At 41.8% G+C, this 118,574-nt stretch overlaps 1 protein-coding gene across 1 annotated transcript; it reads right to left on the minus strand.

Moving 5' to 3' along the window:
- Positions 1 to 16,180: 16,180 nt before the first annotated feature.
- Positions 16,181 to 78,813, minus strand: ube2j1 (ubiquitin-conjugating enzyme E2, J1). Its single transcript, XM_034204520.1, is given in 9 exon segments — positions 16,181 to 17,989; positions 31,613 to 31,741; positions 33,824 to 33,925; positions 33,927 to 33,957; positions 40,739 to 40,844; positions 43,446 to 43,530; positions 44,800 to 44,931; positions 55,175 to 55,248; positions 78,438 to 78,813. Coding segments are annotated over 9 exon segments (990 nt in total). The 5' UTR covers positions 78,475 to 78,813; the 3' UTR covers positions 16,181 to 17,695.
- Positions 78,814 to 118,574: the final 39,761 nt, after the last annotated feature.

Consider the following 118,574-nt stretch of genomic DNA (forward strand, 5'->3'; position numbering starts at 1 on the left):
TTACAGTTGTGGGAAGAGCGTTCCACCTTGATGTGGCATAATTGCGAAACGTGTATTCCCCCTTTTTTGTGCCAAATCTGGGTTTCACATGATTTGTGGAGCTCCCTCTGGTGTTATGATCATGGTATTCCTTGACCTTTGGGAAGAATTTTGACATGTACATGGGTACCATAGAGGTGAGAGGCTCAGGTGAGCTAAATGACTCTCTGAGTGTTTAGATAGTTTACTTTAGTCTAAGTTATCTCAGTGGGTCTCAAACGGTTTGGTCACAAATTATTCAAAAGATTATTTCCGCGGCACACCTTCATATGATCATTATCTTTATACAAACAATAAGAGAATAAATGAAAAACAGGTATGAAATACTATATGGCAGTAAAACAAGAACACAGTTTGAAAGGGGAGTGATTTGTAAAATATCCATAAAGAAAAAGAACATCTGTTTACAGTTCTGTTTCATATGGGTGTTGAGAGATGTATCCATATATCTCTTCATGTTGCTCTTAAAGTGCACCAGATTGATGCTTTTAACTTCAATATTAAAAAAAAATCTTCCCGGGGGAGTATGCCCCCGGACCCCCCTAGAGGATGTTAGGTCCGCTCCCCACTCGTAAAGAAATAGCACTTTACCCCTGCTTATATGCCGTGAGCTGATTATCGAGCCTTCATTGTAACAGTCGCGGGTGTACTGTGTGTGTGCGTGTGGGGAGTGTTGCAGTAGAACAGGGGTAGGCAAGTAAGTTTGGCCTTGGGCCAATTTTTTGCTGAGCCACAAGATGGCGGGCCAGAACATAATCAAAGCCTAATTCAAGGAATTGACTTTGGTAAGAGGGCGCAGCGCCCCTGTTCCCCGGTTCAGAAAAAACTCTCCCCATCAACACTCTGATGCGCAGTCAGATCCGCTGATTGGTTCACTGATGATATAGGCGCCCAATCCAGAGCCTCTGGCTAGACCTGCCCAAAGGGAGGCTCGTCCTCTCTAGCCCCATTTCAGTCCCAAAGCCAGGGCTATTATCTGTATTTTAACAGACCTATCTTTTAAATTGAGGTGTATTTATTGTTCTCTTCAAAGTTAATTGTAGGGAGGATGGTCCTCCCTTTCCTCAATGGACGAGCCTCCACTGAGTAAAGTAGAGTTATTAACTAGGTAGCAGTGTTATTTAACATACTTTTATTCTGATAAGTATTGTCAAGTTCTCTGGGTTTTTGGCATTTATTTGAGTGTTTGCCCACATTTGAGAGGCTTGAGGGACAACTGGAATCCTTTTTCCTTTTCTTTATTTCAACTTTTCAAAGACACATTAGGATTCTTTCAGGTTGAAAGCCTTTAAAAAATACCAAAGGACAAAATAAATCAATTACAGCATGTTTTGCTTTGCAATTTAATATATTATAACCTAAATTAATCAGTAACCAATTATGTTACTCAAACTCAATGTATTTAATAGTTAAATAAGTACTTTCATTGACCTGGTTCCCCACAACCACACATTTGCCATATGTGACCCGCTGTATCGAAATCAGTCGGAAGTCGCAACGGCTCATTTCAAAATAAACGTGGATTTGTGTAAAAAAATAGTTTTTCGGGGTTTGGGTGTTTTGTTTGATTTTAAATAAAGAAAGTCTTGGCTTTCAAAATATGAAACTTTTATTTCCAAAATCACACGATAAATACATGTTTGAAGCTTGTAAAGGGAAGATGACAGCTCTAGGTCGTTACCAGCGTAAACTAGAGCTGTGTGGGTTGTCGGATTGCCCTTACAGACTGCCTGCAGATGTATGGAAAAACGACACTCGAAAGTGGCCTTCGTCGATTTTGGCAGCATCTACGTCTAATTTCTGGAAACACCAGGTGAATACCCCACTTGTCACAATAATATTATCATGCCATTGCATATATGTGGTATTTTAGAGTTGACTAGATATTGATTAAGGCAATAGACTATGATATTCAGTACAGGAAGCTTAGCAACACCTAGAAGGTGTACGGCTAAACCCTCTGCCTGCTTGCACCTCGCGTAAAATGTCGGATACCGGAAGTACGGTGTCGCCCTCGGCCCAATACCCGTATGTGTGTGTGTGAAAGAATGACAGGATATGCTGATGTTTAAAACTCAGTTAATGGGAGTCATTTTTATATTGCTTCAGTTTATAATCATTTTTCAATAAATGATTCCACAAACAACATAATTATTACATTCAAACAAACTACTTGTAGTAGATGAAGTACATTATTCAAAAGTTTACATTAACTTTGAATAATAACACGGGAGAAACGGATGCTCTCTTTTCCTCTCTCCCTCTCCCTCTCTCCTGACAGCCCGTCAGTTTCTCATGCAGCGCGCTAAACAGTGGGCGGGGCTTCAGGTGGTTATGCAGCAGCTGATCTGATCTCTCTCTCAGGTCCGGTTACACTTCACTCGCGTTTATGTCCATATCGATCAGATCCAGCTCTCCTGATCGGCCTTTATAGAGAGCACCGATCAAACTATTAAGAGTGAATATCAGCCGATAATGACTGGCGGCCGATCGATCGGAGCATCCCTAATTATTACCAGACATTTTGACCAGCAGGTTTTGAATTTACCGGTTTTTGAATTAATTTGACCAGATAAAAACCGGTAATTACCGGATAATGGAAACCCTGATGTGCGACTGTCGGTCCTATGTTGTAAAAAAAAAAAATCTCAAAATAATATTTTATTTTTGATTCTCAAAATTACGGGCCAAATAGTATTGCTGGCGGGCCAACAATGGCCCGCGGGCCGCCTATTGCCGACCCATGCAGTAGAACATTTCACTGTAGCGCCCCTGGTGCTCGCGCTTTTGTGCGTGCTCTATAGTGCCCGTAATAGTGTTCACTGGAGTCCAGCACCTCAGCACCCCCACTCAAAATACCTTCCCGCGCCTCTGCAGTTGTATCTGCTACAGTTCTCTATCATATAGACCAGGGGTGCCCAATACGTCGATCTTGATCGACCGGTCGATCGCAGAGGTAGTGTGGGTAGATCGCATGGCATTGAAAAAAAAATAAGGAAAAAAATCCATCCTTACTATGGCATTTGCCACTTGATTGACGTGCAGGTAAGCCAGTCTGAGTTGTATTGTGCCACGGGTTCATGCAGTTATGAGGGGCCTCACCTCCTCATCTGAAGCGCAAATGCGGCACACTATTATGCGCTTATGCGGTGCAATTAGTGTAAGCGCCACAGTTTATCCGCCGTTTAGCCCCCCCCCCCGCGCGCTCGCGATACAAATTGGGCAGGGGCGGCCCTGTAGGTAGACCTTTTGGGCTTGGTCATTTTTAAAAGTAGCTCCCAAGCTGAAAAAGTGTGGGCACCCCTGATATAGACGGTTCGGTCACACGAGGCCAACATGAAAACGCATACAACGATAACGATAACGGGTCCCAAGGTGGGTAGATCTGCAAACGAAACGCTCTGGGGGGGCAAACGGCTCCGTGTTTACGCCTTATACGATCATTTCCTGATAACGTTGAAGCAATAGCCCCGCCTCTCCCACCTCTCCTGCTCAGAGATCAGCTGCTTGGCTGTCAGAAGAGGGGGAGGAAAAGAGAGGCTCCGTTTTTTATTCTTATATTATTATATAGAGTCGTTATCAATTTGTTTTAAAGCTCAATAAATAACAAAGAAGACCTCTGACCGCAGGCCCGGTTCCAGAACAAAATGACTAAGGGTGCATCTGAGATTAGAGAGGGTGCAGTGGTAAAGTGCTATTTTTATAAATGGGGAGTGGACATAACACCCTCTAGGGGGTCCTCACCTCCTCTAGGGGGTCCGGGGGCATTACATTTTTTAAATATTGAAGTTAAAAGCATCAATCTGGTGCACTTTGAGAGCAAAATGAAGAGAACTATGGATACATCTCAACACCCATATGAAACAGAACTGTAAGCAGGTTTACTATTTCTTTATGGATATTTTACAAATCACTCCCCTTTCAAGACTGAAATGTCTACATGCATAGCAGAAGATGGCATCTTTTTTAGAGGAATATTCCAGCCAATCTCTGTTTTGAAACCATGAGCTGCAAAATGAGTAGCCTACAGGCGAGTTGGGTACTTTTTTAAATATACCTGGGCAGGCTCTGTTTTGCCGAGGTCCTCTGGCACTTGCGGGCCGCCGAGGGGTGGCGGTGTTTGGGGCAACGAAGACGGCTGCGGCTGCTCCGCCTCCGTGGGCGAGGCGGGCAAAGCCGGCGAGTCGGGCGGGAGGACGTTAGTGTCCACGACAGTGGCCGCGGGTAACGTAATGTCCCCATGATCTGAACTGTTATTACCTGCAGTAGATGCAGTGTTACTGCTGGCGATAAGGGCTGTAGCTATACAACACACAAACATGTCACTGAAGTGTATTAAAGGGGCAAACATGATTAAATGAAACATAACTTTACAAAGACACGTGTTGGATTGTGCATTACAAGAACACACCTTTTATAAACGGACAAAATGTATACAGCATAGGAATACCTGATTTGTGATGTAATATTTTAATAGACAATATAGTGCACCATAGATATATAGCTTAAAAGTATGTTAATGTGTTTTAGTTATTGCTTGCCTCCTGTTTGCAATCTGTTGTTTTCATGCAAAATGTAGAACCACATTCTAATACTCTCCAGAGTGGTATACTACAAGCAGGTCTTCCGAGACGAATTCAATCCATTTGCAAGTAAATGCTTATATTTGCAGCACTGCTAATTGCAATTACATCATCGATATGAAAAGAACCGATAACCATTTTATAGCAAAGTGACCGAACTGGTTTATCACTAATACAAAATGCTATTTGCCCTACGAGACTGCTAATCTACTGGAGCATTACCTTTCAAAAGCTGATAGAAAAGGACACATTGCACCTTGCACAGTGAACAATGAGCCAAGTTTAATGGTTATTTTCACGTAACATTTTCTCACATGAAAATTGAGACTACATCTTTATTATTTTAAACATATAACTCTCCTTCCAGCATCACCTTGGTACGACAGAGGATTAGGGCCACACAAAAGAAAAGATAGAAGAATAAAGTCATAGTTACGAGATTAAAGTCGCTATGTTAGTAGAATAAAGATGGAATTATCCCGGGGGCTGAGGGGTCGTTGCAGCAGATCTTCAAGAAAGTTATATTGACAGATTGGAACTGGAACGGATCAATAACTCATAAACAAAACGTTGCTAAAACACAAACTAACTACCGTAATAAGGTAAACAACTATCCACAATCCAATTTAATCAAAACAACCTCACACCCGCCGCCCTCTGAGCTGGACACATCACACAGGTGTGTGTCTGCAGCCGAAGGAGAGAGGAGGGGTCAGGGACCGTCTACAAAGTGCAACACTGAAAAAAATACTGCAAATAAACTACTAAAACCACCTATTTTCGCAAAGTTACATGTGTAGTTTAAGCAACAGTATATTATTGTGTGATTTAAAATGTGATGTTTGTAGCTTTATAACAGAGGAGTTATTGAGTATATCTTTATTCAGTGTTGCACTTCGTAGACGGTCCCTGACCCCTCCTCTCTCCTCCAGCTGCAGACAGAGGACACCTGTGTGATGTGTCCAGCTCAGAGGGCGGCGGTGTGAACGGTAGTTAGTTTCTGTTTTAGCAACGTTTTGTTTATGAGTGTTTGATCCGTGAAGTTCCAATCCTTCAATATAACTATCTGCTGCAACGACCCCTCAGCCCCCGGAATGATTTCATCTTTATTCTCCGAACATAACAGCTTTAATCTCGTAATTATCCTTATAATAAAACATTGCTCCTACATGTAACATAATAATGAAAAGTTGAACTGTGAACTGTCCTCATTGCATGTTCGATTACATTTCATCATCATTTGTGTAGCAGTGCTTTTTTCTTCCGAGTCGTGCCTTGGCTCCTGACGAAGTCTCTAATATTTTGCAAAGAGCGACCAGCCAGAATAGGATGCTCTGCAGCTTTGCACTGTCTGCATTCTATCATCGTGGCCACTTTCCCCTTGGTGTGCATTAAAGTGTCTCAAAACTGCTGCCACCTCTTTTGGAGACCACTTCTGTTTTTGCATCCTCCTGGGATTCCTCTCCACAGCATTTTCAAGAGACTCTACAAACAGAAAAAGAGATCAGTCAATGGTAACCACGTCAACACATATTTTATTTAAGATGTATTATGTTACTTACTAAAACTATAACTACAAATGGGTTTGGGATGAAGCCATCGAACTGTATTTCCGGCTTTCCTTCTTCCAATTTATGATATTGTGCTGGTTCAAATGCTAATGCTTGCTCTTTGCCATATTCAAACATCTGTAAGTCTAACTGTGCAGAGCTTGCAGGAATGATTCTTCAACTGGTTATGTTTTTTTTGTACTTAAGCAGCTTAAAGTTAGTATTTGACATAATAATAGTACTTACAGGATCAAGTTTTCTGAGACTTGTATTTCGTCCTCACAATGTTTTTAAATGACTTAACAGGAAAAAGACGCATGTAACAATATAGTTTCAGGAAACTATATTCTGTTAAGTTTTGGTCATGATAAAGACTCAGTCATCATTGTAAAATTAACCCCGTCGAGATGCAGGACTCAGACGCACGATAGGAACTAATTTCTCAATCATTAATGCTTTTGCTGTAAGCACTATCCATCAAGTCTGAGCAAACCAGAAGCACACAGTCCTCATGAAGAAGATGACATTACATTTTGTGTAGCTATTTATAAAACAAGTCTTAATGTAGTGAAATGAACAATATATAAAAGTCTAAATAACTCACCTGTGTAATGTCTCATAGTGGGACTCAGATGTCATGGCAGCATCTTCATGCAGAGTCTCTGCCTCAGTGGAAATCTTGTGGATGAAGAAGGACCAAGTTTAATCACTAGACATCCAGAGTAGTACACAAATGCTTTACTGGCTCTTGTTCTGAGTTAACAACACAATCAGGTATAAAGACACTGATTATAGTGTTTAATATCTAAAGAGTATGATCATTCAGTTTAACATTAAGAAGAAAAACAGCATTGACACACAGTCCTCTTAGTGTCTAAAGCGGTCCAGTAGAGTGATACACAGGACCTGTGTATCGAACCTCAGCATTCAAATCCAGTCTTCATGGTTTATAACTGGAAATAAACATGTAACTAATACCAACATTGAGTTAACTCACCTGTGTAATGTCATCATAGTGGGACTCAGATGTCATGGCAGCATCTTCATGCAGAGTCTCTGCCTCAGTGGAAATCTTGTGGATGAAGATAGCACTTGAAATGTTTTGGCTCTATGAAACCTGATGTACTTATATGATTCTGTTTTTTTGAAGTTTGTATCTTGTTGGTCGAACGCACTTATTGTAAGTCGCTTTGGATAAAAGCGTCAGCTAAATGCAATGTAATGTAACTATATAGCGAGTACGGAGAAAACAATACAGTTGCTACATAAGCAGTAGAGCCGATAACGCAGTGATTATAACACAACCCCACATATTAATGTACATATCCAGTACATTAACCAGTACCCGTACATTTTCCACCACATTTTAGCTGACTATCCGTTACTATCATTGACCGTCATAACAGCGGCACAAGCCGTTCCTCTGTTGTTGTTTTATACAGGCTTGTCTGATTATCAGCTGTTATTAATACTTAATAATAATAATAATAGCTTGGATTTATATAGCGCCTTTCAAGGGACCCAAGGTCGCTTTACAAGTAATAGGGCAAAAACAAACAAAACAAAAGTCAGACAGACAAAACAACAGATCGATTTAGGGGCCGAAAGCCTTGGCAAACAGATGGGACTTAGGCTAAACATGTTGTTATATCAGAACAGCACAAGTTAGATTATATTAAAAATACGCCGGTACACCAAAAGCAGCTTGTTATTGATCAGCGAGACGTCTGCGGTGGCTAAGCTATCACTGTCCAGAAACTCTTTTCAGTGCTATATTACCAAACAGTGTACATTTAAAGCTAACAAACATGTGAATGTATTGGGGAATATGTATCAGAGGACGTTGCTTGTGTGACAGTCAGACAGTGAATTATTATTATTATTATTATTCCTCCAGTGGTATCTCCAGTTAGCAAACGGTAGCTGAAACGCCGGTGGAGCACGGCCGTCGGCAAATGCTACTTAAATAGTGGTAAACAATGTACCACGTCACTCTGGATAACAGTATTAAAGCATAAACTGTATGTACAAAGGTGCACAAGTTGTTCAATCATGCTTTGAATTAGGATTTATATATAAATGTCTCTATCTGCACAAATGTGGTTTATTTCTAAAAATGTTTTTGATCCACACAAGAATGTTTGTAATAGATATCCACAAGTATTTTAATTAAAGTGTTAGCAATTTTCATTAAAGATATATTTTGTGTTGTTACATTTATACAGAAACTATTCAACCTGCATTCACAAACTCACCTTTTTTTTGTATGAAAGGCAGAGCACTTTATACATGAAAAGCAATACATATTCATGTGTTGATAACAAATGTGGATAAATGTGGAATTTTTCAGATTTATATAAAACAATACACATGTATGTGTGCAATGATAGATATGTGTGCGGAGAGAGATATGTATATCCTGATTTTACATTTCTGAACCATTTTCTGAGCATTTATTCATATTGAAGGACTAATTTGACAAAACAAAATCCACATTTTTACTAAGGGCACAAGGCATGCTGTTGGGCATGCATTTTTATATCCAATAACAATAAATAACAAATAAACAATTACATTTGACAATGGAAGTTATGTAATATCCCCGCAGTTAAGATCTTGAGCAGTCTTGGAATAAATTCAGCCTTGTCTAAGAACGAAACAATACAATGGTAAAATGCAGTCAATTCAAAGACAAGACCTCAAAAAAGTGGTCTTGAGACAAAGACCGATATGGACTCCTAAAACACTGAGTACCTTAAAGTATATTATCAGATAAAAGCTATAGTAAAGGTGCAATGAAATATAGAAATATTAGACCTAATGATATCATCATCATCATCATCATCATCTTTATTTAAAGAGACTCTTGGTCCATTATTACAAAAAACATACAACACTCAAATATAAATAAAAAAAGGCAGTTATACCAATGTTTCCACAGAGGTGACTGGCATCGTACAGCACTGAGACACAGATTTGAAAGCAGCATAATGACAGAGTTATGAGAAACATTCAATCGACAGATGAATTTGTACATTCGATTTCTCAAAAGAGCATGGAACGTGTTGACTCGTGCGTTACAGAACATTTCACTTGCACTGCACCACCTTGGTTTTCTAAGCAGTATACGCAAACAGTCATTATATGCAACCTGGAGCTTCTTGAGGCTTGCCTTCTTATACTTGACCCACAAGGGGGCAGTATAGAGAGGAGTGCAATAAGCTCTAAAGAGGTTCACCTTAACCTTATCTGAACACCAAGAGAATGTTCTAGCCAACATGTTGGCTTGCATATATAAGACACGCCGCTGTCTATACATGTCATCATCATCAGCCATTTCATCTGTGATGATGTGTCCCAGATACTTAGTGTTACAGCAAACAGACAGCACCTGCCCTGATAGGTAGAATGTTGGAAAACAAAGGTTCTTATCCCCTTTTGCTCTGCAGATCATTACAGCGCTCTTCTTAGCATTGTATTTAACGTCAAATTTGACTCCGTAATCAGAACAAACATTTAGCAACTGTTGAAAACCAGCACTGCTAGGAGAAACAATAGCCAGATCATCGGCACATAAGATGGTTTACAATCATATTACCAATCACACACCCTGTTTTACAGACATTTAAATCATCTGATAGATCATTCATATAGATATTAAAAAGGCATGGTGAGCCCCCCCTGGCGGACTCCATTACCAACACCAAATGGCGCTGAGACTGCATTCCCCCATTTGATCCGCATGCTCTGGTTGGCATACCAATAAGCCAGGATCCTAATTATACTGTTAGGCACACCCCTTTGTCTCAATTTTAAAAACAGTTTATGGTGGTTAACTCGGTCAAAAGCCTTAGAGGCATCAATGAAACCAATCAGAACAGTGGAATTCTGTCTTCTATATGTTTCTACCATTTCCTTCAAAGCATAGATGCATAGCTCAGTACCATGCTTAGCCTTGAAGCCAAACTGGTTATCTGAGGTACATAAATAAGAACATAGTCTATCTAACAAAATTCTTTCCAGGACTTTGGATAACACACTGGCTAGAGCAATTGGTCTATAGTTATCCAAGCTCCCTACCTTGCCCGCTTTGTCCTTAATGACAGGGACCAAAGTAACAGTCAACATGGAGTCTGGCAACATACCATGAGTCATGAGGCCGGTAAAACAAATGGCAAGAAGAACTGCAACCTTCGGGCTTGCCAGTTTAAGGTGCTCTGGAGTGATTCGGTCAGAGCCGCATGCTTTGTTATCAGCTAGCTGTGCAATTGCTCGATAAACCTCTTTAGCTGTGATTCCCACTGTGTCACTCTTCACAACATTACCAACTTTGTAGGGGTCACTTTTAACACAATTAAGTATATTAGAGTAATGTTGCCTCCACAACTCAGCTATGTTATGGGCTCCAGATACTCCCTCTATGGTACACGGTAATGATGTACTGGCCATGTTCAGAGCCCTCACCTCCTTCCAGAAGCCAGTCACATCATTATGAAGGAGCTTTTCAGCCATAGAGTCCGCTCTCAATGTTTCTGTGTGTTTGTTGACATAACGAACTGCATATTTATATCTAGCATTTGTACGCTTTTTGAGATCCAGGACAGGCCCCTCTCTGGGCCTTCCTGCCTGGACCCAGGCCCCAAAAGCATTCTTGGCTTCAGCGTATTGATCAGCCACATGTTTATTCCACCCTGGCTTGACGTTGTGTCTCTTCCTAGAGTAGGTACAGCACGGTCTACTGGCCTCCCATACAGCTCCCACAATACAATCATACATGTTACAGAGGTCTTCACGGTGAGAGTTTTCATTACAACCCACATCAACACACAGAGTTGCCACTTTGAGTAGATATACATCACTCAATAGGACATCAGTTCTCCCATAGTACAATAGCCTATCCTCATTTGTGAGCTTGGACCAATCCACTTTAGTGGTACAGGTATTTTTAACCTCCTGAGACATCTCAGGGAGACTATCATAATCTAGTGACATTACAAAAGGAATGTGATCTGACATTGATGCCTCATACACAATCTCAATTGATCTTAGTGTCATGGGCATTAGCAGTGCTTATGCAATGGTCAAGCCATGAAGTTGTATGCCAGGCCTCGCTTATATATGAATAGCTATCTGTAGGCAGAAGTATTTGGCTTGATAATATAAGATTGTTATCATCACAAAACTGTAGCATATGCTTAGCAAACAAGGACCTTTTGTCTGATATGTCAGCATTCATATCACCCACTACATAAACACTGGTGGAATGATTATCAGCAATAAAAGAATGTATAAAAGCAAGTCTGTTCAGGTATTCATCTTCATTATGCTGTGACTCATATGGTGTATATACATTGAGAATGCTAAACTCCTTGTTATTCATTTTGATCTGTACAGCAATACACCAGTCAACTTCAAGCCTGATGACATTAATGACAGTGTCCAGCTTTTTGTGCCACAGGATAGCCACGCCCCCTGCTATCCTTCCTCTCACTATTCCCAGAGATAGGTCCGTAGTGGACTCACCAGCCCCGTGAAAATTGTCATTAAGAGAGTTCAACTTTCCCAAGTCCTGCTTTGGTAAGAAAGTTTCTTGCAAGCATAAAATGTCACATTTTTGTAGCAAGTTGTCCACCACTACACGTCGGATCCTATCAGCAGCGCTGTTGCCCAGGCGCAGCCCGCGACAGTTAAATGATTCAACCCGCATAACGTTTAGCTAAGCAGCTCAGCCGTAGCCCCATTCAGTACCCTCGCACCAGCAAAAGGTCTAGCTCTGCTAGCCCCTATCACCTTCGCTTTACGTGGTTCATAGTATCTTCTCACAACTGAGCCTTCAGGCCAGAGTTCTGGGTTAAACATCTCCGCAACTTCATTGCACTCAGCACACACTTTAAACGAGCTATATCTGCTGCTTGCAGTGTCAATACGATGACAGTTAACATCACGGCCGAGTTGTTCAGTTAGATATTCGGACAGTGTCTCAGCATCAAGGTCTGGCGAGAATTTGATAGCAAAAACACTCACCAACTTCGTACGGATCACTTTGATATTCCCTTGTGCAGCAGTGCCAACAATAGGCTTAGGCATCCTCCGTTCAGGTTTCCCAACAAGCTGTTTAGATAAGGCAGACTGGCCCTCGGCCCTATTCCTCCGACCTCGGCCCTGTTTCACAACTTGACTCCATACCTGCGAATTTACCGCAGTTCCTCCAGGGCTCACACAGGCACTCACGGTCCCTGACGCAGCGAGCGGGTCAACACAGTTGGGATGTACTACATCAGTAGAAGAGCCGGGGGGGGCTCGCATCCTTCACCAACACCGCACCATCCTGGCCATCACCCTGAGCGCTCCCACAGGTAGTTTCAGCGTCACTTGGTACAGCCAGGTAGTATTAGACATAATAATAATAATATTAATAACATAATAATAATATTAATTATTATTACTATGTTATTATTATTATTATTATTACACACACAACATTTTTCACAGAAACATGAATTGTCAGGACCATCCGGCAGTCAGCCAATCAGAGCTCCTTCTGTGTGAATATTCATGACTGGGTGCAATACCAAAAACCAGCTGTATGAGCGCTGTTCTGACACACAGAAAATACACAATTTCTGTTTTTTGTGGTTAAAAAGGTCTTTTTTGTTGTTGTTGGTTATTTAACCTTTCTACATCTATAGAAACACTTCTACGGTTTTAGAATTTGTATTTATTAGCAGGACACCGACCCTGTCCTGTTAATAAAAAATGTCTGGCTAATGTCGGTGTGTTCATACCAAAAGTCCTCTTAATTAACAAAGACACACACACACACACACACCACACACACACACACACACACACACCACACACACACACACACACACACACACACCACACACACACACAACCACACACAACACACACACACACACACACACACACACACACACACACACACACACACACACACACACACACACACATCACACACACCACAACACACACACACCCACACACACACACACACACACACACACACACACCACACACACACACACAACACACACACACACACACACACTATATATATATGTGTTTCCCCCCTTATGTGCCCATCCCCCCACATGTATCACACTTGGAACACGCAATACCTGTTCAGTGCCCGATTTTACCTTACGGCTGTGCCGCGGCAAAAATAGGATTCATCCTAATTTTAGAGAAGCGCTGCGCCGAGCCGCTTCTGGGACGCGTCTGAGCCGTAAATCGGCGCGTGTGGTGTAATAGCACCCATTGACTAGAGTGGCCGCGATCCTTACGACCGCCGCGGCGCGGCCGTAACGCGACGCAGACGCTCCTGGTGTGTTTTGGGGGTAAGGCCCTCAAAAATGGGTTCCCGGAGCAGAATAATAATAATTCCTTGGATAATAATAGGTTCCTCGCACTTCGTGCTAGGACGCCTTTGGGTCCCTTGGGCCCTAATGACTTAAAAGTCCAGTATGTAGGGTTTAGTGGCATCCAGTGGTGAGATTATAGTTCGCAACCAACTGAATACCCCTCTGTTCAGTGTTCACCCCTCCCATTCCAACTAAAGTATAACAGGCGCTCTCTAGAGCCCGACTGGATTGTCTGTTCTCATTTTGAGCTGAACCTTTCCTTTTGGCAGGATATTTTTCAAATTACAAAACTTTAGCTTTAATCCTTTTCATTTAGCGCCACCATCTGGTCAACATTTCAATCTGCAGATTGTTTTAGTAACGAATTACTAAAACTACTATTTAGTACTGAACTACTGCATTCAGATGAGCCTCAGCTGTAGGCTACTTTGTGTTTAGGCTGTTAGGCTAATGTTAGCATTAATAACCATTAAACCTGCTTATTGCACAGCTTTGTTGAATACATCATTCTTATTTGTCAATAGTGTAATTCTACAGTCTGTTAAATCAATATTTTGTGTCAAATTGATTGATTTAATTAGTCAAAATCTGTGGACTAAGAGGGGTAAAACCGTGACAGGGTGATGAATGTTCTGGAGATGAAGCATTAGCATGTTAGCATTTAGCTAACTCACACAGTCAAGAGCATGGCAGTACAATCTTGTTTAAACATAAACCTTTAATAATTCAGATTCGAGTGCAGGGAGAATAAGCTGTAAGCATTAATCAAACCAGGCTCTACTGACACCAGAAAGAAAGAAACATCTCAGAGATACACAGCTCATTTCCTGTGCTTCACAGACAGTCAGACATCTGTCTATATGACTGATTATTCACAGCTTTATATAGAAACTTTGAGATGACAAGGGTAGCAAAATGTGTTCTACACACATTAGTGAATGTTTAGAGAAATGCACCATACTCACTGTTGCATGACTTGTGAAATACATGAAAAACATAATTTTATTTAAGAAATTGATTTTCTTTTTATGTTCGAGTATACAAGCCTAAAGCACAATATCTGAAGAGGCAGAGATTCTGCTGCTTTCAAGGCATACCTGGAAACATGCAGGAGTTAGATGTTGCTCAGATAAAGAAGACAGAATTCCTCCGAGCTGTTTGCATGCTACCAAGCTGATGAAGCCTGAACACTTCACATAAACAGGGTTCATGTGAGACAGTGCTCGAGTCTATGTGTACGAGCAGTGGGACTGTTTGCATACAGCTTTCGAAAATGCAAGCAAACCAAGAGATTAATGCACAGGGATGGGGCGTAATTACCATGACACATCAGGGGGGGGGGGGCAGGGAGGACCCATACAAATGAATGGGATTACAGTACCACCATTTATTGATGGTATTCTGTAAATAGATAAATGTTTTTTTATTTACCACTGCAATCAATCCGCTACCACACAGTATTTTACAATGTTACACTTATTTTATAAATACTGCCTACTTACTTATTTTCCCTGATTGTGTACTTCTGTAATTTTTATTTGAAATACTATGTGCATGCATTTTTATAGAACAGTGTGTTATTTTAATTTTTCGACTGCTGTGACAATGTAAATTTCCCCTCTTTGGGACGAATAAAGGAATTCTGATTCTTATTCTGAGAGCAGAATCAGACTACGATGAGTCATACCTGTGTGTGAGGTAAACACAGTCGGTGGAACAAGTCTTGTTCACTGGTGCAAATAATCCCTGACATTATCTCACCTGTAAACGTCGCCGTGGTGACAACAGTTCAAAACACTCTGCCCTCACGTTGTATTCACCCATCCTGGATCAGTGAACTCATCCCCATTGCTGGAACGCTCCCGGCTCCGTCTCAGCGGCTCAGTGACCAGCAGCGCTCCGACAGTTTCGGTTTTTATGACCTTGAGATTCTCTTTTTGTTTCTTTAAAAGCGGGAGCACGAAGGCTGTCTTACTGGAAGAGAAGTGCAAACACAACAGGTAAAGAGGATATCATGGCGATTAAATGAAACGCACCGACCGTTACCCTAAGGATGGCACAATATACACTTGTATTACAGATCACGTTGAAAACCCAGCTGATATTGGGGAATTTCCAATATTGCGATAAACGTGAGTATGCCTAGCTGTTCAGTTACCTATCATGGTAATGAAAGGGAACACAAAAAACAAATGTAAAAATATGTATACATTTTTTTCTATCCTCTTTTTATGCAGAGGGAACTTATTTTACTTCTTTTTTTTTTTTACTGAAAAGGATAATTATTTAAACATACATTCTGTCATGGAGTTATTACATTATTGTTATTGGACCCAAAGGTAAAGTTAAGATATCAAGAGTTTTCAGCTTATGTTGATGATTATCAGTATACTTGTATAATATAAGAATGATGTTATTGTCTCACGCCTGTGTTGCCTAGAATAAAATGACAGAATTCTCTAGATTTGAACATTTTGGAAAACATTTGGAATAATGTAAGTACACAACTCAAGAGAATATATGACATAGGTCGAGTTGTTTTTAGACATTTTAATGCAGAAATGTCACATATTATACCATGGGGCCGCAGGTGGTGCTGTTTCAAGGACTGTCACACAAGTGGTATTATTACATTATATAAGTTTATTAGGGGTTAAAAAAATAAGCTTGAATAACATAGTGAGAAAGAGGCCGAGTACCTGATAATATTTGGATGCACTTTTTTTTCATCTAGCTATAATAGAGTGGTGCAGGAATGTATAAGGTAGGTTTGCAGTTAACACAAGCTAAACATATTTTAACAGTTTAATGCACACCATAAAACATGTCAGTAAATACCCCACTAGTTAATGTCTGAAACTTCTAAAAACAGTGGTAGCCAACAGTGGCTAAATTAGACTACTTATCGTCATCATACCGAACATTAGCCTCCTTTAGCTTAGCGGTGGTGACGTGAAGTCATGTGACCGTGATGTAGTTTGGTTTACATTCTTTTACTTCTGGCGATTGCATTTTACGCTTCACAAATGAGGAGATCATCCTGCTGAACAAAACGTGTAAGGATCATAAACGTTTGTTTGACAAAGATTTAATTTCTTGCAATATCCTGAAATCCAATAGAGAAATCCCATTGGTTTTTGAGGAGGCAGCCCTAGGGACGTTTGCCGGTCAGCCTACAAAAATACGTCATCCCTGCACCACTCTGCAGGGTCACATTTAATGATGTCAAACAGTGTGACCTTAATGCATAATCTCCCTACTCACTTGCAGAAAGTCTGATAACATCCCTTCAGCAACCCCCCCCCCCCCTGCAGTCACACATTACAAAGGTCATAGAACATGTTGTAACACACATGTTGGTATAGCAGTCTGCATTCATCTATTAAGGATTATCACCACACTGAGAAAACTGAAACGTGGATAAGTTGATAGCAATAATATGAATTTGAAACTATTGAAACTTAACATAATTGCTTTCAACTAACCGAATACAGTTATGTGAAATCTGTTGACCTGATACATTCAATTAAAGTCACCGTGACAGTTTTTTCAGTGAATTACAGTATCTGACGTCCTCAGCGGCGGACAGTATGGAAAGATTCTCCATCACCTTATTAATGTGACTGACCTGACCAAACAGGAAGTCAAAGCACATGAGCAGGAAGTCATTATAGCACATACACTCTGAGCAGATGATTCCACCACCAATTCATTACTTTAAAACAAAAATCCCCTATAACCCTGTTGACATACTATGTTACAGTATTAATTAAATAATGTGAGCAAGCGGAAGCCCAGGGGGCAGGACAGTCGTATGGAACATGTGGTGTGTGTGTGTGTGTGTGTGTGTGTGTGTGTGTGTGTGTGTGTGTGTGTGTGTGTGTTGAACTCATCACAAACACAAAAAAGCTTCCTGTTTAAAAACAATGCATGACACTCCGGAGAGCAAAATTCACATTGATTAAAAGACAGCCTGGAGGTGTTGTGGAGAGCGGAATGAAAGTCCCCCCCAACCCTCTGTGGTGGAGCGGGGGGGGGGGGGTAGAGAGTCAGACTCAGCCCCCACCGCAGCTCTGCTTCCAATTTCAGCCCGCCATAGTTCTGTTAGGGTGGGACCGGGGGGGTCAGAAGTGAGCACTCACAGCTCGTAGTCGAACTTGAACTCATTGGCCAGGTAGATCCTGCGGAAGATGAGAGCGGCCAGGGCCAGGGTGAGCAGCACGATGAGGACCACCGAGCCCGCGCTGCTCTCCTCGAGGGGGAGCCGGGGGGCGGGGGTGAAGGGCGGCCTGCTGGCGGCCTCCCTGCCCTCCCTCTGGTTCCTCTGGCTGTGCTGCTGGGCGCGGCGCTGCCGGGGGCTCAGAGGGCGCCCGGTGCTGGGGGCCGCGGGGGGGCTGAGTCCCTCTGTCTCTGTGGCTGGAGACGCCTCTGCCTGTGGAGGACATTCAGACAAAAGCAGCCATTAGAGGATAAACAATTCCCCAATGGATCCATTCCCTGCTTGTTCGCTCCAGTTGTGCGGAGCTCAGTCACAGAACCTTTAACCTTCCCATTGTCTTCGGGTCAAATGTGTCCCTTCCCCAAATGTTTTTATGTCGAGATAAAGGTTTATTTTTTGTTAGTGCCAGAAAGAACATGTTTGATCGTTTTCCACGTGAAATTAATTATGATCACTTTCATTAAGTTTTGGGTTTTATTCAAATGTATATATGTATGTATGTGGTCTTCTGGGGTACATTTTGTAAAGTCATTCAACATTGACCATACAATCCAACAAGAGGAGGAACATTCGTGGTAACAAGTAGGAATACAGTTGCCTTAAAAGGTGTCAAATGGATTTGGGTGATTATTTATACTAAATGCTTTATGAATAGTCAAACCGGAAGGACAACAATTGATAGCAAGACAACACAAGGGTTAATGTTCTAAAGTAAAAAAAGAGCTCAGATCTTGTACTTAAAGGTGGGGTAGGTCATTTTGGAGAAACCAGCTTGAGTGCGCTAGAATTTGAAAATACACAGCCGGAAAAAATCTGCCACTTCCTTACAGAGCCCCTCCTCCAACACACACGAATGCGCACATGACCAATGAGGGCACGAGATAAGTTTGTGCACAGATGGAAGGCTGACAGGCAGGTAGGCCATCCAGTTACTTTAGCCGGCTCAGATGATTGGTCGTGCTTTTTACAGAACTACGGCTTCCACAGATGAGATATTATGTATTTTTTGTCAAAGCACTTCAGATATTCATTGCTATCGGGATGTTAAGAGCATTCCATGGAATATAACAAGTGTATCTGAAGTGAATTACACCACTGAGTACAAACATTGTAGAAGTGGAGCATCTGCTCTTCAGCACATGTAAACAATAGTTCAGTGTTTTGCTGAAATCTTTTATATTCTGCACTCATAGCTCTTTTATTTCTGATCCTATGAGGCTGTAATTTGTATAATAAGACAGCTGTGCTGCCCTTCCTCTGCTTTTATTTGCAGCTTATTTACTGAGACATTAAGCCAATATAATCTATAAATACATATTTCTATGTCTCCTTGCCAGCGGAGGGTGTGGGGCAGGGTGTAACCTTTTGTCGCCTGTGATGACTCTTCTTGAATGTCTATCACACAGTGTTTAATAACCTGTAGTCAGACAATGTTGTCCTCATCAAATAATCAAGTGATTATTAACAGCTAGGAAATGGCAGTTATTTCCTAGCTGTTGATAATCACTTGATTATTTTATGATTAAAAGTTAGTATTCATCATTAATTCATAATCATTCCATTGTTTGACAGCAGTAAAAAAAGTTGTGTAAATGAGAATATTGAAACTTCAATTATGGCTTTATAAAAACATGGCGAAAAAGTATGTATTCATAGAAGTAATTAGTAATGTATAAGCTTCCTGGATCAGCACATTAACACCTTTTGGCATTTTCAGCAGAAATACTTTGAATTACTTAAAGTGGACCTATCATGCTATATTTGAAACATATATTGTAGGGCCATACCTATATAAAACATGTCTGTGAAGTTTTTATTTCAAAATACCAAACAGATCATGCATTTTAGCCATGCCTCATTTCGCTCTATTTGCTCTTTTCCAGCCCTGTTTTTGCAAGGGCTGATTCTGCTTCTGTGGCAGACTACAGCGCCACTTACAGGCCTGGCATATGTACTACAGCATCTCCAGCGCTTTCGAGCGGTCTCTCATTCCCCTGATAGGTGGAGAGTTGCCCATATAGGCGGAGCACCCCTTTTCTGACGTCAGAACAATTCAAATCTGTATCAGATCCGTTGCAGCCCCGTTTTTATAGATTTGGCTAAGGAGGAAAAGAGAGAGGGTTGTGTTTTCTGACACTTGGTGAGTTCCCTGACACACCGGGGACACATATTCATGTATAAAAGATGTACAAAAGTGCATTTTGCATGATAGGTCCCCTTTAAAGGAACAGTCATGACGCTGCTGTTGATACGGAGTGACCGGTGCAGATGGAACCTGACAGACTCACAGAAACAAACATCTCACCCAATTAGAGAGTGACTGGAGGGAGCATGCAGAAGCAGTTCAAAGTGATCCTACATCTCTCTGTACTCAGGGAACAGCAGCAAGGCAGTGTGGGAAACCGAGGGCCACACAAGTTGTATCTCTCTGACTCCAGCGGCAGATGGTGAGTGCTATTTTTGACGTGGCCCTCCTCAAACTCAAATACTAATCTAAGTTGACCCTCCTCTGCTCCTTCAGACCGGGTCTGGGTGGCAGCTGGCGCCAAAATCTATCCTCTTAGGCAACAAAGCTTGTCCACATCATCTGAAGTAGTGAAAAGAAGCCACGGCAGCACAGGCTTCAAGAGTGCTGATATCTAGCTGCTTTAACTACAGTAACTCGGCAACAAATACAGCTGGCATGGCGCTGCTGCTTACTCAGCATGCAGAATCATTTCCTTCCGTACATATTCAAAATGATTTTGGAGCTCAGTGCGATGTCAGCAGGGGGATGAAGCATGCCATCAATTAAAAGGGACAATAAGAAAGATGTGTAATTCACAGCAGCATATAAAGCTTCTGATTGTACACGGTGGAGCTTCGGAACACCCGCCGCTCCGTCCAATACTGTGGAGTTTAAATGGATTGAAAAACAAACAGAATGCTGAACGCAGGTCATGATTTTAATTATGCCAGACATCAGGAGAAGGAATTAGTAAAGCCTAAATAATCCTTAGTATCAACTATGCTGCATGTCAGTGACTTAGATTCATAGTTCAGGCGGATATTTTGCATCAACGTTTGGGTGATGTAATATATTGCAAGTGTGCGGTAAGCAAGCGTCAGGTTTTTAGTGTTGTTTCCCAAAGTCAAAAGTCAGTGTGTCTACAGTATGTGTTTAGCTTCACACAGAAAGAGGTCCTTCCCTTTGTGAGCACACTGACCAGAATGCATGGTCCTTGTTAAAGTGCGCCCCCCCTCTCCATCCCCTAGCAGCAGAGAGTGCAGAAGGGTTGCTGACTGAATCGTGTCTGCCTGATTCATTCAGCCTTTATCTGACTGAGGTTAGTGCAAGTTAGAATCTCAGCTGTGAAATCTCAGCAGCCTAACGGCCCGTACACACAGAAGCTTTTGGCGATTTGTCCACCGCTTCCAGCCCATTGACTTTGAATGGGGATGACGTCACTTTCCCTCGCTTGTCGCCGAACTGCATTGTGGGGGGGCGAGGCGAAGATTTCCAGGATTTCCAGGATTTTCAGGATTTCAAAGTTGAACAATGTTCAACTTTTGAGGCTGAGCTGGAAGCGACAGCCAATCAAATCCCGTTTATGCAAATCTGACAGTTCAAGCGCTAGCCAATCAAACCGCGTGCAAGCTGGGAGAACCAGACCCGCAGTTCATTCTATATTCCTAACAAAAGTGGAGGAGAAGTTAGTTATTGCGGTAGCAAATCACCCGGTTCTTTATGACCAGTCCCTATTTACTTACCGGGATACAAACCGGAGGAACCAGGCATGGAGGGAGGTGGCAGAGACAGTGGGTGAAACTAGTAGGTTTTCGCTTGTTTGGGGATTTTATATCCAGTTTACTTCGTTGCTAGTTTACTTCGTTGCTAGCAAGCATAGACAGTATCATTAGCCAGCATGGAATGTAGCATAAAATAGCACCATAGACATTAATCTCATAAATGTTCAAAATGTTAAAAGAAATAGTGGAGAAGAACCGGGTTTTTTTGCTTTGTATGTCGGGGGCGGGAGATTCATGTGATTGGTTGTTGGTCGCGAAATCCCCAAGCTTTCAGACACGCCCAGCTCCAAGATTTTCAAGATTTTTGAAAAGCTGCTGTGTGGACGTACCGTAACTGCTGGGTACTGAGGACTCCATGGTGCTGTCCAAGGTTCTGAAATATCAGACGGAGCAACTCTTTCTCTTCCCTCTGTTCGTATAGCCTTGATTCTAGAATTGTATACGCATAATATAGATACACCCGGAACCAAAGGATATGTTAATGGACCGCTGCTCTAGTCAACAACGTATTGCTGACTGGGTAGAGGACAACAACGTCCCCATAAGTAGCACCTAACATTCACTTAATACTGAGGGAGCTAGTTAGAAGTCGTTATGGGCCATTCAAACCCCGCATTTTATGTTGCATGGAGACATAGGATTTTTTTATTTTGGATGAATTAGTATTGTGCAATAAAATATTCCATCATACCAGTGACGAAGGTAACTTTGTCACTGTGGACTGACGGCTTCGGGCCTTGGAATATATGTGGTTTAGTTTGAAAGTGTTCCCCCTCCCGTTTTGTCTGTGGCTGGTGATTGTGTTCACCTGGTGCCCTGTGTTGTCTCCCCCCCCCACCTGTGTCTTATTGGCCTGATTAGTGTGTGTGTATTTAGGCTCTGTTTTCCCTGTCAGTGGACAGGTAGTGTGTGTGAGATCCTTGTGGCTGCTGACTGTGTTCAGGTGGACAGCAATATTGAGGCTGTGAAACATGTGCCCATGATTTGAATAAATGCCCACACCGGGTTGTATTTGGACGTTCTGCCTCTGCCTCCTTGCTTGGTTGGGCCGCTCAACGGTCAGCTTCACAGTACCATTCTCATGCAATACAATAGCCACGTTCACACCGCAGTACTTTTCCCACTTTAGTGCCGAAATGTCGCGTTCACACCAAAAAGAGCCGGAACTAAAATTAGTTCATCAGAACCTTTTTTACCTCCTAGAGAGCAGGGACTTTCGTGGGAGAAAAAGGTTCCCATTTCTGATGGGGCCTTTGCGGCCTGCCAGTAAACCCAAAGCAGAAGAAGAAGAAGTGATGTCAGCGGCTTCATTTGCCTAATCCTTCCCCAGGAACTTATTCCGGTGTGAACGCAATCTGTACTTAATTCATGAGAACTAAAGAGTTCTCATGAACTAAGTACAGATGAACCTTTGTGGGAAAAATACTACGGTGTGAAAGCCTCTATTCGCTAAAAGCCAGCCGGTGCACTGCAGGTTAAAAAATAAATATTTAAAAGGGCTGTTGAGTAGTTTACAACCCTCATTGTTATTCATGCTACCTTTCTATGTGCTGGGGACCAGTACTCACATAACACTTTGGGATACTCAACATGTCAGGGTTGACAGTGCTGGTAGCTAGACTGTAAGGCGAACAAGAAATTACAGATGACAAAAGCTAAAAAAGGTTGCAGGCATCATACTGGGACATGTCAGCGTGCTGTCGGGGGGGCAGAGTGAGCACAGCTGTGACTCCACTGACAGGCGCCCGCTCGTCCTGCTGTCATTTAGTCCAGGGGAGAGAGACCCCCGACACACATGTAGCTGGGAATGTGCAGCACCACAGTGATGGCCATCGGACATTGATGGACGTTCATTTCTAAAGTGCCCGAGTATATTTTAGTTTTGTTTGTCACATCCAATTCAGTCATGTCAGACTGTAATGACTCCTGAGCCACAACGATGGTGTGTTTCTATGGCAACCAGCAACTGTGAGTTATCATGTCTTTAGCTGTAGCATCACTGTCAAACTGTGATATTAAAGGGGATCTATCATGCAAAATGCACTTTTTGATGTCTTTTATACATAACTATGTATCCCCTTGTGTCAGGGAACTCACGCAGCGTCAGAAAATAAAACCCTCTCTCTTTTCCTCCATAACCAAATCTCTAAAAACGGGGCTACAACGGAGCTGATCCAGATTTGCGGTCGATATGATGTCAAATCGGCGGCGGACCCACGGCACTATCAGAAACGTTGCTATCAGAAACAATGCCCGACTGTTTACATTAGCATCGCTAACACTCAGAGCTAACCTGTACTGCACAGAGCATGTGTGTGAAGAAGCAGGAAATGAAAAGGAACTCACCTTGTGGTATAACCGGCAAGAGAGAAAGCCTTTGAGCTCCATACTGTTTCAGAGAGAATCCTTGATCTAATAATCTTTGCGTTTCATCACGGCAGCATTTTAGACAGTTTCTGCCAGGTCCCGCATGAGCCAGCATAAGCTCCGCCCCTTCTTATTTATTTATTTTCAGTAAAAAAAAAAAAGAAGCTTTATTTCTTTTAAGCCTTTATTTATACAGGTGAACATCTCATTGAGACACAGGGGGTGTTTCTCAATGTCGAGCAAAGCTGCTCCAGAGCCACTATTTCTAGCATCCTACGTCATCGAGTGCCGCCGAAGGACTGTTCCAATATCCAGCATACTTGGAATTCTACCGAGCCCGGCGTACTTCGTTTGGAGAAATGTCGAGGCTGCACATGTGTAGACTCCGCGGTCTTAAAATTCCCACAATGCTTTGCGCACGGACCAATTTTTCCAAATCTGTGGCGGAAAATGTAAGGCGGGGCCTCTCATGACGCACACCTGCACACTTGCTCGCCTGTTCCACTCTTCGTTTTCCGAATGCCAGGAAGGATTCTTGCCTCGCTTCTGAAGCAAGTGACTCGGAAGACATGTGCTACCAAGCAAGCGTACTCGATATTGAGAAACGCCCCGTGTCTCATTCTCAAGAGAGACCTGTTTATACCCAGAATCAGCACTTTTGGAGCAAGAAGATAAACAGAGGGATATGAGGCATGGCTAGAATGGGTGATCTGTTTGGTATTTTGAGCAAAACACTTCATAGACATGTTTTTTATATTTTGTTATATATCTGAGACCTATGCTATTGCCTAAAAATAGCATCATAGGTGACCTTTAATGCAATGGCTGTTTTTGTATTGTTTTTACTTCCACTTTAATATGTTTGAAGACACTACATTAAACTTAGTTGATGTAAAGGTACTTAAAAAGGACATTAGGGTCTATAATGGAGTAGGTACTCATGCGGAGGACCCGGGTTTGAATCCTGACTGGGACCATTTGATCTTCTGTCTCCCCCTTTAGACACTGTCACTTCAATAAAGGTAGTGGGGGCCCGACAAAAGATTACAAAAAACAGCCTGATAAATCAACTATGATACGATATATCTAGCTGCAACAGACTTGGAAATCACTGATCCAATACAACAACTGCACTTTCCTTTTAATGCATGTTTTTCAGTAAAGAAATGGCTAAAAGGCACTGTGTGCTGTTTATTTGTTGAACCAAATAGTGTTGTCATGGTCACCAGACCATGTATAGTTTTATCAGGAACAACATGTTCTGTTGTTGTTGACCTGCAGGATGCTGTAAGGGTGATTTGAGGAAATGAGAAAGAAAGGACCCCTTACATATCTCTGGTTGTATTGACCATCGTTGATAAAGCTTCAGATCAATAAGCAGAACAGATTTATGGCAATATCGGATATTTGCATGGATCTTGCATCAACGTGATGAGATATCCTGATGAAATATAGTGACGAAATATCTTGAATTATCTATACAAATATTTGACCCATATAAGTGTGTTCACTCACAAAGACTATATCATAATGGTTGATATCGCAATATAAAAAGAACAATAAGGTAACACACTCTTTAGGCTTTGTTTACACCGCCTCAGTGTTTACACATTAGAGAAACAAGGCTCTTCTAATATACTCACAGGATCCTTGAGAGGATGACTGGATCCTTCACGTACTTGTACTTTATGTTTCATTTTATTTCTGAATAATCCTTGAAAGCCTTGCAGCATCAGAGCACTCATGTGTATTGTCCCAGCAGCGACAGCACAGGTGGGACTAATAACATAAAGCAGGCTCCTTTCCTGAAATGATTGCAATAAACGTCAGCATTTATTATGAAACGACGACATGAATTCAAGTTTCACTTCATATTCTTCCTGTAATAAACTTCCCCACAATGCCTGTGATATATACAACTGCAACCGTTTCTGAGAATGTGGATATTTCTTAGAAACGGACCCTACCAGTTGGATCATTCTAATTTACTCGCTGAAGCATCGACATATTGAAAAAATGGTGACAATAAAGTTAAATTGGTCAAAAAAAACAATCAAACATAAAAATGGACACACACGCGTAAATAGTTAATCAACTTTACATTAAGCCTTTTACTCGCCTTGTGAATGACTGTTTGATACCGTCATTGACTGCTGGTTCCCTATCCGCCGGTCATCAGTGATCAACAACCGCTTCAGGAGCACAATGTGTGTCTTTTGCAGGCTATAATTTGGCCTCGGTCATCCATAGAAAAGTGTGGTCTTATTTTGACTGGAGCATCTGCAGATCAATTCCACCAAGGAATATGTTTTATTATTCCATTTTATTCTTATCTTTATTGCAATCTTGACGGTAACCTAGTCCGTAATGTAGGAACATTGAGAGACATTCAACTTTTTTTTGTTTGGGAGTGGACTGCTTCTCTAAATGCCTTATGTCATAGATTTGGCAAACTTTCAGAATGAACAGCTGTTATTCAAATACCATGTTATCATAACCCATAGAAATGCATATTAGGACATATTGGTTATTTTTCTTGTTTAGGTTTATGCTTATATTTATTAGATTGGCCTGAGACATGTTTGATATGACTAATCTAGCAGTGTGGACAATTCAGGACACACTCAAAGACAATATAACCATGAACAAAATGTAAACAATGGTGCTGTATCATGAATCATCTTAATAATAATAATAATAATAAAGGTGACTCAGTGTTTGTGTGATGAATTGCCTATCTGTAAGAGCCATTTAGGCGTATTTATGGAACATATTTACAGCTCCGGAAACAATGAAGTGACCACTGCACATTTAGCAGTTTCTCTGGTTTACTATTTATAGGTATTTGTTGGTGTTGGGGAAATATTTCCCAAGGCCCATAACTTTGACCCAGTTTATCAGTTCAAACTGTCCTGACTGAGCACACGCACCTCGTAACCTTGGCTGCTGTGCTCTCAGTGTTCTGTCTCCCTGTTCCTGCCTGTTGGCGTCAGCTGATAGAGGTGTTATGATTCTATCTTGTTATGCAGCATGTTGATGATGCTCTCAGAACTAGTTAAATACATGGGTCTGAGGTAGAGTTCTTCAGAATTGACGTGGCAACTCTACCGTGAAGTCAGAACCTCTGGCTCTTGGACTTGTGATGTGAATTCTCCGGCCGTAACTCCAAATAAACCATCAGTGTTTGACATCAAAGCTCCAGCTCTCCCCGTGTCTCTCTGAGTCCTGACTCCAATTGCTTCAGAAGTTTCCCCCACAGTTTGAGTAAAATGTAAATGTTTTCTTTTGATTCTATAAACTACTGACCAAATGTCCCTGTGCTGGAATCCAACAGACACTGGAATGGAATGGCTGCCATCATGTAGAGATTGAGATTTAAGAATCATTTGGAGTGGTCTCTTTTTTCCGGAGCGGCATATTCTTTTAATTTAATTTAAATGAATTTGATAATCATTAGTTAGAATTATACAGTTTTTGTATAGTTTTGTTTGTTTCTGGACTGCGCAAGGTTTATGTTTATTATTGTTTACGATCAAGTTTCTGCCGTAAAGCAGACTGTTCAAGTCTATGAGATTATCAAGGGTGTAACTTTGGTTTAAGAAGTGGGGGACACACAAAACAGGGGGTCCTCCGCAATGAAACATATATATTATCATTATATATAATGAGTGTGCAAACGTATCTAGTATCCTATCCATATGAACCTGTTTATTTGTGGGGGGACCTCACCTCCTCCAGGGGGGTCCGGGGGCATGCTACCCCGGGAAGATTTGTATCTTTAAATTGAAGTTAAATGCATCAATCTGGTGCACTTTGAGGGGGAAATTAAGAGATTTATGGATACAGCTCTCAACACTCATATAAAACAGAACTGTATAATGCTTCAATTAACTGGCTATTCTTTATAATATACTCAGATCAAGAGGAGACAGAGATGTTAAGTTATAAATCAAGGGTTTTTATTATTATTTACAGGTAGATATTATACACTTTTGACTTTAAGGGCTTCAGTTTTTCTTCTTCTTCTTTGCTTGCGAAAGTGTTTCTACTGCTTTAAGTCTGCTTTACTGCTTCACACAACCGACTGCTGCTGCTGCTGCGTCATGACGTCACCGGTGCTTATCAGGCTCTAGCTCCGAACCGGCCCTGGAACCGCGTTGGTGTAATAGTTCGCCAGAGCCTCGCAGCGGGGTTACAGCGCAGAAGTGCGCCGCATTTGCGCATGACTGATGTGCAACAACATGTGACTCCTCTGTTTGTATTCTGTTGGTCGCTTGTTAGCAGACCCTTCAGGCGATAGCAGAGCGAACAGGTACAGGAGGCGAAGAGCGAGGGATCATTGTCCACTAGTCGTGCTCGCTGATGGATACAAAAATATACTTTGGTGGCCGTTAATAGGCTATACGTGGGCGGCCCGCCCAAGTAAAGTCTATGTTTTGAAGTGAGAAGTTGTCCGTCAGTCCAACTGACCCCCCCCCCCAAACGAAAACTACAGAAGTCACCCAAATCAGCGTTAAAAAAGCGGGAGGCGCCGAAAAGCGACTAATTTGCATCACTGATATGTATTCACTCTCTGTCCTAAACGGCTTGTTGGAGCTCCTGCCCCCCCCTCCCTGTGAGCCCAGTGTGCTCTGATTGGTCGGGACGTTGCGAGGCTCATTGCTGCTGCGAGCTGCTGCGAGGAGCGGACAGGTTTCCGGGTCGGTGATACAGCGAGAACAAGCAAAACTCATCCTGAGCACACACAAACACTCACAGCCGAAGTAAAACAATAAGTGTGGCTTGATATTGAGAAAGAAGAAGGTTTCTAACGCTGTAAGAATGGATCTGCGGAAAGCATTTCTCCGCGATCCCAACTCGTCTATTACCAGCGTTCAGGGAGCTCCATGCAAGTCAATGGGGACTCCCTGTTAGTTAGCCAAGGGATCCTGGTGCGTGAGGGGCTCCGCGGATTGGTCCATTTGGGCCAATCCGGTCATTTGTTGTTGATTTGGGTGTTCACACGTCAGAGAACCCAGGAAGCAAACAATGGAAAAAGAGAAATCTCCAACGAGGCGTTCTGGGGCAGCATAGACAGGTCTTTTCTGTGTTTTACTCCCTACAGGGTGTACTTTGAGGGTTTGTGACTCTGCAGACCGTTTACATTTTTATGAAAAACCTTCATAACACACAAGGGGACAGGTAATAACCGGAAAAGCATGACATGGGCCCTTTAAAGTGTTGAAGTCAGTAATGGAACGCCATGGGATCTATGAAATATTACGTGAATACAACCCTCAAAACGTGACTTTATCATTAGAGGTTTTATGACATTTTAAACTAAAGTCAACACTCAAAATCGCCTTGTAGGCTAAGTGCCCTTGGAACCAGTGGCGTAGCCAGGAATTATTGTGTGGGTGGGCCTGGAGAAATGTAGGTGGGCCAGGGGGAGACATATTAAGCGTGGGGTCTGAGCTGAAACTTCATTAATGATTTTTTAATGCACTAATAGAACATAAGCATACATTAGCAGTGCAAACAAAAAACATAGGCACGGCGGCCTCAGATTGTGAGTAAAACTGACATCCACATAGGGATGGGTATCGTTAAGGCTTTAACGGTACTACTACTTTTATCGATAGCGCTTATGCTTATGCTCCAGGTTCAGTACCAACCACATCATAAAGTACGCGGACGATACAACAGTGGTGGGACTCATCAGGGACAACAACGAACAGGCCTACAGGGAGGAGGTGAAACATCTGACAGACTGGTGTAACACCAACAACCTGATCCTGAATGTCGATAAAACAAAAGAGATCATTGTCGACTTCAGGAACAAAAAGCACTGTCACCCACCACTCCACATCAACGGCACAGCAGTGAAGACTACAGACAGCACCAAGTTCCTGGGGGTGCATATCACAAGCAGTCTGACCTGGTCCACTCACACGACATCACTATTTAAGAAGGCACAGCAGCGCCTACACTTCCTGCACAGCTCCCCCCTCCCATCCTCACCACGTTCTACAGAGGAACCATAGAGAGCGTGCTGACCGGCGGCATCTCCATCTGGTCGAGAGACTGCAACGCCAAAGACTGGAAGTCTCTGCAGAGAGTGGTCAGGACAGCAGAGAAGATCATCGGAGTTTCTTTCCCTCCCATCAGAGACACCGCTCAGAAACGCTCCCTGACAAAAGCCCAGAACATGTTTAAAGACCCCACTCATCCTCACCATGCTCTGTTCTCCCTGCTGCCCTCCGGCAAGAGGTTCCGCAGCATTAAGAGCAGAACAGCCAGATTCTACAATAGCTTTTTCCCCCAAGCCATCAGACTGCTGAACAGCAAGTAGACCAGTAACATAAAGATTACATTACGCTGTGTAAAGAGCACATATTTGTTATATAGTATGTTTATTTATATGTATAGTAAGTCTTTATATTTTAAACGCACACTTTATCTTTAATTTTATCAGCACCACGTCACTATTATTTATTTATATGTACAATTTTAGCAAGTTTTTACATTGTCCTGTTCCTGTAAGCCAGTACAGCGATATTTCGTGTTAATAGTACACTCTGTGTCTTGTTGAAATGACAATAAAGTATGTCTGTCTTATCGATCCGGTCCTTTAACATTACTTTTATCGGTTCTTTTGGAGAAAAAAATAAAGTAAACTAACTAAACAAATTGTGAACAAAACTAACATTGCTTTTTATTTAAATTAAATAAATAATATTTCACATCAAAAGAAACAACAATGTTTTAACAAATCGTATTAAATAATCTGATGACAGAATTGTAAACAGAATAGCTGAAACTTTAACAAACTAAATAACTCAGTTTCCTCTAATCATTAACCCATGTTTGTATCATGTAGTTAACTCCGTGTGTTGCTGCTAGCATACATAACACCTGACGTGGAAACGTTACTCGTGGATGGGGCTACAGAGCTGCTAGAAAGACGGTCGAACCCGGTGCATTCCTCCGTCTGGATGTGGAGCACTTTTGATAAATGTTTAAACAAATTGCTCGTGTTACCGCCCTTACATGCTAAACTCTTATTGCACTTTTGGTAACGAGCATTGTCCACATCGAGACGGGTAAAGTTTAACCACACCTCGGAGCGCGTTCTCTCCGCCATCTCCTCCGTGTGTGTGTGTTCTGTGTTGCTGCATGTAGCAGCTGCGTGTGTGTAAACTGCTCCGCCCCCTCGCTCATTCACTCACGGCAAAAGTTACTTTACTTACTATAAAAACTCACGGTAAAAAAATGCACTCCCTATTCCATTGTCATGAAGGTGGAATCTAACTATATCCAGAATACGTTTTATTGGATCCAGGCTAGAAACATGTTTATTTCTGCTGTAAAGTTGGGCATTTTAACATGGGGGTCTATGGGAATTGCTCCTTTTTGCATCCATCCCCTGTCGGCCACTAGATGAACTGCAGTTTGTGGCACTTCCTTCTGGGCTTCCCGGCTCTGCGCTATGAAGCGCTGATTGGCTGTGGGTGGGCCAGACGTGCATGTGGGTGGGCCAGACGTGCATGTGGGTGGGCCCAGGCCCACCCGGGCCCACCCATAGCTACGCCACTGCTTGGAACTTCGTATTTTGGATAATCGGCCACTACACTATCGTTCTAAAATCTGTTGCAGGCTGCAGGCAGGTCATATGTTGTGGGGGGGCAGTGTAACACCTACCTGCTCGGCCCGGGGCCCCTCAGACTCTTGCTGCTCTGCAGACGAGGAGGAGTCTCCCTGGGGGGACGTGGAAGGTTCACTCTCTGCACCCCCGCTCTCACTGGGCTGTCTGGATAAACTGGACTCTTCCTGCAGTAACACACAGGACACTGCAGTCACAACATGGCCTCAAATACAGTTATTATAAACTATTACACACAATTACTTCAACAATGCTAAATATAACAATACAATGCATGATATTTCCACTTCATTGTGGTTCACTTCAGATGACTTAACTAAATGTATAGCATGGCTGTATCTCATTTAAAAGGAGACGAGCCAAGAAAGAAAATAAAAGTCTGTTTGTTGATCAATGATTGTTTAAAATCATTAACAATGGCGGAATTACTATAATGGTTCATATGCTAAATTCAGTATAATGTACATTCACATAGCACTAACACATTTCCAGTATATGAAATTTGAGCTATAAAGGACTTTTCATGTAGGAAGTGTCAATGACACACTGACTGTATAATAATACTGGATGGATGGGTAGATGTCTGAGTGAGTGTGTGTGTGTGTGTGTGTGTGTGTGTGTGTGTGTGTGTGTGTGTGTGTGTGTGTGTGTGTGTGTGTGTGTGTGTGTGTGTGTGTGTGTGTGTGTGTGTGTGTGTGTGTGTGTGTGTGTGTGTGTGTGTTAATATGTGTATTTTAAGGGGGGGGGACATATTTTCAAAATCCTATATCATGATATAGGTAATTGTATACCAAGTAAACCTTGTATATCTTGATACAGTACATGTTCTGTAAATGAAATGAAAATACAACACAGTTACAGTACTGGGGCCTGGGGCGTCCAAAGAGGTCCGCCACCCTGCATATTAAGACACCTCCAAGTGTATTGTCTGCAACTTTTCTCCAAATCTTTCATCAAACGTTGGTCATACGCATTCAATTGGTCTTTGACAGTATTGAGCCCTTATTTGAGACATAATTCCACCTTCCTCAATGACAATCTGTAGAGTTTTCTGAAAATGTTAAGCTTCAACAGAAACCCAACATTTGACCAAGCTGTTTTCCCATGTGGTCCTTTACAAAGAGCCAAGAAATGAAATAACAGAATAAGCTTAACTGTGCAGTGAACAGCTGAACATGCTGCTGCAGCAATCCACAGTGTGAGGTCCATCCATCAAACGAGGCAGCATCATCGACATCATACTATAATGACCCATGGGTCTGTTTATGTGTATGTATAATCGTTTTGATTATGTCTCCCATCCTTGGACTGATCTACTTCATGTTTAGCGTGTGTGTTGTTGTGGACAAGACGAAAGAGAGCAGTGTCACCTGTAAATGTTTTTGGATTAGCAGTTCTGCAGAAAACTGAAAAACCCGGAACCATTGCCAGAGTTTGGTTACCTCCTGCTCTAAGCTGTTATGGTGCAAATAGATATACATGTATTAGATGTGTGCATCAAAGCTCATCAAAGCTAGAGCATTCAGCTATCATTTGCACTCATGATGCGTATATTGTAGAGTTTCTATAAGGTAGAAACTCTACAAGAATATACGCATCATGGACTCACTACGAAACCCACAAAGCAGCAACACAAGCAAATCCTCAACGGTTACTGCACTAGAAACATTACAAAATATAAATAATAATGAAAACAAAATGGTAGGTACAGGATTAATTGGAGAAAGAAATCTGTATTTCTGTATTATAAGAAGTATTTATAAAGTGTTAGTAGGGTTTTGGTTGTGAGTATGGCTGTGGTTGATGCAAAGAGAGCTTAATACAGAGAAATCACAAGTCTAATGACCGACAACATCTTCCTTTTTTTCCCCTTCACAATGGAGTACATTTTGTTTTCACAAACGCTTGGACTGTTCTCCTCACTCAGTTAGTCAGGGACAGACTTGTATTGATGACCACACTTTGCTGTCGTCAAGAAGAGACAGAGCAGCAGAGTTGTGAGGATTCAATGAATTTGGTACTTATGTTGTGTTGGGTTTACAGGAACAGCAAACACAAACACAATTACAATTGAAATTAAAATACTTTTCAAACTAAGCCTTGATTTCTCTTGACTGTTGGGATAAACAGAAATGAGTTTTTCTCATTTGAATCAGACAGTATTGAAACACTTGTGAAAAATAATGAAGGGTAAGAGCTTGTTATGAATGTTTATTGTCCAGCCCTCGTGTTGCAGCCAGCGTCTGTACCTTGAAGTTGATTTGCTGAGCCAGCTCTTTAGCCTGGTCGTCCTCTGCGCTGGGGTCACTGTTGGGGGTCAGAGCCAGGAGGGCGGAGCGCATGGAGCCCCCCCCCACACGCCTCACAGCAGAAGTCCTGGGACCTGCAGGACAACACATGTTACATGGTGAGGTCATCCTGCTGCAGGAGCACTTTTTATTCTCCTCTTGATAATATAATAATAATAATACATCTGTATTTGTATAGCACTTTCCATACACCAGCTCAAAGTGCTTTAACACCAAGGCACACATCACAATGAAAACAGAAGAAGAATATCACATCAGGCCAGACATTAAAACCGTATAGCACATATGCAGCATAGCAACATGAGATAATGATGATACACATTTAAATAAATAATGATCCCTCTCGGTAAAATAAAGGAAGACAAAACCAATAAAAACTATCAAATATAAAAACCTATACATTTAAAAAAATGTTTTAAAAATAAGATGCCAAATAAGATGATAATAATAAAAAACTATAAGATAAAAAGAATGATAAAAGGAAAAAAGACCAGAAGTGTTGCTCATAAAATTGTAAAATAAATGATAGAAGTAAAAACATTTAAAATAAATAAAACAATATACAAATACATAAATAATAAAAGACCATTTAAAAGTGGGGTGTCGCTAATAAAAGCTAACCTAAAAAGATGAGTCTTTAAAAAAGTAGGCTTAACCCATTTTATTTTGGGGGACTTTGGGAGATATTTCTGTTAGAATAGACATTCAGTGTTTCCAATTATTAGCCTAGATTACTTGATTCATTTTTGGATGTACTGTAATTCTGTTTCCACAGCCTTACTAAAACAAGCCTGAACTGATTGTTTGTGTTACTGTCGATACGATGGCAGTGGTTCAAATAAATGACCTGTAAATTATGAATGGTGTCAACATAATTGTTCTGGCTGACTTGCCACAGTACCACAGGTGTACCTGCCAAGTTGCAAAAATTGACCTGATTTATTGCCCACCGGCTTGTACATTAATTCAAATTTTCACTGATACATGTCTCGCTATGGTTTGCAATTGTACAACAGCTCATGCTTGTAATTGATCATGGAGTGCGATTCTTTTTTTTTTGTAAAACTACACACAATATCTTAAATATGTATGTCATAGCTCTGTGGTTTGAGTAAAATCATGAAGATATTTATTCCCTTTTCTTTTTGTCCTGAATGTGTCCATTCTAACTCTTTATCAGGCTGCAGTTTCTCTCCCAACCTCCCTTGTAGAGATTTGAGAAACACAACTACAACATTCTTGACTTACATGTACTGCTTAGTCAGTGTAACTAGGTATCTGTATAGGAAGACGACGCCCCCTTCCATTATTCCGTTTACAGTGCAAAGCTCTGATCAAACCCGATTTGGTGTAATTCCAGAACAGATATCACCATGCAGTTAAAGAGGTTACAGCTATGTAAATCAAACTATGCAACTAAACCCAATGCTAACCTAACCCTTCTAACCCTAAAAGTGAATTCCAAGTGGTCAAAAAGCCACACGAAGAGGTGAAGACTTCCTAAAAGTTCCTCTTCAACGTGATGTTACCTCAAACATACACACATAATTATTGTGGAGCAGTGTACCAGTTTTAAAGAGGCCATATTATGCTCATTTTAAGGTTGATATTCGTATTGAGTGGCTCTACTGTGACATATTTCCATGCTTTAATGTGTGTTAATGTGTGTTCCTCCCTTTGGAGGAAACTTTGGGATTTTAGCCTTTCAGACCATAAACCAAAAAACTATAAAACACACTAGCTATATAACACAGACACAACCTATAAAACACACTAGCTATATAACACACAAGTTACCTATAAAACACACTAGCTATATAACACAGACACAACCTATAAAACACACTAGCTATATAACACACAAGTTACCTATAAAACACACTAGCTATATAACACACAACCTATAAAACACACTAGCTATATAACACACAAGTTACCTATAAAACACACTAGCTATATAACACACAACCTATAAAACACACTAGCTATATAACACACAAGTTACCTATAAAACACACTAGCTATATAACACACAACCTATAAAACACACTAGCTACTGTATATAACACACAACCTATAAAACACACTAGCTACTGCATATAACACACAACCTATAAAACACACTAGCTATATAACACACAACCTATAAAACACACTAGCTACTGTATATAACACACAACCTATAAAACACACTAGCTACTGTATATAACACACAACCTATAAAACGCACTAGCTACTGTATATAACACACAACCTATAAAACACACTAGCTACTGTATATAACACACAACCTATAAAACACACTAGCTACTGTATATAACACACAACCTATAAAACATACTAGCTATATAACACACAACCTATAAAACACACTAGCTACTGTATATAACACACAACCTATAAAACGCACTAGCTACTGTATATAACACACAACCTATAAAACACACTAGCTACTGTATATAACACACAACCTATAAAACGCACTAGCTACTGTATATAACACACAACCTATAAAACACACTAGCTACTGTATATAACACACAACCTATAAAACGCACTAGCTACTGTATATAACACACAACCTATAAAACGCACTAGCTACTGTATATAACACACAACCTATAAAACGCACTAGCTACTGTATATAACACACAACCTATAAAACGCACTAGCTACTGTATATAACACACAACCTATAAAACGCACTAGCTACTGTATATAACACACAACCTATAAAACACACTAGCTACTGTATATAACACACAACCTATAAAACACACTAGCTACTGTATATAACACACAACCTATAAAACGCACTAGCTACTGTATATAACCACACAACCTATAAACGCACTAGCTACTGTATATAACACACAACCTATAAAACAGCACTAGCTACTGTATATAACACACAACCTATAAAAACACACTAGCTACTGTATATAACACACAACCTATAAAACACACTAGCTACTGTATATAACACACAACCTATAAAACACACTAGCTACTGTATATAACACACAACCTATAAAACACACTAGCTACTGTATATAACACACAACCTATAAAACACACTAGCTACTGTATATAACACACAACCTATAAAACACACTAGCTACTGTATATAACACACAACCTATAAAACACACTAGCTACTGTATATAACACACAACCTATAAAACACACTAGCTACTGTATATAACACACAACCTATAAAACACACTAGCTACTGTATATAACACACAACCTATAAAACACACTAGCTACTGTATATAACACACAACCTATAAAACACACTAGCTACTGTATATAACACACAACCTATAAAACACACTAGCTACTGTATATAACACACAACCTATAAAACGCACTAGCTACTGTATATAACACACAACCTATAAAACACACTAGCTACTGTATATAACACACAACCTATAAAACACACTAGCTACTGTATATAACACACAACCTATAAAACGCACTAGCTACTGTATATAACACACAACCTATAAAACACACTAGCTACTGTATATAACACACAACCTATAAAACACACTAGGACAGAATCAAACAAAACAAAAGCATAAAAGGACGCATTAAAATAACATTACACTTATGTGCTGCCTGTGTAGTGGGTGGCACTTAGTAAAACAAAAGTACTGTCATCTGGTCCATTGGTAATGTGGCTCCTTGGTTATGATACTATACAGATTTGTAGACTGAGGAGCTGCCTGTACTTTTCAGAGCTGTGTATGAATCCTGTCAACAAACTGGCACACGAGCCATGTGCATCTGTATAAATGACGGTTGTGTTCCTGGAACTGGCTGTCTGTTTGCATTGTTGTCTTCCTAATAGTGCCTCATTGGCTGACAGGTTCAGTTTGCCTTCTCCACCTGCGGCACATTCAAATGTCAGGCCCGCGTTGAGGATCTGCTATGTTACCTTCACGCCCTCATGTCAGTCCTGACAGCGCTATGAGGAGGATCACCACAGCCTCTTAATGCAGTTAGGTAAAAAAATGCGTCCCCTGCACCGGCTAATGGGCTGATGTCACAGCGATGTAGAGGAGGGATGAATCATGCTCTGAGGAACACCATGTCATCACCGCCGCGCTCCGCAGGCTAAAGGTGGCATGGACAGATTTGGATACATTATGCTGTCAAATGATCCCAATCACTGTCTTCCTCTGGAGCCAAACTGAAATAGAATTATTTTCAAGTGAAATTAGGATGTAGCTGGAGGAGAAGCTGGGCTTATTAGGCAACAGACGTTTTGCCTCCAGTCATCATGTCACCACCACACCACAGGCAGTCTATAAAGCGGACACCATGCAGACAGGCACCGTGGTTGGTCGATGGTTCCTCACTAGAATGACTGTTTAGATCCTTTTAGGCGTACATGGCGATCATCAGGAGAACATCTGAGCTGGGGGGAAAAGGGCAAAGACTGGAGGTTTGGGGTGTCAATTCTGAGACGCACACTGACCGGACAGTAGTTTGGATGTTATTCATTATTTAGTTAATTAGTTCATCATTATTTAGATTCAGTAAAGTGTGTGACCCAGTATTTTCTAAAATGAAGCAGTAGAGCCAAAACCAAACAAACTACTATGATAAAAACGCCATTCAAACTTTTAAAAAGCCTTTGATAATTATAAACGAAGGGGAAAAACATGCTTGTGAGAACTAAGTGCGCTTTCCTGCACTTTGCTCAGTTGAACAATGTCCCCCTTTAGCCCGCCTCAGGCGATTCACAGGACAAGACACACAACTGGAAGCTGTGTAAAAAGCAGAGGAGATAGTGTTGGCATATCTGCCCAGTGGAAAAAGAAAATGCATACTCAAACACCATCTGTTCACTCAGGCCTTTGGCCTCAACTAATATACAGTACTCAGCAACCTGTTCCTGTTTTTGTTTTCTTCAGCCTATGTATCTTTATTATTACTTTTTGTTTTGTTACTTCCCATTGTAAAGCGTCCTTGGGTTTCGTGAAAGGCGCTATATAAATTGAAATTATTATTATTATTATTATTATACTGCAATATAGCATAACACTATTTATCAACTGAGAGGGTAAGCTTTTACACTAAATAAAATAAACAACATTTAATATAAAGGTTATAAAAGTAAGAGAGTATTTGATTTCATCTGATTTACCTTGGGATTGCCAAGCCGGTCCCTTTCCAAAGACGTAGCTACACAGGAAGTGTTTCAGCAGCGTCCGTCAGTCATCCGTCTCTCAGCTGGATCTACTTTAATCAATAACTGCTCACGCTTCACACACATTTTGGTCTATCTCATTATATGTTTCCTTTCTATCACAATAACACTGTGACTCCTAGGATAACTCACAGTGACCAACAAAGGAGATGATTGAGGATTTGACTTTTTCCCGACCAGTTTCGGAGATCAAAAAATACATTTGGCCCTTTTTTAGCATCTTTGTCAAAGAAAATATCTTTAAAACCCATGTAAGCTATATCCACACACTGTAACTTCATTCTAACAATGATCATCACAAAATGCAATGAGAGAAGTTCTTCTGGTTATGAAATGTGTCCTCCGGTGCCAGAAATGACTGACATTTTTCATATTCATTTCTGAAACTTCTCAATTCTCCACAGGACCCCCTGTGTTTGCCCTGCAACATTACTTTGACAGTTTACTTGTCAGTTACAGACTCAGCAAACTCTGAATACATCCTGCTGTGCAGAGGACTCTTTATAAATGACAGCCTTCACAATCACCATGGGAACGGAACCAGAAGATGAGAAATCAAAGAAAGTTGCTGCGTCAACCTTAGACAGAGTTAAAAAAGTGGGTTTCCATCAGGGAGATAAGCAGACATGTATTTATAGCAAAGTGCGTCTTCTTGTGTATCTCATCTCCGTCTCATAATGAAACAGGCAGCTGATCAAGACCCCCGTCTCCTCTGCTAATAGAAAAGCAACGTTAGCTGGATCCTCGCCATCGCTGGCTTTGTACCGTGTCCCCCGAGAGAAATGCGGTGTGAAATGAAGAGCAACATGCCCACTCATGATCCCTCCAGAGACTGGGTATTTTGGCGATAATGCATTTTTTCATCTTGTAATACCAACACTGGCTTGGGCGCATCCTTCCCCCTTTGTGACTAGTAAGTTATTAGTGGGAGGCATGTCCGCCGAGGCTCAGGTGCTGATTACATTACATTCTTGTGTGACTTTTTCTTTCTTAGGGCCTGTGTCCACATAGCGCCTCTTTGTGAGCACCAGTGGTTTTTTACATTGTTTATGAGGAGTGAGCCCACGTCGTTGCATGCGGCTGCCTTGAGAAAAACTTTGCATCCTGCTTTTTTCAGAGCGCTCTTCTGTTTTTGTGAGGCTGCTCTGAGCGCTTGTAGTTGAACATGATTCTGCTTTATCCTACGTGAGAATGAACTCACAATGGAAGAATATAGTAAATGAGAAACCAAGTTCCTATCTTTGATGAAAGATGGAATGTCGGACACTGGATGTTGCTGCCAGTGAGTGTCTGACTTTGACCTCCATGAGCAGATCGTTCACCTCCCTCTACAGCTGTCTCAATGAGCGGTGAAGCTCATTCAGACAAGACCAAGAGTCTTCTGGTTGGTCCGGTCGGAATGATGTCAACAATGTCCAACAAACTAACATAAACAAGCCCTTTATGCCCTCTGACTAGCATCATGCATCTAATGGCGGCACTGTCCATATCCTTGACCTGTTTGCTAATCCAGCATGCAAGACCACATCATCTGCTCCACACCACTCAGCTCATCAGTCTCTAGCCATAGCACACAAGTCACGCCCTGCAGAGTGTGAACAATAGAAGGATATGCATTCAGTAAATCTTACTTTTTGGCAAGGGCCCTCCTCTCTTCTGGAGTATAATCGAGAGATCCTATGGCCCCCTCTCCTTTTGTTGGCATGAATCCGATTATAGCTATCAGGGCAGTACGAACTGAAAGAGAAAAACAAAAGGAAACATTGAAAATCCGAGCACAAAAAGGGAATCAGAGACGGTTAAACAACACAATGTTGCACATGTCTTCATGTTCAGTGCCTGTGTTACAGAAGTGAGAATGGCGCTTTGTTTTCTGGACGTAAGCATGGATTTACCCTGGCCTATGTGAGGACATCCACCTTGTGTCTGTGCTCACACATTCTCCAGCTGGCACAGGACACTTTGGACAATATGGTGAAGGTCAAAGGTTTGTTTGTGTCTGTGTTATGACTGCTGTGTTCGGTCTGAGCTCCAGAATATCCAATGAAGTATATGGACACCCATTATATCTGACTGTCTTAGTAAGATAAGCCTACCTTAAAGGTTATCCACATTTGATTGTATTATGATAACAAGCAAACATTGAATATAAGGATATAGCAAGGATTAAAGGACTTATGCAGGATTGAGTCGAGTACTGTATCCGTTTCTGCACTACCCTCAGATTATTTTGCACATTTGTACACAAGCAACCTCTCTTAGTATCTACACAGCCTTCCACTTTTCATTACAATACATTGTCTTTGGCTATATCCAGATTTCATGGTAATCATTTTCTATATATTAATGTACAGTATACACCTTTAAAAAAAAAAAAGAATATATAATAATTGTTTGGGTTGTTTTTCTTACTTTTTATCTTCTTCAACTGTTTTTATGGATACACCATATACACCAAGGAAAATTACTCGTATGTGTTTACCTACTTGTCAATAAACCGGATTCTGATCTAGAACGCTCCTCTAGTCCTGCAATGGCACAACTTATGGCTGATTGGACATTCAAATATTAGAGCCCTTACTGTTAATATTATAATAGTGTAATATTTATATAAATGCAAACAGTTTTAACTACAGACCAGGGAAACATAACAAATATAGAAATACGCGTATATTCATGAATGAATCAAAGTATATAGTGTCTATTGTCAAAGGGAACGTTTGAATTACTAACATTAAATGTGTGGCAGAAAAGTATTCAACTGTCAATATCCCTGGAATCACTGCCGCTGGATCGAAGAGCACAAATTGCCTCTGTTGCTCTCCCTGAGGTTTCTCCCATGTTTCCCTTTAAACTGTGGGTTTTCTCTGGAAGTGTTTCCTTGTACGATGTGAGGGTCAAAGGACAGAGGGTCTAAGGACAGAGGGTCTAAGGACAGAGGGTATCGTATTGTCATACTGATATTCTGAACAATCTGTGAAGACCACTGAGACAAATGTAACATTTGTGATATTGGGCTATATAAATAAACATTGATTGATTGATTTAGTAGTTTAAATAGTAGGATGGTAGCTCCCACTGAGTTCCGCCTGATTAAATGCCACGAAGTTAGTTAAAAAAGCAGAACCCTGAAAAGGTCCGATCCCCTGCAGAGAATGAAAATGAGTTCTCAGGAGAATGTTTTAACAGTTTTACCAACAAGAACTCAAGCATATTGTATTTTGGAATGGCCAGCACTAAGGATATAAAGTTAATTCCAAGAAAATACCCAGAAAAATATAGGACCCTGAAGTCAGAGCAAAAGTCATTGGCCAATGAACATGATTCATATTGGTGTGGCAATGTGTTAGTATACACTTTTTAAATGATAAACAGAGTTTGAAGATCATAGCCGGTCCATGTTCTGCATGAGTACTGTCACGTGAGGTTGAAGACCAACAGGTTCCATTTCACCCAAAGACTACAGCACCTTCAACTCTGGTTAAAGGTGATTCCTGTCAAATTGTCAAGTGTTTTAGTTGGAAGCCTCTGTTTTCTGATCAGATCCTGTTTTAATACTTTTGTTAAACTCAAAACTTCTTCCATGTTGTCTTGTTAACTTTATTATAATGTGCATTCCCTCAGGACTAATCCTCAAAAACCCAGCACTTCCTGCACATACTGTATGTTTCAAAATGAAAGCCTGCACTGCAATGTTCATAACTTCATCTGTTCCTTTATATGAAACATTTGCAGGACATGCTCAGTTTCATTGATTGAAGCTTAACAGAGCTAAATAATGTCAAAGTAGTTTAGAATTAACGGTTGAATGAATAAAGTATTTGTGTTTAGAGTAGGATCCTCGATCAGCCGAGTGGTGAATGTACCCTAAGAAGTTGTACTAATAGATGTAGTACTATAAAATGTACATAAGCCTGAATGTACAATGTGAGCCATTAGAGTACAGTAATTGCAACCCCTCTCTTACTAACGGACCTTTATTTATATTTGCTAGTCACACTTCCCACTTTATTTGAATTAAGATGAATTCTTTTTTTTTTCCAATAAAATATTTTTGATCATTCAAGATTCCTCTCCAGAACACACTAAATCAAACTGTGCATGAACCTACAAATAAAGACAGAGCATCAATAGTTTCCCACACATTTGCTCGACAATTCCTCGGTTTATAAAAATGTTTAGTTCTACAATTTAGACTGATTCTTATTACGAATTAGAGAAACTGGGGGCATGCGCTAAATGTTGGGACTTGGCTTTGAGCTGCTCGTACCTAATTGCCTCTTTGTGGGTTATAAAGTTGTTTTGAATTTGAAAATAATTCAGTTGGAGGAAACTCACTGCTCCAAGAGGGCTGCCATGTCTCTGGATGGTGGCCAGAGATGCTCAAACAAATTTTCTTCCCAACTTCGAATCTTCCATTTGGCTAGGAGGGAAGGCAAAAAAGAGAAGGTGGAGGTGAGTATGTGGGTAGAAATACATCAATAAAACATACATTTCAAAATATGAGAAATATAAGTAGACAGTAGGGTTGGGAACCGAAACTCAGTTCCAGATGAGAACCGATAAGAAAATGCTGGGTACCCATACAAAATACACAATTTTGGTTCTGCTTAACGGTTCCTAAACGCGGTAGACCCACCGGGTCCGTCTGCACCGCGGTGACCCGGTGGAATACAGGGTAGGCGGACTGGCCATCTGTGTGTTCTGGAGAATCACAGAACGGCCGGTCGTCAGCGGGCCGTTGGCGGCCGGCTCGGTACGCTGACGGCCGGCACCGCCCTTAATTTTTTTAAACGGCATCATGTAAGTTGCGCTGACAGGCGACAGAGGTCCACAGTTGCCCCGCAGCGAGGCTCCCCCGCCCTCCCGTAGGCAGTTCACGAGCTCAGTCACTTCATAACACCAAAGATAGATGGCGGTAAACGCTCTGAAGTGAGGCTCCACTACACTAAGAAAGAAAAAGACAAGGCACAGTGTAATGCCTCTTAATAGCTTGCCACAGGCAAAGCTCAGTTAAAATAAAGCACAGCTATTGCGCAATACATTTGTATTGCATGTATATTTTTTATTTGTAAAAATGTCAGTTAAAGCTTAAAAGAATAAAGATATTTCTGTTATCTAAACGTTTGACCTCTTTCTTTTACAATTTTGGAATCGAAACAGGGAATCGATAAGAACCGGAATCGATAAGCAGAACCGGAATCGATACATTTCAAACGATACCCATCCCTAGTAGACAGACATAAAGGTTTGACAGAGTTGAGAGTATGGAATAAGTAAAAAAAAAAGGAAGCTATTCAGTAAAAGTTTTCAATCAATGAATGCAAACTAAAAAAGAAACATTATAGAAAGGATCTGCAGTAGCTAAGTGGCTGGACACAATGAAAAAGTGTCAAGAGAAATCAGAGATGTTGTCAGTCTGTGATTGGTGCAGGTGTCAGACAGAATATGAATATAATGAGAAGTCTCATCTTTTCAAAAAACCCGTGCAATCCCCTCTGACAGTGTGACGACAGCCCAGGCTTTCATCTGACAACTGTCACTGCGTATGCTGCAACCAGACATGTCTGAGGGTTCAATGACATGCTGTCCTCTTAACACTTCTTGATCATCTGATCTGATGTCTTTCTGTTCTGTTTCAGCACAAGAATAATGGTCTGTGATTGAGTAGGGGCCGTCCTCTGTGTCTTACCGTGAGGAGGATGATGCTCGGGGGCTTCATTGGATACTCTGGGGGAAGCACAATCCTGCCGTGGTAAACCCCGCTATCGAAATCAGAATCTGGGGGCCCACGTACGGAGAAGTGCCATTCGAAGAGGTTATCCTGTAAAAAAGAGAGAAATATCACACAGAGCCGACATGTTCCTCCTGAGGGACCAAACCTGTGAATTCTCAGATCTGAAGTGACAACACTGACAGTGTGTGTTACCAGCTGTTTGTTGTTATAACAATTTGTTTTACTACTGGGCATTATCTAACCTAAAGATAGTCAAAATGTATTTCTATTACAAAAAAATCACTATATCTTATATTATGACATTAACTATAAATCTAACTTTTTTTCTTTAAAGAGGACATATGCTCATTTTCAGGTTCATATTAGTATTTTGTGTCTCTACTGGGACATGTCTCCACACTTTAATGTTCAAAAAGCTCTTGCGTCCCGCCCCTTAGCCCTATCATGTACAATGTATTGGAGCGATAACCAATACACGCACAAGTGTTACATAGTAATGTCATTATGTTACAGTAGCAAACAAGGGAGCCCAATGGAGGCATTTCAGGCAGGGGGGGATTTTTGCCTTTGCAGACCATGTACATGCACAAAACCCCTACAGGATTGGGCAAATCCTAAAAAGCTTAATAGGGCCTCTTTAAGTAAAGGTTTCAAGTTGATTTATTGTCATTCGACAACAGATTTGAAAAAACGAAATGTTGTAGTCACAAAAATATATGGTAGTCTGGTGTTTGACAGATACTTCAGTATCACTTTCCAGACAGCTGTAGGGTGAACAAGCTGTTGCTGTGGTTGGTATTGTATAATATATTTTCGTTCGCAGTCGTGGGTGTACAATGTGAGCAGGAGTATGTCGCCGCCAATCTAAACTGCCTGGGGTCCCTTTGTAAAGCAGTCTAATATCCAGTGTGAAACTGAAGTCCAGAGTGAAGAGTTTACAAATCATGGGGGAGATTGTGTTGAATGCTGAGCTGAAATCCACAAACAGCATTCTGATGTAGGTGTTGTTATCTTCCAGATGTGTGAGCGCTGAATGGAGGACAGTGGAGGCAGCATCCTCTGTAGATCTGTTTGTTCTGTGTGAAAACTGTCTGGCAGGGATGTTGTTTTTGATGTGCTGGAGAACCAGTTTCTGAAAGGACTTTGAGAAACACATCACTATGGGGATGAGAGCTGTAGTTGTTTTCATGAGACTTGGGTTACAGGGATGATAGTGCCTGTCCGGAAGCAAGTGGGATCTTCAGTGAAATATGTGGGAAATGTCTGAGAGGAGATCAGTAAGCTGGTTGGCACAGGTTATTAGTACACGACGGGTGATGGGGTGGCTGATGTGCAAATCAGATCAGCTCACATCCGCTGTTGATCCTGACAGTGGCCGGTCCTCTGGAGGAGGGACAGACTTGTTTGCTGCCTCTTCGTTAAGGAGATCAAATTGAGCATAAAAAGTGCTAAGCTCATCTGTGATATTTGTCCTCACACAGGATGGAGACACTACTGCATTGAACCATGTGATATTTGGTGATTCAAAGGAAAAAATTATTTGAATCTAAACTAATCTAGTCCTCCAACTCATACGACCAAATGGGCCGATTGTTCAGGCCCTTATTACGACCAAATATGTCGTTTGTTCAAGCGCTTAATACGTCCTATAATTACGTTTGAAAGTTTTCGCCCTCTAGTGCTCCCGTTGAATGCTAACGTTACAGATGGTCGTTTATTCACAAATAACCCTCTCTGTAAAATCCTAAATTGTAGGATAGTTTGGCCATTAAAACGCTTTTTGATTAGATTTCTAGCGAGAAGTGTATATTGTAGGCCTACCTTTAGAATCCACGTCCAGTCGATATGTAGGATCTATAGTTTGATAGATATTGCGAAGATGATTTGAGGTATGCGGCAGCCTCCATGTAAAGTTACGGGTTGAAAACAGTATTTCCGGTCTCAACGTTTTCATAATAAAACCAATGATCAGATGATTTAACAGTGATATCTGCAGTACTCATCAACTGAAAAACATCAGTTTATCCTTGTTAATTATACGACATTTATTGGTTTAAATTGTGTACAATGCTTTTGTGTTTTTCCCATAGGTTTTTCTCTTTGGATTCTGAGAGACACCTTTCTTTTTTCAGAGGTTTTGATAGGCTAAAACATCGATTGTTTTAGCCGCAATGCATGTTGGGGGATGGTGTTTATGGGATATGAAATCGGAAAAACATTTTTTTTTAAAAAATAATACTTTATTCCGAGTGTTCTTGCTTTTCTCTTTGGAAGTCATCACATATCGGCATTGTAATACACGGTTCGGCTGCATTAAATATTACATATCTGCCGTAGATATTTATTTATAGAGCCCTGATCAGAAGACCTTTTGACAAACTGGAAGAGATGCCGCCAAAACTGAATACGTGACGTGGATCATAAATATATCAACAATTAAACAACACCTTCCATTTCTTTTCACACAATACGTCTCCTTGCAGTATCAACACTAATTCGGCTGACTTTACATTTGTATAGGTTATATTTACACCATAACGGTGCACAGACTGTTACAGGTCTATACAGGTTCATGGTACAATGCATAAGCTTCAAATCGAGAGACTGAAACTGTATTTTCCTTTACCGTTCTGTTTTAATTTCACAATAAAGTTAATAGTCATATGTTTGATATTATTATGTTTTATTAACTACACCACTGGTTTTTTAACCCGCACCGCCTAGTGGTTAAAGCACGTTATTGAATTTTGTTGTTGAATAAGTTTTATTTGATGAAAACATTTAAATATTAAGAGTAGCCTACATACAAAATTGAGGGAAAGTAGAAGGCATGATAGAAATATAGAATATAAAAGATCAAGAAGAGGGGGCTGGACCCGTCCTATTCCAGTTTTGGAAAGTCTGCCGTGGTTCCATTCCATTTCATAGAGCTGTTTGTCGCTCAGAGTAACCTTGTCGCACTGCCACTCCAACATCCAATCACAGGGCTTGATGACTAATCACGGTGTTTGTAAAGCAAGGCGGATGTTGTAGTCTGGGGATTCTGGGTAGTGTAGTGTCTTCGGAAACTGTAGTGTCTTAACTCCGAAAAAACTATTTGTTTCTCTGAATCGAAGGTTAAAAACACAAAAGCATTGTACACAATTTAAACCAATCAATATTGTGTAATTAACAAGGATAAACTGAAGTTTTTTAGTGGATGAGTAATGCAGATATCACTGTGTAATCATTAATAATGACAGTGAGGGGAATATATCCGGTTTTATTATGAAAACTTCGAGACCGGAAAAACTGTTTTCACCCACGCTAACTTTACATGGAAGCTGCATACACGTTATTCTGGCGAGACCTCAAATCATCTTCGTAATATTATCTATCAAACTATAGATCCTACACATCGACTGGACGTGGATTCTAAGAGTACAATATACACTTCTAATAATAATAATAATATATTTTATTTATAAGCGCACTTTTCATTTGCGTAAACAAAACTCAAAGTGCTACAAAACACACTACACTTCTCGCCAGAAATCGAATCAAAAAGCAATTTAATGGCCAAAGTATTCCACAATTTAGGATTTTCCAGAGAGGGTTATTTGTGAATAAACGTCCCTCCGGAGCGTTTGCAATGAATGGGCCGGGAGCATGTTGTTTCTTAGAAACAACATACACTTTAAAACGTGTCTCTGGGTCGTAATAAGGGCATGAACAATCGGCCTATATGGTCGTTTTTTGTAGGAGGACAGGCTGAATAGATTAATGTGAATATCCTCTGTGGCACTCAAAGCTGTTAAGCGTTTGCAGGTACAGTACCAGTCAAAAGACACACCTTCTCATTCAATGGTTTTTGTTTATTTTAATGTTGTGCTACTTTGTAGATTAATACTGAAGACAACACAACTATGAAAGAACACATATGGAATTATCTAGTTAACAACAAATTGTTAACAAATCCAGAATATGATTTTTATTTTAGATTCTTCAAAGTAGCCCTCTTTTGCCTTGAGGACAGCTTTGCACACTCTTGGCTTCTCTCATGGGGCTTTCACACTAACGCGGTTCCAGGGCTCGTTCGAAGCTAGAGCCTGAAAAGCACCGGTCTTTCCTGTTCACACCGCAGCGGAGCCGCCTCTAAGCTCCGGAATACGGTTTGTTTCAAGCACCAAAAAAATGGTCGTCCTAGAAGCAAGAACCGCATACGTCACGCTTACGTCGGAGGGGGGCGGGATTAACCTGAGCTAACGGTTAAAGGCGAGTACGGTAAATAAAAGTTGTAACAAGCAGTAGTGCTGAGCAAAGTGACTAGAACGCAACCACACACTTATAAAAAATAAAAACACAGTTTATAAAGTCAGGCAACACTAACCAGGCTTCGTGTGATTCTGTTTATTTGTACCTTACCATGCCCATCCGTTCGCTGTTATATTGATCATTGTGGAGAGAGGCAGACATTTTGTTTTGTATTATAGCAGCTATCGGATAGAATCAATACATGGGCTGCACAGGTTGTCATGTCCGACTATCACAAGTAGAATCATAATGAAAAATACGCTGGTAAAATGTGCCTGTAGAAAACGGCTTATGCCACAATAGGATAGCAACAACAAGTAGTCAAGATAGTCAGTTTGTGGAGGAAATTCCACTTTAAAAAACAGAAACAACCTGGTTGGCAAGAAATGAACAAATAATAGAAGTTTAAAGCAAAGTTGTATTATTTAATAAAGTCAATAAAAGTCAAAAAGCTTTTAACAGAGTTAATCTATTTCAGCCGAAAGGACAGAGTCTCGCACCAAGAAGCCAGCACAAGACCTCACCACATTCAAAGAAAATACAAATACTTTATACACTACAGAAGGAGGGAAGAGAAAGGTCTTCAGCAAGCGAATTTACATGACAAGAAGTGTTGACCAGACGGTTTGAAACCTACATACAGCTATGCAATTTACATTACAAGAAGTGTTGACCAGACGGTTGAAACTTTACAGACATGTTAATTACAAACCAATGGTTGTAGAGACAGACTTTGGTTTGTTCTAAATACATGAAATTAGAGGCTAGATGTGAATTCAATCCGTGGGAAATAAAACAGATAATTAAGTTACAGTAATACTTATGATTAAATTAGACTTAAAGATAAATTGCTACAACAAGTTTAGCTTTGGTTGCTATGCTAACACCACCCATTTTATACCAGAGAAACTTTCATAACAGCGTTGTGATGCCAAACAGCGTCAATTCATACTGAAACACATTCACTTGGGGAATTACTGCTTGTGTGAGTCAGACAGTGAATACTTTACCGCAGCCGCTGCCGTGTGAGCTAACCCGGAGCTAACGGGAGAATAAACTCCCGTGGAAGAGCAGCACTGCAGCAGCCGGTAAATGCAGCTGAAACACATTAATAAACAATGAACCACGGCACTCTGGAGAAAAGTATAAGGTTGGAGAAGTCGTTATTTTATTTAATCTGGCTTTGTATGATTAAAAGCAACACGATCATCGACCCGACGCAATCCCCCATTGTTGTTGTTAGTGAGCGCCGTAACGAGAAAATCAGCGACGTAAAACGGGCTCTGGGCGGTGTGAACAAACCGGGGGCTGAAAAGAAAAACCGGTTCCGAACCAGAAAAGCTCTAGCACGGGGCTAAAACGGGAATCGCGTTGGTGGGAAAGCCCTATCAGTCAGCTTCACAAGGTCGTCACCTGGAATGGTTTTCAATTAACACGTGTGCCTTGTCAAGAGTCAGTTTGTGGAATTACTTGCCTTCTGAATGGGTTTGAGACCATCAGTTGTGTTGTGCAGAGGTAGGGTTAGTGCACAGTGGAAAGCCCTATTTGACTACTGTTGTAATCCATATTATGGCAAGAACCAGTCAACTCAGTAAAGAAAAACGACCGTCCATCATCACTTTAAGAAATGAAGGCCAGTCGATCCGGAAAATGTCAAGAACTTTGAATTTATCCTCAACTGCAGTCGCAAAAACCATCAAACGCTTATTAATAAAGTATATCAAAATAAAAATAAATTAAAAAAACAAAACGCTATGATGAAACTGGCTCTCATGAGGACCCCTCGGGAAAGGAAGAGCAAGAGTTACCTCTGCTGCAGAGGATAAATACACAAGAGTTACCAGCCTCAGAAACCACACATTAAAGCACCTCAGATTAGAGCCCACATAAATGATCACAGAGCTCAAGTAGCAGACAATCTCAACATCCACTGTTCAGAGGAGACTGCGAGAATCAGGCCTTCATCGTCCAATCGCTGCAAAGATCCACTACTGAGGATGAACAACAAGAAGAAGAGAATAGTTTGGGCCAAGAAACACAAGGATTGGACATTAGACAGTGGAAATCTGTACTTAATTGTTAAATTTGAGATTTTGGTTCCAACCTCCGTGTCTTTGTGAGACACAGAGAAGGTGAGCGGATGGTTTCTGCATGTGTGGTTCCACCGTGAAGCATGGAGGAGGAAGTGTGATAGTGTGGGGGGGCTTTCCTGGTGTCACTCGGCGCTTTCACACCGGAGTACTTTTCCCCCCGAACTAGGCCGATTTGGTTTCACACCAAAAAGGATCTGGAACTAGTCCCTAGTTCGCGCTAACCTTTTCACCCCCAGATAGTCCGTGCTAGAGAGGTAGTACTTTCCTGAGGAGGAAATGGTTCGGGGGTGTGTCGGCCACACTAACAATTTCTGATTGGCTGGTCGAATTGAAAACCACGCCCCGTAAAACTCCGAAAGGTTTTGTGAAGCCGCCATTGTATTTGCTCGCATTAGAGGTGTCGGCGCTTCTGGAGATTTACTCGGAAGATGCGACCCAGCAGCTTCTACTGAAGCCAGTCCCCAACTCCAAAGTTTACGAGCGTTGTTCGGTAAAGACACGCGCACAGCTCTTATGAGGTATCTGAACAGCGTGTAAATTGACAATTAAGCTGATATTTTGTACAGTGCTTTTGGTTCTCTCTTTTATTTAGCAGAGTCCAGACAGGCAAAATTACAATAGTGCAATAATAACAATAACGGCATCACACTGTCCCAGGTGTGTCGTATGCATAGTAAATAGGCTCAGCAGCAGACACACCTTAGTGCAAAGATAAATATCAGATAAACCACTACAAAGTAAGCCTGCCAGTAAACCCAAAGCAGAAGAAGAAGAAGTGACATCAGCGGCTTAATTTGCTTAATCCTCCCTCAGGGACTTAGGCCCCGTCCATACGGAGACGATATCAGTTGAATCCGCTAACGTTCTCTATCGTATAGACGGTTCGTCCACACGAGGCTGAAACGGAGCCGCGGATTCGGAGCCCAAAGTGGGTGGGTCTGAGGACGAAACACTTGCGGCTCTGTGTGTACGCCAGTGTGAGAAAAAGTTTTTAGAGAGTACTTGTCCATGGACAAGTGAGTTTGGCAATTTACTTGTCCGAATACATTTTTCACTTGTCCAGAATGGACAAAAATTGGGGCCACTGGAATCTTCTTCTTCGTCATCGTATTTTACATTTTCCCACGGTTTTTATGACACCGCTAACGTAAGTGAGCCGTAAGATTTTACTGCATCACACATAGGGTTGGGTATCGTTTGGATTTGAACGATTCCGGTTCTGCTTTTCGATTCCGGTTATTTTTGGTTCTCGATTCCGGTTCTTTGAGAGGGTCAAAATAAGTCCCATGACAAACTGGGAGAAAAATATATTTATGAAAACATTAAGTCAAATCTGTATTCATATTTACAAATCACTTCATACTGTTGAATTTCTTACGGTTATTGAATACAATTATATAAAAATAATCTCTGCATTGTTTAGTTAGTTCTAAGTGGTGCAGTTTGAGAATGTACAATTGGCCCAGTCTCCTCTGATGTTACACTGCAACCTGCCTGTGAGACAAAGTCCAACCACACATGTCCAACACATAGGACATAACCTAATAATAATAATAATGACACATTAGATGTATAGCCTATAGGCCTAGCACTTTTCTACAACTCAAAGACGCTTGCACGCTTACACATGTCCTGCAATACACATGCTGCAGCTGCCCAGCTGCTCAATGTTTGTAAAAGTAAATAAATAGTATTTTCATTTCAATAATGTACTTTCTATACCCTGCTTCATAAACAATACTGACATCCCTGTGCTCCTCCGAGTCTGGGGGTCCGGGGATGTGAGGACAGCGTGAGGACACAGACAGGGAGGCTGCTTTACTTCATAAAGGAAATGGTGGTCAATATTAACAACATAGGAGTTAAAATGCTTAATAACCTTCATTACGTGTTAGAGAAAGAACATAAGAAAGTTTGATAAAGATGAGGCTGTTAAACGGGCAGCGTATCCGCTGTATGTAGAAAGAGAGAGAGAGAGAGACGCTGAGCTGCACCATGCAGCGATCAGCTGATACGGAGCATAGATAGAGCTGCAGTCCGCGGGCCTCGCCTCCTGTCCTCACAACTCTTATTAATCCCGGTACCGGACAATTGTTATTTGTTCCTACTCGGAAACGAGTTTTGCTTCCCAACCCTGCCACTATGCTACACTTCCAACCCCGCTCCGCTCCACCCGGTCTAACTGTACAGAAAACGGCGAGATGCATTTCCTTAGGAATCGACAAGCAGAACCGAAACTAACACTTCTAAACGAACAATGGTCGGACACGTACAATTTGCGAATGAGTTCTGCCTTTTGTAAACTGAATGTATCAATAATTTGTCAATAAATCAGGTCGAAAAACGTCACTTGTCCGCCGGACAAGTCAATTGAAAGATCTACTTGTCCGATATTGTAAATAACACGTCCCGGACAATGGGATTTGTACTTTTTGGCACACTGTACGCCCTATACGATAATTTCCTGAATAGGATGACGCCATAGCCCTGCCTCTCCCCACATCTCCTGCTCACCCCCGCGTCACCGCTGATGCGTTTTGCCAACAACTACAACAATGGCGGATCACAGGGTTGCGTTCGTGCTCCAGACGCTACTGACAATGATACAGATTTTAATGCAAAATCTACGGCTCCTCTACAACAACCATCATCAACAATAATAATATAATAATAATAATAATAATAATAATAATAATAATAATCGTCATCGGTCTTATTCGCTGCTTTTGGTGTATTTTGTGGTGGAAGTACAGTGCCACTTACAGGCCCGGCATATGTACTACAGCGTCTCCAGCGTTTTCGTGTGGACGGACAAGTTTCTTGAGCCAATTCCGTGTGGACGGAAGACTTTTTTGAAAACGACTTCGGTTCGTTTTCGTCTCCGTGTGCTTGGGGCCTTATTCCGGTGAGAACGCGATCTACTAGGACAGTTCGAGGGACTATAGAGTTCGGGGGGAACAAGTACCGGCAAGTACCGGCTAACTACTTGATTTATTCAGAATTCAAGGCACACTTAACCAGCATGGCTACAACAGCATTCTGCAGTAGCCAGCTAAATATGAATCATATTCTGGATTTTTTAACACTTTTTTGTTTACTAGATAATTCCATGTATTTTATAGTTTTGATGTCTTCAGTTTAAATCTACAATGTAGAAAAAATTAAGCTGGGTATATGGAAATAGTAGAACTTGTGATGTAACAACTCTGTTTATGGCCAATCCACTACTGAGCTTCACTACTGTTGCCAGATTATTTAAACTATTAGGAGGTACAAACTTAATATGGCTCCACCAAATAGTTGGTAATAACCCAGTTTGTGCATCAACTGCACTATGCATGATGGTGTTTGCTAGCCACCAGTTTGATCTTGTTGATGATCTCTTACAGAATGCTTCATTTTTAAGGAGGCCCTATTATTCTGTTTGGGGATTCCCTCTCCTGTAGTGTGTTCTATAGGTTTTTGTGCATGTAAATTGTCTGCAAAGGCTAAAATCCCTGTGTTCTTCTCCAGAGTGAATTTCTGACCCACACACTCCCCCGCCTGCCAGAAACGACTCCATTGGATTCCTTTAATACTTCTGTAACATAATGACATCACTATGTAACACTTGCGCTTCTATTGGCTTGCACTCTGACACATTATTCGTGATAGACTAAGGGGTGGGACATCTCAAATCGGTTAACCAACCACAACAGCTGGCCAGCTAACCAACGACTGGGCTCTGGTTTCAGACAGAGGGTGAAAAGAGTTGCTTCAGCACAGGCAGTATGAGAAAAATAAAGAGCTTTTTGAACATTAAAGTGTGAAGACATGTCACAGTAGAGACATAAAAATACAAATATGGACCTGGAAATGTGCATAATAGGGACCCTTTAAGGCCAACACCTTTGTACCACTGTACATTAAAGGAAGTACAGCACAGTGTCCTGCAGTAAACGTACCTCCAGTGGCTGGGCGTGGTAGTGCTCAGTGGGATCCCTCAGTTCAGCCGCCTCTTTCATTAGCCTCTTCACCGCTGGTGATTCAATGACACAAGAAAAAAGAGGTTAAAGCCTTCATGGTAGAATAGGGCTCACATCTTCTTCATGTTAATTAATCACCCTAATGACTACAATAATAGGGCCATATGATTTGGGTGATGCACAAACATGGACAAAGTTGCAGAATTAGTTTAAAGAATATGTAATCAACTGTAAAACTCATATTGTGCTGATAGCCAAATTCTCAATGTATTTGTCCTAAACATTTTGAGTTTTCCCCATCATTATGATGACAAAATGTGATGCCAAACAGTGGTTCAATTGTTAAACATATCATTTAGAAAAGTTAATGTCCAAAACATAGAATTTAGAAAAAAAAAAATGAAATTTGGTAAAACAATAAGGGATTTGTTGTCCCAGGCTACATATATCAAAATATCACCAACTGATGGCATAGGCAGTTAGCGGGCCAACATTTTTTTTTTTCAGATGCAGAGGGCTGCAAATGTGCTGCTCCGCTGGGTTACAGGACTTTAACACGGATGGACAGATGAGAAGAGCCTGCAGAGGGACAGGGCTCCTTGTACTGGCATGTCTCTGCTAAACATCACACTGACTGTCACACTCATTCAGACAGCTGGAGTAAAAGGCTCCTTCAAATATGCAATCAAAAAGAATCTTAGTTTACCCCCCCTAAAAACTTCCATTAAACACTTTGTTTAGTGCTGGCTTACTGCATGATTAAATCATACCCGTTTTGTTAAATCGAGTATAATGTTTTTTGATCATTGTATAACATCACCACCATTTTGGAAGATATTGACAAAAATCTGAGCAGGACACACTGTAGTCAAACATTTCTTCATAGTTGCTTTGTGAAGATGAGCAGATGACAGCAGGAGGCCTGATTCTGCTGCATGTCAAATAAATACAAAATAAACATGCCTTCAACCATGGTTGAACTTGCAACTCATGGCAGGGAGGGAGTAAACAAGTTTGTTTGAGGGGTCAATCTCTACCCATGGCAGCATGTTGTTAGTTTATGTGCAGACGCAACATACCGAGTCAAATGAGGTGGCGGAGAAACATCTGCTGGCATTAACCCTTGTGTCATGACCAAGCCAACAACACACTCAGGCCTGCTGTGTTAATCTGAATACAGACAACCTCATCACTCTGGGAAGGGTGCTTACACAAGTCCAGCTGATCATGGTGGAGAGGACACTTGTGAGGGGAGGGGGGTTTAATCACTGTCCTGGCACTAAAGGACACTATGATGCTCCTTGATGCAATGCTGACCATCAGGCTGCATGACAGTCCATACAGAGCAGAGCCTTCGGTTAAATATCCCATAATGCTTTAACACAAGGTCATGAGTCACAACTACAGGGCTGATGTCACAGTCTCAGACTCAAGTTAACAAAGTGCTTATCGCAAGTTAAGGAGTTGTTGAGCTAACTGCGTTCCTCCTTATGGACTGCTAGAGCTCGAGCTATCAGCTAGGAGCCTGCTGCAAGAAGGAACAGGATGGGGCAGAACATTTTAAACTAATTGTCAAAAGGAAGTGGAACTAAGAAGTATTCACAAAGGCAAAATTGGTTTGGAATCCAATCGAGAGCGGACTAATATGTTGTCGAGCTTGAAATGGAGACTGTGAAATGAACACTGGAGAAGAAGATGAAGGGCTGCAGTAGTATTGGGTGGGAGGGCTAATAAAAAGGGATGAAGGCGAGACGAGAGGATGTGCAGCTGCAGGGGGAGTGGAGCAGTGGGGCACAGAGATGGCCTGACACCATGCGGCTTTCAGGGCACGTGTTCTCTCTGATCCTGCCCCAGGACAGACACTCTTTAGAGAAGATGGGAAACATCCACAGTAATCTAACATCCGAGCCACAAGGAGCATGGGGGAATAGAGAGAGTGTGTGCGTGTGCGTGTGTGTGTGTGTGTGTGTGTGTGTGTGTGTGTGTGTGTGTGTGTGTGTTTACAAGGCTTCCCTGCCTTCTCCTATTTACAGCTGAATGCAGGGGGTCATTGAGTGCTTGCAGTCTTACTCAAGTTTACAACAATCAACACCAGAAGGCAGGTGAGCAAGTTATCCTGTGTAAGAAGAAATTGATCATAATACACCAAATGTTTTGGTTGATTTCAATTGCAAAAACCTGTATCCCAAGGTAAAAATGATTTCCATGTATTTCCATTTTTAAAAAAGGTGCACATTTTTTTCATTTCAATTTATCTTAAATGCAAAAAGTTGTTGGGGGGGGGTTAGAGAATACTTGCATGTGCATTTATTGTTGTGTGCAAATGCATCATACATAATTCACATTCCTCAACGGCAATCTGTAGAGTTTTCTAAAAATGTTAACCTTAAACAGAAACCCAAAAATATGAAAAAGCTGTTTTCCCATGTGGACCCGTACAAAGAGCCAAGAAATGAAATAACAGAATAAGATTAACTGTGCAGTGAACAGCTGAACATGCTGCTGCAGCAATCCACAGTGTGAGGTCCATCCATCAAACGAGGCAACATCATCAGAGTATCAGAGTTTTGATAATGTGCAATGCTTAGACTGTTCTATTTCGTATATGGCTTTGCCCTCTAAGGCTATCGCTATTGGGTAATCCCCCTGCGCAGCACTGAAACGCTTGTAGTCCATGCCCACCCGCAAGGTGGGCCCCACCCTCGGGCTTCCTTCCGGTATAAATAGGAAGGAGGCCCGACAATCTGCTCCCTCTTTTCTTCAGCAGTTACTGAAGCACAGCAATTGAGAATCATCATGAACAACAACTGCGTCCGCGATTGTCCCTCGTGTGGCTCTGGGTTCATAATGAGTTATGACCAGCAGAGATAAAAGCAGTATGCGAATCCTGCCTGGGGTCAGAGCATGCGTACGCGGCTCTAAACCAGCAGGTAGCATGCATGCACACACTGCGCCCGTCTCCCCTCGGGCGACAGGAAGCGGAGAGCGGACGCTCTTGCTGCTGTGGCCGAGGAGGACGATTGGCCCGTCCAGGCTTACGCGCCGCGGACGGGGCCGAGTGTCCCTGGGGCCGAGTGTCCCTGGGGCCGAGTGTCCCTGGGGCCGAGTGTCCCTGGGGCCGAGTGCCGTGCAGGAGTCCGAAGAAAAGCAACTCCCTCCACGGTTCACCGTGCGGTTCTCCCCTCCCTCCTCTCCTCCGGACGGGGGAGACAGAGTCGGAGCAGGGTGCCAGGCCAGCTTGGCGGCCGAACATGCTTTCCCCCTCTCCGTCACCACAGCGCGGCGGCGAATAACATCGCGCTGCTCTCCAATTCGGTGGTGACACTGGTAGAGCGGTCCACCACCGAGGCAGAGGAAATCAGCAAGGCGGCCAGCACGGCGCTCATTCTGTGCGCGTCCGTTGCTGTCTCCCAGGCGAGGATTTCCGCTTGGGTGCCACAGATCCAGTGCCACCTTTGGCTGAAGCAGGCGTCTGTTACGGAGACGGCCAGAAAAGTGCTACTGGACGCTCCAATCAGCCCGGACGGGCTGTTCGGACCCCAGTTCCACGCCATGGTGGAGTCCATGAAGACGGCCGCGGAACAGGCGGACGGCATTCGCCAGCATGTACAGCTGGCTCCAGCCTGCTGAGCGCCCACAGCGGCACCAACGTCCGCAGCAGCCGCGGCATACACGCCGGCCGCAGGAGGCCGCAAGCGGAGAGACACACACCGCAACCGCCTCGGCGTCAGACTCGCCCTTCGGCGGCTGCAGGGGCTCCGTCCCACGTCTCCGCCACCCCAGAGACAGGGTCTCCCGGCGGCGAGTCAAAGGGGAGTGAGGATCCCCTGCTCCTGGTCTGCTCCGCGAGAGCCTCCGAGGAAGCAGAGCCGGTAATTAAGCCGGCTGCCACTAATCTGTTGATTAGTAGACATCAGGGCTCGCTGCAGAAGCCTGGTTTTAACCTGTTGGTTAATAAACTACAGAGCTCGCGGCATTCCTCTGTCCGAGATACGCCTCGTACAAACGGCCTTAATAAACCCATGAGCGCCGTTATAACGCCTCGTGTGGACAGCACTGCACACACCTCCATCCATCCCCTGAGCGTGTACGCGCCTCATGATGAGTCGGAGTGCGACGCAGCGTGTGGAGGCCCCCGCGCAGCCCTTTCGGTCCAAGCACACCTTGGGTTGCCTCACGGGCAGCGGCGGCAGGGGCTCTGGCGTGGCTCGTCACCATGACGACCAAAAAAACACATCTCGAGCACGTGCGCCCGCTCTCAGAGTTTTTCTCAGAGTGGCAGCGCGTGGGTCTGATTGACAGATGGATGAGCAGGCTGATCAGCAGAGGATACGTCCTGCAGTTCGCCTCTCTAGCAATGTATATTCCCGGCGAATTTAACAGAGAGGCTCGCAGAACGCAGCAGCCGTGTTATGCGAGGAGTACGGAGACTCAGACCTGTGTCACACACACTGGCGCCTCAGTGGGAATTGGCTTTGGTGTTACGTGCACTAAAGCAAAGCCCCATTTGAACCTGATCAGGTTCCCCTTAAACTGTTATCAGCCAAAGTAGTACTTTTGGCTCTAACAGCAGCGAGAAGGGTGAGTGATTTGTCTGCTCTCTCTGTGGCTCCGTCAGCTCTCCGGATCCAAGGAGATGGCAGTTCAGCTGTTTTACGCCCTAACCCGGCTTCATGCCTAAGGTCATCACAACTCTTTTAGGTCAAGAGTGATCACCCTGGCTGGCTTATTCCCCCCTCCTTACAGGTCGGAGGAAGAAGCCACGTCTCATCTCCTCTGTCCTGTGCGCGCGCTGTCTTGCTATGTGGCGCGCACGGCGGCCTGGAGCCGTTCTCAGAACCTGTTTGTGCACTATAGAGAGCGCTCGATCGGGTAACCTCTGTCTGCACAACGGCTGTCACACTGGCTGTGTGAGGCTGTGTCACAGGCATATGTCTCCTCTGGGGTGGAGCCCCCGGAGAACATCAATGTGCACTCCACCAGAGGAATTTCCTCCTCCACGGCTTTGCACAGAGGAATGTCAGTGGAAGATATTTGCACTGCTGCATCTTGGTCTTCCCCCTGTTCATTTATTCATTTTTATTTGAGGGATGTCTCCCATTCCTCTCTGACACACCCTGTACTGGGTGTCCGGTCGGAGTGAGTGACGTCAGGGAGCCAGCTGTGCGCCTCTCTCCTGCCTCTCGGCACGCGGAGAGCGGCCCTTGTTCACTCTTATAGGAGGGATGTTCCTTTTTCCTCTGACACACTTTGTACGGAGTGCCTGGTCAGAGAGAATGACGTCAGGGATCCAGCTGGGCGCTCTCCTACCTGTCTGACACGCAGAGAGCTGCTGTTCCCCCTCTATGATCGCTGGACAAGGTGGGACCTTCGTCTCTACTTTCTCACAGTGGCCGGTATGTATTGTTCCCAGCCTTCACCCCGTCGGGAAGATAGGCATGTTTTGCTATGTTCCAGGGACGGTGATGCGCCATTACGCATGGCACAACAGGCAGGGGGTGTTATTGAGCAGGTGTGTCTGTGCTTCTAGTGCCGGGCGGACCCAGTGGGGCGCAGACTACATCATGCTTCGCCCTTAACCCAATAGCGATAGCCTTAGAGGGCGAAGCCATACGAAATAGAACTGAGGTTACCTACTGTAACTCCAGCTTCTATGAGTAAATGGCGCAGCCCTCTAAGTGCTGGGCCCCACTGGCTCTACGAATAGCTGAAGAAAAGTTATGTTGTATGGGAGCAGATTGTCGGGCCTCCTTCCTATTTATACCGGAAGGAGGCCCGAGGGTGGGGCCCTCCTTGCGGGTGGGCGTGGACTACAAGTTTTCAGTGCTGCGCAAGGGGATTAGCCAATAGCGATAGCCTTAGAGGGCTGCGCTATTTACTCATAGAAGCTGGGGTTACAGTAGGTAACCTCAGATCTTCTTCCCGATGTTGTCGAGAGTCGAGAGAGCAAAGTGTAAAGTTCTTGGATCAGTAGTTCTGTAGGAAACTGCGATAAAGCAGGTATGAATATAGCTACACTTTGGGTAGCTCCTTAACAGAGCTTTAAAGGTGCACATAGATATAGATGTATTAGATTTGTGCATCAAAGCTCATCAAAGCTGGGACATACAGCTATAATGGGGCTTTGAGTTTATTCAGGTTATAAAATCTTCATGAGAACTTTTGCACTCATGATACGTTGACTGTAGCGCTGCTTTCATTAACGTTGTGTGCATTGACTCACTTTGAGACCCATAGCAGCGGCTCAAGCTCATCTAGAACGGCAACTGCTCTTAACATTTTATTTCCCAAATGCTAAGCTAGCCAAAGGCATGCAGTCTACCTTTTAATTATCAGAAAATACATACAACATCATCCTGAGTTGCATAAATGGATTGCATTTAAATAGTACTTTTCTAGACTTTGTGACCACTCAAAGCACTTTTACATATCATTCTTAAAGGGTCAGTGACGTGACGCCTAGATATCTGTTTCCACAAGTAGTTAATTTTATATTGTTGTATAAAAATAGTTAAATATTGTATTCGTAAATAGTGTAAATAATACTAAATTGGGTGATTTTTCTAATATTAAAGTGGTAAGATGTCATTCGGTAAAACGGTTCTCACTTAAAGTCAATGAAGACAATTGTTTGTAAAATCATGAGAATAATTAAAAATCATGAACTATTCTATGCGGCATATTTTTTCAAGTCTTTTGATAAACATTTTAAAGTTTTGATAAGATGCACCTTTAAAAACATAAAGAAATATCTAAAAAAATGTGTTCCGCAAAGAAACATTTTCCTGAATGTCATTCGGTAAAACAAAGATCAGAGGCCATTTTGAACTATAGTCACATGACTTTATTCAGGCCACATGTGATGATATCACTCAGAGGATCCCTGAAGACCTCCCAAGTTGAAGGTAAGTTTTGCTCCTAAATTTGAGATAATTACACCTTTGTGTGTGGTACCATGTGTCACAGATTTGAGTGTCATTCGGTAAAACGTCAAAAAAGTGTTTATAAGTTATAGATTAAATTTGAAGTTTACAAATTGAGGTCAAGGTCATTGTTGCTAATAGGCGACCAAGCAACTGCCTGTTAGGAATGAATTGCTATGAAATTTGTCATTCAGCAAAACAGAATTTGTCAATCAGTAAAACCGTTTGTCTGAATGACATCTGTTATCCCGAATAACACAGTGGATTTAACTGATTTCTTTCTTTCTTTATTGATTGTTTTAACATGCTATAGAGTTTGTATAACTGAATTAATTTTATTATTTATTTTTATTTTGTATTATTATTAAAAAAAACATTTTAACAGATGTCTGTGTCCAACAAGGAGAGGAGTGCTCGCTTCCGTGCAAGGATAAGGGCAGATCCTGCTGCTAGGGAGGAGAGACTAGCAAAGAGAAGGGACAGGTATAACTGTGAAGTTGTATGAGAGCAGTATTGGCAGTAAACAGTATAGGATGCATTGTCTATAAGCCTGAATTTGTTTTCCATATTATCTACAGTACAGTACCACTACAAAGTGCATTTGGCAGTTAACTTGGCTTAAATCTTCATTAAAAAGAATAAACAAATGAATATCTAATAAATAAATACATGACTAAATTAATTAATTAATAAATACTTGGTAGGAATAAACAAAGGACGCAAGCTGGACAGCATGATCATCCGTCCGTCACAGAACTGACAGTATCTACTGCTGAAAAGAAGAGGGAACAGTGGAGGCTCAATCAGAGGAAAGAGGGAAAGAAAGAGGCAGGTGGAAGCTGTGATGAACCTCACACCTCTGTCTGAGGACTCTTTTGAGGAGTCTCCACAAGTTGCTCCTCCTGAACCATCTCAGCCATCTTCACCTCCTGGACCATCCCAGACATCTTCACCTCCTGGACCATCTCAATCATCTTCACCTCCTGGACCATCTCAATCATCTTCACCTCCTGGACCATCTCAGCTATCTTCACCTCCTGGACCATCCCAGCCATCTTCACCTCCTGGACCATCCCAGCCATCTTCACCTCCTGGACCATCCCAGCCATCTTCACCTCCTGGACCATCTCAGCCATCTTCACCTCCTGGACCATCCCAGCCATCTTCACCTCCTGGACCATCCCAGCCATCCCAGCCATCTTCACCTCCTGGACCATCCCAGCCATCTTCACCTCCTGGACCATCCCAGCCATCTTCACCTCCTGGACCATCTCAACCATCTTCACCTCCTGGACCATCTCAGCCATCCTCACTTCCTAGGCCATCTGTTTCTGCTCAGCCATCCTCACCTTGGGAGGGACCACTCTCAAATTGTGTGTAATTTGAAAAACCAAAAATGCATGTTCAGGCAGTGTGCAAAGTGTTGCTACTCCGACATTGAATCAGCCATCCCCCAAAACACTGAGCAGATTACATGGCACCAGTGTTGGGCAAGTTACTTCCAAAATGTAATATATTACATATTACTTATTACTCTCTTTTGAAAGTAATAAGTTACATTACAATATTACTGTATGTATGTGATGATTTCGATAGAGCAAGTCACATTTGGTTTAGGCACGAAACATACTACCAGTAGAAATAAATTGCTTTTAAAATCGCTCTGTGTCGAATCAATAGATTATATTTTGTGAGTATAACACGAAATTCCCGTGAGTGCTTCATCCTCTGAACACCACAGGATGGCGACTGTAACGCACATAACATAGGTACGCTCCTCTGAAATGATTGTCCCCTGCAATTATTATTATTATCCCTCATCGAGTTCGCTATTCAGCTAGCTAACGTTAGCTTAAACAAACGTAACATGCAACGTTAGCCTAATCTAAAATGCTCTACTACGGCGTACCTTTCATGTGGCTCGTCAGCGCAGACTCTCGCATCGTTATTTTTGCATACTTTGCAGGAGGCTACTCGTGGGCTTGACCCTCGTCTTAGCCATGGCTTGTATTTGTCTTCTGCTAGCCAACGCTCGTTGAAAACGGCAACCTCCTGGCACACAGTCATCTATCACTCATCAGAATGCCCAGGTCACACGTAACACAAACACTTGCAGGTCACGCGCATAGCGCGGGAAGGCTGGAGCGGAGCTGTTTTATGTAGAAGCGAAGCAATTAAGCGCACTCCGACTTCTTTATTTTCTTTTAATCTTAAAAGCGAAGTAAAGCATTTACAATTTCAAGCACTTTATCCCAAATTCAAGCACCATTCCCAAAATGCAAGCACTTTTGAAACCTTGAAAACACCTTGTACAATTTCAAGCATTTTCAAGGATTTCCAGCACCCGTACGAACTAGGGATGGGAACGATTAATAGAATATTCGAAATTATTCAGGTATTCGAATAATTATTCATGTATTCGAATATGAGTTATGAATATTTTGTTTTTGTTTTTTGGGAGTGATGAGTGATGCCTAAGTTGATTACATATTATCAAATTGAATATTATCAAATTGAATAATTCAATGTTATTCAATTAAATGTGTTAGTTGACGTCTAAAGGTGTGTTTTGCTCCGCTCACCGGTCCCTCACAGCGGACAGAGCTGCAGGTGCTGCTCTCTCTCTCTCTCGCGTCCGGTTATACTTCACTCGTGTTTATGTCCAAATCCATCAGATCTAGCTAGTTCTAGCCAATGATATGGCTGCTGCCCCTCCCTACACGCAGATCACGCAGACTCAAACCTCATCTTAGGCCCAAATGTGGCGCAAATGCGCTCCGCAGCCGTTGCAAGGTTCATGAGCGTGCTCCCCCGCCCCCTGTCAACACTCGCGACACATGAGTGGCCAGCCTAAACAACAATAAGCGCTGCTTGGCGGCAAAGTACATAGACATTTTGACTGGAGAAATTTAGTTTTGCCGGTATTCAACATATGTTACCAGCAGCGACGTGCAGTCATACTCATAGACTGGCCATACTCCAATGTAACGGAAAAACAACTAAAGAAAAACTAAATAGTAATATAATAAAATGTCTCCACTGATCTGTGTTGTAAGTGTGATTTATGTTTGATTCCAATCGCTTTTTATAGTCAAAATCAGCACATTTGCCGAGCTCCGCTACAACTACATGGGAGCGATGAGGAGTGAGGCATGGACGAGCTCTGCCTCTCGTAAGCCCACAGTAACTGGCTGGAGCGCGGGCACTAATTTAACGCGGGCACTTATTTTGTGAGCGCGCTCAAGCCAGTTACTGTGAGGTGAGGTGAGGCACAGATGAGCTCTGCCTCACCTCAGAATGCGTCACCCCACAGAAACTGGCTGAAAAGCGGGCCCTAAGCGCATGCCTGCACCATCTCACTGTATGTCACCAATGTAATGTTTGTAGATCCCTTTATTACATTTATCCTCGCCATCCATAGTCTCTAAATAACTTATTTCACGTATATATGATATTTAGGCTCGCCGGTCTCATCATACAACAGCAATGAAAAAAGCACCAGGCGAGGCAGCCATAACCTCTGCCGCACTGAAGGGGGCGCACGTGAGCCCACAGGTTCTTGTTGCTACTGTTATTCTACACAGAGACGGTATAGACGCGAACAACAAACTAGACTTTTGAAACTACAGGAAGATAAGGAGGACTTTTACAACAAAGTAATGGAGATTGTTGTCCAGAAGGATAGCATGGACTTCATCTTCAAGTCAAGGTAAGACCACATTGGTAATGAAAATGGGTTCTTACTAAGAAAGAACAATCCAATATTTAGATTGTGGGTATCCTTTTGTTGAACGGTCTGTTTAAAATGAATCGAAGCATCAGACCAAAAAAGCTTTTGAAAATAACAGAATATTTCGATTAAGGTCAGAATATAATATTTGTAAATCTGACTCTGAAAGAGTCAGTGCCTCACCAGCCATGAACCTCACCGCACGTCACTGGTTACCAGTCATAGTCCGGTAATTATTTACACTCTAAGAAGAGTCCTACACAACAGACATGGCGTCAAAAAGGAGTAATGTGTGGAAATATTTCGACCAGGTTAGTGAGTGCGGTGTAGAGGTCAAATTAAACTTATATATGTGCTAGTGTTGTCACGATACCAACATTTTGGTTTCGATACCAAGTCAAGAATTGCGATTCCGATTCTTTTTCGATACTTTTCTTTTATTATTTTCATGATCAATAAAATGGTAGTTTATCTGTTAAGTGTTTTCTTACAACATGGTCTCTTCTTTATACTTGAGTTTGTGATTTCTTTGATAGTTAACTTTATATTTTATTAACATGTAATAGTACAGTAATATAAATAATTATTGACCAAATGTACATTGCAGATGTTAGCCACATTGGTAAGTTAGCTAAAAAGATAGCCATATTAGACAGTTATCATTGCCATTAATTGCCTCGTCAAACTACGAAAACGTTCGTTTGTCACAAAATAAATTACACTTGTTTGACTTAGATTTGAGGGCATGGGCTTGAGCATGATGTAATTATGTTATCTATCACATTCGCTAACCTGTCTGTCTTTACATTCTTTAAACAGCTCTGGATGCCGGTCGGCGAGGTGCTTAGCCAAGTTTGATTTGTTGGCTCCCTTGGTTTGCAGGGATCTAAAACATGTCTCACAGACAGGCCTCGTGGTGTCCGTAGGCTTGCCCTCACTGTCAGAGATATAGCTAAAATACTTCCAAATGTAGCTTCTGGCGTCTTTTTTGTCAACAAGCCGAGGCGCAGCGGCAGTTGCACTCCCACTTGCAGCCACTTGCTCCCCGTTTTCTCACATGCTCTGGCAGCTAGCGCGTGCACGAGAGAAGGGAGGACCTTAGAGCGTGCTCGAGAGGGGAGGGACTGCAGGCACGGCTGCAAAGCAGGGAGTGGAAGCAGAGCGCTGAACACACACGGCTCTTATTAAAACGGCGCTTTCTCACCGGAGTACTTTCCCCCGTCATTCTTAAAGTGCCGATACTAATGAAACGGAGGAATTGTAACGTTTTTAACGGCAGGGTATCGCGGTACCTTTCAAGTATCGGTACACCGTGCAACACTAATACATGCTATACCTTGCTATACCCGCAACCTCCGTTCCATCTGAGAGGGTCTTCTCTACAGCTGGGCTGATTGTGAATCGCCTCCGCACATGAAAGCTGTAGGCCTATAGCTGTCAAACTGTGATCCCCAGTTCAATACATTTGACAAATTCGACTTGGTTTCTACACTTATTTGAACATGTATGTATTTGTTTCCAAAAATAAATAAAACATTTTACCCAATTATTTTTTTATAGCATATGTACATTTCTGTTAACCGGTTAACCGTTTTTTGGGGGGTCGAATATTCGAATATACATTTGCTTTCAAATTCCCATCCCTAGTACGAACCCTGTAGTATGTAATAATACTATGTGTGTCCTGGGAGTTTAGTAAATAGCACTGTGTTGCAAAGTTATGTAGACCTTTGCAAAACAATCCAGACTTTTTCAACTTGGCAAATTACCTCCCCCTGCATAAGGCTGGACGAAAAATAGATGAAGACCTGTACTTTGCCCCATCTGTGCCTGCAGCAGCCGTGCGGCTTCTCACGGTCAAGATGTTTGTGTTTTTCCTTTAACAGCAGCCTACTGGTCCTACCAACAGCATCTACGCTTCCAACCAAAGCCAAGCTGCGCCTGACTGAGCAGAGCTGCTCACGGTCTGAATTTGTCTACAGGGCGAAATGTTTAAAACTCTTTCTACATGATAGTTAAAATCAAAGACTGAGCCAACTGTTGTGTTGCCTCATGTTGCTGCATCTTGGCCATATAGTCACACTTCAACACATTGCAAAGATATCAGCCAACAATCACGTAATTTCTCGGCCTGGAGGAAGAAGTGGGAAGTGACTAAGTACATTTACTCAAGTACTGTACTTAAGCACACTTTGGAGATACTTGTACTTTAATTGAGTATTTCCATTTTATGCTACTTTGTACTTCTATTCCACTACAGTTCAGAGGTAAATGGTGTACATTTACTCCACTACCAGAGGTGGTGTTAACCGAATATTTTCCGTCTATTACGGATTTCTTTTACCAATGACAGAAAAATCTGCAGATTAGAACAAACTCGGAACAGCGCCAAAGTTTCCCCGCAGCGATGTTCCGGCACGAGCGTGCCCCTGTTGACAGTTCACGAGCGTGCTCTTCTCCTGTTGACAGTTCACGAGCGTGCTCTTCTCCTGTTGACAGTTCACGAGCGTGCTCTTCTCCTGTTGACAGTTCACGAGCGTGCTCTTCTCCTGTTGACAGTTCACGAGCGTGCTCTTCACCCCACCCCCCCTCCCCTACTTTAATTTGTATATAACGTTCATAACACAATTTAAAGTAATGCACACAATCATGAGTCAGGACCTGATGGGCTGCAATCCAGAGAGTCCATGTAGGGAGAAGGCCGGGTGGATAGGTACAAAAACACGGTTTAACTAAGAACAACTCTGTTTGTGTCCCATCGTCCTCTTTAAGATATGCCGTCATTCTGAAATTCTCATGGCATGTCGATGTCACCCTCTCCGTAAGTGCACCTCTTTCCCACACATACAATCTGTAGTACTCTGTCTTGTCTCTGGTCGTGTCAGTGTCTTATTATCCGACCATGACAGTATCAGTTATGATTTCTTTTTTCGCTGAGTGAGAAAGGTCAAATTATTTTTTACAGGACTATACCGGGCCAGGATTGATCATAGGACCAGGAAGAAGTTCACTGAGGTTGCTCTTCTGTATGGATTGTATAAGGATAAAGTTTATGGTATATGCCTATGGCCAGAGGCGACACAAGTGTGATGTGTGGCCTAAGTTGTCCTGACAGTACACAGATTAGTGGTCTACTCAACAACTACCCAGCAGGCCTTGCCCAGAAGCACATTATGGCTGTGTGGAGGAGGACTAACTGTGCATGAAAGATAGACTATTTTAACTTTGGAAGCAAGTTTAAGCCAATTCCATCACCCTACTTCCCACCTCTATGTCTACATATTTTTACATTTGAATTCTACAAATTCAATACTAATACATATAAGTTAGTCATACACTTTCAGCCTTTTTGGTCAGGGACCCAAATAATGGATTACGTCATTTTAACTGCAAACGTCGGAGGTCGGTTTACATGTGTGTATGAATATAAACACACACAAAAATAACAAAATTCTCTACATACATACACACGTATACACATACTGTATATATGTGTACATACACCCATTTCCAGGGCTAAAAGAAAAGGTCCATGTACAGATTACAATACAGTTTTGTTTCTCATCCTATTTTGAAATCAATTATTATGAATTTATTATTTACTTAGATATATATATTTTTTAGGTAAACCAACAAAATATATATATATATTTCTTGAAATGTTTGCTGCTTATCTAATCATGTGTTTTTCCTACCTAAAAATGTGTTAGCGGCATGTTTACTTTGTTTAGGGAAGTTCAGTTCAACATTCTAGAACACACTGGTGCTGAAGGTCAGAGAGAAACACACTTTTTAGCTGGGGCGATGAAGAGAAATGGCAAGACAGAGAGCTATAACTGAAAGCTATTCAGGTTAAAACCTCTTAAGCACCAACGTTTTTTTTTAGACATCAATATATATCTATATATATAAACATCTATATTGATTTCTGACTTTTCTACATCCAACTCACAGGTTTATCATTACTTTGAGAACAAAGATTATTAATTGAACCCTTTTAGAAGGGAAGATATGGTCATCTGTTCTGGGAATGTCCTTTTCGAGCCTGAGACCTGACAAACAGGCTCAGGGTTGAACAGGTTAAAATAATCTCTCTATCTTCCAGGCAACCAGTAAGTCATGGTTTTCCACTTGGGGAATCCATCAGTGCTCTGCAGAGAGGAATTTAGGAACCTTCAGAGGTGTGATAGGCTATCAGGGCTCGACAGACCCTTCAGAATGAGAGATGAATCACTTTTAAGAGTATTTTCAGTGCCTCATCCACCAGTGTATTCTGGGAGGGTTGTGAACAGCTCCAGCTTTGATGGCAGGGCCACGGGCAACTTAAACTAAGCCTGGGACTCCTCGGGTCATGGACAAGATGTGTCCAAATCTCAGAGAGTGACACCTGATCTCCCATGTGAAGCTATCAGTCCATCAGTCTGTCCACCCAGTCATGTAAAAAAAACCTTTCATTGACTTATCATTAAGGACAATTTGGGCCAATTATAATGTTCATAGTTCAGAATCAGAATTCCTTTATCAGTCCCACAGCGAGGAAATAGACAGTGTTACAGCAAAAGTGTTATGCAATAATAAAAAAGAACAGCAGACATTAGTAATAACATAAAAATGAGATACAAATAAGTACACAACCATGGCTAAAAAATGAGTAGCAGCAATTTAAGTACAACTAAGTGACATACATAGGAAGGTATTATGACCTTAAAAAATAAGTTTAGGGACATTTCTAAAAAAAAATTTTTTTACATAAAGACATTATTGCAAATAAGTGTTCTGATCTAATCAGTAAAAACATCATACAATACATACATACAGTATGCAAAAGCAGAGCTGCATGAATGTGGACTTTTGACGGAGATTAAAACACAAAACAGTAATAAACATTTTGTGGTAGGGCTGCAGCTAATGGGATATACAGTAAATCACAAAAACGATTTTGTGAACAGGATTGCCTGCGATATTGAGGCTGTGAGCTTGTTCTGCTTATAGAAAACTCAGCTGCAGATCAGAAATGTTGCCCTGTTGTCACATTCATAACCAATTTTTGTATTATTAATTTGTACTAGAGAACACAATTGTTTACAAGAGCAGGACATTGTCTATATCGCCATTTTTTTCTGAAAGTGCACCAGATTGATTTTAAAAGTTAAATGCAGGAAGTATTTGATCATTTCATATATTTCTCAAAAATAATATTGCAATGTCAGTGTGTGTGCAATTAATCTGTCAAATGCTACAACTTCTTAAGCAAATATATCATGTCTTGTCTGTTGATGAAAGTGACTGGTGTTAGCCCTGAAGTTAGCCAAAGTTCACTTTAGTGACAAGCCACTAATCAGCTTTGACAATTAAACAGACCTCTAGTAATAGAGGTCTGTTTTTATTCCTTTTAGAATACACTGTAATTATTTTAAATGTCTGGAGTAGCCCAGTAATAATTTGGGATGTTAAAAGGAAGAATACAGTCGCAGAATCAGGTATGTCATATTTAATTTTCAACATAGGAATGAGTGGGTACTCATTGCTATCAATGTGGCACTAGCCATTTTTTACCAGCATATGTATAGATGGGGAATTGTACTATCATATGTCTTCTGATATTCTGACCTGACAACTTGTGTATGTATTAGGGGTGTAACGGTTCACAGAAGTCACGGTTCGGTTCATACCTCGTTTGGGGGTCACGGTTCGGTACAACAAGGAAAAGCAAAAAAAAGTCTCAAATGCATAATCTTTTTTTGCTGTTATTTATTTTTAACAGTAGTGCATGTTTTGGGAAGAAAATAAGGAACTCTAACATTTGGAATCATTAACTGTATTACACAGTTAAAAACAAACCACGCATTACACTATGCCTTGTCTTTTTCTTTTTTAGTGTAGTGGCGCCTCACTTCAGAGCGTTTACCGCGACCCATCTTTGGTGTTATGAAGTGACTGAGCTCGTGAACTGCCTACGGGAGGGCGGGGGAGCCTCGCTGCGGGGCAACTGTGGACCTCTGTCGCCTGTCAGCGCAACTTACATGATGCCGTTTAAAAAAATTAAGGGCGGTGCCGGCCGTCAGCGTACCGAGCCGGCCGTCAACGGCCCGCTGACGACCCGCTGACGACCGGCCGTTCTGTGATTCTCCAGGTCCGCCCTGTATTCCACCGGGTCACACACGGACCCGCTGGAATACAGGGTCTACCGCGTTTAGGAACCGTTAAGCAGAACTGAAAAGGTGTATTTTGTATGGGTACCCGGCATTTTCTTATCGGTTCTCATCTGGAACCGAGTTTCGCTTCCCAACCCTAACCGTTACACCCCTAGTATGTATTCAATAAACCTGATACCCAGCATAAAAACAAAAAAATGCCAATGGTCAAGAGTGGTATGCTGCTGTTCAAAGTGACAGGTGGTTTTTCAAAGTATTGTGAATAATAAATAATGTGTCACACACGTATGCCTGATAATGTTCAGCGAGGTTTGTATCATGTGTGATTGCGTAGCCAATTTTCGATCTCAGCAGGACGCTTTCGCTACAATGTTCTTCTCTTCGTCGTATTCGCCACAAACTGTTGTTGCTCATGTAGATCCCGCCCCCGCCTCTGACGTAAGCTTCTGACAAATGCGGCTCTCGGCATTTCAGGTCTCAGCACAGCATCCTCCTAACTCCACAGTCCCTGCCAGTGCTTGGATGCACTGTTACAGGCTCTCCAGTGCTCCATATCCAATGCCCATTTGTGGCTCTTCCTTCCGGTAACAGTAAGCAGAGATGACAAGGAAAAGCCCTTTCCCAAACAGGCCTCTGGCTTCAGTTGGGCTGGCAGAGGTCCAGTCACTGGCCCAAGGCCTACGCAAAATCATCTTACGTAACATGTATTCTGAGTGTTTGCCACTGGTAATGAAGTTGTTCCAGAGGGGAGAGAGGGGACACATTGCATAACAGGCCAACTTTAAAGATGCGAAAGCGCAGAGCAGAGAAAATGGAGAAAAAAAGACTCCTCGAAATTCTGAGCACCTTTTATTGCTCTTCTGTTGCTGCTTCTTTCACAACATTCAGCTAAAAGGTTAAGCCAGAGAACAAAAGAGAGCTAATCCCGCTCTTTCCGTCAGCTCTTGAATTTAAAGAAAACAGTAATGTACGATAAGGTAGAGAGAGGATGGGATATAGAAATATCATACGCCATAGGGTGTATTAACTGAAGCATTCCAAATCAGAAATGTAATTCACAGCACTGTGGATGTGCTCATCATGGAACTGCACAGAAAAATAAAGGGCCATCCTTGATTAAAAATAGAAACAGTTGGCAAATGCAAGGTTCCTTTAAAAGGGTGCAACATCAGTATACAATTTTCCAGACTCCAGGCTGTTATCTCGGTCCGTATGGCTAAATGAACCTAATGGGTGCCAATAGCTTTGAGCAACCTTCAAGTTCCTACAGGAAGCTCTTTTATCGTATTCCCCCAATTCAAATATCACATAGCCCTTTTTAAACTCCAAACAAATACCTAATTCAAAAGTAAGTAAAAATGTAATTATTATACCAGAATTGAGCTAGTTTAAAATTAAAATCATTAGATAATGTTATTTTTTCCAGTTAGATTAGCACTATGATACAGTAATTCTGAAACTCTGAATATTAAAGGCCCCATGTCGTGCTTTTCCGGTTATTACCCGTCCCCTTGTGTTATGTAGCTTTTTCTGCATGTATACGGTCTGCAGAGTCACAAACCCTCAAAGTACTCCCTGTAGCGAGTAAAACTCTAACACAGAAAAGTTGTGGGTGCTAGTGGAGCCTCGCAGATGAGGGTGCTGCAGCCCTCAGCATCCCCCCCTTCCCGCGTCCATTCGCGATGTCTCACTGTCTCGCAGACCCCACGCAGAAAGCAGGAAATGAACCTCGCTCTCACACTGTCCGCTCCTCGCAGCAGCGAGCCCCGCAACGTCCCGCCAACACGGCACCCAGACCCCACGCAGCATTCTCATCTTTACTGGTGTCATTTTCTGGTTGCTGACGCCATTGTAACACATAATCACTGATGTTCCGCTGTAACGGTGGTAGACTCATCAGAACAGAGTGGGCGAGCTGACCAATCAGAGCACAGTGTGCTCACAGGGAGGGGGCAGGAGCTCCAACAAGGTGTTTAGGACAGAGAGTGAAATACATATACTATACAGAGATGCTGTATGAGAAACCAATGTGAGTTTGGAAAATTGCACAATATAAATATATTCTAGTAGACCTCAACAATGGAATTATGATCAGTAGAAATGGCCATGACATGGGACCTTTAAAACTGAGCAATAAAAACTTGACAACCAAGTTCCAACTCAATGGCTGTAAACCAACCAACTGTGACAGGATTACAGGATGTAGTTCTGCCACTGGTCCCCACCGCCCTCAGTCACAGACCCAATAGATTTACGATTCATAAATCAAAAAAGTAGGGTAGACATGTGGAGATTATCCGGCTGAACAAAACGTGCATTTATCAAACGTTTTCCACAGATCTTATTTTTTACAATACTCCAAATTCCTATGGAGAAATTCCCTTGTTTTTTTGTCGAGAGAACCCTTGCGCAGCTTACTTCCTGGTCGGCCTACAAAAATACATCATCCCTGCACCACTCTATTAAACGCCATATTATGTTCCAAACCACATCAAGGATTATTTCTGAAACAGTATGGAGCTCAAATGCTTTCTCTCTCGCGGGTTTACCACGAGGTGAGTTTCTTTTATTTCCTGCTTCTTTACACATACTCTCTCCAGTACAGCTTAGCTCTGGGTGTTAGCATGCTTACTAATGTAAACAAAGACCATATTACTTCCAAAACATGTTGCGCATTGTTTCTGATGCACATAGCTTGACATGTTCTTTATTCAGTGTTTACCGCTAGAACAGTGCCATTATATGTATAACAACTTTACTCGGGCCGTGGGCGAAACGTTGCCAGGAGTTCAATGTAAAGCCAGCCCACATTTTAGACGTCAAGACCGCAGCAAATCTGGATCAGCTCCGTTGTACCCCCGTTTTTATAGATGTGGGTAAGGAGGAAAAGAGAGAGGGTTGTATTTTCTGACACTTTGTGAGACTCCCTTCACACGGGGGAGACATATTTAAGTATAAAAAGACATCAAAAAGTGCATTTTGCATAATAAATCAAGTTAACACTAACAATTTTCGAAAAAACAGAGAAAGCTTTCAGAACAAATATCCTGTTAGCTTGCACTCTACAAGTAAGATCCCTGCGGAAATCAGAATGACCCCGATGGACTGCACGGACAATAACCTCACTGTTTCATGACATTTATTTTGTGCCTGGTGTCTTCAATCTCTCTTTATTTGATTTTCCATCTAGCCGTTTCCACACCCCAGGATTGCCATGAGTACAGGAGAACTGTAACAGATAGAGCTAGCAGCTTTGCAGTGTAGTCCTACCGTCTGATATAAAACACACACATATCAGGCCACATATTAATGTCTCACTAAAGGTCAGATCACTATTTAACTGATTTATGCCAACTTGATTCATGATTTAATATAACAAATGTGTGCAGCCCTAATATTGTATTTTTTAATGTTTGTAATTTTTTAAGTCTAACACAGAAAAAAACTAAATAACTTTGTATTGTGTTTGCCTTAAAAAGGTCTGAGGAATTGGTCCAAAGTGATTTACCATAAAACACAAACTCCAGTAAAATTAGCACTATAATACAGTCATTCTGAAACTCTGAATATGAAAACTGAGAACTGAAACTTGACAGCCAAGTTCCAACCCAATGGCTGTAAACAAACCATGTATGTATCTTTCTATATACAGTGTATGGCCTGCATGTGTTTGCATAACACTCATGTGTCTGTCCGAAGAGCAAGACTGGTACACCTGTAGGGCAAACATTACGCTTACATGTTGACACAGTAAGTACGTGATGATATGTAGCATGAACTCAATAATGTTTTCTTTATGATACCATAACCTTTTTTTCTACATGTCTGCCATCATCAAAATTCTCACAAAACCCATCAAGTCTGGTAGATGAAAAGAATTGGTTGTAAATTCGTAACAAACCTTTTAGACCATGAACTAAGATAAAACCACAATCTGAACCATGCAGCAGGGGTGTCAAACTCAATTTCATTGCGGGCCGCATTAGCATTATGGTTGCACTCAAAGGGCCGGTTGTAACTTTTAAGACTATATAAATATACTACATATATAAATATATTATATAAAATAATGTATTATATATTATTGCCTCTGAATTGGATTATTATCGGATAGGGTAATAACTTCATAATTAACTACGTCTGAAAGCAGAAGTCCAGGGCAAATAATTGCAAGTCTCTTCAGTGTGCATGTCACAAAATGAGATGCATTGTGGGACATGTCGTTTATTCTGTAAATCGGCATGTAACCGTATAATAAACGTATTATATTCTTTGCAAGCTTTTGCGGGCCACATAAAATGAAGTTGCGGGCCGGATTTGGCCCCCGGGCCTTGAGTTTGACACCCCTGGTCTACAGGATGTAGTCTAGCTACCACATCCTGGTTATTGATCCTTAAGTGAATGTAGCTTAAAACTGTTCTCCGTTGTACTCTTCTCATACAACACTTTCCTATGATGATGCCAGTTCAGTCATTTGTCGAAGAATTGACCTACCTAATAAATGATTCTTTCTTTGGTGATTTGGAAATTCTGAAATGCTAAATGGGAACAACAAATAAACTTGTGTACAACAATTAAACAGGGCAACTTGTTGGCATACTCTGCTAGGAAACAATGAAAAGTAGTTAATCTTATAAAGTGTTAACTATATGCCAAGTCTTACTTACTAGTATAAATACATTATTTTACAAAATCATGAAAACCCATTTGCATTGGCAGAAGTTAATACAAATTGGTGGGTGGTGTTAATGACATATCTAGTATTAGGGCTGAACAATTAATCCATTTTAAATCGAAATCGCGATTTTAAATGATGCGATTATCAAATCGCAAAGCCTGCTCCACATGTACCAGCCATTGTTAACCAATCAGAAGTGGCCCATGATAGAAGGTGATAGACAGATTGATCCAATCACCTGCCAAGTATTTTTGAAAGTGCCTGCCCTTTCCAAATGGCTTCCAATGGAGCTTTCCTAGATGGTTTGGTGAAACAAACCATCTGAGTCAGGTTAGTAAGACTTTAAAGCAACCCAACGGAAGTTTCATGTAAGTTTAGTTCTTTCACTCGTAGCTCGGGCTAGAGACGGGAGCATGTTGATGCAACATTCCTAGCCGGAGATATGGCCGCATTTTACAATAAACTTCCGTTGGGTCGCTTAAAAACATATATCGCAAATCGAATCGCAATATTTGTCAGAGAAATTGCAATTAGATTTGTTCCCAAAATCGTGCAGCCCTATATGGTATCCATTAAGGTGCGCAGGCCATCAACAGATTCCTATTTGTTCAAGTGAAACCGCATGTTGCTGTGAAACATGAAGTGTTGCTACTGCCTGCCCTGTGACTCACGTGTTGCTAGGGAAAAAACAAAACTGTATATGGCTTAGTAAAGATCCTCTCTAAATACTAATATTGGTCGGAGGTGGAAGAAGTACTCAAGTCATGTACTTAAGTAAAAGTAAAAGTACTCAAGTGTAGGAATACTCTGTTATAAGTAAGTCCTGCAATCAAAATTGTTCTTAAGAAAAAGTACAACGGTGTTACCATCTAAATATACTTCAAGTACTCATTATGTAGATTGGTCCATATCAGAATAATGTATATGATATGTTTTATAATGATTGATCATGAAAGTGTTCTCAAAGCTGGTAAAGGTGCAGCTAGTTTGAATGACTTTGTATACTGCAGGGTAGCTTGTGGATTTACTCCAGGTGGAACTAAAGTCTGATTTAAGGCTTGGTTATATTTCACATCATTAATCCACATCTGTGAAGTAACTGAAGGTATTAAATACATGTAGAGGAGTAAGTATACATAAGTCTGATTTGTAGTGGGGAAGAGTAACACAGCAGCAAATAATTGAATATATGTAAAGTCCCTGTAAAGTGTGCTTAGGTACAGTAATTTAGTAAATCTACTTAATTACGTTACACCACTGCTATCGATGGGTGTGATAGAAAACCCTGGCGTTTTCTATTTTAAACTAAATACAATGAAACATTATTTTGTAAATGGCCATGACTGCAGCTAAAGTTGACGTGTCCTAACCATGGTCCTAACAAAGAGATACGTGTACACAACGGGACACCTCGTTCTCTCTCAGCCCAGGAACAGAGCTATGCCAATCAGGTCATTTGGCAGCTATATTCATGTACCGGTAGATGGTTTTCTTTTGAATACTAAATATTGCAAAACAAAGTATAACTTCACATTTGAAGCGAAAATAAACAATAAGAAGTACGGTCAATTATATTTAGTGGTCGGTTCGTGTCAGTGTGGCAATTTAGATTTCACTTAATGTGTTCACAGTTAGTAATGTAACGATATGTTAATTAATACATGTCAACAATCCACTATTGGTTTTCAACGTTGTCGGTCATGTTAGCAAACTGTTAGCTACAGAACACAATGAAAACATTTAAACGTGAGCTTACCTGGACTCTTCAGGTTATATTTATTCTCCATACTCATAGATGTTGTTCACTGTTCAAAGATAAGGTGATGTTTATGTTGTTAACTCGCAAGCTAGCTCCCAGCTAACGCTACCTACTTATCGTTAGCTACACTTAGCAGCCAGGTTAGCTCCCTTCGGTCCTCAACATAAGCAGGACAGCTGAAACTAGAGGTAGTCCACTCTCCCCGATGTTCCGATGTGTTGGTAGGATGGACGTTATTTGAATTCAGCCGTTGCGAGAATATTAAACATCTGTTTCCTAAGTTATCGCCTGTTTCGGTTTTAAAACAGCTTGTTAAATGTTATCCGTGTGACGTCATGTGTGGAAACGTAAACAGGAAGTGACCATGCTACTACTGCTTTCGTCTTCTGTGCAGATGTGAGGCAGCGCATGCGTGTTATGGCAAGAACACTCAAAGCAATTTAAATTAACAGATATTCCTGCCTTCAAAATATGCCACATTGTATTGTACATGTATATTGATAATTTGTTTGTTTGCTGTAAATGGAAAGGTAGCACTAGCAAGCCCTTATTTCCTTGTTTTATTAATGAATTATATGGTTTTTACAGTCTCTTAAAAAAACACAGTCCTGGAAAATTGACAAAAAGACTCAGTGATATTTCTAAATTGTTATTATTTTAAGTAAGGTCCGACTCCTTAATGCGTCTTTAAAGCTTTTGTGTCTTTTATTTGTATCTCCCTGGCTCTCATTGGATGTCATTTATGTTCATTGTCTATGACTGTATTTTTTGCACATATGATGATGATAACTTGACATTATTTATATCCTCATCAAACTTGTTGCATTTTACTGTAAGTTCTAAATATGTTCAATACAAAATAAATAAAATAAAAACATACAACAAACAGGCATGTCAATTTGACATTTTATTAAAAAAATTAAAGTGTTAATCTTACTAAGAACTGAATACTTAATTGTAAAATGTGATTACTACTGATTACTTACACTACAATTATATGTATATAAAGGCCTTGAGATACACTAGTCGTACAATTACAGTTCCACATACTGAATTGTTACAAACTGGCTCCTTCTTGCAACAAAAGGAGAGGAAGTTTCAACAAAAGTTCCCAAAAACAATAATTTATTTACAACCTCAAAACTGGTCACAAATAACAAAATGCAAACGGAGGAGGGCTGGTGAGGTGCACGGGGCATGGCAACCGAGAGAGAGTGGGACTCAAAGAAGAAGAAAAAACTCAAAGGAACACATAGCAGATACGCTGAAGCCCAGGTATCAGTAAGAGGGGAACATCAAATACTGATTGGTGCATGCCTAGTGTCTGACTAATGATCGAGCCTGTTCTTCCTCCAGTACTGAGAGACATGTTGTGAAATAAGATCAAACCAGGTGCTAAAAAGTCTCCCTGTTCTGTTATTACTCTGTGTGATGAGGCGACGTCTCCTCCAGCTTTTCTTCTGAGCGAGCACCAGACAATGGACTTTTGAATGGGTTTTTTTAAGATATGAACACTTTTTACAAAAGCACACACAACCAGAAAAAAGGTGCTGGACAGAAGAACATGTAAAATACGGAACAAATAAACTCATATTTATTTTAGATGAACATTCAATAAACCACCGCCGTCTTTAAGATATAGTATGAAAATAAGCTTGCTCACCGTATTTAATTATGTTTTCATATTTATATTTGGGGATGAATGATATATTCTATTCTATTCCACAATAGTGCATCCAAACCATCTAATGGCGCATTTCCATTGCAGCGCGTAGCACGGTTTAAGCGTGCCGTGCCAAACCCGGCACGTTTTTTGTTGCGTTTCCACTAGGGGTAGTTCTGGCTAACGGGTACTTTTTCACAGTTTTTCTGGCCCTCCAAAATCGTGGTTCTTTCCAGGCCAACAACCGGGCTGAATATGCTAAACTAGTGACGTGAGTGGCTACAACTACAACGCAATGAACATATTTGACCGTGATTTAATTGTAATACACGTTTCAAAATGATGCCGAAGTAACAACATACTGATACCGGTTAGTAAAAACCATGAATTAATGCTTTGACAAGTCTGCAGACAGACGACAGGCGAAAAACCTTTTTAAATGCTTGTTTTCTGAATGGAGATCGGCTAAGCCAGTGGTTCTCAAACTTGTTCTGTCATTCCCCACTTTGAACAGGTGGTTCAAGCCCCACCTGTTCGTCATCGCTCCAATCAAATGGTAGGCCAAGCTTAAAATGGTCACATGTATCGTTCTATAACAGGGGTCTCCAACCTTTTTTAGGATGAGAGCTACTTTCACAAAATAAAACAAGTCGTGAGCTACTTTTACTCCCCTTTTTTTTGTTTTTTGCAGTGTATATATATTTAGCACATTTTAACATTATTATATGCTTACCTTTAACCTTTGTGTGCTGTTTGGGTCTGTGGGACCCGTTTTCAGTGTTTACTAAAAGAACATGTTACAATTAAATTATTTTTCACCTGCTTTATTTGGGGGTGGACCTCACCTCCTCTAGGGGGGTCCGGGGGCATACACCCCCGGGAAGATTTGTTTTTACATGTTGAAGTTAAAAGCATCAATCTGGTGCACTTTGAGCACAACATGAATTTATGGATACAGCTCTCAACACTCAGATGAAAGGGAGCTGTATACTTTTCAATAATCCAAACATCTTTAGAATATGATCACAACCAATAACAAATCATTTAAACTTGTTTATTCATATCTTATGTTACCTAGTTAGCATTCTATCTTTTTCTTTATGCATATTTTACTAATCACTCCCCTTTTAAACTGTTTTTTTTTTTTACTGTCCTATACCTACACATTGAAATGATTTGCCTTTGGTGGGCCGCTGGCTCGTCCGATCTTTGAGACAAAGAGTGAGTATTTGTTTGTGGTTTAGTGTTGATATTGTGTTTGGTGGTGGGCGGCAGTGTATATAGATGTAGCATTGGCTGTGAAGTATCTTACTGTTTAACAGCTTCCTCAGTTTAGATTGGGGAGTGTCTAGCTGGGCTGAATCAGTCCTTCCTTCAGGCACTCGTTTTTTATTTTGCCTTTTTTATTTTCGGGGTAATAATCATTCCCTGTTAGGGTTTCGCCCCCGGTGATGTTTGCCTTTAAAGTCGCACACTCCAGAAGATAGTTAGGTAACTTTTGGTAGGCAGGATCTGTGGAAGTTTGTTATTTGGAAGACTGGCGTCAGTGTTTGGGAAGCGGTAGTGATAGGTTGTTGTGTTTAAAAAAAATAAAATTGTAAATATCCGTTGCTAAGTATGGCTTTTGTTTTGGAGCAGTTTGTGGCCAGTCCCACTGTGTGTCAGCTAGACCGGTGTAGGAAGGTTGACTTGCGGTTAGTTGCTGACCACTATCACGTTTCTGTCTCCACTGCTCTTGTTAAAAGTGAACTCAAGGCTACTTTGCTAACTGGACTAGTTGAACAGGGGGTTTTGAGTCTGCCTACTTTAGTGGAATCTCCTGGCACGGTGGCCGGGGCTGTAGCAGCAGTATCTCCTAGTGGAGGCCACGTTGGTGTTACTCCTGGTGTTCAGAGTGCTACGGTACGGTACAGGCAAAACTTTTCACCATGCCTCAGTTTGACTCGTTTTCGGCAGGGGCCTCTCCTACGGGGTCTAAATTAGATGCCAGGATAAAAGTATGTGTGGCTCGTCTCCAGTGGGAGAAGGAGGAGCGTGATAGGGATTTTCTGCTCAGGAGGGAGCTGGAGATCAGAAAGTTGGAGGCAGACACTGCTGTCCGGATGCGTCAACTAGAGCTCCAAGTAGCTGGGGTGCGGTGATTCTGCTGTTACACACTCTGGTCCTACTGCCTCCTTCGACGTGAGTAGGCATATTTCTTTGCATGGGGAGATTTTCTCTAACTGGACCTCGTTGAATTTTAGTTGAATACCCCTGGTCTATCTGAACGAGCAAAAAGTAACTACCCTTCAGCAGGCTGCCACTCTGGCAGACGATTTTGCACTGATACACAAGAGCGTTTTTTTTCAGCGCGATCCTCCTCAGCGAGACACTTATCGTAGAGCTCCTGACAATTACGTTCCCTGTGCCAGTGTCCCAGGCTAAAGAGATCTTCTTTTTTTGTCATGACCCAGGTCGGGCAGCAGGTGACAAGCACCCAAAAGGGGTGGGCTTGATTAAAAAAGTGTGTCCTAGTGGTCAAGCCACTGTTAAAATGGGGCCTGATGAGTGTTTTAAGCCGTTCATCTCTACTGCTGTTGTCTTTCTGTCAGGGAAGGTGGAGGACCAGCGGCAGGTCACAGTGTTACGAGACAGTGGTGGCTCACAGTCGTTCATTCTTGCCAGCGCTCTGCCCTTGAGTACTGAGTCCGCCTGTGATGCAAGTGCCGTGGTAAGAGGTATCGAAATGGGTTTTGTGCCCGCACCTCTTCACAATGTCCATGTCCAGTCCAAACTGGCTACTGGTTTCTTCCCAGTTGCCGTACTCCCCAGGTTTCCAATCGATGGTGTGGATTTTATAATGGAAAATGATATAGCCGGAGGTAAAGTGTACTCCCGAGGTTGTTGACGTTCCAGTTCCTGGTGCTGTAGATGATAACCTAGCTCTGACTCATCCGGAGGTGTTTGCAGTTAGTGTTTTGACCAGAGCTCAGGCCCGTAAGCAGGCTCAGGATGTGGATTTGTCTGATTCTTGGCTTGTTTCTGCCCTATCTAATGACAGGTTGACCCCTGTTGAGGATTAGTGGAGGGCCCTCCAACAGTGTGTGATGGTGAAATGGAACCTGTCGCTATTGCTCCAGAGGTGGCTATGCCTTTGACCTGTGAGACGCTCATCACTGCACAGAGAGATGATCCTACCTTGATCAAGTGTTTCGACGCTGCTGAGAACCCTAACGAATGTAATAAGAAACAGTTGTTTTTTGTGGATGATGGGGTGCTGATGCGCCGGTGGGCTGACCAATCAAGTGATGCAGATGTTGGTTCAGGTGTTGATTGGAACAGCGTTTATCAGTTAGTGGTTCCTGTGAGTTGTCGGCAGCAGATTATGATCCAATATCCAGATTATTCTGTAGAACGTGTAGCACATGCCAGGTAGTGGGTAAACTTAATCAGGTAGTTCCCCCAGCGCCGTTGTGTCCTGGTCCGGCTATTGGTGAGCCTTTGACCATATCATTGCTGACTGTGTCGGTCCGTTGCCGAAGACCAAGGCAGGTAATCAGTTTTTGCTGACTGTGATGTGTGTATCAAACCGTTTCCCTGAGGCCAGCCCTTTGCATAAAATCACTGCACCCGCCATCATTAAAGCATTGACCAAGTTTTTTACCACCTTTGGGTTGCCGAAGGATGTGCAGACTGATCAGGGAACTAACTTCCTTTCCAAGGTTTTTAGACAAACCTTGCAGTCATTGGGTGTTTCCCATTCAGTGTCTAGTGCAGGGATCACCAACTACATTTGTCCAAGGGCCAAAATGTATCCAATAGACACTATCGCGGGCCAGCGATTTTTATATAGCCCAACATTTTGAAGTTGTTGACCGGATGGACACACGGACACACACACACACACACACACACACACACACACACACACACACACACACCACACACACACACACACACACACACACACACACACACACACACCGCATAAAGCTTAGCAGACTCTTCACGCTAACGAAGGATCACTTCTAGGCAGGGTTACTTTCTAAATGTAATCAGTTACTGAATACAGAATACATGCTCTGAAAGTAATCAGAATACAGTTACAGTTACGTGTCTTAAAAAACGTATTCAGATTACTTTTAGAATACTTTCTTTTTCCATAACAGATGGGTATGTTTTGGTGAACAGGAGACGCTTGTTTTATTGTTTTAATGGCTTATCAAGAACTCAAACACAACATCTTGGTGTCATTCTGGACAGCTCCCTCTCATCTGCACCCCACATAAAAAACATCACCCGGACTGCATTCTTTGTACTGCCTTAAAACCTTTCCTTGGAATATGTTATGAATTGTAAGGTATCCTTGGTGCTTTGAAAGGCGCCCCTAAATAGAATGAATTATCATTATTATTTATTATCTGAAATGATGTAATAACTTGTTCCAGTCACTTGCCATGCCTTCAGCAGCAGCAGGCCATTCACTTTGATTTGATCCCGTTATGAATTGTCATCATTTGGACAATAAATAAATGCTACATAAACGTTATCTTGTACATTTTATCTAACCATCTCCGTTTCTAACTTTCAATATATTTTAAAAGAGATCTCTCTCTCTCATCTGCGTGCGGGGGCGGGGCCTCACAGACACGCTGCATCTCTCTCGCTCACAGACATGCTGCAGCGCTGTGCAGTGTGCACACCAGTGGCGGCGCTAGGGGGTGGCTACTTGGGCTCAAGCCCCGGATGTTTTCTGAAAAGCCCCGGATGTTTCACTTAAAAAAAAAAAAGATTTTTATTTTTTTTGAAAATGTCTCGGGAGTAATGTGCAGTACCGGAATCCACCAGAGAGGAAGCCGCTGCGGGACATTAGCCTGCGTACTGCGTAGCCTTCCCTGCCCTGAAGAAGAAGTGATCCTTCCTAGTGCCTGACGAGTTTTAAGCTAATAGCCTATAAAGTTATGGATATTAGAAAGTTATTTTCATTGAAGCAGGCGCCACAAGCTGCAGCAGCAGCAGCAGCAGCAGCAGTATCAGCAGCTGACAACAATGTCATCACCAGCAGTGTCCTGCAGCTCCTGCCTCTCTGTTGGACTCTGTCGCAGCGGGGCTACTGCTGTGGTGCGGAGCGCACAAAACACAACTCTTCACAACGAAGGATCACTTCTTCTTCAAGGCAGGGAAGGTTTCGCAGTACGCAGTCTACTGTCCCGCAGCTGCTGCCTCTCTGTTGGACTCCGATACTGCACATAGTGGTTACTGCTCCGTCAACGCCACAGTCACCCCCGTCGTGCGGGCCGGATGATAATGTCTGGCGGGCCGGATGTGGCCCGCGGGCCGCCAGTTGGTGGTCACTGGTCTAGTGCCTACCATCCAGAGTCACAAGGGGCACTTGAGCGTTGGCATCAGACATTGAAATCGATGCTTGGTAAATACTGCCATGACACAAGCAGGAACTGGGATGAGGGTGTTCCCTTCGTGTTATTTGCTATTCGTGACGCAAAGAAGGAATCTATTGGGTTTAGCCCAACTGAACTAGTGTTTGGGCATAATGTGCGTGGCCCATTAAAGATGCTAAAAGATAAACTGATGTCTGAGTCCCTTCCGAAAACTGATGTGAAGAAGTTTGTGTCCCAGTGTCGTGAGCGTTTACAACAGGTGACTAAGCTAGCAAGGGAAGCTCTTTCATCTTCGCAGGAAAGCATGAAGAACAGGTACGATAGGAGAGCAGTTAAGCGGCAGTTTCAGCCTGGTGAGCAGGTGCTGGTGTTGCTGCCTACACCCGGCTCTGCTCTCAACGCGCGCTTCTCAGGTCCGTATATGGTTGTAGGGCAAGTGTCTAACACCAACTATATCATTAACACACCTGAGAGTAGGATAAAAACAAGGTTGTGCCATGTTAACATGCTTGAGTCCTATCATGCCAGGGAAGCTTCTCAGGGGAAGCAGCAAGGTACTGTGGTGACTGCTGTTCCCAACGTGGCCACTTCCCTAGCCTGTGCAGTGTCGATGGTTGAGGATGATTTGATAGTGCTCTCTGGTGGTCAGCATTGTGGTAGATTATCGAACTCTGAGTTTATGTTGAGCTTAGAGTCTAACCTGGCGTACCTTCCAGAAAGTCAAAGAAGCGACGTAGTCGGCTTGTTTCATGCTTACCCGATCCTATTTGGTGATGTGCCATCAAGCACTAATGTGTTAAACATGACATTGATGTTGGAAATGCTCGTCCAGTTCAACGCCAGTGGTGGTGTACACTGACCACAACCCACTCGTATTTTTGTCCCAGATGTCCAACCACAACCAGCGGTTGATGCGCTGGGCCCTGCTGGCACAAGACTACAACATCGTCATCAAGTACAAGAAGGGAGCGGATAATGTGGTGGCCGATGTACTGTCCCGCGGGAGAGATCCCACGATTCATATCCAATAGTGTGGGTGTTTTGGTAACTGTGGCCTTTTATGGGGGGGGGGGGGGGGTGTTACGTGCCATAGTGTTTTGTGTGTGGTGTGTGTGTGTGTGTGTGTGTGTGTCTTTCTCTCTCTCCCTCTGATTGTCCCCAGGTGCAGCCTGATTGTCCCCAGGTGCAGCCTGATTGTCCCCAGGTGCTCCCAATCCCCAATCAGGGCCTCCATATAGGACCTGAGGAAGACTGCAGTCACTCTCCTTTTCCTCCTCTGGCTGCATGTGTACAACCCTGTGTTTTGTCGATTGATAGGAGATGTGCTCCTGTATATATCGGTACATTAGTATACTGTGCAAGTTGGCTGGTGAGCCTGTGTTCCTTTTTTGTCCATTAAAAGACCTGCTCGTGACTTCAGAGATCGGTTTCCTCTCTTTTTTCTCGTGCCTGGTCATCTTTGTGTTTTGTTACTCCCCTTGGTACCCCTAGACGGTACCGCATCCACCGCCGCAAACAGACGGAGCCGCCGGCTCGAGTTTTGTGGTTCGCATTGAAGATGACGTCACGGCTCCGCCTACACTGCGTTACTATAGTTACTGCCCCAGGTACTAAACTGTAATGGAAACGCAGCATAAAGTGAGCCTGCCCTACCAAGGCCTACCAAGGCCTAACTATACCGTACTAAGCCGTGCGAGGCCCTGCAGTGGAAATGCACCAAAGGACCCGTTTCAGTTCGCATACCGAGCAAAGCGGTCCACTGAGGATGCCATCCCCTCTGTTCTCCACCCAGCCCTCACACATTTGGACACTAAAAACTCTTATGTTAGGATGCTGTTCATAGACTTTAGCTCAGCATTGAACACCATCATCCCCCATCAGCTGGTTTGTAAACTAACAAACCTGGGCCTCAGCCCCTTTCTCTGCAACTAGCTGCTGGACTTCCTCACTGCCAGACCCCAATCAGTACGGGTCGGCAACAACACCTCAGACACCATCACACTGAGTACGGGTTCCCCCCAAGGATGTGTGCTCAGCCCCCTGCTCTTCACTCTGCTGACCCACGACTACACACCGACCTACATATCCAACCACTTCATAAAGTTTGCGGATGACACAACCGTGGTGGTTCTCATCAGCAACAACGACGAGACCCACTACAGGAAGGAGGTGAACCAGCTAAACAACAATCTCTTCCTTAACGAAAAAGTTATTCAAAGGCAAGTAAATGTCAAGCATATGTCAGTTTCATGGATGAAGCAATACTCTGTAAACTGAGACTCACAGAGCAGGTTCTCTTCTTTTTTTTACAGAGCTTTTGCAGATGCTTTGAAAGTGTTATAGGTGAGTGAGGGGTTACTTTGATCTGTTCATGACTTTGCCCTTTACTTATTTATGAAGTTTGCAAACCAATTTATTAAAATCTTAACATTTATTATACAGATTAAAACAGGCAGTACAAAAAATATAGATGGATAGAATCGGTAGATAGAATCGGAGGGATGAAACCCTCTTTAATGGTCACACATGCAGAGCACACAGCACACACAGTGACATTTGGCCTCTGCTTTTAACCCATCCTAGTACCAGGAGTCTAGTACTAGGAGCAGTGGGCAACTATTATACATGCCCGGGGAGCAATGGGAGTGGGGGGAAGGGGGATGTCCGGTGCCTTGCTCAAGGGCACACTCCATATTTTGGTCTGTTCAGGGACTTGAACTGGAGACCCTACGGCTCACAGTCCAAGCTCCTACTTTTTTAATTGTTTTTCTTTTTTTTTATCTTTTATTATCAAAAATAGACATTTAACATCTCATCACAACTACATAAAGCATTGCTCATAATACACACATTCAATATTTCATACCACTAGCTTAAAGGTAGTGTGCCTTAAGTGTTCCATTCAAAGTTGAAGCACAATGCTCAACTAGCCTGCTGCCCTCCACAAAATCCTCGCAAAATGTGTCCTTTTCCACATGTATTAGCACAAGGTTAATGTCCCTTTTTACTGTCCTCTTCATTATATGCCACACCTCTGACATTTTACCCTCGAAATGGGCAATGTTCCTCCTTATTTGGACCGCACGCCTTGCATGGCTCAGAACATAATTTAAAAGATTCACATTGCATTCATCCTTCTTCTCAATCACACCAAACAGCCACAGCTCCTTCCATTCCATTTCTCTCACATACCATTCATTCCAACATCTACCAATTAACTCTTTCATCCTTCCAAAAAAAACAACAAGCTCTTTACATTCAACAAACTCATGCAAACTCATGCAAACACGTTTCAACCTGATCCCTACACACATCACACTCTCTCTCAACAGTTGCATCAAAATGACTAATGATCAGGTTGTTAAACACCCTATTATGCCTCAACAAAAAAAAATCAAAATTATCACGTTCAATACTGTTCCACTTAATTTTCACATTCTCCTGCCAGTCATACCGTTCACAACACTCATCCACACTTTTTCTGATGCGGGTCTTCTAATCACATCCCCTTTTAACCATTTATCCACGGAGTTGCTATTCTGTTCAATGATTCCCTTCAATGCAGGAAGACATCGTATGGAAACTTTGATTCTTTTGAATATGTGGCCCTTCGGCTGAAATGCTCCTCTCGAGCTCTGTTCCTAAATATCTATAGACCACCCAAATACTGTGCAAGCTTTTTTGATGACTTTACTGAACTGCTGGCTATAGTGTGTATTGACTTTGACCGTCTAGTCATTGTTGGTGATTTTAACATCCATGTTGACAACCCCCAGGACAGAGGGGCTAAAGAACTGTTTTGTGTTCTTGATAGCTATGGACTGACTCAGCATGTGACGGAGCCCACGCACAATAAGGGGCACACTCTGGACTTAATTATCTCAAATGGTCTGAATATCTCTAAGGTTGTGGTGACTGATGTTGCACTCTCTGACCATTCCTGTGTTTTCTTTGGGAGCTCTATTTCTGTTCACAAAAATGTTCAAAAAGAGGTAACCACAAAGCGATATTTAACTGAAAATACTAGGGAAATGTTTACTCAGAATTTCTCTTCCACACTTGCCCCTGCCAACATCTCAGTAAATGAGCTAGTAGATCATTTTAATTCAAAAATTAAAAATGTTATAGATGCCATTGCTCCAACTAAGGTAAAGGAAGTGTCTGGCAAGAAAATATCTCCATGGAGAAAGGCCATGAGCGTGAAAACAGAAAAAAGAGAATGTCGAAAAGCTGAACGCAGGTGGCGAAAAACAAATCTCCAGGTTCACTTTGAAATCTATAAAGAGAGACTTGGCCTTTATAATTTGGAATTGAAAAACGCACGACAATCGTTCTTCTCTGACATCATTACCAAAAACAAAAACAACGCACGTGCCTTGTTTGCTACCGTCGACAGACTAACTAACCCCCCAGTGTCAGTAGCCTCTGAATTTCTATCCACTAGGGCGTGCAATGATTTTGCCTCCTTTTTCACTGACAAAATTCAGAAAATCAGACAAGCAGTCAGTGCCTCTGCATCAGGAACAGCAAATGTGTTGTCTCTGTGTCCACTTAACATCAATTCAAACACCATGACACGATTCCATCAGATTAATGATAAAAACCTAGAGGACATTATTCAACTTCTGAAATCCTCCTCCTGCTGCCTTGATATTATTCCAACAGGATTTTTCAAAGATGTTTTTCATTGCATGGCCTCAGATCTACTTCATATAGTAAACAAATCTCTTCACTCAGGTATTTTTCCACAGGCCCTGAAAACTGCAGTCATTAAACCGCTCTTAAAAAAGAATAATCTAGATGCTTCAGTAATGAACAATTACAGGCCCATATCAAACTTGCCATTTCTAGGTAAAATCATTGAAAAAGTTGATTTTCAACAGTTGAGTAATTTCTTGCATTTAAATAACTGTTTTGATGTGTTCCAGTCAGGCTTTCGTCCAAACCACAGCACTGACACTGCTCTTGTAAAGGTCTTTAATGACATCCACTTAAACACAGACAGTGGCAGAACTTCAGTGTTAGTATTATTAGATCTCAGTGCTGCGTTTGACACTGTTGACCACAGCATATTACTAGACCGACTGGAGAACTGGGTGGGACTTTCGGAAACAGTTCTGAATTGGTTTGAATCCTACTTAAAGGACAGAAACAACTTTGTTTCTATAAGTAAATACAAATCTGAGTTGACAAATATGACATGTGGGGTACCTCAAGGCAGAACGTATAAAAGTTAGCGCTGAGCTTCAGTGTGCAATGTTCAAAACAACAGATAAAGCCAGAAATCTAGGTGTAGTCATGGACTCTGACCTGAGTTTCAACAGTCACATTAAAACTGTTACTAAATCAGCCTACTATCACCTAAAGAATATATCTAGGATTAAAAGACTAATGTCACAGCAGGATTTGGAAAAACTTGTCCATGCTTTTATCTTCAGTAGACTCGACTACTGCAATGGTGTCTTCACAGGTCTCACTAAAAAATCTATTAGGAAGCTGCAGCTAATTCAGAACGCTGCTGCTCGAGTCCTCACTAACACTAAGAAAGTGGATCACATCACTCCAGTTCTGAAGTCTTTACACTGGCTTCCTGTGTGTCAAAGAATAGATTTCAAAATACTGCTGCTGGTTTATAAAGCACTGAATGGTTTAGGCCCAAAATATATTTCTGACCTCCTGCTAAATTATGAACCATCCAGATCTCTCAGGTCTTCAGGGACTGGTCAGCTTTCTGTCCCCAGAGTCAGAACTAAACATGGTAAAGCAGCGTCCAGTTATTATGCTCCAAATATCTGGAACAAACTCCCAGAAACCTGCAGGTCCGCTGCAACTCTGACTACTTTTAAATCCAGGCTGAAGACTTTTCTTTTTGTCGCTGCTTTTAATTGAACTATTCATATCTTAGACTGCACTGTAACTTTTATCCATGTACTTTTTTCTTTTAATGTTTAATTGACAGCACTGTAACTTTTATCCATGTATTTTTTCTTTTAATGTTTATTTTATTAGCTTTTCTTTTTAATGACTGATTTTAAATGCCATTTTCTTAATCTCTTTCATTTTTTGTAAAGCACTTTGAATTGCCTTGTGTTGAAAAGTGCTATATAAATAAACTTGCCTTGCCTTGCCTCTAGCACCCACACTCCCATTATTTACATACATTTCTCCCATCCATTCTTTCCTTACATCCTCCACACACCTTTCATCCCAATGTGTCTTTTGCAAGCAAATAATGTCTGAGTCACATATCATTAAGGCCTGCTCTCTCCTGTCCTTGGACCTCAGCCAATTTCCATTGAAAGAGGAAATTGTCACCATTACAAGTGTTATTAAGGTTATTATTGATTTCATTCTATTTATTTTTTTCCGGACACTTTGCAACTCCTCCTGTCGCTTTCACCCGTCTTCTCTCCACCGCTTTCTCCTTATCGGCTTTCCTCTTTGCATTCAGCCTGCTGGATTCTCTCCTCATTCCTCTGCTCTTTAACCCAGCATTCGCCTCGCCAAAGATCTTCTCCTCTATGGGTCTTTTCATCTCCACCTCCTCGTCCTCATACTCGTTCTCCTCGTCGTCCCCTCCCTCCTCCATGTCCGACACAACCGAGCTGACCTCCATTCCCTCAGCCGTCTGTCCTCCGCCTCCTTCTCCTTCTCCTCCTCTCCTCCCACCGACAGCTCCTCCTCCAGCCTCAGGATCAGGTTCAACTTCAACGTCCACCACAGCCTCTACTTCAGTCTCAGCCAAACCTTCACCACTCCTCGCAGTCTGTCCATCATCCGCAGCAGCCGGAACAGCAGCAGTATTGGCTCTGCTACTACACATCTTTCCTTCGTCTGCTTTCCCCTTCTTCCTCCCTCCGTCTCCTCCACCATCCATGGCAGCCGCGTCAGCTTCTCTCTTTGCAGCAGCCGCCACAAACACCGCCGCGACAGCAGCCACAGCTTCCTCGTTATCCTGCTCCCAGCCTTATCACTTATATCCTCTTCTTCACTCTCTTCCTGACTTCCACCCTCCTCCTCCTCCATTCCATTCTCCGCTGTGTTTTCCGCCTGGGCACTTTCTCTCCCCCTGGCTCCGCTCGCCCCCTCCTCCCGAGTCACACAGTCCCGGGCATAGTGTCCCTGCTTGGCACATTTATAGCATTTAAACTCAGGGCATTCTTTGTATAAATGCCCTGGCCTTATGCACATCCTGCAGACCGGTACCTGCTTGTCGTGAATCACCCTGAAGTATTCCGGCCCCTCTAGAGTCTCGAACCTTGTGGAGTACGGAAGTGACCGCACTTCCTTATTGAATTCCACTCTCAGAAACCTCGTCCCATCAACCACATCAGTGCCGGGCCACATTCTTCTCTTTATTGCTGAGACAGGCAAAACCCCCCACATTGCCAATCTGCCTTTAATTGTAGTGTCCAATATATACGAAGGTATATTTAGGAATGACACCGTGAGTTCTTTTGCCATGCAGTCTCTGCCCCGCACCAAAGCCCCATTGATTCTTATTCCATCCAACAGTTTATTTGTTCCTTTTTCTTCAGCCATTGTCACTTCATATAGCCCATCTCCTTTAACCCGACATCCCATCACAATCCCACATTCTTTCTTAACTCCTTTTAGCAGATCCATAACAGTTACCACTGCTTTCCCACTCTCCACCGCCACCACCACTGTCAGCTCCTTTTTATATTTCTCCTCCTCCACAATCAACTCAAACTCCTCTCTCACCTCCTTTTGTTTTCCTACTCCTGTTTTTTCATTTTGTCCATTCGCATTTTCGTTGTCATTGTCCTTTCCTTTTTCATTCACAGTTGTCCCGTCCTTCTCCGCACTCTGCTGTAGTGTGTCAATGTCCGTGATCCGTGACGCAGTTGATAAATCCATTCCTGTTTTCTTTGCGAGTTTATCCATCCGATCGAAAAAACACACAGGTCGGGGGAAACCCCCAGCCAGCAAGGTTGTTTGGGGGGGACTCAGAACAAAAAAAACACAACTATAAGATGGACGAAACAAAAGCGATCCACAAAACAAACAATTCACTTCTTTCCTCCTGAGACCAAAGTCACGCACATCCTCTCACATGCCAAGCCCCTACTGACTGAGCCACTGCCGGACACATATTATATTGGTATAATGCCCCTTTCACACACCAACGCGGTTCTAGCTCCGTGCTAGAGCTTTTCTGGTTCGGAACCGGTTTTTATTTTCAGCCCCCGTTTTGTTCACACCGCCCAGAGCCCGACTGGTGCTGCCGCTGCTGCGTCATGACGTCACCGTTTACGTCGCTGATTTTCTCCCCAACGGCGTCGGGTCGATGATCGTGCTGCTTTTAATCATACGAAGCCAGATTAAATTAAATAACTATTTCTTAACCCTTGTACTTTTCTCCAGAGTGCCGTGATTCATTGTTTATTGTGTTTCAGCGGCATTGACCGACCGCTGCATTGCTGCCCGCTGTTTGGCATCACAACGCTGTTATGAAAGTTTCTCTGGTATAAAATGGGTGAAGTTAGCATAGCAACCAAAGCTAAACTGACTCTTGACTACTTGTTGCTATCCTATTGTGGCATAAGCCGTTTTCTACAGGCACATTTTACCGGCTTATTTCTCATTATGATTCTACTTGTGATAGACATGACAACCTGTGCAGCCCATGTATTGATTCCATCCGATAGCTGCTATAATACAAAACAAAACGTCTGCCTGCTCTCCATAATGATCTATAACAGCGAGCGGATGGTCAAAGTAAGGTACAAATAAACAGAATCACACGAAGCCTGGTTAGTGTTGCCTGACTTTATAAAGTGTGTTTTTTTTTAATAAACTTGTGGTTGCGTTCTAGTCACTTTGGTCAGCGCCACTGCTTGTTACAACTTTCATTTTCCGTACTCGCCATAAACTGTTATTGCTCAGGTTGATCCCACCCTTGCCCCCGCCTCCGACGTAAGTGTGACGTATGTAGTTCTTGCTTCTAGACCGACAATTTTTGGTGCTTGAAAAGCACCGGGTTTCGGAGCTTAGAGGCGGCTCCGCTGCGGTATGAACAGGAAAAAACTGTGCTTTTCAGGCTCTAGCTCCGAACCGGCCCTGAAACCGCGTTGGTGTGAAAGCCCCATTAGATTACATTGCTTGTATTGGGTGTGGTTTCCTTGAGTTCCTCCTTTAAAGTGAACATAACATACATGAAGGTTTTCTTTAGCAAATACCTGGAATGAAAATATCTCTGCAGATCTAATGCAACAAATAGTGCTAGAAAAATGTCTACTATTCCCAAGAATTTAAGTGCATACCGATAGCAGATACATGCCAGGCTAGCCAGGAGAACATGTGCAGAGTATATCAGGACCAGAGCCTTTACATTACATTACATTACATTACATTGCATTTAGCTGACGCTTTTGTCCAAAGCGACTTACAATAAGTACATTCGACCAGGAAGACACAACCTTGAAGAAAACAGAATCATATAAGTATATCAGGTTTCATAGAGCCAAACATTTCAAGTGCTACTCAACTGGCTTTAGGTAGGCCTTTAGATCTGCTGTCGGGCCGCCCCTCTGAGGAGATACATCCACCAACTGGTCCTTTTGGTCTTAGTTGACTAAGATTTCTTTAAAAGTCCTGCATGATTTTGAGGTGAAACCATAGACTGTATAGGATGAAACCTGTCAGGAGAGCACTACTTAATTAGACTTTCTGTAATCTGTCCATCATGGGAATTTGTGATGGATATCCAGACAAAAACATAAATAAAAGTAGACACAAAAATGTACAGCTAAGGCAGTAAATATTGTTAGAGAAATAAGCCACATTTTGTGTAGAAGTCTATGAGAAATTATCCCAACTCTATCTTGATTCATTACTTTAGTAAACATTTTCATCTTGAGTTTATAAACCAACTCGCTAAGTCTTCTTCAATACCGCCTAATATTCTTTTATATATCAAGGTCCCATTGAGCTATGTTGTGATTCTAGCTATCAAGGTAATGTCTGGTCTTGGTGTTCTCCATGTTTTTGTCTTAGAACTTTAACCCTTAGTGTGTTTTTAATTTATGAAATGTAATTGTAAGCACAAACTAATGAGTGACATCACAGTGGCAACACCCACTTCTTATGTGAATGAACCGTTGTTATATATATATATTAGGGGTGGGGGAAATAATCGATACAGCATAGTATCGCGATATCTTGCGTGAAGATATTGTATCGATACACGGATGCCAAGTATCGATATTTTATTATATAAACTTTTTTTAATAAAATAAATGTGTATATAAACTGTAGCTGTCACGATCTGTCTTTATGGTGTTTTGTCTTGTCTTGTTTCATGTTTTATTTTGTAAGGTCTTCACCTCCTGTCTTGCCTGTTTCTGTCTGCGTTGTGTCTTGTTTGGATTTGTCTGTGGTTCCCTGTCGTTAGTTTCCCTGGTGTGTCTGATTACCCGATTGTGTTCACCTGTGCCCCTGTGTTTTCTCCTCCCTCCTCACCTGTGTCTTGTTTGTGTGATTAGTCTTGTGTGTATTTAAGTTCTGGTTTTTCTGGCTTCCTGTGTGTCAAAGAATAGATTTCAAAATACTGCTGCTGGTTTATAAAGCACTGAATGGTTTAGGCCCAAAATATATTTCTGACCTCCTGCTAAATGATGAACCATCCAGATCTCTCAGGTCTTCAGGGACTGGTCAGCTTTCTGTCCCCAGAGTCAGAACTAAACATGGTAAAGCAGCGTCCAGTTATTATGCTCCAAATATCTGGAACAAACTCCCAGAAACCTGCAGGTCCGCTACAACTCTGACTACTTTTAAATCCAGGCTGAAGACTTTTCTTTTGTCGCTGCTTTTAATTGAACTATTCATATCTTAGACTGCACTGTAACTTTTATCCATGTACTTTTTTCTTTTAATGTTTAATTGACAGCACTGTAACTTTTATCCATGTATTTTTTCTTTTAATGTTTATTTTATTAGCTTTTCTTTTTAATGACTGATTTTAAATGCCATTTTCTTAATCTCTTTCATTTTTTGTAAAGCACTTTGAATTGCCTTGTGTTGAAAAGTGCTATATAAATAAACTTGCCTTGCCTTGCCTCTAGCACCCACACTCCCATTATTTACATACATTTCTCCCATCCATTCTTTCCTTACATCCTCCACACACCTTTCATCCCAATGTGTCTTTTGCAAGCAAATAATGTCTGAGTCACATATCATTAAGGCCTGCTCTCTCCTGTCCTTGGACCTCAGCCAATTTCCATTGAAAGAGGAAATTGTCACCATTACAAGTGTTATTAAGGTTATTATTGATTTCATTCTATTTATTTTTTGTCCGGACACTTTGCAACTCCTCCTGTCGCTTTCACCCGTCTTCTCTCCACCGCTTTCTCCTTATCGGCTTTCCTCTTTGCATTCAGCCTGCTGGATTCTCTCCTCATTCCTCTGCTCTTTAACCCAGCATTCGCCTCGCCAAAGATCTTCTCCTCTATGGGTCTTTTCATCTCCACCTCCTCGTCCTCATACTCGTTCTCCTCGTCGTCCCCTCCCTCCTCCATGTCCGACACAACCGAGCTGACCTCCATTCCCTCAGCCGTCTGTCCTCCGCCTCCTTCTCCTTCTCCTCCTCTCCTCCCACCGACAGCTCCTCCTCCAGCCTCAGGATCAGGTTCAACTTCAACGTCCACCACAGCCTCTACTTCAGTCTCAGCCAAACCTTCACCACTCCTCGCAGTCTGTCCATCATCCGCAGCAGCCGGAACAGCAGCAGTATTGGCTCTGCTACTACACATCTTTCCTTCGTCTGCTTTCCCCTTCTTCCTCCCTCCGTCTCCTCCACCATCCATGGCAGCCGCGTCAGCTTCTCTCTTTGCAGCAGCCGCCACAAACACCGCCGCGACAGCAGCCACAGCTTCCTCGTTTATCCTGCTCCCAGCCTTATCACTTATATCCTCTTCTTCACTCTCTTCCTGACTTCTACCCTCCTCCTCCTCCATTCCATTCTCCGCTGTGTTTTCCGCCTGGGCACTTTCTCTCCCCCTGGCTCCGCTCGCCCCCTCCTCCCGAGTCACACAGTCCCGGGCATAGTGTCCCTGCTTGGCACATTTATAGCATTTAAACTCAGGGCATTCTTTGTATAAATGCCCTGGCCTTATGCACATCCTGCAGACCGGTACCTGCTTGTCGTGAATCACCCTGAAGTATTCCGGCCCCTCTAGAGTCTCGAACCTTGTGGAGTACGGAAGTGACCGCACTTCCTTATTGAATTCCACTCTCAGAAACCTCGTCCCATCAACCACATCAGTGCCGGGCCACATTCTTCTCTTTATTGCTGAGACAGGCAAAACCCCCCACATTGCCAATCTGCCTTTAATTGTAGTGTCCAATATATACGAAGGTATATTTAGGAATGACACCGTGAGTTCTTTTGCCATGCAGTCTCTGCCCCGCACCAAAGCCCCATTGATTCTTATTCCATCCAACAGTTTATTTGTTCCTTTTTCTTCAGCCATTGTCACTTCATATAGCCCATCTCCTTTAACCCGACATCCCATCACAATCCCACATTCTTTCTTAACTCCTTTTAGCAGATCCATAACAGTTACCACTGCTTTCCCACTCTCCACCGCCACCACCACTGTCAGCTCCTTTTTATATTTCTCCTCCTCCACAATCAACTCAAACTCCTCTCTCACCTCCTTTTGTTTTCCTACTCCTGTTTTTTCATTTTGTCCATTCGCATTTTCGTTGTCATTGTCCTTTCCTTTTTCATTCACAGTTGTCCCGTCCTTCTCCGCACTCTGCTGTAGTGTGTCAATGTCCGTGATCCGTGACGCAGTTGATAAATCCATTCCTGTTTTCTTTGCGAGTTTATCCATCCGATCGAAAAAAACACACAGGTCGGGGGAAACCCCCAGCCAGCAAGGTTGTTTGGGGGGGACTCAGAACAAAAAAAACACAACTATAAGATGGACGAAACAAAAGCGATCCACAAAACAAACAATTCACTTCTTTCCTCCTGAGACCAAAGTCACGCACATCCTCTCACATGCCAAGCCCCTACTGACTGAGCCACTGCCGGACACATATTATATTGGTATAATGCCCCTTTCACACCAACGCGGTTCTAGCTCCGTGCTAGAGCTTTTCTGGTTCGGAACCGGTTTTTATTTTCAGCCCCCGTTTTGTTCACACCGCCCAGAGCCCGACTGGTGCTGCCGCTGCTGCGTCATGACGTCACCGTTTACGTCGCTGATTTTCTCCCCAACGGCGTCGGGTCGATGATCGTGCTGCTTTTAATCATACGAAGCCAGATTAAATTAAATAACTATTTCTTAACCCTTGTACTTTTCTCCAGAGTGCCGTGATTCATTGTTATTGTGTTTCAGCGGCATTGACCGACCGCTGCATTGCTGCCCGCTGTTTGGCATCACAACGCTGTTATGAAAGTTTCTCTGGTATAAAATGGGTGAAGTTAGCATAGCAACCAAAGCTAAACTGACTCTTGACTACTTGTTGCTATCCTATTGTGGCATAAGCCGTTTTCTACAGGCACATTTTACCGGCTTATTTCTCATTATGATTCTACTTGTGATAGACATGACAACCTGTGCAGCCCATGTATTGATTCCATCCGATAGCTGCTATAATACAAAACAAAACGTCTGCCTGCTCTCCATAATGATCTATAACAGCGAGCGGATGGTCAAAGTAAGGTACAAATAAACAGAATCACACTAACCCTGGTTAGTGTTGCCTGACTTTATAAAGTGTGTTTTTTTTTTAATAAACTTGTGGTTGCGTTCTAGTCACTTTGGTCAGCGCCACTGCTTGTTACAACTTTCATTTTCCGTACTCGCCATAAACTGTTATTGCTCAGGTTGATCCCACCCTTGCCCCCGCCTCCGACGTAAGTGTGACGTATGTAGTTCTTGCTTCTAGACCGACAATTTTTGGTGCTTGAAAAGCACCGGGTTTCGGAGCTTAGAGGCGGCTCCGCTGCGGTATGAACAGGAAAAAACTGTGCTTTTCAGGCTCTAGCTCCGAACCGGCCCTGAAACCGCGTTGGTGTGAAAGCCCCATTAGATTACATTGCTTGTATTGGGTGTGGTTTCCTTGAGTTCCTCCTTTAAAGTGAACATAACATACATGAAGGTTTTCTTTAGCAAATACCTGGAATGAAAATATCTCTGCAGATCTAATGCAACAAATAGTGCTAGAAAAATGTCTACTATTCCCAAGAATTTAAGTGCATACCGATAGCAGATACATGCCAGGCTAGCCAGGAGAACATGTGCAGAGTATATCAGGACCAGAGCCTTTACATTACATTACATTACATTACATTGCATTTAGCTGACGCTTTTGTCCAAAGCGACTTACAATAAGTACATTCGACCAGGAAGACACAACCTTGAAGAAAACAGAATCATATAAGTATATCAGGTTTCATAGAGCCAAACATTTCAAGTGCTACTCAACTGGCTTTAGGTAGGCCTTTAGATCTGCTGTCGGGCCGCCCCTCTGAGGAGATACATCCACCAACTGGTCCTTTTGGTCTTAGTTGACTAAGATTTCTTTAAAAGTCCTGCATGATTTTGAGGTGAAACCATAGACTGTATAGGATGAAACCTGTCAGGAGAGCACTACTTAATTAGACTTTCTGTAATCTGTCCATCATGGGAATTTGTGATGGATATCCAGACAAAAACATAAATAAAAGTAGACACAAAAATGTACAGCTAAGGCAGTAAATATTGTTAGAGAAATAAGCCACATTTTGTGTAGAAGTCTATGAGAAATTATCCCAACTCTATCTTGATTCATTACTTTAGTAAACATTTTCATCTTGAGTTTATAAACCAACTCGCTAAGTCTTCTTCAATACCGCCTAATATTCTTTTTATATATCAAGGTCCCATTGAGCTATGTTGTGATTCTAGCTATCAAGGTAATGTCTGGTCTTGGTGTTCTCCATGTTTTTGTCTTAGAACTTTAACCCTTAGTGTGTTTTTAATTTATGAAATGTAATTGTAAGCACAAACTAATGAGTGACATCACAGTAGCAACACCCACTTCTTATGTGAATGAACCGTTGTTATATATATATATATTAGGGGTGGGGGAAATAATCGATACAGCATAGTATCGCGATATCTTGCGTGAAGATATTGTATCGATACACGGATGCCAAGTATCGATATTTTATTATATAAACTTTTTTTAATAAAATAAATGTGTATATAAACTGTAGCTGTCACGATCTGTCTTTATGGTGTTTTGTCTTGTCTTGTTTCATGTTTTATTTTGTAAGGTCTTCACCTCCTGTCTTGCCTGTTTCTGTCTGCGTTGTGTCTTGTTTGGATTTGTCTGTGGTTCCCTGTCGTTAGTTTCCCTGGTGTGTCTGATTACCCGATTGTGTTCACCTGTGCCCCTGTGTTTTCTCCTCCCTCCTCACCTGTGTCTTGTTTGTGTGATTAGTCTTGTGTGTATTTAAGTTCTGGTTTTTCTGTCTGTCTTTGTCGGTTCGTCTTTTGTCATGACTAGTTCGTCGGTGAGTGTTCTGTTTTGTCTTTGTTGTTCACCTAGCCTTGAAATAAAGGAATTTGCACTTTAATCTGCATTTGGGTCCTACCTGCTTCACACACTGTGACAGTAGCATATCCCTCCGAAAGATGGTTGTATATAAAACAGGAAGTTACGTTAAGACATGTATAGAATTGCAATGAAAGTAACAAAAACAATGCCATCTCCTTTTCAGGTTCAAATAAAACAAATTGGGTTATTTACATAAACTATTCATATTGCAAATACATTTTTTAACCATGAAGGGAAGACGGACATGGATATGACCCATCTGACTAAAGTGAGAGTGTGTGATTTTTCATATAAAGATGTTTATACCCACTAACTGTAAAGACAGAAATAAATTGCAGGCCACACACTGTCAACACTCCAGCCAGCTAATTTCCCTAACATTCCCTATAGAAAATATATAAAATCAGTGTATTCTGCCATCACAAAAAATGTTTGGGTGTTGGAAGTTCTAGCTTGGCAGATAGCTTAACATTGTATATATATATATGTTTATTTATATAATAAACAGACAGCAGGTCAGTTTAGGCAGTTTATCTTTTTTTCTATATTCATTGTAAAGCTGAAATACAAATAAAAACAAAACACACATTTACAAATTATTGCTTGATTGTTGTCACATTAATAAACACTCATTGATTAACCATTATATAAATACACAATATTTAACAAGCATTGAACACTGTTAAATACCGATTAGCATTGATGTTTCTAGCAGATGATCAACTGTTTTCCTCCAGTGTCCAGGTAAGTACTTAAACAGACAATAGCTTGCTACTTACAGACATAAAGGCCCTTGGATTTCAGCAGGGTAAAGTGGTGTAATTTGGTAAATGGTTGTGTGTTGAAAAAAGGATATCTTTAAAAATGGTGTATGATCAACACATATGTATATGATAATGTCTCAAGTCAATACGAACATTCTCAAGTCAATCACTTGAACACTGAGAATCCATATCATAAGCATCCAACAGTAACTATCTTTATTTAAGGAGTTTTAAAAATCTAAGTGTTCATAATTGTCAGTAGGGCCCGACAACAGTAATGTCCATCACAAAGGGGAGTGGGGAGAGCCAGGTAGGAGGCCCTCGGAGAATGGGATGCTAGAAGGTTGCTGTAAGAGCTGCAGACTGTTCGCCATAGGTGCAGGTTGCAAAATCTGAAGTGTGGGAAAAAGTATATCAACAGTGCATCGTTATATGGCCCTTGCAGAGAAATTCCAAGGATGGTGAAGACCTTTCAGATTTTGGTTTTGAATTAACCGTTTAATGGAACATATTTTATGTCATTTCCCTTTTCCAGAAATCTCAACAGAGAAAAGTTTGGCCGGACTGATACATTTCAAATTTGACATCAAATGAAAGACATTCACAGTCAAGAATTAGATATAAATGATTAATGCCATAAATTATTGCATACATTAACAGTAAATATTTCTCCAGTATGATAGCTGTCAAACGGAAATGAAATCCATTTCTCACTTATTCTAATAATGTACTTAACCCACTAAAAGTCAAAGAATCGGGAAATGACGTGGTAATAACAATAAATAATTTATCTCGTTGAGATGAATATTGCCGTTTTTTTTTATTTCATTTGTTCTTCTTTGCGGAATGCCGCTGTGTCAAATGTCCTTCTTCAGTGCCTCTGTATCAGATAAAGCAAATGTGTTGTCTCTGTGTCCACTTAAAATCAATTCAAACACCATTACACAATTCCATCTGATTAATGATAAGGACCTAGAGGACATTATACAACATCTAAAATCCTCCTTATGCTGCCTTGATGTTATTCCAACAGGCTTTTTCAAAAATGTTTTTCAGTGCATGGACTCAGATCTACTTCATATAGTAAACAAGTCTCTTCACTCAGGTGTTTTTCCACAGGCCCTAAAAACTGCAGTCATTAAACCGCTCTTAAAAAAGAATAATCTAGACGCTTCAGTAATGAACAATTACAGGCCCATATCAAACCTGCCATTTCTAGGTAAAATCATTGAAAAAGTTGTTTTTCAACAGTTGAGTAATTTCTTGAATTTAAATAACTGTTTTGATGTTGAGGAGGCGTGTGGCGTGGTGGATAGAGCGTTGGTGTTTGGATCAAGGGGTCACAGGTTCAAACCCCACTGCAGTCAGCATGTTGCTGTGTCCCTGGGCAAGACACTTCACCCCAAATTGCTCCTGTGGGGATTGCACACAGTATTGAGTATGTAAGTCGCTTTGGATAAAAGCGTCTAACAAGTAACATGTAATGATGTGTTCCAGTCAGACTTTCGTCCAAACCACAGCACTGATTCTAATCTAGTTAAGGTCTTCAATGACATCCACTTAAATACAGACAGTGGCAGAACTTCAGTGTTAGTATTATTAGACCTTAGTGCTGCGTTTGACACTGTGGACCTCAATATATTACTAGATCGACTGGAGAACTGGGTGGGACTTAGGCAACAGTTATAACCTGGTTTGAATCTTAATTAAAGGACAGAAGCAGAGTTGTTTCTATAGGTAAATACACATCTGAGTTGACAAATATAACATGTGGGGTACCTCAAGGCTCCATCTTGGGGCCTCTTCTCTTTAACATCTACATGCTACCACTGGCTCAGATCATGAAAAACAACAAAATAAGTTACCATAGCTATGCAGATGACACACAAATTTACATAACAATTTCACCAGGAGACTATGCTCCAATTCAGACACTGAGTAAGTGCATTGAACAAATCAATGACTGGATGTGTCAGAACTTTCTCCAATTAAACAAAGATAAAACTGAGGTAATGGTTTTTGGAGCCAAGGCAGAACGTATACAAGTTAGCGCTGAGCTTCAGTCTGCAATGTTCAAAACAACAGATAAAGCCCGAAATCTAGGTGTAGTCATGGACTCTGACCTGAGTTTCAACAGTCACATCAAAACAGTTACGAAATAACCTAAAGAATATATCTAGGATTAAAAGACTAATGTCACAGCAGGATTTGGAAAAACTTGTTCATGCTTTTATCTTCAGTAGACTGGATTACTGTAATGGTGTCTTTGCAGGTCTCACTAAAAAATCTATTAGAAAGCTGCAGCTGATTCAGAACGCTGCTGCTGCTATAATCAAACTCTTGACCTTGTTCTGACTTATGGTATTGAAATTGAGCAACTATTAGTCGAACCGCATAATCCTGCTTTATCCGACCCTTTCTTAGTAACTTTTGAAGTACTGTTACTAGACTACAAAGCATTAGTCAAAAGCTCCTGCAGCAGAAACCTATCTGTTAGTGCTATAGCCACATTTAAGGAAGAGATTCCACCAATACTTAACTCGATAGCATGTCTGCATGTAGGGGAGGAAACGTATACAAAATGTACACCACCCCAAATTGATCATGTTGTTGATAGTGCTATAGATGCGCTGTGAATAAAATGAGACTCTGTTGCTCCTTTGAAAAAGAAGAAAATAAAACAACAGATTAGCTCCATGGCATAATGCCGAAACCCGCAAAATAAAGCAAAAGTCGAGACAACTTGAAAGGATATGGCGTTCCACTAAACTTGAAGAATCTCGTTTAATTTGGCATATTACTCTCAATGAATATAAGAAAGCACTGCGTAAAGCGAGAGCAGCCTACTACTCTTCATTAATAGATGAGAATAAGAATAATGCAAGATTTCTTTTCAGCACTGTAGCCAGGCTGACAGAAAGCCACAGCTCGATTGAGCCTTCTATTCCCATAGCACTCAGTAGTAATGATTGTATGTGCTTTTTTAACGATAAAATTGTTACTCTTAGAAACAAAATTAATGACCTCTTGCCTTTGACCAGTATAGTGTTATCAACAGCTCCTGGAAACGTAAGTTCTAATATTACACTAGATAGTAAACTAGAATGCTTTTCAGCCATAAACCTTGAACAATTAAATTCAATGATTCTCTCTTCTAAACCATCAACGTGCATGTTAGACCCAATTCAAACTAAGCTGTTGAAGGAAGTTTTTCCATTAATTAGCACTTCTTTATTAAATATTATGAATATGTCTTTATTATCAGGCTATGTTCCACAATCATTCAAAGTAGCAGTGATAAAACCGCTTCTTAAAAAGCACAGCCTCGATCCAGAGGTTTTAGCCAACTATAGACCTATTTCTAATCTTCCGTTCCTCTCAAAAATTCTTGAGAAAGCAGTCGCAAAACAGTTGTGTGATTACTTAAAAAACAATGATTTATTTGAAGATTTTCAGTCTGGCTTTAGAACACATCATAGCACAGAGACAGCTCTGGTTAAAGTCACAAATAACATTCTAATAGCCTCTGACAAGGGACTTGTCTCTATTCTTGTTTTGCTCGATCTCAGTGCTGCATTTGATACTATCGACCATGATATCTTATTGCAAAGACTAGAGCACTTAGTTGGCATACAGGGAACTGCTTTAGGCTGGTTTAGGTCCTATCTATCTGAACGCTCTCAGTTTGTACGTGTCAATGATGAATCTTCCACGCAAACCAAAGTTAGCCATGGAGTGCCACAGGGCTCAGTGCTCGGACCTATTTTGTTCACATTATATATGCTTCCGTTAGGCAATATTATAAGGAATCATTCTGTAAACTTTCATTGTTATGCGGATGATACTCAACTATATTTATCAATCAAGCCTGATGAAATTAATCATCTAAATAAAATTCAAGACTGCCTCAAGGACTTAAAAACGTGGATGACCTTAAACTTTTGATGTTAAACACGACCAAAACTGAAGTTATTGTACTTGGCCCGAAGAATCTACGAAATAAATTATCTAAAAATATACTAACTATGGATGGCATTAATTTGGCCTCCAGTGAGACTGTAAGGAATCTTGGTCTTATATTTGATCAGGATTTATCCTTTAACGCCCACATAAAATCAATTTCAAGGACCGCCTACTTCCATCTCTACGTAACATTGCAAAAATCAGGCATATCTTGCCTCAAAACGATGCAGAGAAACTAGTCCATGCATTTGTTACTTCAAGGCTGGATTCTTGTAACTCTTTATTATCAGGGTGTACCAAGAAGTCAGTCAAGTGGCTTCAGCTGATTCAAAATGCTGCAGCTCGTGTACTAACCAGAGTTAGGAAAAGGGACCACATTACTCCTGTTCTGGCTGCCTTACACTGGCTCCCTATAGAACACAGGATATCATTTTAAATTCTTCTTCTCGCCTATAAAGCCCTTAATGGGCAGGCGCCATCTTACCTTAAATAACTCATTATACCCTACTGTCCTATTAGGGCATTGCGTTCCAAGAATGCAGGGTTGTTGGTTGTTCCTATAGTCTCTAAAAGTACAATGGGAGCCAGAGCCTTTTCTTATCAAGCTCCACATTTGTGGAATCAGCTTCCAGTTTGTGTTCGGGCGGCAGACACCCTATCCGCTTTTAAGAGTGCGCTTAAGACCTTCCTTTTTGATAAAGCTTATAGTTAGGGCTGATTAGATTCAGCCCCTAGTTTTGCTGATATAGGCTTAGTTTGTCGGGGGACATCTTACTTCTTCCTTCTCTCTGTCTATACTGTACTCTCATGTTCCGATTAACCCAGCTTCCCCAAATGTCTTTCTTTTTGGTGTCTATATACGCCGGGATCCGGAGTCATGGATGATCCTGCGGTCCTGTGTCCTGCATCGCGAGCCCTGGATCTTGAGTCGTGGCTGTGGTCCTGGATCATAAGTCCTGGATGGATATCCTCGTGGATTAATCTTCCTATTATACACACATGCATTTCCAAACATTTGGATGACCTATGTTGCAAATGTATTATCTTTTCAATTTACACACGGCATCTATTGCACGTCTGTCCGTCCTGGGAGAGGGATCCCTCCTCTGTTGCTCTCCCTGAGGTTTCTCCCATTTTCCCCTTTAAACTGTGGGTTTTCTCCGGAAGTTTTTCCTTGTACGATGTGAGGGTCTAAGGACAGAGGGTGTCGTATTGTCATACTCATATTCTGTACAAACTGTGAAGTCCACTGAGACAAATGTAACATTTGTGATATTGGGCTATATAAATAAACATTGATTGATTGATTGATTGAGTCCTCACTAACACTAAGAAAGTGGATCACATCACTCCTGTTCTGAAGTCTTTACACTGGCTTCCTGTGTGTCAAAGAATAGATTTCAAAATACTGCTGCTGGTTTATAAAGCTTTGAATGGTTTAGGCCCAAAATACATTTCTGACCTCCTGCTAAATTATGAACCATCCAGATCTCTCAGGTCTTCAGGGACTGGTCAGCTTTCTGTCCCCAGAGTCAGAACTAAACATGGAGAAGCAGCGTTCAGTTATTATGCTCCAAATATCTGGAACAAACTCCCAGAAACCTGCAGGTCCGCTGCAACTCTGACTACTTTTAAATCCAGACTAAAGACTTTTCTTTTTGCCGCTGCTTTTAATTGAACTATTCACATCTTAAACTGCACTGTAACTTTTATCCATGTATTTTTTCTTTTAATGTTTCTTTTATTATCTTTTCTTTTTGATGACTGTTTTTAAATGCCATTTTCTTAATGTCTTTCATTTTTTGTAAAGCACTTTGAATTGCCTTGTGTTGAAAGGTGCTATATAAATAAACTTGCCTTCTTGGGTTGCCGTGCGTTGCTGTCCAATATGGCGGACCAATTAGCGCTTGCGAAGTGCTAATCGGGTAGCCGGGCAAATGGGGTAGTCACATGCTCCATAGAGAGCCAGAACCAGGAAACTACGGCAAGCCTTTATGGACACACAGTGAAAATAAGCAACACTCTTCCGACAGCAAACAGAGGGAAATAATAACTATATTTCCAGAGCGACTCCTCGAGGCTAGCCTCATCACATGAAACCTGGGATGAGGGACCACAAACAGTCATTGCTTACTTTTCTGTTTAATAGAAATGGAAAACATTTCTTTGGCACATACAATGGTCCACTTGTCTATTTTCTGTGGATGCATTGTATTGTATTCATTAATTGCTGATGTGTCACTTTTATACATATTACATATGGCTGAGTCTTTGACTACAAAACATTCTACATCATCATTTTTGAACCAACCACTGTGCAATATGAACTCAGACCTCAAGATCACATAGCAAAGCAGCAAAGGGATGCTTAACCACTGACTCATGTCACACCCCATCAAGTGCACTCCAGTGATTCTGCATGTGTGCCCACACACTGTAAGCCTTCCAGTCTATTGCTTTAGTCATATACAGATGCAGAGGGCGTTAGAGAACTCACTCCTGCAAAGTCAAAACCCACAGGACTCATGAACAGGCGACATGGCTCATTGACCTCTGCCCTGTCTCCGCATGCCTGTGCTTTGCTGCATGATGAGAGCCTTCAGAGCTCAACATAAAAAAAACGACTTTCACAGAAGGAACTTTCAACTGCACCTTACAGTCTTCTTTGAATTGAACTGACGCCTATCTTGTTCATCAGTAGACAGAAAGAAGATGGCAAGCTATTGTTCCATGAACATCTGTATTCATGTAAATGAAATTGAGTACTATGTTTACCATTACATGTAACAGGATTACAGATTAATAGGTGCAGACATTTTCTTTTTGGTTTTCATTTAGGCTACTTCCTTTCTTCTTCATTATAAACACTGTTTTTAAATGCAATAATATTAAGTTTAAATAAGTTAAACTTAATATTATTGCTTTCAACTAACCTAATACAATTATTTGGAACCTGTTGACATGATACATTTAAACAAAGTCAACAGTTTTTCAGTGTAGGTGGACACATGTTTATTACAAAAATTAGTTTTGCCTTTAATTCATGTATTACACTAAAACAGAATCTGTTAAACCATATTATTCTATAGGACTAGCCTATCATTTAAGAGGACAAATGTTTGATACTTGGTTTCTTTTTTTCTAAAGTCTAAGATTGTTCTGTTGTCTTACATAATACACTTAAGTAAATAAAATCGTATTGACATTTAGTTTCTCTTGTATTCATTTGCATTGCATTTAATATTGAGGTAATCCAAAAGTAACAGAAGGTAATTAGATTACATTGATTTTATATTAAAGACACATAGATTATAGGTTGCTGATTACATTTTGAAATGTAACTAGTTATTGTAACGGAATATACTTTGAAATGAACCCTTCCACCTCAACATAAGACACAGCATTCTTGCTCAAGAGTACTTCAGCGCAGCAGAGGATTACTCAGCTCAAATGTGAGCTGACCTTTATTTCTGTGGAGACCTGCAGCAGCCGTGCAACAGAGGGCAGTGAGTCACTCAAAGTCACAACCAAACAGCAGGCCTGTTAAGCTCTTTCTCTCTCTGAATCATGGTACTAACAAAACATGTCCTGAGCTAAGGGCTCAGTGTGTCTTCCTTTTGGTCCAGTGTGTCATGGGCCAGGCACTGTCCTAGAAGTGCATGATTTCTGTAACAAAGTAATGTCACCTTAATTGTTGCTGACCGTGATGTGAACGACCATTTTCCTTATTCCATTATAATAATAATAAATGATAGATTTTATTTGTATAGCACCTTTCAAAAGTTACAAAGTGCTTTTGTAAAACAGATAGAAAATAATAAAATAAATCATTAAATCACATAAAAGCACCTCCTAAAAGAGCTGACAGATTTTGCAGCCGTAATCTCCTCCAAGACTGTTTGAAATGTGGGTGACGACAGTATCAACTTGACCTATGATCATATCATATCAGCATTCAGCTGCAGGAAACGTTGTGACATCCATTTGTGGATAACGTGAAGGCAGGAGATTGACAGTGTGATGAGAGGTTTGCAGGGTCGCAGCTTAAATAAATCTGGTTGTCGTTGATTGCGAATGATCCGGCCAAGAGGGAGCATGTAAATATAGAATAGCTAATTGGACCGAGCACTGATCCTTGAGGTACCCGACGAGGACTACCTGTTGCAGCTGATCATTACTTCTAAGTTTCCAGGCAGTGGTCGATCAGTCTACAAACATTCCCCCACCATTTGGCGACCACAGTTTTTCACCCTAAGAAGCTGAAATTGGGCATGGAGGTTAAGTGTTGTGATTATCTGTGTATGCATTTACATCTATTTCAAAATCATGCACATTGCTGTTGAGAATTAAGCCTTGTTTAATGTGTTCGCACAGGTTCCCTTAGACCAGGGGTTCTCAAAGTGTGGCCCGCGGGCCAATGGCGGCCCTCGGACATGTTTCTGGCGGCCCGCGATAGTTAATGTGACACGCTGAAATGCATGCGTTATATTTTAATCCTCCATGGTTGTATCTAGTAAGAATTAGAATGAGTAGCTTTCCAGCGGTATCTCCTGTGAGACTGTAACCAGGGCACAGCAGCCAATATGGCCGCTCAAAGCAGCTTGACTTTACACTGTGTGGGATTGGTGGATTTGTGTGTCCATCCATCCATCTTCCTCCCGCTTATCCGTGGTCGGGTCGCGGGGGTAGCAGTTCCAGCAGAGAGCCCCAAACTTTCTTTTCCCTGGCGACATCAACCAGCTCTGACTGGGGGATCCCAAGGCGCTCCCAGGCCAGCGAAGAGATATAATCCCTCCACCTGGTCCTAGGTCTACCCCTTGGTCTCTTCCCAGCTGGACGTGCCTGGAACACCTCCCTAGGGAGGCGCCCAGGTGGTATCCTAACTAGGTGCCCGAACCACCTCAACTGGCTCTTTTCGACGCGAAGGAGGAGCGGCTCAACTCCGAGTCCCTCCCCTGATGACCGAACTTCTCACCTCATCCCTAAGGGAGACACCAGCCACCCTGCGGAGAAAACCCATCTCGGCCGCTTGTATCCGCGATCTCGTTCTTTCGGTCATGACAGGATTTGTGTGTCGGCCAAGGAAATCTCGGCCGGCAGCCATCATGGTCTGAAATGACCAATGGACATCGATAAATCACTAAGGGCCTACCCACCAAGTAAAAAAAACATAAACCACGTGTCTCCCATCAGTTTACGTCTTTGAGGAGAGAGAGAGAGAGAGAGAGAGAGAGAGAGAGAGAGAGAGAGAGAGAGAGAGAGAGAGAGAGAGAGAGAGAGAGACGAAGAGAGAGAGAGAGACAGAGACAGAGATAGAGAGAGACAGAGAAAATGGCTAAAAAAAACTTTACAGTTGCCGACTTCGCTAGAGATTTTTTTCGCTAGCAGCAGTGAAGATAGAGCCTCAGAACCTGAAGTCTTCGACTCTTCTGAAGAAGAAGAATACAAAGACAACAACAAGGATCCATTTGGACATGGGTAAGTGTAAATATTACAGTAATAGTGTACTGGCAATGTGTGGGGAATACCGCGAAAATGAACAATAGGTTTATTGATATATATTTTGTATCGATAGTCATGAACTTTTTATTGGGACAAAATAGACTCTCCATTAGCAAACGTTTACTCTGTGTTAACGTTATTTTGGTGTGTAAAAGTGAGATTACATGTGTAGATGATTAAATTAATCATTTATTCGTCCCACAACGGAGACATTTACAGTGACATGTTTTTGCCATCGATTATGTTATCATACTGTTCTGTACAGATGAGACTTTGTCATAGATTTATTTATATGTGTGCCTGTTATTATTGTTTACCGTCCTGTACAGATGAGACTTTGTCATAGATTTATTCTATATGTGTGCCTGTTATTATTTACGTCCTGTACAGAGAGACTTTGTAATCAGATGTAGCCTATGTATATGTGTGTCTGTGATTTATACTGAATGTAAAGTGTGTGTGTGTGTGCGTGTGTGTGTGTGTGTGTGCGTGTGTGTCGTGTGTGTGTGTGGGTGTGTGTGTGTGTGTGTGTGTGTGTGTGTGTGTGTGTGTGTGTGTGTGTGTGTGTGTGTGTGTGTGTGTGTGTGTGTGTTTGTGTGTGTGTGTGTGTGTGTGAGATCGAGAGAGAACTCCTTCTGCAACCTCCCAAACTTTATTTTTATGTGTGCATTGTTATTTGTGCTTGAGCAACATTTTACTTGAACTTTATTTCAATGAAATTAGTTGTAATTATTGTCCTACATTTTAATTTGTTTTACAGAGATGTTTCACAGCTGTCTGGGCCTAGTGGCCCACAAGTGGCGGCGTTTATCCAGCAGCCAGAACATCCATCTGTGCCTGCCCCCAGGTCAAGATCTACCGTGGCTCCAGGGCCTTCACCAGAGCCATCACCACCAAGGACCAGCAGACCAACATCACTACAGCTGCCTCCACCTCCATCTGCGGCTGCCACCAGGTCAAGATACACCTCAGCACAAAGGCTCCACCACAGCCATCACCTTCAACCCAGCCAGCAAGGAGGTCTCGTGGAGGTCTCGTATAGCACTTGTACACCCCACCTACACAGCAGCACATGCACCATCACCCCCACCTACACAGCAGCCAGACCCACTGTCTTGGAAGACAGACAAAGACCTTGACACTGTCTTGACATTTATAATGAATAGTTGGTTGAAAGTTCTGATGTTCAATATTGTAAATAGTGAGATTTTCCAGTTTCTTATATTTATATAAATAGTTGGTTGAAAAAAAACATATTTTAAATAATTGTTGGTTGAAAAAAAAAGGTTGAATGCTCAATTTGGATTTGTACACATCACATGAACCTTGGTATGTAATATGAAGTCATTATTCAGTCCTGATGTATCTCAGTCCCTGCTGTGGTGAAAGTAGAGTGATAAACACCTGTTTTACTCAAAATTTGAATTTAATGTTTTTCATTTTAGACATGAATAACACATTTATATACAGTGTAATTCAAATATTTCACTGCTTTTGTGATCCTAAGACTTTGGTAACAAAATCTAAAACACCAAAACAATTCGATCACATGAGTAAATTTGTGTTTTCACAAGAGTTTTGAAGATTTTCCAAAAATCGGATTTCACATTTTAAGCTTTTGAGCTACTTATCTCATCAAACAGTGCTCTAAGGTGAGTAATTTGCATATATAGCAAGACCAGAGATTGTCCTGAACATTTTGATATGTAACACATGGGGTGCCATGTTAGAAGAAATACATTTAAAAGGTGATTTAAGAAAACATCTAAAAATCGAGAAAATACCCTTAGACTCCAGAGGGTTAAGAATGGTAAAACTGCGCCCCCTGGGTTGTCATTCCTTAATTATGAATGACAGCTTGTGGAAATTTTGCTAGAATACTGGTTGCATGGCAACTAGGCATCTCGCGAGTTGCGGTAATTGGTTAGTACAATAAAGAACGGATTTGTTTTGGAATTATTTTGTGTTCCGTTTTTTCTTGGGCGGCCCTCAATCCAATATTGGGTACCTAAATTGGCCCTCACTCATCAAAACTTTGAGAACCCCTGCCTTCAGGGCCGCCCCTGGCCAACTTGGGGCCCCAAGCGACATTGTGAGATGAGGCCCCCCCCCCCAACCGACAGGAGTGAACTTTTTTTTTTGGAAACAAAGTAGGCTACTTTGCAAATATAATTCCTGTTTATTATTATTATCAACGGTTACTTTTTTATACAGTGAGGTAAATGGTAAATGTGCATGTATGTCGCTCAGTATGCGTTTACAGGTGAATTTTGCATTTCCTGCCAAATACTAGCCTCAAAAAGATAAAAACATAATTAATGCAAATAAACTACTTCTACTAATAATAACAATCATAATCAATTCAATAATAAAAATACTATATTGTTTTATTATAATATAGTTGTAATATAGTCAAGACAAAACATGCTTATGACATGCTCAAAAACTGATATTTCTTAAATCTGTATTCTAGTTCCCTCTGTCAGCAATGTATCAACAACTACACACACATTTCTATCAGTATTTCTCTGTGTTGTGGTTGACATGATGATGACTGCAGGAGTTAAGGGGAGAGGCTGAGCGTCACCATGAAATGTGCAAATTAACATAAAAATGAATAAAAGGGGAAAAAATGCTCCATGTTTTTTAGGCTGTAAACTTTAACTGTTATGTAAGCCAAGTAGACAGACAGTATCACTCTTCCTCCTGTATATTAGCAGATAAAAGGCATCACATAATGAATGAATGGTAAATAAAGAATACTGGAAATAACTGCATCTCCATTAGCCTGTATGCTCTGCAGAGACTGCCTTCTTCATGTCGTGAATTGCAGCTGATGTTTTAAGATGGCAATTGGCTATTTGACTTATACAACATTCGTAAGTTGTACATTTGACTCATACAATAACCCACCTTCGAGTGATGCGCTAGTTTCTTCATGTTTTGTTTTTTTGCGCCGGACTGAAACTGTCTTTTCAACCGACATCTCTTCACCTGCACTAGTGGCCGTATCAAAGCCGTGATTGGTCAGATGTCGATTTATTGCAACGGTGTCGGGGTTACAGACGTGCTCCCCTTGTCACCTCTCACTCTCACTCTCGCGGGGGGTGCGCGGAGAACTGAGCGGAGAACTGCGCACAGCAGCTGAGGCCCTCTGGGTGGGGCCCCCTGCACAAGGCGGGGCCTGTTATTCCTGCTAAAGCACATTCTTTGCTGCAACACTTTCACAGATTGGGCTATCATTGATTTTCTTTTGGAGGGGGGCAGCAGGGGGGTCCAAGCTCTAATTATGAAAATCAGGTGGTAGCTTTCCCCACTTGTTTGTTCCTACTGTGGAAGGTAATGATGAAGAACAGTCCCAGGTTTATGATGGTTCTATGGTTTCTGAGTGTACTGAAAATGAGTAGCAGCAATTTAAAAGAATAAAGTGACATAATTAACATATTAAATTATTGAGACCTTATAAAAGTAAAATTGTTGGGACATTTTTGTAATGTTTGTTTTTACATAACAGCGATTATTGCACACTACAATTGGTTTATTGCACAAGATTGATCCTCCAGCCGGTCCTGCAGTCCTCCTCCAGCTCCTGATTGCCCTCTTCCTCTCCTGCTCCTCCTCAATCCTTTCCTCCCAAGAACTCAGTGTGGAGAGTTCACATTGAAAGCTTTGAGGGCATAGAGCTTTAAACGCCCCCCCACTTCAAAGGGGTGTTCATTGTTCAGTTTAACAGGTGTAGATTTTCTTACACCCTGTGGCCAACATGTTAACTAGTGTGCACCATGAAGCAGGCGGGACAATTAGGAAATCCTGAGTTCTGATTGGTATTTTTTATATTGAAAGGGAGAACCACTAAAAAGCTTCAAATCACACTTCTTTCCACCTCTCCATTAGCATTTGATGCAACTTGTGTGACTTGTGAGGATGTTGGCCTTATATTACTAGTGAACGTTTTAAGCTTCACTAGTTAACAAGTAATGTCAAAAGTATCTTAAAATAGTGTGACACTGTGAACATAATTTAAATCACTAGTTCAGCTATACATTTTGAGCCCCACTAACTGGTAAGGGGAAAAGGGGCTAATGCTAGTAAATACGTAAAAATGTTTGCCTTAGCTAGTTATAGTAAAAAAAAAGTGTGTAAAACAAGTGAACAAGTAAAGTCAAAAGACTACTCAAATACTGAAACGACTCTTCCTGACTCCAGCTATTCTCGATACACAGACATGTGATTGATATCAATGCTCATATAACACTCAAATAAAGAGCGAAATGCAGTTCCCCTTACTGTTGAAATGTTATTTCTTGAGGAGTTTCCTTTGTCTGGGTTTTTATCCTAGGTTAATGGAGAATGTTGGGACTATTCGAAAGCGGTTTTAGAGGCTTTTATAGGAATACTAGTTAAAATGCTGAATGTTTGTTCTATGGCGTCCAAAAAGTTAGATAGGTATTCTTTTCAAATTGAATTAGGTCAGCCTGTATGAACAGTTATGTGAAAATCAAACAGAGAAAAGCGCTCACTTATAAATGCTACGCTTAATCCGACTTGTGTTTATTTGCCATTCACCATTCAGTTTCACACACTTCTCTGTGCCAGCACATTTATCCCTACAACTTTTACATTATGAACATCAACATAAACTGCCTCCCATCGTCTGTGATAATGAGTTCCCACACTGCAACACTGCTTCAAAAATGATTTTATTTGATTCTGACACGTCTGGGCCAGATGATCATCTGCCAGTTTGTTTGTGTGTGTGTGTATAGATTAACTTCTAATGAATAAAGACGGGGAAAAAAGCTTTATGTAATGTCATGAGGTTGGCTCTCCATCAAGTGTAGCAATCTTCCACCCACCAAATCCAGATTAATTCTGTGTGTGTGTGTGTGTGTGTGTGTGTGTGTGTGTGTGTGTGTGTGTGTGTGTGTGTGTGTGTGTGTGTGTGTGTGTGTGTGTGTGTGTGTGTGTGTGTGTGTGTGTGTGTGTGTGTGTGTGTGTGTGTGTGTGTGTGTGTGTGTGTGTGTGTGTGACAGGCATTAATCTCTCAACTGCCAAGAGAAACTGGCATGAAGTTGATGATGATTATTGGTCACAGACAGAGGCTGTGACCGTAAGTATTTATGAATAGCATCAGAAATGACACTTTGCACATTGACATCACATGCAGTTTGGGAGGCTGTGGCGCTGGAGAGCAAGTTTGAGTCCCACTGCAGTCAGCATGTCGTTGTGTCCCTGGGAAAGACACTTCATCCCAGATTGCTCCTGTGGGTGATGCCCACAGTACTGAATGTATGTGAGTTGCTTTGGGTAAAAGAGTCTAACAGGTGACATGTAATGTAATGCAGTTTTACTTTAAAATGACTCCACCACATAGTCTTATCAAGGTTTGGCATTTGCTGCCCTCTAGTGGTTAAATTGATTATTACACAATGGGGGTTTTTTCAAGACAAAAACACATGGTTAGATGTTTTTTAATTGTTTCAATCCTCCTCAGTCTTTATTGATAGAAGTATACAAATACAAATAAATTAAAAGGGAAGAAATTATAATGTTAGATGTGTCTTTTAGCTAATTTCCATCCGCACTCGCTGGGCAGGCACAATCAAATATTTCAAAATGGCACATAAAAAAATTGAACAACATAATAAATAACAGCACATTTATCAGTTCACTATAAAAATGTATGAATCAAAAAACCTGAATCACAGTCAAAGTGATGTTGGAAAGACTGCTTATTCCTTAATATCTTTTTTGTTGTTGTTACATGGTAGAAATGGTGATAAAAGTAGTCTCCCTCAATGGGGGATAAATCTGTGGGGGGTAAATTTGAGTTTAGAGCAGACTGTGAGGTTCTGCTGAAAAATGCTTCTCATTTGTGGACGGGTAACTTTGTTAATGATCTCCAATACCAATCAAACCCCTGCAAACGGAATGGGAGGTTATATATATTGTTGGGGAAATATTTTCCTTTGACCCAGTTAATCAGTTTGTACTGACCTCACTGAGCACAGGCCTGCAACCTTGGGCTGCTTCCCTCTCAGTGTTTTGTCTCCCTGTTCCTGCCTGTTGGCGTCAGCTGATAAAGGTGTTACTATAGTGTTTTATCTTGTTATGCATGTTGATTATTCTCTCTGAACTAGCTAAATACATGGGTCTGGGGTAGATATCTTCAGAATTGGTTTGGCATCTCAACCTGTGTCAACTCGTGGCACATCTCATGTCTTGTGAATTCACCAGCCGAAGCTCCAAATAAACCGTCAGTGTTTGCCATCAAAGTTCCTGCTCTCCGCGTGTCTCTCTGAGTTTCGTCCAGGGGCGGACTGGGGGGAAAAAGTGGCCCGGGGATTAATTGACAGACAGGCCCACTTAATGCGCGGCATGTATCGGCCGGCCGGTGACGAAAGTATGTTACTTAACAAAAAACCCTATGCATTTTATGTTATTTTGGACCATTATTCATACAGTAATCACATTACCTGAGCCCTTGAGTTACCTAGAGCAAAATAGTTACGGCATATATTTAGTGATTTTAATGTTAACAGATCATTGATGCAATAACATTTGGACCCAATTTGCCTGACTTGACACATGGAATAAAACATGGGTGTAGGAAGCATCCTCAATGTGGGTGAGACAATTTAACAGGAGGTGTGGGCAGGTGGTGGACCTCACCTCCTCTAGGGGGGTCCGGGGGCAAGCTCCCCCGGGAAGATTTTTGTTTAAATGTTGAAGTTAAATGCATCAATCTGGTGCACTTTGAGAGCAAAATTAGGGACTAAATCTATGTCAGTCAGTAGGGGCTTGGACTGTGAGCCGTAGGGTCGCCGGTTCAAGTCCCCGACCAAACCTACATTTGGAGTGTGGACTTCTACTTGGAGAGGTCCCAGTTCACCTCCTGCCCTGCCGTGGTGCCCTTGAGCAAGGCACCGGACATCCCCCTTCCCCCCTCACTCCCATTGCTCCGCGGGCGCTGTACAATAGCTGCCCACTGCTCCTAGTACTAGACTCCTGGTACTATGATGGGTTAAAAGCAGAGAACACATTTCACTGTGTGTGCTGTGTGCTCTGCATGTGTGACCCCTCCCCTATGCAAGCCCCTCCCTCTGAACCCAGGGCTCGCTACAATACTGTATACACAAACTATACAAAAACGCCTTTACGCTTTGGAGCTTGTTTATCCATCTGTAAGCAACTGCCAGCTAGGTCTCTCAGTCACTCACTCCTGATCGTTCACTGCGCAGTGACAGCAGCTACGGGCCTGATGTGTGAAATTGAAACTGAT

Source organism: Gymnodraco acuticeps, unplaced genomic scaffold (genome assembly GCF_902827175.1).
Source record: "Gymnodraco acuticeps unplaced genomic scaffold, fGymAcu1.1, whole genome shotgun sequence".
NCBI classification, from domain to species: domain Eukaryota; kingdom Metazoa; phylum Chordata; class Actinopteri; order Perciformes; family Bathydraconidae; genus Gymnodraco; species Gymnodraco acuticeps.